Consider the following 144,179-nt stretch of genomic DNA (forward strand, 5'->3'; position numbering starts at 1 on the left):
CTTTGCTGGATTTTTTTCTATTTCTTAAGGACGTGACTTTGAGATACTGTTCGTCTGCTGTGGGCCTGCCATTTCTTCATCTTCATTTCTTTTGTCCAGTGTTCTTATCTTAGTAATGGTCTCAAAATGCCCAAGTCAAGGATTCAAAACATTAGTGCAAAAATCAGTGATATGACTGGTAGCGGTTTTGTCAATCTGTGACATGACATCTGTGGATTTTAGCAAAGGAAGCCTCTTGCCATAGCAATGACAGAGATGGCCATGAGAAGAGATGCCTGTACAAAAGAGATGTAAAGACATTCAGAGAATCCTAAAGGAGAAAGAAAATATGAAAAAAGAAACTTCAACAGTTTATGAAGATTAGAGCATTCAATCTTGAAAATTGTGCATGTTAAGCCATGATTAATGAGGGAGCCCTTCAAAATTGAAAAGGAAGCGGAGGTAATAATCTCACAAGAAACTAGATGCCACCTGGCCTCTGCCATTCAAATTGTCGTTTATGTGTATGCCAGACTCATATAAAACATACAGTGAAGTCTAAAGGAATTTAATAACTGGGCACCAAAAATTAGCATCAGAAATTCAGTGTCTGTCTAAATATGAAATATGGTGCCAATCTCGGTTAATTTCCTGAATTATAGTGTTTGATATTGACCACAGATGTGATTTTTGCAGAAGATTTTGAGGACACGATAAAGTGGACGTTCTGCCTTTTGGATATGAAATATCACGTCATCATTTTATGCTGTTAGACATTTGTGTGATATTTTAATACTAAGCATATGATTGCAGTTATGGTTTTGTGAGGTCACAATGAATCAGAATCAGACTCAGGATATTTTATTAATCCCTAAGGAAATTATTTGCTTACAGTTGCTCCAAGACAATAAGAAGAATAACAGACTAAACAAAATTGAATGATACAATATATCACAAAGTTACAAAATATATAAAATAGCTCTAACATATACAAATAGGTCATTTATAAATATCCAGCAAATTAGACAGATTAAATATTTGTATGATTGTCATTTTACACTAAACTGTAAAAATGTGTTATTTTCAGTGTAAAGGATGTGGAAAAGGGTGTAACTGTTGTACTGTTACTATGTATTAGATGGAGGAGGTGTACAGGGAGATGGCTGCAGGCAGGAATGATTTCCTGTGTCGTTCGGTGGTGCGTTTAGGTCATCTCAGTCTCACTGAACGTGCACCTGTAACTAGCCAGCACGTCATGACGTGGGTAGGAGTTATTGTCCAGCATTGTCCTTATCTTGGACAATATCCGCCCCTCCGGTACCACCTTAAGGGAGTCCTGCTCCATCCCCACAACATTACTGGGCTTGCAGATCAGTTTATTGAGTCTGTTGGCATCTGCAAACCTCAACCTGCTGCCAGCATGCAACAGCATAGATGGCACTGGCCACAACAGACTCATAGAAAATCCTGAGCATTGTCCAACAGATGTTAAAGACCCCAGCTGCCTCAGAAAATAGAGTCGACTCTGGGCCTTCCTGTAGAGTGCAGTGATGTTTTAAATCCAGTCCAGTTTATTATCAGTGTGTACTCCAAAGTATTTATAGTCATCCATTATTTCCATATCGACCCCCTGGATAGAAACGGGGATTGCAGGTTTCCTGGTCCTCCTAAAGTCTACATTGAGATACAGATGATTCTGCTCCCACCACGTGACAAAGGATTCAACCACAGCCCAGTACTCCATCTCAACACCATCATCATCATCATCATGCAGAGTCATCAGAAAACATCTGAAGATGGCATGTCTCTGTGCAGTGGCTGAAGTCTGTGGCTGAAGTCTAAGTGAATGTTTGGTTGGTTTATCCTTGACTTGAAATGATCAGTGAAGAGAATTCCCTCAACTGGCATCATGTTTATGAGAATGGGACAAGCTGAAAACACAATCCTCATGGCCACGGCTATTGGGAAACATAAAGATAGGCATCCAGAGAACTAGAGAAGCATTCCAACTGAAGAAGGAAAACAGAAAAAGTAAGAAAAGCCTTCACTGAAGAATTTAAAGTTAAATGTAAGAGGAGAAATAGAGAGAGAAATAAAGGAGATAGAACAGATGAGGAAAGCAGACACAGAGGATGAGGCAGTCATGATGATGAATGAAAGGACAAAGAAACAACAAATAATGCCACTGGTAAGTAATAGACCTATCAAAGCAGCCATTATGACTACTGTTATCAACATGCCATGCCAGTTATCTTCCAGACTCATTTCTGTTTGGCCCTGCAAGAACAAATATGGTAACTGCATCTGCACCAAGAAAGCACAAACATAAAAACCAATTAGGCCGCCAACTCCTTGGTAATCTTTCAAATTTATTAAAAAGGCATGTAGATGTAAAATCCATCATTGCACAACATTAACATTTATTTGTACTGTGTGCATGTACTCCAAATATCTGTGTCAGCCACTGATGAAAGTGCAGCACATTACTTTGAGTTTTAAAGGCAAGCCTGACTAAAAAGTGTCTCCTCCCAAGGTTCAAAAAAAGGTTGTAGAGAACTGAATCAGCAAAGATGTAAAGTCAATTTGAGTCAGTGTGGTGTTACATTGTGGTGCATTATACGATTATTATTATGCATTAGGTTAAACACTGATTTAGATTTCTGCTGTGAATCTTTGTAGTGCTTACAGCATAATTAAGTGCTGCTGTGCTGATGCCTTATGTGTTACTTACTATCGTGTCTCGATGTTTTATATGCGATGCAAGCTGATAGAAATAAACAAAATGCTAGAACTTCCCCCCCTCCTGGGTACCAGCTCTTTGTTGTGATCGGTTTTCTTCAGGGGCAAATGTATTTGACCCTCAAGTTTTTTCACTCCTTTGCACTTTCCCACTGTTCCGCACCGATTCCTACGGTGGCCCTGAGAGGCCAAACGGACTGCAATTTAAGACAACACCAGCAATAAGTAAAACAGAAACTGATTTCCAAAAGCACAAGGGAAGTGTTTCTGGAGTGAAACAATAACCCGACGGACCAGTTGCAGGAACCCAAAACAGGGTAGGTGTGTTTTATCATGATTCATATAATACTGATGACGGATTTTTAGGCTAATATTTAGTCTAACATACTTATCTTATCTTTTCTTTCCTGACAAAACTGAGTGATCCTCCACTTCTCCCCGCACAATTCTTAGCATATTTCAGTTCCTGCAACTGGTCCATCAGGTTATTGTCTCCCCAGAAACACTTCCCTTGTGCTTTTGGAAATCTGTTTTTTCCTATTTCCATTGTTGTTTTTCCTATTTCTGTTGTGTTTTGTGTGCTTTTGCAGCATTTTTCTAATTGCTGGCATTTTCTTAAGTTGCAGTCCGTTCGGCCTCTCAGGGCCACCGTACATTCCAGTTGTTTCCTCCAGGTATTTGCTGACATTTTAAAGTCTTGATATTGATGCTTTGATTATTATTCCTCATACTGAGACAATGGTTGTTATTCTTGTACTTCTTTAAAAAATTGGCGGCTAAAAAACTAGCCGAAAATGCACAGAAGAAATTAGTGGTGGTGAACAGGCCAATCACAGTATGGCGTTACGACGCGGCATTGATCCAATGTGTAGTTACAGGAAACTGACAGAACTACACCTCTATGGCCGCCCCATTAAATACACCCCTGAGTATGAGTGAACATATTGAGTTTTGAAAGTTTTTTTCAAAGTCCTGATTTCTCCTTACAGCTACACTGTACATACAGTATGTACAGAAGACTCTTTCCAGTGTTGTAATATTTTAGAGGAAAATAGATTTATTTCAGGCAATGCCTTGGCTACCATATGCTCCTCTCTCTTTAAACAGATTCACAGAACAGCCGGTGGCTGGAAAACAGGAATTTGAGTCTACACAGTTGCGACCTGTCTTAGTTTCATCCAAGCTGACAAATCACATCCCTAAGACTCTTGAATATCCCTATGTTCCTCCTTATAAGTTCTAAGGTTCCTAATTTGTTTCTTTTGGCCCAGTAATTTAACAAATGCTGCAAATGAACTGTAACAAATTCTCCAGCTGTTCCAGTAAAACCATATTTATGTGAAAAGCTGTGAACAGGCATTATTAATAAAACACAAGCTCTGCTATCTAAATGAGCAAGATTAATACTTTAAGTTCTAATTTTTGGGTTTGTGCCAGGAAGCCTCCTTGATCAAAATACCCAGTTTCATCAGACCCTTTTGTTGTTAACCCAAGCCCCAATATAAATACTAATAAACATTATTAAATTAGATCTGCATTATTTTGTTATTGCTGAAAACCTACATGTGTCTAAAGGACACATCTTTGAATGTCTTCAGTTTCTTTTGTCTCAAATGAGCTTGAATCCAGCCACATTTCTTATAGTTTATTCTAAATAAGCCCCTGCAATATTAATATATAAATATAAAGCCAGTATAATGATGAAAGCTCAGGTGTTACTGAAGCAATACCATTAACTGTGTTATATCCATGTGTCCCAGCGAGCTGTGACACTGACCCAGCAGCCTGAACCTGAAGGCAGCTATCATTCATTTTATTATGTACGCCTGTGCTTTCTCAGGACAACAAGCAACCTCACAGCTGCTAAAATGAACAAGCAGGTCAATATGTATTTGTGAAATCTACTCTTTCCATCTTCACATTGATTGGTGCAACGGGGCAGCTGTGCAGGAAGCCAATCACACAGGTGAACAAACACAAAGAAATAAACCACACAGGGCGTGCCGGCGTCATTCACTTTATTAGAATAGCAAAACTTCAGCTGATCAATGTCCTAAATTCAAAATGTTACCTCAGTGTGTAAAAACCAAACAGCGAATAGCCTTAAGAGCTGGAAGCAAATGGTCCAAAGGGGAGTCCCTCGCCACAGATTCCCGTGTTAAAAAGCCCAGCTTTAAAGCAAAAAATAAACATATTCATAACCTTGTACAAAAAGCATTTTTGATCTCTGTTGCTGATTTTCCCCTTTGCGACAGGTATACAGAGGGACTTTGTTTAAAAAATTATTATTATCATCTGTTAAGATTCTTTTAAGGCTTCCTTTTCTTGCCTTACTTGCATTTATCATGAGTTACTTCTTGTTTATGAGACTTTCTGCATTCAGTTTTGTATTTAATAAAAGCATGCTTCACTGGGTTATGATAGGATGACAAACCCTGGCCATTAATGAATAACTCATTAATTTTAAATGTTCAGATATTTTTCTTCTAGAGCTGTGCAGACCTGTTTAGACGTTTTTTCTGGCAATGTTTCTGTTCTTAAATATAACCAGTGTAAAATATCAACACTTGGAATGAACTCCAAGTGTTGGTATTTTTTCAGCATATGTGCCAAATTTGTCATGGAATAATAAAGGATCAGGCCTCACCTGACCTGAAACTGCTGAAACTGTTAGTCATTTGCTCAGTTACTTTTTATGTGTCAAACCCCTTTAATTAAAGCTGAAGGCCTGTACTTCAGACATATGTTTGATTTAAATTCCACAGTGATGGTGTAAACAGGCAAAACTATAAAAATTGTGTCTTTGTTTAAAGTATGGACCTCACTGCCTAAGTGACAGGTAGGTGTTGACACAACCCTGGCTCAAAGGGTAGCGCAACAATTTCAGAGATAAATAAATATGCATTGTGTTGCTGTATGAACATGTGCTGTGTCAGTGAACAAAAAATAAAGCAGCTGATGTTCAATAGATCAAGTAACCTGGAGGAGAGAGAAAAAGACTGAGTACCTCAGCACCTACAGTACAAGCAAGCAAACACACCAGCCCAGGTGTCAGCCATCACTCCCAGTGAGCCACTCATCATGTCCCAACAACCAGGTACTGAAGCCTGGGGGCCGTCACATTTCTAACATGGGTGGATCTAGCCAGTAGTTGTTTGCTAGGTGTCAACTAAACTAATTTGTCTCAAGAAATAGCAAACATTTGTGGTGCTGGTGCCCTGTGCTTTACAGTGGAACTAACAGACTGCTTCAGAAGTCCAAAGTCTGTGTTACAATTCTGAGGGAAATCTTTAGCATGTTAATTAGCATTAATAACCAGGTACCTGTGTCTGTGTGATGCTTAAGTATCAGCATTCCACCTGCTCACCTGAATGTGGCCACACCAAGCTCCAAAAATTGTCCATGTCCATCTTTTATATCATACATATTATATTCTGGGGTTGTGTTTTTGCTAAAAACAAGCTAATTTTTACGAAACTAAATCCAAACTAATACATTTCACAATCACGTGACAAAACGCACCACAGGTATAAAGTTGTGTACTTATCTGCTCACACAAAAATGACCATGTAACTAAAGATGAATTAATATAGAAACATTCATAATAGCAGTATGAAGAACAGTTGCAGGCATATTAGCAGCAAAACAGAGTAGAATGGCCGCTAAAAGGCCCTCTTTGTGTAGATTGTTGGAGTTCTGTTATTGATATAATCAACATGACTAAATACTGGGTGGTTTAAATCATGATCCACATTTTCAAATTATGAAACTGATCATATATTTTGTATGCGACTTTAGTATTCAACTTAACTAATAAACAGGCTTATCAGCTAAACAAAGACGAGAAGAAGCATAAAGCAGTATGCAGTGGAAATAATCAAGTACATCAAAACCATAATTAACTACAGCACTTCAGTTACTAAGTATATTATCACTTATATCACACGCACATCCTCTTGAATCAGTCACAGCTTTGAAATCTTTCATATTTTTCTTAAGCACAGCACGTCGAAAATGCATATGTATTACTACTATGTTATTACTGCATCATTCTTACTATTATTACTTCACACATTCCCAAATTCAGTACGGAAAAACCGTCTGTATCTCATTGGTAAAAATGAAAATAAATATGATGGGTAAAAATAAACTGGCAGAAACCCTGTCAGTTACAGTTATGGATTATGATTAATTACACTGGAACCCCTGCTGAGACGTCACTCAGACAGACGGAAACGTAGTTCTTAACTCTGAGAGCTGGATGAGCCTCACTGCATACAAGAGAAGAAAATACATTTCAACTCAGCAGTCGGCCCGGGCTTGTAGCTCTTCCACCGGCCAAGTAAAGTAAGCTGCTGCAAATGGTTTCACTAGAGCAGAAAAGTTCAGATGGAAAATCCGCAAAGTATCCTTTTAATATAACAAATGCGTAGTCTTAGAATTGTGAGGTCCTGTCATTTTTCATCTATTACACGCTGACGTGACAGGCATCGGCCCGGGCCAATACGTCATCATAAAAGCCATTGAATGAAAGGCTGATAGCACAGCAGCACACAAGGGGAACTTCTTCATCTGCTAATAAAGTGCACATTCACTGGTCATGGAATCTGGTGAGTGCGTGTGTGTGTATGGAAGGTGAGTTATAGTAATGGTCCTCGAATGGCAAGGGAGTCTTAAATGGTGCTCTTTCAGAAGATAAACTGGCATCTGCAGGAGTTTAACTCTCTCTCCCTCTCTCTCTCCTATACACGCATACATCTATACACACCTGCCTCTGTGTGTGCACGCTTGAGACTTGTGAGATATGATATTAGACAGTATATAATACTGCCATAAAGAGCTCTGAGGCAACGCACATGTTATAACACGGACCTCTCAAGAAGCAGACCTGTCACATTTTCCCGGAATGCCAGTGTGCTAAATGTTAACCATAGTCCCCAGACAATGAGGCCCTCAAGGGCGTTTTCCACCTCCAAAACGGGGCATAAGGACACGGAGAAAAGTAAGTGTCAGAATGTGCTAAGCTGGGACCGCTCTGTTTCTCCCCGTGGGCTCATACTGGTCTTCTTTTGCTGTGTATAAACAAGCAACATCATCATCTACAGTTTGCGATTTATAGCCGGGGGACCGCAAAGTTTTTTCACACTTTGAGGAAGGAATTAGGACATCTTTTGCGCGTGAGAGAACGCGCGCGCACGCGAGGGAGGGAGAGAGAGCATTTGAAAACGTCGTAAGTGAAGGGAAGTCAGGGTGCAGCAGCAGCACGGTTTCTGCCATGGAGTGAAAGGAGGAAACCTCCTCTTCGGCGTCGCCTGCATGCAAATGCACCCGACCGGGGTAGAATAAGGCTGGTTCACCACGCTCAGGTGGAACCGCACCATTGACTTGGCGTGGAGCGGTGCTTATCCTCGAACTTAAAGCAGCAAGACACGGTCGCTCAGAATCTTCCAGATCGCATCCAAAGGCTCATACAGGTGACAAGTGTGCCCAACTTCACCGCACCGGCCGTGCTGACGCGCACAGTGCGTTTGTCCAGAGGTTGCTCGCTGCGTGAGACCCCGCCGCTCCTCTTCTGACATTTCGCAGCGCTGCCGTGCACATGCAGACTGTGCGTGTGTGGCAGCGTGACGCATTTGCGCCTTTAGATTTGATTTATTTATTTTTAAGAGTCTGGAGTGTCGCGTTTTCGGACAAGTTTGGGTACCGATCGGAATGATCGTCATGTCCGCATGGGATAACTTGCGCGTCTCTTTGTAGAGTGACACAGAGCTCGGCTAGGTGCTGAAGTTGGTTGGGAATAATAATAACAGTACGTAGCGCAGAGGACGAAAGAGGACGAAACGGCTGAATTTATTGCCAGCATCGTCATCTCCGTGTAAGGAATCGAAACTGCGCGGGGGGGACTGCTGCTCTTTCCTCCTCTTCATCTGCACACTTCCAGCTTTTTCTTTTCTTTCCCCCCTCTTTTCTCTTGCAGAAGCATCAAAGTGAATTCCAGCTCCTGAAAGCACAGCTGCGTAAACTTGGCCAGATCTGGTGACATTGTAGCCTGTGTGTGTCTGTGTGGGTTTGTGTGTGTGTGATAAGCAGCCTGGATGGATATGCGGCTCACCGAGGGAATTTGAAAAGCAAAGGGGGATTACTATCGGTCCCTCTTTTGTTATAACCTCAAAATGGATGCCCACGTCAGGCTTTGGAGATGCAACTGGATTAGCCACTCTTCCGCTGATCTGCTTGACATCTGAGTGGCACAAGTGTTCAAAGTTTGGATAATCTCAAAGGCTGACGGTGTAGAATGCAGTCTGGAGTGAAGACGCTCTCCGCAGGTGGAGGTGCGTCACTCTGCTGCCTACTGCTCCTCTGGCTCATCTACTCCCATCTGCTCAGAGAGGGTAAGGGCACTTACAGCTATTTATTACTTTGCCAACAGCAGCAAGGTCTCTGAGGGCTTTTTATTGGGATGCAGCTGCACATGGTGTGGTCAGATCCTGTCATTCTGGGGGAAAATTCCTATTACGCCCAATTAAACAGCCTCTGTGCTCATCAGAAGTCAAATTACGGTGACCTTGTTGAACCTCTTTGCAGCCTGATTTGGCATCTCAGTAATAATATTCCCAGTCAGTGTATAGTGATGTTATTTTGCACAGTTTCATCATGTCTGATAGCACTATTATGTACCTAGGAGCTTTAGACCACCATTTCCAAAACACTTTTTAAGAATCTGAAATGCATTAAGAATAGTTATAACCTTCAACCCAAACAACCCTGATTTTTTTCTGTTTTGATGCTGGACCAAAAATCAGGCTCTTTGCTGTCATGTGGGATAGTAATTTGGCGAATCTATAACTGAGCCTTAGGTGAAAAAACATCAGAAAGCCTTCAGCTATTGTTTTTCCACTTAGGTTAAGGCCTTTATATGCTTCCAAGCCATGTTTTCATCTTGAATAATGCATCCACTGGTGCAATTACACCTTCACCCTGACACAGAATAGAAAGCAAAAGGATGTTTCCCTGCACTTCATTGGCTGCTGTCCATAACACAACATTTCCGCCGCTGTCAGAGACAGAGAACAGGCTTAAAGTACTGGAACTTGTTGGGAGATGCTGAACACTAAGTTTGCAGATTAGATCTTTTAATCAAGCATTGGCCGGCAGCATAATTACCACTGTGGAGGAGGGATAGTGCCTACATCAATGTCTTTGGCAGCTTGCCGGGAACAAAAGTAGACACTGATGTGAAAAATGAACTGCCTGCGCGTTGAAATGTGCTCCCTTTGCCTCTAATTTGCAGTGTTTTCTCCCAAAAACGCTGCTGTCACCAGCCTCTAATTCCCACCCCTCTCAAGCCTGTGCATATTATCCAAGGAGCCACAGCTACCCTCCTGTTGCCCACAGCCATTTATTATTGACTCGTTTTCATCTGAAAGTGATCTCATTAGCACATGATTGTACAAATTACTCGATCAATCTCTTGTGAACTTTGTTGCCCTTCATATATTCCCAGGGTAAGTGAGATCTCCCGTGCATGGCCTGGTAGTTAAAACCTCTGGATATGATTTTTGGGGTAGACAGTCTCCCTGTTTGTTGCTGACTGGTTTTAGAATAAAATGTGTCATATATATATATATATATATATATATATATATATATATATATATATATATATATATATATATATATATATATATATATATAATCATCAAAACCAAGTCATTTGAAGCTGGCTGGACTGACCAGTTACTGCACTCATAAAAGCAGCTCTGATTTTTTTAGCATTACAGTCTAAAAATATAACAAGATTCATTTGCAGTATTTCTTTTAGCATTTATAGCTAAGCATCACTGTTAGAGTCAAAGCACTGTTCACTTTCCATGAAAAGCTCAGCCAGTATGGCCCCTGAGGGCCTGAGAGCCACACTGTGTGCCGGTGAACTGGCGAGCAGGACTAACTTGAGGTCCACCGTCTTCATAGCCCATCTGTCATGGCGACCAGGACAGGAAATCAAAGCCTAGCAGCTCTGTCCATGCACGCCATTGGGCCACCGTCAGTCACAATAAATGGCCTGTCGGCTGCTCTCAATGTTGCCAGTTTATTCAACAATAAATTTGGAATTGTCTGGGATTTTCGTACTTGGGCCACATTCCGGTTCAGTGGTGCAGCCAGGGAGCAGCGGTGACACATCTCTGCTTTGTCACCCACAAACCTCGGAGTTAGTATGAAAAGGGAGGGTGGAGTGCTGCATTTTTACCCACATTTATTCGCTGGAGGTGAAGGGATAGTTGGCCTATGCTCTAACTCATCTGACAGAATTCTGTTGCCATGGCAGTAAATCATTAATTTGAAATAATTTGCTCAGATGAGACTTCTTAAATCTTTATTCATCTTTGATGCAACAGCAAAATCATTTCTGTGTTTCTCAGCTGCTCTTTCCATAGATTACTTATCAGCATGTGTAGTGTGGTATCTTTTCTTTGGATTTCCCATTAAGGATGTTTAAGCTGTCATAATTTCTCATTTTACCACAGATGATTATGTGAAACGGTTGTAGTAGCTAACCGATTTAGCAGCTCTCGCCTTCATTTTCATTCATCTTTTTGGCCTCTTTATATGCACTGTTTGGGTTTTCAAGCATTCGAATCTTTCTGAGACTAGTCTGATTGCAAATAGCGGTGGGTGACTGCCTTCATCTATAAAGCTCTGATGACAGCACTCAACACTGCTCAGCAGACAAACTTAGCAGCAAGTTGGTGAAGAAAGCTGAACCTCTGTTTTTCTCAGTAGAAGATGGAACTCTGAAAAGGGTTGAAAGCAGAGCCATTGAGTAAGACAGTCCAGTCACCGGGGGTTCTGAATTCGGGGTAAACAGTTCCTGCAAGTGCTTAGCGGGCAGTTGGAATGTACGCTTAAAACATACAGCTTTGTTTTTGTTTAACTACCTTTTAAAAAAACATCTCAGACTTCTGTGCTGCTATATCTCTATGGTGCAGCTAGCATAAGTTGCTAACCCCCGTTGCTAAACTTCTGTGAGTCTCCGTGATCCGCCATTGCTGTAAAAAAAAAAAAAAATGGTGAAGTGACTCTTCCATTCAACAGCTCTGGTTGAGAGGAGACTCCAAATTCATTTTATCTGCTGGTTAGCGGATCTAAACCTGTTGAACATTGAATGTGACTCTGAAAAACAAACAGAAACATATGATGTAAAGCAAAATATATTTAATACAAGAGAAGGTGGACAACCCAAATAAATGAAACCACAGGGTGATTTCCTGATCTTGGTGTTCTGTTTTGTACAGAAAGTGCTTCTCTATACAGCGCATGTGACGTGTCATGATTAACGTGTCATTTTGGTTTGTTTGAATAATCCAGTGAGTGCAACAATCTATCCTGTCACCCTGCTCTGCTGTCGACGCGGCTGACAGCACATTTATGAGCCACGTCTGTGGCCCGTGTCACTACATTTTGATGTGACTCACCGAGACTGTACAGAGAACAGGCTCATGCGGTTCAAGTATCAAAACCAGACCGATTTTACTCCTGATGAATTATTCTGTATCCTATCATGGTCATTTCCCCCCGATGTATATGAGAAAGCAAATCTTCATGGTGCACCAGAGAGATAAAATTCAAAATCTTTGGTTGGTATTCTCTTTTAACTCAGAGAGCAGGGCCTATCCATCCAAGCATTAAACTAATCAGAGTACCGGAGAATTACTGACTTTTTGAAGTGAAAAGAATGATTTCCATTCCAGTCTTCTTCAAGGCGGCATTTTAAGCATGCAAAGGGAGACCTACTTTGATTATGACCTTGGCTGTAAATTGTAAGCAAATCATTGAGACCTGCTTATATAGGCGGTGGGACTTTAAAAGTATGAGCATCTTTATGGAACAAAATGAAAAGAATTTTTACAGCTAAATCAATTTGGCAGCACACAAAGCTCATATTTCATAACTCCCCGAATATAAATTCTTTCTAGCCGTCAGCTTTGACCTCCCTTGTGGTTGACTGTAGCGCACTACTCAGTGTATTTCTGCATTGTTATTTTCTCTGCGGAAATCTCTGGGCTTGAAACTGCTCCATCATTGGCAGAGTGGTGTAAATGATTTGAGTTATGTTCCTTCGGACTTCTGTCCCTTTCTATTTTCTGCCTGATGCCGTGATCATATTTTCTGAGAGGGAATGTGCTTGAGTGTTAAAGCTCACACAATCCCGCATTACTGTACAGTACTTATGGGGTCGTAATAGTCCTCTGATGTTCACCATTTTCTCTGTGTTTGCAGTAAAGAAGGAGGGCATCATGGAACGCTATCTGGGGGGGAATTTGAAATGAGTCACCGTGGCTTTATACAGTCATCTCTGCGCTACATTCAGCAGAGCTACTGTTTGCATTTGCAAGGCATATTGTACATTCGCTCTCCATGCCTCTAGCCTGTTTTCATCCACAGCAAATTGTTTGAGCGCACTCTGTATTGTAATATTCTGCAGCTGTGCTGTGCGACAGCAAAAGAAATGCATTCAAAGCCATCTCAGTCATGTGAACCGTACCACAGGACAGACCTGAAATACACTGTGAGTCCTAGCAGGGGATGGATGTAAGGGGAATGTTTTCTATTTTAAAGCTGCCCTTGGCAATGTCACACAAAGGTTGCAGACAAACTGTACAAAAAAATGAACTTGGGGATCTTGAAGTTCTCTAATATGATGTTAGCAGACTACACAGCATGCTTTTGCTTTCTAGTGAGAAAGGAGACAATCTAAAGCTACTGTGCCCCGCTTTCCCCAAGGGAGTGCCATCCTACGGCGGCTACGGGAAGTTTCAATTTTTCATTCCCTGTGGGTGGAGTAGTGTTCACACCTGACACGGGAATTAAATTTGAGCAAATAGAGCCCATTTCTGGTGTCTCAGTTGGCAGGGCGGCAGTGCCTTTCAGTGGTTGCTTGTGATTGTCTGAAAATCACACTTGATGCAGCTTAAAAAATTCTGTCATTCGAATGCAGAGCTCAGCATTCGAATATGAGCAGCTTCTCAAGAGAGAACAACAAGGAGCAGACTGACTGAGGGCTAGCACACTGCAGAGAAATGTTCTTTATCTAATAACATAATTCATCCCACCCCAAATGCTCCAACATCTCCCTACCATTACACCCGATTCCTTTCGCACTGTTTTATTTGAAATTGCATAGTTACCATTACAGGTCCTCTAACATCAGCAGGGAGTTGTTCACTTGTATAATTATCAATCGGACTAACATAGAGTATTCAAATAGCATGTGAAATTAAGTGGTGGCACATGTTATGCTCCACTGCTCTGCTGCCCTACTTGTTTAGCAGCAGAAGATCACGGCGATGTCAGGAAACATATAGCACGGGGTCAGTCAAACATCTGCCTCTCTCACCTGGTGTCCTATTACATGCTACCTACTGCGCTGCACGCGTCAAGTGCTGTTAAGGTAATGAGATGGACTTGGCTGCGGCTGCCTTGGCTACCATATGCACAGTCAAATAAGCTGGCTGTTTGATGTCATCCTGAGTTGTTAATAGAAGCCAGAGCTGTGAGATCAGAATGGACATGAGGAGAAGATCAGGTAAAAGTTCGGGCTGCAGTGGCGAATAAATCCAGATTAACTCACTGAAATTACCTTTATGTTTGTGGGATTGAGTTTATTAGCTTCCTTTGAGGTCGTGAAGCAGAGTAACAGTATTTTAGAGTGATCTCTTACTTAAGTTAGCTGAGTCTATATGTGCCACAATTGGTGTTGAAATAATTATCATCTATTAGAAAGCCAATTTCAAGCAATTTCAAGAACTTTAAACTATCGTTCTTATAAACTATAAACTATAGAAATTCTTCTGTGTGAACAAGAAAGTCATTTGACCCCACAAGACAATAACTTATGTACACAAAAACCAAAACCAAAGGAAAATCCCACACTGGGCTTCACTGACTCACATTACTGAATCAGAAAAATTTGAAAATTATTCAAGGTCTTCTTATTACAGATTTTTGGGATACCAGTAAAAATTAATGGTGTAACATAAAGTATTATATTCTAATATATATTCTAAGTACACCAAGACTTACAGTGGGAGTCCATTGTCAGGCTCAGACTACAGTCATGCACACTCTCACTCTGTGCAGTCCTGTGAAAAACTAAGTGCAATCTTGCTGCTTCCAAAGGAAGTAACAGGGTAAAAATGCAAATGCAAATTAACAGGATACTCAAATGCAGCTGATCAACAGCAAGTGTGAGCGCCTCTATAAAAACAGAGGTTTTTGTAAATTTCCTGGTCAGTAGCAGGTGTGTGTTAAAGATGAAGTCCCAACAAATTCACCAAAAAGCCTTAAAATCGACGTGAATGAACAAATGCCCACAATTCTCAATGACCTGAAGCAACGCTGTGAAGAAGAGTGGCCCAAAATTCGTTCACAGTGATGTGAGAGACTGAGAAAGTCATATGGAAAATGATCACTGTAAGTTATTACTGCCAAAGGTGTTTCTACATACTTTGAATGGGCTGTGCTCAGTTGTCCTTATAACAACTTCCTTTTTCACATGACTGCACATTGTGTCTTTCTGTTACAGTAGTCACTATCTCAGCTTTGTCAGTTACAGTCAAAATCTTGTGACTGAAAAACATGATAGTTTGCATGTTCCTCTCTTTCATGGTGTTTGGGATGTAATCGGTAAGGAGACGTGTTCCAGAAAAAGAACTTTAAAAATCACTGACACACAAAGTGGTTTGTCTGATGCTGGCACTTGTGTTTTCAATTTCTCAGCTCCATCCAGCTTCAACAATTCTTCGTATTTTTCTTTGCTATGTCTAAAATTGTAGAGCTGGTGTAGAGCACTGCGCTCATTTGGGTCATCCTCACAGAGGTGGTGGAGTCATGGTGGAAGAATCAAAACATTTCTATCATGCTAGTCTTCCTGTCATGAGTCATCTCAGGTGCAGCATCAGTTTTCATCCATTATGACACAGCATGCAAGATAAAAAGACCAGTGGTACCCATTTTGTACTATTCCTGGCCCAAAGCTGCACTCTACGTCTTCCAGTTTGGTCTGAAGCAGTTGTTGGGCAGAAAAGAATCAGATAAACAAGAGTATAAAGCCTAGTACAGGGAAGGGTGTTCATTTCTACAAATAAAGACAACGCAAACTGTGTTTTTCCAGTGCTTATGTAACTTTGTAAGTTATCAGACAAAATTTTCAAGGTCCTCTGTGGTTAAATTGTTCAGGAAACTGGTCATAGTTAATGTCACACAAAGAATTTTAACTTCCCTTTATCCGGTCGTTAAGTGATGACATGACGAATCCTACTTCCGGGTATAAAGTAGTCTGCGTTTAATATGGCTTTTGTGTTGTTAACATGTTTAATGTTTTGTATTTTCTTCTATTTAATCTCAAAAAGCTCCTAAAACAGTCAGTGAGCACTGTTGACCTACCTCGGCTTTTATTACCGCTAATCGTTTATTTAAGCTCAGTTTTTAAAACCTTAGGATGTAACTACAGCCCAGCCCATGCAGCAGTATATGAATGACTAACCTCGTATTGTGGATGGATTATCTCAGTTGTTCTCCTGGATGAAGTTTGGTCCTTTTACAGCATAGGTGTCAAACTCTGGCCCGCAGGCCAAATTTGGCCCGCAGCCTACTTACATTTGGCCCGCGAAGCCATACCAAATTACTATCAGAGCTGGCCTACTGGTATTATACAGCTAATATATATATTGTTTAGTATTAAGCTTTGCTTGTTCCATATTCAGTTTTTCAGCAAAACGTGTTTGAGTCCATAAGAAAAGATTCATTCTTATATCTGGAGGAATAAATATATTTCAATAAATATTAACGTTAGCCCGCGACTTTGTTCCAGTTTTGAATTTTGGCCCACTGTGTATTTGAGTTTGACACCCCTGTTTTACAGCATCCTGCCATGCGATTACATTTGTTCCTGACCACCGAGAACACTCACGTTAACTTTTATCGAGTGGAAAAAAGTTAGCTTTTTTATATTATGCTAACATAGCTGTGTCGCTAGCGGTCACGTAGCACATCATTATATACCAGCTAGCCAAACTTCAGTAACCCTACAAACGTCACTGCTGTTTAGTTTTCTGTCTTCATTTATGTTGGAAGTGATAGCAGAGCTGTATGTTTTCATTTGTTTCCAAAACCCCGCAGTCAGGACATGCTATATTGTATTTAGATAGAAGCTAGCGAGCTAACTCCCTGCTAACTTCTAACTCCGTTAAATGTCATAAATTCCGTTTTCATGGATGCCTGATCATTTTATTAAAGATGAAAGACTTTAGACAGTTTTTCAACTCTCAGTAATGCCATAGTGTTCGTTTGATATATGGACCCGCAGCGGAGTTTAGGCCCAGACACGGCTAGTGACGTCAGACTTAACGACCGGATTGTGCAGTTGTGTTTTTTTTTAGCACCACTGATGGCTCCTGTGAACCTTGATCACACCAGAGAGGTTCTAAATAAGAGAAAATGTGTGAACATGATATGTTTTGTGCCTCTTAATATTAAATACACTTTTTTTGAGGGTGGCGTTCTGTCTCCGAGAGACCCTCTTTGTGTCCTTGTCACTGCAGTTTTTGCTATTTTGGGGGGCTTTGGAAAGGACAGTCATTAATTGTTTCCTTCCTTGTTTCCTGTTTCCTTCTTCCCAAATGCTGGGTAAGCATCACTGAGCAAGATGCAGATCCCAAAGATTTCACCTTGACACCACCACTAATGTGTATTTATTTGTGTGTGTGTTTGTGTGTGGCTTAATGAGAGGATTTGCAGAGAGCTTTGTCCTCAGAAAAAAAAATAAGTGGAAAGCACTTTATAAAAGCAGTCCATTTAAAAAGTTGATTTAATCCATAATCAAAACAATCATTAGTGTGTCCCTAAACACAAGACAACTACAAGGAAAGCATAAATGTGCTGTGTGAGATAGCTGGCTGATGCTGAATGGGGGTTTTAGCCACTTTTAATTACATTTAAAAAATTGATAAAGGCAGCCACTACTAATCAGTTATGACAGATTACCTGCATCATTAACATTTATAATTTTTCCTGCAATGTTTCCAGTCTCCCACAGAAGATCTGCTGGATTCATATCAGATTCTATACATGCTAATATGATTGTCATGCTCTCTAAACTAGCGTTTTGTTGCCAGCCCCATTTTCATTCTTGAGAATGCCACTTCTGTCACAAAAGGAGCGCACAATGGAATGAAGATAATCACTCACACTTATTATTGTATCTGAGTGCGGTGATTAGAGTCAGATTAGAAAAGTGGTCGGAGTCAGTTCCGGATGTTTAGGCCAAACCAGCACAGAGGAGCTTTGTGCTATAGCTTTGGTCCCTATAGGGAATAATTCCAAACACAATACGTATTGTCATGAATAATTAACTGCACCACTCTACAAGATGTGGAATTTTTTATAAATATAGTGCAAAACTGTATCTTGGAAAGTCGCGTTGTGCAATAAAACATTGTGAAACCTCGCTTCCATGTGTTTCAAAGCTCCAGTAATTACAATCTATAAAGGAAGATTGTTTTAATATGGAAATGGAATCCTAGTCATAGTTCATTCAGTGCAGTCTCTCATATAATTTTATGGCAAATTCCCTGAGGAGAAACAGAGCTTTTCTCACAAGCTCCCAATGTGGTTTCACTTGTACAGGAGCAGCGCGGCGCTGTCTCCTGCGGATGCCCGTTAAATCTGATAAAGCTTTTTTTCTTTTTTTTTAAATCAGTTAAGACTGACTTCTGATGTATCTGCACAGTCTTAATTAAAGACACAAACAAGGAAAAAAAAGATAAGCTAGAAAGGACTGAAAGTTTTTATTGGTTAGTACAACTAAGAAACAGCAAACTGCTGCAATCAGCTGCGATGTTAACAGGGATGATAATAATTGGCGGCTTTGTATATTCACGGTCCGTCGCTGAGGTCGTGCCAGTGTGGTGTATCTAGAGCCCAACGGCTCTTAGTCCAGCAGTGATGCACACTGAATCAGACTAACAATGTGAAAGCAAGTGTGGACTCCTGGCAGCCTGTTTCAGGCAGAGTTATTAAGATATTTGTGCGCCTGTACTTTGGTGATCTGCAGTGTGTCTGATCAAAGAGCTGATATGTAGAGCACAGACTCACATCTTTGCTCTAACCTGTGTGCGTTTGGTCCCCTGTGTGTGTCTGTGTTGCCAGTTAGCACTAGCATAGTGTTATGATTCACTGATAAGGTGATCAAGCTGCCAGTCGGTGCTTAAAGCCAGTGTCTACTACTTCTTGTTGTCATTTCTGACAGGATCCAGGGCCTGTTCAGCGACCATTCCCATCCTTCAGTCGGCGCTCTCCTCGCTGCCACGGCCATATGTGCATTTCATCATGTGAAACAGAGACGAGGCAAAGTGTCCTCACACCACTGAGTGACAGAAACCCTCTGTCACATGAATTAACTCCTGTACGTATGATGGAGCGCTGGCCATGGCTAAGGGCGCTTTACAAAGCAGCTACCCCCACCCACACACTACACAACTCACCACTTCAACTCCCCCAGCGCCTTACTGTTGTCTTCCTTCAGGCTTATTACATGAAGCCCATTCATCTGTTCAGTGTTGAGCACTGATATCTGATGGCACCTCTGTCCTCCAAGCAACAACCAAGTATACAGGATCTCGCCTCAGCAGAAAAACGAGAGAGGCGGGTGGGCTGAGTGATGGTGGTGCGCGGTGGAGGGTGGCCAGCAAGGCTGATGTTATGAAATTAGATTTACATAGCAGATCTCTGTAGAGCTGGTTTTGTTTTATGGCTCTTAACACTTCTGGAGGTAATTTTATGGAAAAAGTAAACCAGTCTTATCAGCTTAAATAGCAAAGTGTGGCTGTCAGTGGAAACTGCAGCCCATTCGTTGATCTATTAACTGAGAGGCTGAGATACCCCGTAAGCCTGTTTTTGATGTCAAGTAGCACTGCTGGAAGTGAAAAGTACTTCCAGCAAACGAGTAGGGCAGAACAAGTCGGATAATATGATTAGCCAACTCTGGTGTAGAAATATAAAGTTTGACCTGCACGGCGGTAGAGAAAACATTACCTACAACTGAGGAGTCCCTCCTCTGTGGACCAAGTATGTGGACCTAACCAAGTATTTTGTTGCTTAAACACAAACAAACTGCAACTAGAAAATATAAAATGAAAGAAGGTTTAATGCCAGAAAGCTCTGAAGGAAAAGCAGTCAACCCGGCAAGTTAATTTTTGCCCGTGAGTCTATCTATCGCCTACCTAACTATCGTTGCTATGGACAGGAAGTATCTCAACTTGGTGAATTATGCTAAAAGAAATGCCGCAGGGTCACCTTAAATCTTCACAGACATCTTGCTCTGATACTTGGATGTCTCAGCACTGCTCAGGTAATTTTATGAGTCATTTGTGTTCATCAACAACCCTTTCAACCTTTGCCATTATTGCGCTCATTTCATGCTACATAGCAGTTAGCGTCTCACTTAATGAGCATTTGAGTGTGGCGGGAAGCGACTAGAAGCAGCAGCATAAAGGAGCTATGGTTGGTGAATGCCAAGGATTGACCTTACAGGAACTGCAGTACACACTCTTCTCTAATCTGCCTTTTCTCTTAGATGTTTTGAAGAATGGAGAACCTCCCCTTCATACACCCCCCTTGCCCCTCCCATGTAGTTCATCTGCAACTAAAGCATGCTTGCAAAATGTAGATTTCTCCAGTTTGTGTAATTAATTTAAAGATAACACTGTGGCAAACTTGGAAAAGCTGCTTATACACGTGTCCCTGGCCAGGGAGTTATCCATCAATTTGTAATGCCTGGAGAACTCTGAAGTAATTCTCTGTGCTTGGACAGAACTATAAGAATAGCACACACACACACACACACACACACACACACACACACACACACACACACACACACACACACACACACACACACACACACACACACACACACAGATTTCTGAGCATCACTTTAAGACATTCTGTCCATTTGCTGTCTCAGTAGAGCTTAGCTTGGCTTGAAAATTGGTCTGTCTGGTGTAGGAGCAGTGCCCAAAATAAATAAATGTGGCTTCAAACAGGGTGTGAGAGTGTTAACCTCACATTGTACGTTCGGGCATGGCTGTGAGTTCTCTGTTTAATTATTGCGACTGCCTGTAAAGTGGATATTTTCAGGTACACGCGAGGATAAGTTATCTACAAATGGCCAGTGTTGTCAATTTCACGGCGAGAACAGTCTTGATGTTTCATTATTTAATGGGTTGACTGCTATGAAATTTGCAGAGAACATTCATGCTCACAGTCAGAAGAAGTCTTTAGATTTTGCCCATTACGTGAAAAAAATCAATAAGTTGTTTTATGGTGCTCTCATATCTCGGAGCCTCTGACTCGTGTGTTTGTTATTTTGCAGTTATGGGTAGCCAAATGGAAGATGCTCTTTTAACTGATTTTTTTTCCCTGCATGATCCCTGTAAGGCACTTTCATCAAGAGAACTCTGTCATGCTGTATTAAAACTGAAAAAGCATTCTAGCCGCCTGCTTTTAAAGCACTAAAAACTTTCCTGACATTTTTAATGAGAATATTAAACTCTTTAGTGGAACACAAAGCCAAAAAGGTAAAAAAAATGTCTCTTTGCAAACAACAGCCAGCCTGTCGTTTTCACCTTTGAACACCAGTTGCTCCTCTGTAATAAGTTCATTACTGACTCATTATGCTAATGTGATGTACTTTATCCTCACTGCTGTGTTTGGCAGGCCAGTTGGCGGTGGGAACCTGCGAGATAGTGATGCTCAACAGAGACAGCAGTGTTCCCAGGCGGACCATCGCCAGGCAGACAGCCCGCTGCGCCTGCAGGAGAGGCCAGATCGCCGGCACCACCAGGGCGAGGCCGGCCTGCGTAGATGGTGAGTTCAGTGACTTCTCTAGCCCAATGGAGAATAAATATTAGAGAACGTAGCTGGAGTGATTCAGTACAGTGGGAGAAGAAGTCACTTTGGCAAGCAACTGAATCGGCTGGTGTGCTATAAACATAGAAACAATCTAATTAAAAAGTGTAATTGATGAAAAAAAAGTTCAAAGTAATTTCAATATTTCTGTAACACAATGGATTTTTCCCCTATGCTTGAAGAAAAACTATTTGTATTTCACCTATAACAACTATATTGCAGTCGGCATGTCAAAACCTTTTAATATTTCCCTATATGAAGCCTGTTGTATGCAACTCCACCTTTACCACCATAAATTGAACAGCTGTAGTTCAATTAAACTATTAAAGTAGAAATATTCTCTGAGCATTTAGGGTTTTGTTTTTTTTAATTTTAAGATTTTTTTTAGGGAAGTGTTTTTCATCAAGAGTTAAGGATCGAGTCTCCTGGCACACTTGTGTGCTACATATGATCACTAGCGGCTGGTTAGCTTGGCTTACACCCTAACCCTAACACCACTAGCAGAGTCTCCAGGATGTACAAGGAATGATCTCTTGTAAAATATGATTGTGATATTTCTATACTACTGTTTTTTTTTGTTTTTTTTTTTGTTTTTTTTTCTAAATGACATCAGAAACAGCAGTATGCGACATTACGTGATGGCAGAGCTTCAGTTCATCCTTTGTCATTTTTTTTTTTTTTTTTTTTTTTTTTTAATAAATAGGACAGGGGGAATGAATGAGAGAGAGAGGGGGAGAGAAAGAAAGAAAACCAAAGGGGAGAAGAGACGGTGAGAAGGGGGGGGGGAAGAGAGAGAAAGAAAAAAAAACTCCTGGGTCACCTGTATGGAGAAAAACAAACAAACAAACAAACAAACAAACAAACAAAAACAAACAGAGGAGACAGCAAACAACAAAGAGCAACATAATAATAGAGAAAACAAAGCACCATCACAATAAACTAGCTAGTCATAGATATCAGTATTTACTAAGTAATAAACGATATTGTGCAGCACGCAAGATAGACAGCGCACAGTGTGCTTTGAGGCAGCAGCCAAGAAAGCTTTAGTCCGCGTCTGTGAATACCCATGTGTGCATACCTGTGTGGATCAGCATGCTTGCATTCCAAAGGTTTCTCCATGTAATGATCTGCTAGGGAGTGTGGGGGGGCCACAGCCCCGTCCTCCAGGGTGTGAAGCGGGTATGGAGGAGATCAAAACTCCAGACATCCAGAGGCCCCCAGAACACAAGAGACCATGGAAGACCAACAGAGGGGCAGCCGCGCCACTGTCCCAGTAAGAGCTGAGGAGAGTCCCAGATGAGGGCTCGCCCAGCAGCCGCGGAGCAGAAGTCAGGGGGAGTTGCAGTGACGCGCCCGTGAGCTCCGCCGGCCCCCAGCTGCGCCTGAGTGACCGAGCCCTAGGCCGAGAGGCCGGGGGCACCCCACCTCCAAAGGGGCCCGAGCGAGCCCCAGGCCCCAGGCCCCTATACTACTGTTAATAATGAACCTCAGAGATGCCTGCAGGCAGGGTTTAGTTTTCTTTGTACGGAGCCAGGCTAGCAGTTATTCTTTCCAGTCTCTATGTTAACCTACACTAGCTGGCTGCTAGCAGTGGCTTCATACTTAATTGAACAAGTTGTGTCAAACTTTTTACTCTTGTTGAGTGTGGGATCTCGATCTGTGTTTCTGAACAAGGTGGGAAAAAGTGGGAAACCTAGTCATGTATTTACTTTTGTACATTTTTTGCAGTAATGCAGGAGTGGAGAACAATGAAGTATTTGAATAAATCTCGTGCAAAAAAAAATAATTTGATAGTTTTTAATGTATGTAATTGCATTGTAATTTCACAAACCTAGGAGTGCTCTCTGGATGCTCTGGTCCCGTTGAGAAAAGCTGAATAATACACTGTAAAATAAAACTAAACACCAAAATTAAAGTAGTGACATAAATACTGAAAAAAACATTTTAGTTAATGGAAATAAAAAACAAAACTAAATTCAACTGATGCGATATTTATATGCCAAATCATAACAACAATCAATTCAAGTCTAGCAATCAGACGACCTCCTGTGATGAAGCACTTGGCGAGTGTGGGAAGCAAAAACCTTTAACAGGAAGAAACCTCCAGCAGAACCAGGCTCAGCGAGGGGCAGCCATCTGCTGTGACTGGTTGGAGATGAGACAGAGAGACAGGACAAAAACAGCTGTGGAAGAGAGCCAGAGATTAATAATCAGAGGTGGGACCAAGTCATTGTTTTGCAAGTCTCGAGTAAGTCTCAAGTCTTTATCCTCAAGTCTCAAGTCAAGTCTCAAGTAATGTCAGGCAAGTCAGAGTCGAGTCTCAAGTCACTGGTGTAAAAGTCCAAGTAAAGTCACAAGTCTGAAATTTTGAATTTCAAGTCCTTTCGAGTCATTAAAAAAAACGAAAAAAAGCATGTTGCAGTTATGCTAAATGTAAATATTAGACCATGTAATTTTAAAATCTGTGTTTTTCTCAACACATGACAAAATAGTGAACTTAGAAAATATACACAAATTGTGAAATTGCACCTCTTTAGAATGCAGCTCAATTAAACCTAGCTCCAAGAATAATTTTCACCGACAGTTCTGAGATACGCTGCATGTTATTCTTGGATGCGGTTGTAGGACCGGCTTTAAAATCGCATGACAAAAATATCATACACATTAAAAAAAACTGCATCACCAACGTAGCCTGGAAAACATTTGCTAGTTAGATGAAGTCAGCTATCTCATTGTAGCATATTTATATGCATATTTATAATTATACGGTTCTTGGAGTGAGTGCATACACTCGTGAAGTTTAGTAACTTACGGTCACTGCAACAAGCCCAGGTACAGTTTACCGACGGATGGGTGCAGGACCTTGAAATGCACCGTGTAGAAAGTAAAGACCATCGTACGAACAAAGGTAAGTTTACCAGTCTCACAAATCGTCGTCATAAATACACATTCGTTAACCGTTTATTAATAGGACCTTTGAGCTCAACGATAATTAATTAGTAGTGGAAATAATTTCTGGTAGCATCACAGAAATGTAGCAGTGACAATAATACTGTATGCTGTAATCGCACTGGACAATTAGTGATACAAAAAACCTGTTTTATCCTGTGAATAAAAGTATATGTTTTTGTCAATGTACCATAATAACAGAAGCGAAACGCAATATTGTGTCAGGACAATTCACTATTTATGCACAATAAACAAAGGAGCACAGCGCGACAATTTCTGTTCAGCGCCAGACTTGCTTGTAACCTATATCACCAATTATGTTATGAAAATGACGTATTAACTACTAAAAAACACTGACCTTCGTGTAAATGCTTGGAGCAGACTAACCTGTGAGCTGGAGTGTTCTGGGACGTTATAATTGGTCTTTGAATGGCTGCAATCCAGGCCATCCGTCGCGTCTTTGTTACTTCGGAAACACGGCTCGAACAATTTCTCTTCAACGACGTAATCCGATAACAACCGATCTCTTTACCCGTCGGCTTCCCGTGGCTGTCATGCGACCGGCTATTGCAGTTAATAATACAACAGCTTCTTGACATTTTTGTGTTTCTTTTTATCGCTGTGTGACTGATTTCAATTGAAAGCCTGCGTGCGCTAGTAACTCTTGTCACGAGTTCCCAGAATCCTTTGCGGTTCTACCCGTGAATGACGTCACATTTTCAATCTCTATATAATATGCATGTTAAATTTTATATTTGGGGTGAAATATCAAGTCTTTTCAAGTAAACCGGTTCAAGTCCAATTCAAGTCCCAGGTCATTGGTGTAAAAGTCCAAGTCAAGTCACAAGTCTTACAACATTTTTTCAAGTCAAGTCTAAAGTCATAAAATTAATGACTCGAGTCTGACTCGAGTCCAAGTCATGTGACTCGAGTCCACACCTCTGTTAATAATAACTAATGATTAAACGTAGAGTGGTGTATAAACACATGGAGAGTGAGCCCACAGCAGTCTAGGCCTACTACAGCATAACTAAGGAAGAGTACAGGGTCACCTGACCCAGCCTTAACTATAAACACATAGAAATTTAAGCTTAATCTTAAAAGTAAAGTGTGTCTGTATCCCCAAATCCACACTGGAAGCAGGTTCCCCAGAAGAAGTAACTGCGGAAAATAACACTATTTAAAATAAATTAGTTTTTCATTTGATCCATTCTTGCTTTGGTCAAATTTCCAAAGCAAGGAAGCTTTGATAAATGTATCTTTACTGGAACTGGGATATCTGAAACTAAACTCTAAACTAAACTGATCTGCAAACAAAATGAAAAAAAAAAAATCAACTTCAGGTTAAAATATCGCCAAGACCAATAATACATGCGATAATGACACGTGGAATCATTTCCTCTGCCACAACAGCATCTACAGACCTTTTTCATGGCAGACATTTTGACATAACAGGAACATCATGACAAATTATAAGAGGAAAAGCACAGGTGTAACTATTAACAATAATGTCTCTGTTCCAGTAGGAGTCCCATTTCAGTGAAGCAAAATGCACAATACCGCAGCCCTGCATCGGCTACTCCTGAGTGGAATGCAGTTGCTGTTTTCTGTCTGTCCGCCTGTGTCGTGACTTCCAAACGTGCTGCTGGACAAACCTGCTGTTGCAGGAACTACGGCACCGCTGTGTCGGTCTGACTGTCCTGTCTTTGGACAGTCTTTGTCAAAATGGTAGCGTCGTAACCATGCACTATCCAGTCATGAAACTTTACCAACCCAAGGAGAATGGAAGAAAACAGGACAAAGAGTCATTAGCCACTTTACAGCCAAGTTATTAATGTCAAAAATATCCTAATGCAAAGCAGCATCATCTCCCCCGTTTGACACTGGGTAAAAAGCCAGACTTCAACAACAACAGAGCGCAACCTGTCCTCAATAAGCCCAATGAACAAAATGTATTGCTTCCTTCTCTCTCCATTAAAAGTAAGTGCCGATGTAATTTGGTTGTTTAACCAGCCAATCGATAATCACTTTGCATGTCTGACTTTTTGATGCCTTTTAGACTGTTTTACTCCTAACTGTGTGATTGGTTGTCTGCATTAGGCCTTCTTCAGTCAGCCACTGTGACATCAACAAATTAGTAATTGCTTTGTGTCTCCAGCGTGTATTGGGTTGAATTTTCCTCCTCCTTTTCCTCCTCCACCTGGGTTTTTAAAAAAAAAATAATAAAGATCACTTGTAATGGAGACTCCAGTGTTCATCCACTTTGTAGATAAGATTTTATACTTTAGAGCCCCTGTCTCTGAGCCATTGGACAGTATCTAGCTAAGGGTGATAAGAACGATGAAAGGGATGGGAGGGGTGTGATTGGAGCTCACAATATCACAATCAGATGCACCATTAGTTCCATCATGCGATGACTCATGTTGGCCTTAATCTAATATCCCTGACACCAGAGCCCCACAGTCCATGTCATCCTCTCGGCGCGCTGCTTTTAACCACCTCTCCCTCTCCGCAGACATTTTTCCATAACACTCAACAGATGCTAATTAATTTACAGAGAACTATGATTACAGCAGCAGGAAATTGATTATTACTGGCTTCCTGCCGCACCACACCCTACGCTCCATTAATAGCCAGCGCATTAAAGTTGGGACCTGTTGCTTGCAGGGTCATATTAAGATTTTCTGCTGACAGCTGAGCTCGTCAGTCGTTGCCAGGATTTTAAATGGAATTAGTGTGTATTGCACCAAAATGCAGTGGATTTAATGATGCCTGTGCTCACATATCCTCTCTAACCTTTTAGCTGAGAGCAGATTCATTTACATTCACTTTAATGGCCCTTCCCATAAATCCTCTTTTGCCCTTCTAAACACATAAACAATTCACAGACTTATAAATAGGTTTATATATTTCTGTATCTCACCAAGGCCGGGGATCATTCTTTCAGTGTTCCACTTTCTTCCTGATCAGTTTTATACAACACTTTCACAGCTGCAGAAGAAGTGGATCACTGCCCTTTTGTGATCCTGTGATAGAACAGTGACCTTTAATGAAAGTGGAACCGTCACTGACTCTCCGTCTGTGGCATGTAAACAAAGGCGAGCGAGCCTGCCTGATACGGGGTGTTTACAGCTATGACTAATTTTGGAAACATATGGTGAACAGAGCACAAAAATCTCATTTGTTTTTCAGGTTAAAGAGTAACTTAAACAAATTCCTTTTTGTGACGGAGAGCTGTGGTTTATATGCATGTCCATATGGTGTTTCTTTTGTGTGCTCGAAGACAAGCAGTCAGCTACATGGCTGAGCGTTTTTTGCCTGGGAGCTGCAGGATGTCAGTGCAGTTTCAAACACAACAAGACTAAGGAACCAATCCCGTGGATGCGGCTTGTTAGAACTGAAAATCGGGAACAAGGTTTATCCGACATTGGCGCATTTTTAGCTGCTTGATTACGCAGTCATATCAGGAGCTTGTGCTATTTATGTGTGCTCCTTCCTTTTTTTTTCTATCCTCTGCGTCATGGCCTGTGTATTGTGGTGAAACCGACACACACAGAACAGAGAAATTGAGAGGCGGGTTGCCAGACTTGATTTTAACTAGTTATGTTACTGTAAGTGCAATAAAAGTGTTAATAACTCTAAAGTTGTGCTTGTGATAACAACTGGCCTTTTTAGTGCACTCTTTATGACTGAACCTGCCGATGGACAAGTTAAGCAGTGTTTTCTGATATCTGGCCAGGCAGGCGCTGTGTCCTCCTTCATCCTGCAAGAGAACCCATGAGTGGTGCTCTCACATCCAGAGGGAGAGTGGAAGCACGTTGCAGACAAGTAGCTAAGAGAGGATATGGCTTTAATTTCTCTGTATTTGTGGATCCGCATTTGAATGAGGCCACTAAATGAGACAAAGGTGTGCATTTGGGTGTTACAGATTGGATGTTACAGTTTGTAACACAAAGAGGTCTCCTCGTCTTACAAAGTGAGGACACTGTTGCGAATCGCTTGCTCATAAAGGATCATCGGCTCATTGGCTTTCTCTTTATAAAGTCTTTAGCTTACAATACAAAGCACCTTGAGATGGCTTTTGTTGTCAATGGGTGGCACATACTCTAGTTAAAACTGGATTGAACGGAATATGTAACTATTCATTTTATAAAGCGGTAGAAAGATCAAGAGCATGCTCATACATAATACCAATAGCTATTAAATGCTGAGACCAAGGATTGAAAAATTAAGATGTGTGCTGACTTATGATTAGCAAATAACTGCAATGTCCCTGGTTCACTTCTAGTGGGATATATTTTTGCCACGTCATAGTCTTCTCTAGTTCCCCCGGTTTCTGCAGCTGGATCTACACGTTCAATATCTAATAAGAAATATGGAAGGTTATTTTTGCGGGGGGATAACTTGTCTTTTGGAAGTAATAGAGCATTTTTGTAAAGGTGTGAGTCACAGATGCAACAGTGTCAAATCCTGTTATATCTCGACAACCTGCACGGTCCACCTTTATTTCCAGTAGTGTGATTAAAGCTGGTAAAGACATCAGATCTAAGGATATCAAAACTTTAGCTGTTAGCATGCAAATAATGTATTATGAATTAGTACCCAAAGATATTGCAGACATTAGGCGACTGACCTAATAGAACAAAGGCCAGTTCATCTACCAGGATCCATAAGCTAGATCAGCTCAACGATCAGCACCATGGACAGCGATCAAGGAAGCTTTATTGAGTGAATTCAGACTTTAGATATGTCCTTTACAAACATCTACATAACTGGTTTTGGAGATGTAGTGTTTTAACACTGGAAAATTAACAGCTGAATACACTCAACAGAGTATAGAAGTAAAACCTTTGATTTTCACCTGAGGTAGAATAATGTTCCAACATTTCCATTGTCAGCTATGGTGAGTGGTAATGTGATTACAGTCAGAACTGAAGCTTTGATAAACATCCATTTTTACCCAATAGGTATGACCAGTGTGGAGGGTTATTCGTATTTATGTTTGTCTGTTACTGGATTTTCAAAGAACTGATGCTTGTCAGCTTTGGTTGCTGTGCACAGAACTTTGGGAGATTGACTTTTCACACTACACACTGATAAAGTGCACAGTTTGACATTTGACCCCGTGAGCAGCTGACCTTTTGGAGTGTATACGTGCAATTTACACTGTGAGCACAGATTGGATCAAGTCATCGGCAGAGTTATAATCACCACGAAAAGCTCTGGGATTTGAGGGCCTTTACTGTTTCCTGTAATGAATCGAAACTAAAATCCAAGGCTTAGTCTGATGTAACCTCTGAGACATTTTCAAAGTTACTACAATCTGCAGCTGATGGCTTAACAGAGGCAATTGGACAATTCTTCTTATCTCCCTTGCCGTCCTGCTTGTATTCTGCCTTCAGTAATTACATAACGACAAAACTATCTAAGCCTCAAAGTGAATAAAGTCTGTTGTTACCTGTGAATATATGAATTGATTAGCCTAGACGGTAGCTGCATTGCTTGTGCAGTATGACATATTACCGAGTTGTTCCTCCTGGTTTTTTTTGTTTTTTTTACTTCACTGAACATGTTGCAGCAAGGGCAGTGGCTTTTTTTCTGCAAGTTACTTCTTTTGATACTCTTTTTGTAGGCGTATTTCAAGCTTTTTTGCCCTCTTTTTGTGCTGCTGTATGTCAGGGTTGTGCAGGTTTAGTCTGCACACTGTACACAGGAGGATTATGTGCTTTTCCTTGCTTGTCTCCCTGCTCTCACTCTAATCTGCTCCCCGAGTCTCTCCTGCTCCCTTTCTCTGCGTGGCCCGTTGTTGCCATGCTACCACATCACACGGTAATCGTATGAAGCTCGATGGCCACCATGATAAGAGGCTGCAGGGAGACCGTTTATATGCTGGGTTCAAGCTTCTCGTTTTGCGCTCAGTCAAAGCGTTATTGACAATAAACGGGCAAAAGAAGTGATTTAGAAGAAGCATCAAAACAAAACAAAAGCAGAGGTTTTTTTCGTATTTATATTGCAGACGCATAGCCGAGAGGATTAGATGTACTCTTTATTTTAACTGCAGACAGAGCCAGGCCCTCGTTTTAAACAAGCGTGACTTTGAAAAACATGTTTGCTTCTGATCTGACATTCATTTGCTAGTGTTGTTGGCATAGTTTGCCTGCAGTGCTAACAGCACTTCCTTCCATATTTACCTCATCTTGATCATTTTAATATTTATTGAATGTATATTTCATAGCAGCAGTTTCATGAGCAATTTCATCTTTCATATGGAACACAGCCATGATTATTCAGTGTTGCATAAGCACAAAAGAACGTGTAAAGTTAATTTTAATTGAATTGAATTTGTTGCTCTTGTTTTTTTTTTCTTTCTGTTTAGGAGAAATATTTTTATTCACCAAGGAGTTCAAATGTTTCTTTTATTTGCAATTGCAATTTTAAAAAAAAGGATGTGCTGATGTTTCACATTAAAAGCCCTCTATGCAGAGAGTAAAAACACCTTTAAGATTTTTATTTAATAGTTTTTCATGGAAATGGAGTCACCCTGCAATCTACAAGCGTTTGATTACTAGTGTGTCTAAGTGCGCAATTTACTACCTTTGAATGAACTTTCTATGGAACGTTGCTTTCAACAGTGATGCCAAGAAAAGATTCGGTGCAGTGACAAAATTCAGCTTTAGAAAAAGACGAAAGGCTAATGACAAGTGATAAAAAGTCTTGTTGTATCACTGTTGCATTTGTAACTTTGATAGTTGTCCCCTGTGTAGTTAAAGGAGTGTAAATTTTCAGTTGAATTCAATTTTATTGTATTTATACAGCAGCAAATCACAACAGTCAACTCAAGGCGCTTCACATTGTAAGGTAGACCCTACAATAATATGGAACAGGTATTTTCTGAAAATACAATATTTGGCATCTGGTTAATTTTGACCCTCTGTAATTGACCAATAGTTTGTTGCTCATGAAAAGCCAGTTGATTGATGGATTAACCCAGATTGGTTATAACCACTTCATAAACATAAAAAAATTATTTTTTTATGGTACAACTCTACTAATGGTTTATTGATTTCTGATCAGTGGAGCGTAAACTTCCCATCTGTGTCAACAACCACAAATAAAACACTACCCACCAGAAATGCAAAGCAAGCCCCCCCAAAAAACTGCAACAGGAAACTAACTGGATTCTCAACAAACACAATACATGATTATGTGTGGATACATTTTGTAGGCGGGCTGATCATCAGCCCATCAGGCCCATGCTGTCAGGATAATGTTGCAGATTGATCTGTGATTGAAGTTTAATTAACATGAGCCCGAAAACCTGTAAAAACCTGTTACAGTGTTTTTGGTGCCCAGCTTTAATGACTGGCTATAATCTTGTAGGGTGTTTACTGCTGCATAAGAATCATCAGTATTAGTTCCATTATTTCATTTCAAAAGATGCTCTTAATTAATTGTTCTAGTGATTCATTTGTCGCTTTGTTTTTTTCTTCGATGCAATTAATCCTTTGGTGTGTCCTTGGTGAGAAAGTGTCTCTCTCTTCATCTGAATACATTTTAAATGAGCTGCCTGTGGCTTGAGTATAAATTTGATGTTATTTTTTGCTCTTCTGCGGTGGCAGAATTTCATCAGATTAGCAGCGCGTCTGGTTTAGAAGTCGCCGTTGTGCCTCCTGCCCTGCTCTGAGTCTCGTCTGGCAGTGTTGTGTTGCGCTGGGCAGGGCTTGGCACCATGTGCAGGGGGGACAGATGGTCTTACGTGTGATCTAGTTTGAGGTCCAGAGCCGTACCCCGACAGGGACCCTGGCAGCTGATAAGCCTGGCTTGACGTCCGCGGTCCCTGGGTGGGACTCCGACAGCGACTGCGACACGACGGGCCACCCAGGTGTCGGCCAGACAGAGACACTCTCCTCCTCTCTTCCAGCCACCACAGCCAGCTGTTTCATCTCTGCTGTTACCATAACAAACAGGAAAACATTACAAAACAGGCCTGAAAATCTGTTCAAACACCATGATAAAACTATAATGCCAAGATAGCCACAATATTTCCAGCAATTTGCACCAGTTGAGTAACCCAACAAGCCAGGTTTATTATACCCACAGCATGTAAAGCATACTGAAGGGTGAAATCAAGCAGCAGACAGATATTTTCAGACAGCTTTAGCACAGAAGCTTAGTGGGTGGGTGGGTGGTTGTAACGTCTAAGCTTTTTAATGTGTCTACAATTGTGCGTGCCAGCATTTTGGGAGCGATAGGTTTGATGGATGGAGACAGGCTGAAGCCGAACTGCAGCGCTGCCGTTTTGTTGCCGCTCGCGTTATTCATGATGTTGTCGTGCATGAGGTTATCACAGCAATGCTCTCATCCCCCCCTAACGCCGTGTCACCAATCCACGGCTCTCAGCACCAGGAGACTCATCAAGTCATCATAGATCAACTCATGTTGTCATGGATGGCATTGAAAAAGTAACAAGGGCAAGCTATCGGGTGCCCGGATAGTACAGCAGGAGCTGAAAACTGCATTTATTTTAGCCAACCTGCGTGACTCTGGGTTGGCTGGCCTGATGCACTCCACGGTTAGTCAGCACTCCCACCGCTTTGCCAGCTCAGCTTTTATTCCTTGCCCTGGAAATTGAGTTTTGCTGGCCCTGTAATGTACTCAAAACTACATCTGCAACTGACTGATAAATCTACGCTTTGTTGCACCTGACGGATAGCTGTGAAAATGAAAATTCACCGCGGCACGTTGCTGTGTCAGGAGGAAGGTCACTTTAGATTTGCCTCTTCCCCACTCAGGATGATGCCAAAATGACCATTTTGTCTCAGAATCCAGTCGCAAAGCTAAACTATCTTCTTAAGCTCGTTCTGTACGATGCGACGACAGGTTTATGTATTGTTTCGTTGAACTGCTGTCTCTCCCTGGCTGCATGGCAACACTATGAGAGCAGGCTTAAAAAAGCACAGCTCCTTCCACGATGAGTAAATAATATCCATTATTTGCTGAGGGAGAATGGCTTTGTATTTACACAGCAGTGATTGTGTGTGCCGCGTTACATACATGAGGGTGCTATTCGGCCAGCTTGATAAATACCACAAGACAGCAGATCTTTATTGCAGACTAGCAGTTGGGGTCTGACACTCCAAAGACCAATTTCAGACCGTTAACAGCAAAATGTCACAAGGCCTCCCTTTCCGCACCTCTTTCCGCGATTGTTGGGCGATCGTGGCTGTTGGGCGATCGTGGCTCAAGAGTTGGGAGTTCGCCTTGTAATCGGAAGGTTGCCGGTTCGAGCCCCGGCTTGGACAGTCTCGGTCGTTGTGTCCTTGGGCAAGACACTTCACCCGTTGCCTACTGGTGGTGGTCAGAGGGCCCGGTGGCGCCAGTGTCCGGCAGCCTCGCCTCTGTCAGTGCGCCCCAGGGTGGCTGTGGCTACAATGTAGCTTGCCATCACCAGTGTGTGAATGTGTGTGTGAATGGGTGGATGACTGGATATGTAAAGCGCTTTGGGGTCCTTAGGGACTAGTAAAGCGCTATATAAATACAGGCCATTTACCATTTACCATTCCCCTTCTGCGGCTCCCCTCTCGGTTCCACCATCAGCTCTCCTCCGGACATTCAGCGAATTGTAGTTCCTCTCTTTCAATTTGCCCACCATGTTACCTCGTTCCACAATGTGCTGCCCCGGGGGATCGTGGGTAGGCAGGAGCGGTGGCCCCAGCCAGGTCCGCAGAGAGCTGATAACCTTTCAGTGTTGCTTTAGCACGCTGTGTAAAGAACAATCAGTGCTTATCAACCTCGACGACAGGCGAATGTTAATTCAATGTCATGCAGTCAGGCTGCAGCGGGAGAATGGGAGCATCACTTGGTTACGCTGTGACAGCCTGACGTCTTCTGCCAACAAATAACTTTAAGAAGACTGGAGAAAGGCTTGTTTTTGATTGCCTTTCTGATATGTAATCTCCTCTCTCTAATCTATCTATAAAATGCTACTAAAAATGAATTTAAGGTTTACAGACCCCTGCAGCTGTCATTTGTGTCACAACTGCATAAAGTCTAAAAACAATAAGTCCAGCACCATAGCAATACTGACATCAGAAATAATACATTTGACATTTGCGAGGGCCTAAAACCAAATTACAGCTGCTAGCCTGCCACTAACATGTTGGCCAAATGCCTCCATAAGTGGGTTTACTGTGTAGGGAACACAGCTGCCTGTGTTGTTTGTGGTTTATTTTGAGTAAAACCTGCTAGAAGTGCTCAAATAATGTCACTGTCCATTGGGGCTTAAGACTGCAAGTTTGAAAGTGTAAATCTGGGGGTGCTGAGTGCAACAAAAAATAAAAAATAAATAAAAAAGCGGTCTAACCAGACATCTGCAATCCATTTCCTTCTATTATTCACCATCGCCGCCTCAACAATTCCCAATCTGTCACTGATCTGTTAATGTTCAATTTGCATTGTGGGTTTGTTGGCATCAGGTTTTGACAAGAAGAATGTGTAGACTGAAAAACCCATGGTGCTGCTGCATCAATTTTACTAATGCATTTGTCCATGCTAAATGAACACAGTTTTCTCCTCCCACAGTTACTGGACAACAAGACACATGTAAAAAACAAAAATATATATAATATATAATAATTTTTGAAAAAGGCCCCCTGTCTGTTATTACAATCTGCGTTTTGTGTGTTTTTTGACCAATTTTCAGTCATGTCATTTGTCACGTTCTAATATGGCCACAATGATCTCCAGTGTATAAAAGCTATGATCTCTTTAGGTAGGCAGGCTAAAAACAAATAATCGCCTAAATTGTGGCTACACCTGTAAAACACAATGGAGATATGCCACCACCACCACAGCCTCCAGCTAATTAGGACCTCAGTGGGGGAAAAAGATGGATTCATCTGCTCTCTGATGATGCCAAGAAAAATGAAGATGTGTGCATTTTGTAACAGGATCAAATTTATGGCCAAGCTGTAGCTGGACTCAACTTCTCAGAGTATAATTTAGCTTAAACAAATGAAACATTATTATGTTTTAATTTCCACCAAGAAAAAAATGTCAAAACGGGAAGAGGGGGGGAAGCAATCTTTCTGTGCAGTTGCAGTGAAAGCTTGCATTAGCAAGAGAGTAATTTATGGACCGCCAGCTGGCCTGTAAAGGTTACTACCACAGGCAATTCTGACATGCTAGTTCAACAAGAACCTCATTAAAATACTACAGGCTTTTAGAGACATCAACGTATAAGGTTACCTTTGTGTCTGGTGAGCATAAAAACAACAGATTTGTTTGTTATGGGGAAAAAAAAGTTGACTTTTTCCGCAGTTTTTCTCTCTCGCTCTGTGAATCTGTCTCTCTGTCTAATTTACCTCTTTGACCTGATGTCTTTCTTTGCCTCCCAGCACGAATTGTTCGCAGCCGTCAGTGGTGTGAGATGGCTCCCTGCATGGAGGGGGAGGTCTGCAGCCTCCTGTTCAACCGATCCGGCTGGACCTGCACCAGGGGCAGTGGTCGCATCAAGACCGTCACGGTAATTTACTAGACGTGACATTAATATACGCCATATGCACATAACAGCAATGCGCCTACATTTTCAGCATGAGCGAACCCCCGCCAGCCGATAGTGTCAGGTGAAGCCTGAGCCCTGGGCTACAGGGAGTATATTTCAGTCAAACAGCAGGTCAGCATCCAAGTTTCAAACACTGCATCAATAGTGGAACAAAGATGCCAGAAAATTCATGCAGCACTGCTCTCTGTGGGATCAAACTTTGAAGATATTTTTTAGATATCTTTAGGCCTCAGTCTGGTTTGTTTTACACTTTTACAGGAGTTTTGAATTTTGGTAATTCAAACTTTTGAAACACTGAAGCCTGAATCTGTAGCATATACAGTAATAGTGGTGCAAAGATGTGTTGGGAGGTGCATAGGAAGAAAATCTCATGAAATTAGTGAAATCATCATTAGTTTTTACTGATCTGCAGCTCCTAAGTATAAGATGTTCAGCTCCAGAGCTGCTGGATCAGCCCTGTGCTGTATCACATTTGCACTGAAAGCAAGCAGTGTACCATATTACCCGGGCTACTTGTGGAAAACTTTCTTTTTCCTACATCCTGGATTATTTTACAGAATGGCTTAAACACACTAGCCAAGGCTCAGTCATCTCCTCCCAAAGCTAAAACAAATCATTTGAAGCCAGTCAAATCTGAATCTGACACCAAATCACACGAGCTAGGAACTGCAAGTGAATCACACATTTGGAACAAATGTTCTGTAGTTATTATTCTGTCTTTGTGTTTTTATGGAGAAGGTGGAAGCTGATGGAAAACGTCTGCAAATGCAAATGCAAGACAGATATATGTAATATGTAAAAATGTTGACCAAAGCATTAGGCAGTGTGCAGACAGATAACATTAGTGTCTGACCTCTCTCTGACTTTGTTAGAGATTTAAACGAATGCAAAACATGTTGAATTTTTAAAACCCTCAATATGGTGTCATCTGGTCCTCTGTAGGCTCCTCTCACAGTGCATCCAATGCCTCAGAGCTGCCAGTGCTGCATCGCTTACTGAGCACTGATTAATTCTCATTTGATTAAGCAGCGAAACAATGCACAAGGAGCATTGCTAGTCTCCACGAGGGTTAACTTCATATATTTTTTGTATCAATGCAAAAGAATAATCATTATGAATGCGTTTGAAAGCAAAGAATAAAGAAAAATATCTACCCTCCAGACATTACTGCTTGTTTAGTGAACATTAGAGTCACCATGGATACAGGTCTCTCTGTCACTGTGTGCTTCACACTATATCTCTAGGCAATTTCACACTATGCAGCTCTATGCTCCATGAAAATGGAGCAATTTTGTATTCTTTCTGTACAATTCAATGTAATGCATTTCTCTTAGCAGGTGGCCACCTTCCTGCTATGACTTGTGGAGATATGGTGTTGATAACCTTTCTTTGACAAGTCATGGAAACAAATACTGATAGGTTTGTAGCTTGAACCTATTCGCTGGAACGTTGAAGACAATATAATTACACAGCAAAGCAAGACACGAGTAGGCAAAGTTCTTCATGTTTCTCGTGCACGGGAGAGAACCGGACAAACGCCGTTCCTTCGCTTGACCCCAGTTGCTCTCGTTCGTTCTCCCGTAACACTGTTCTTTTATTGAGGCTACATGAATATGCATAGGTTCATTAACATATGACGTCTACATACACACAAAGAGTACCTTGCCTGTGTGTGTGTGTGGTGTGATTTGTGTGAGGTCAAGATGTGACCCTGTGAAGACTCCCCAAAGCTGGTGCCAGGCGTCTAGCAGATCTATCTAAACAAAAGGCTCTTATACTTAAAGAGATATACGTGTGTTTGCTAAACCATATATCAGCAAGAGAAGATACGACCTCTCCTAGGAGGTGTGTGATCTTATGCTACACAGAGTTGTTACAGACCTCCTAGGATGAGACATTCTTTCAATCTACAAATGATTATACACCTCTAAGCATATATGGTTAAATATTTCTAAGCCTAAATGACAATCAACAATACAAAACCTAACAAATACACTTCCTCCAAAAAACGTCAGCCGATCCCAGTTATACTGCTGGCATGTCCTCTATACTTTTGTTTAGAATGGTTTGCGCTTCCCACGTTCATGAAAATTTTGAAGAGGGCCTAACGACTGTTGGTGACAAGCTCGGCTGGACAAGTTTCTTTTTAGTCATCTGCTCCTTGAACAGCAAAGAGCCAAACTGTGGTCATTAAATCTCTGAGCCAACTGGCTGACTTTATAACTCTTCAAATTTTATTTCTGCACCACCTTTTTGCATTTACCAGTGTTACCTTGCTTGCTCGGCTTTTCGCTGTCATTCCCAGGGTGTCAAATACAGATTGTGCAGATCTGTCACAGAAATCTGCACAAGTTGTCTTCTGGCATCAGCTGCAGCAGTATCAGACACCGAGGCCTAACAATCTGCCAATGCATGATAAAATCTACGGCGGTGGAGAGAAAAAAGTTTATTTGTTAGCCAAGAGACTGGAGCTTTTGTCACATATTTTGGGCATATTAATGGCTCAGTCATACCAGAGGAAAAATAGGACAGCAACCTTCTTGCCAGTAGGAAAAACTGGTGGTTGTTGTCAATTAAAAAAAAATTGCAGTGACCCAAAGGTTGAACGTGCAACCCTCTCAACCTCTGGGCGATCGCTTATGATCACAAGGGGATTGCGCAGGTTGCCTGGGGAGAGACAACCTGTCTCCAAACAACCGCTGCCTGTCTCATTCCCTCGGACTCTCAATCATTCTCAGAGTGAAGATGTGCAAATAATTGCCATTAAATTTAAAAATGCAGACGGATTCCCAACATATTGCTATCCATCTGAGTTAGTCAAGTGCAACCCTTTTAGACAGCAACAGACTGGAAATGGTTGCAGACCTATTCCCTTTTTTCAAAGGCGACAAGATCATCAAGCTCTTTGCACATGATTGGCAGAATTCTGGCTGCAGCAGTCTCCAGCTAGTGTTGTTGCCTAATGTAGCATGAGATATCTAGAAATGCTTAGCATCTCTTGACAATGCTTCGGATGAAAACAGGATTTTTTGTTTTTAACTCCAGATCTTAAACTTTATAACAGTTGCTTCGTCTGACAAACTGAATACACACAATCACTGAAAAATAGTCTTTTTTTAATGAATAAAAACATAATTTCTGTCAGTGAGTATCAATCTAAAAAACCTTGCTTTGGACTCAGGACTTCAGTTCTGCATGTAGGAAAAGGATTTACAGTGAAAGTACAATCAAATATGAGACCGAGAGGTCCTGTGCAAGCATCCATGCGCAACAAATTGGAACTGAGACCAATCTCAATGTTGGCATAAGCCCATTGTGTCACAGCGCCAATGCCAAAGTACCAGTTTGTATGTATCTGTGGAATACCATGTCCTTTAAGCTATCTCCTTTCAACAGAACATACATGAGTTCATTGGATCATTTAAATAACTGTAAGTGGCTCAATACAAAGAAGTAGGCTCATATTTATGGACAAACACTATTTTGATTGTACCTTCATGCCAGTAGAGTGAATACATTTTTTTACCTGCCTGATATCTGCCTCAGGTAAGATTATGTCAACAGAAAGAAACAGAGGGGTATAACTTACAGAGGCAGTGCAAGTGAAACAGCTTGGTGTTGTCAGCAAGAGATGACAAGATGGACAGAGCAGGAGAGACCGCTGTCCTTCCCGTCAGGTACAAGGCCAAAGGTCAGCCTCTGACCGGCTCTGTTGATTTTCACTCTCTCTTATCTCTCTCATTTGATGTCTCTTCATCTTGTTCGCTCCTCTGCCTCCTCCGTCCAGCAGCCCTGGGCAGCTGTGACAGATTTCACGCATGCATTCCCGCCGTGCTGTAATGTATCCTGACAGCACACTTAGGTTAGTGTTTTGCTTTTTGTACATACATAAACAAAAAATGCAAATGATGTGTTCCTCTGCACATTCTTAATTAGCTGTTGCTGAGCAGATTTTTGTTGAAGAAGTTAATCTGAAGTGATGTCAGTGGGTTTCTTTTTTTTGGGGGGGGGGGGGGGGGGGGTTGCTTGTTTGTTTTTTCTGTTATGTATTTTTGAGGGGGCAGGGATAGGAAGGATTTGGCAGTAGAAAAGAGGAGGTATCAAGAGGTATTTGTTGTAAGACCTAAAATGGGAGGAAAGCACATTCTGGAAGATAAATGAAAATGAGAAATCTATAAAGAGGATTGATCAGGCTGGAGGGGGGATAGAAGGATGAAGAGAGAGAACAGGATGGAGGACTTGGCTGCTTCTCGGCCTGCGGCCAAGCTCTGTCTGTCCACATCTGCAAGTATCTGGGAGAAGGAGAGTGCAGAGAGGAGGTTTTAATTGCGAGACAATCTGTCTTCACGTGGTTAATAATCATATTACACACTGGCATTCGGGGAGTGTGTTTTTCTGAAAGCTGATAATGGCTCTTTATTCATGCTGAGGTGCACAGGTTTGATGTAGGTGGAGCTAGCAGATACAACAAAGTGACAAATCTACCTGATGGTGGCAAATCATGCAGAAAGCCATGCATCCAATAAAAGACAATGTGGTTAGAATAATTATACATTGAAGCCGACATTTTTTCTTTTTCATATCTAAGTCCAGTATGAAATCTCTTTCTAATAACTTATCAAATCTATATGAATTCAGTCAGCCAGCTAGGGCTGCCACGATTAGTCGACTAGTCACGATTACGTCGACTATCAAAATCGTCGACGACTGATTTAATAGTCGACGCGTCGTTTGAAGCTTTGTAAGATCACAAAAGAAGCAGGAATAAGTAGCAGGATTTAAGAGTGTAATAACGGACTGAAACAGAAGATGGCAGCACTGCATGTACAAGGATGCCAGCTGCCGTTAAACCCTGAAGAAGAAGAAGCTTTGTCCCAGAATTCATAGCGCAGCCCAGCTCAGTTTCCAACAATGGCGGCAGCTAGTTAGTTTTAATATTATTCTATTACTCTTATTATTCTTTCTGGGTCACAAAATAAACGTTTAAAATATTTTTAGGTGCGAATGTAGCTGTGTAAACCTCAAATATCTGCTCAGTTTATCAAGACACCACATATTTTCAAAAGCGCTCCGACGTTTTCGGAGACATCTGTTACCCACCAGCTCGATAGCTAGCCTGGGGGCAAGGCTCACTAGAGCCCGTGAGAACACCGGACTCCCGGCAAATCGTTTTGCCGCTGTCTTTCGCTACTCAGGTTAAACATATATAAGTCACTTAGGTAACTTAAAAATGTTATTGTTTGGCTTTTTTTAGTATTTTATTTGTTTATTTGTGACCTTTCCTCTAGTTCAAATATCAGGCCCGAATGTAGATAATAAAATTTATAATCTATTCTGGACATGAGCCACCCTCAGGCCAAAATACAAACTCTGCATACCAGAAATCTAATCAAACAGGCAAATTGCCATTAATTTGATGCTGCACACTAGTGCTCCCATGAGGATAAACTCTTTTTATTTTAACAACCCCATGGCCTTCCCTACTTTCAATACTTGACATTTTTGGGGCAACTAGATGTTAAAAATGTTAGTATGTTTCATTAGTTGTTGAGGTCTTTGTTCTTTACCTCAAATACAGTATCTAAAGAGAATATATATATGTGTATATCCTCATGCATTATATAATTATTTATTATTAATAATAATGATAATGTTGAAAGAACCTTGTGATATAAAAGAAAATGCACAAATCTGTGCACTAATGCTCCATATACAGTGCCTGGATGACAGGAATTTTGCGGCTGTACACACACAGTGGCTTTCAGCTTAAAAGCTTTAATTCAAGGGGTTTAACAAAAGTATTACATTAACCGTTAAGAACCATTAACAGCCATTTTAAATACACCCTGCCAGCCACCTAGCCATTTTCAAAGTCTCAAAAGAAACTGGACAAACAAAAAAAATATAAAGATTGTTTTTAATACTTGGATTGAAAATCCTTTGCAGGCAATGACTGACTGATGTCTAAAGCCCATGGAGTGTTTCCTCCCTTGTGATAACCTGCCAGGTCTTTATGTAGCTGCTGTTGCTGCTTGATTGTGCGTCTTTTTACCTTCAGTAACTGAAAAACGTGCTCCGTTGGGTTGAGATCAGGTGGCTGATGCTGTCATGGAAAATTTCTTTGCCTTGAGAAACTCTTTGTTTGCTTCAGCAGTGTAGACTGTCGACTTTAATTAAAAAATTATTGCACTTTTATATGCTGACTGTACGTGATGCATTTTTTGGAGTTGCAGTGTCAGCGTCACAGGTATAATAAAACCTTAAAAAAAAGTCTAACTATTGTAACACACATTAATTAAGTGATTTGTCAGTTTTACTGCAATATATAGACACTCCCATATTAGACACATGTCACTGCACCTGCAGCTCTTTATAAACACAACCACCTCCCATCACCTCAGCCTCCTCCTTACCGCCCGCCCTCTTGTGAGTGCAGCTCATGGTGGCACTGCCAGGTCACACACTCCAGCCTAACCTGCTAATGGAGTTTGCATATGCAGCCCGCTCTCCACTGCCAGCTAGCCATTAATATGAATCACTCTCTAGAGGCCCCTCCAAACAAGCTTGCAATTTGTCTTCACTAGTGAGCTGCTGAAAGGTCTACATATGATATTCTCCAAGGTGGAAAGCGCAATTCAGGAGGGCTGGGGTGGGGTGTTATGAGGTTGGTTTCATACACTTGACGGGGACACGGGGGGGTGGGGGGTGGATTTAAATTGCGGGGTTACACAAGAGCACAGTTGCATGCCGGGGTCTGTGCTATTGAACGGAAGCTGGAAATGTTCATAAGGTGGAAAATTGACAAGACAGCCAGGGAGAATTTAGGACAGTGAAATTAGTTTTACTCCTTTTAGGCAAGTGAGAGGCTTGTGAGATTGCATCACTTGCTCTCTGCTTGGCGAGAGCTCTGTTGAGAGCACTACTGAGCTCTAATATCAGCCTTTGCTAATGCTTTGCGTTTGCAAAGTGATGGGCTCAAATTGAAATTCTGCATATCAGAAATGCTTCTTCAGTGCGGAAAAAAAAAGATAGGACTATTTTCCTGAATATTGTTACTTCACAGGCTAGCGGGAGCTTAAAGTATGAAATGTAAGTACTTGAAATCCTGATTTGATCATAGTCAGACTGCAGACTCGTGCGCATTTCGACCCACAGACAATAACTCGATGGTTGGTGGGGAAAAAATACCCCAAAAATCTTCATACACCCACACAACAAATGCCATTGCTGGGCTAGTGTGTGGCCTGGAGGGGATTCGACCAGTCGTAGTTGGGCATTTTTTGGCAAAATGAGGAGGGTTACAAAATGAACAGGATACGGACAGATGTACACACACTGAGTGACCCAGTAGGTCAGAGAAGCTTGCATGTTTTTTTTTTTAGCATTTTCTCTTTTTTTCTGCTCTGGTGGCCCTCCTCCAGCTATGTGCTCTTTGTTCCAGCATCAGCCATGGTAAAAAAAAAAAAAAGCCAGCGCAGTCTGTGTAGTCCTGCCAGTGTTGCTGTAAACATAAAGACATCATAGCCAGTTAGCATTGCCGGCTTTTTGAAAGGATGCCATGACACAAAAATCTTGATTTGTGCAGGAAGGAATAAGTAAAAGGTGTGCCTTTATGAGAAATAGAGCAAAGAAAAACAGGTGTTTGGCTAGAAAACATTCCAAATATGACACCAAAGGGCAAAACAAACAGATAAAACTAGATTTTTGGCACTGTGTCAGTTCAAATGTTCCCGTCCAGTTATGAAGGAGTTATGAAATTCTCACTTCTTTCATAAGAAGTGAGAAAATTACATGGACAGATGATGTAGTTCCACAGTGTCGTTATGTAACACTTGCTAGCACCTCAGTTATAAAGGCTTCAGTGTCTACGACAAAGGACCAGGCAGCCAAGTCACGTGTCGCCATGGTCACTGCTGTGCTGGCAGCCCATCTGACCAGAGACAGACTTCTAATGAGTTTGCTTCTCAAAGGCAGCCCAACACACTCCCAGGCTCTGTCAGGGACACAACTATTTCTCTGCAGCTTCTTGAAATAAATTGTTGATTAGTTGGTGAGGTTGGAGACCTGCGGTAGAGATGACAGTTCTCTGTATGGCTTGGAATCATTAGTGTAAGAGGCTAGAAAAGGATGTTGTGTCCAAATAGGAACAACAAAAAAACAGTACAACTGAGCCTCAGGTGCACTGCCAAAAAATGTCAAAGCATGTCATCTATCTCAAATGGTGTTCTATTTTTCCAAACAGCTGGTGAAAACTAACACTGCAGTCATTGTTTCACCTTTCCAGTGAATATAATTCTACCGAGTGTGTTTGATTTCATTTATAACACTTAATTATTCAAATAACATGAGAAGCAGGTGGTATTATCTCAACCCTACAGGTAGAACATGATATACATGATAAATCTCACGATAACCACCAAAAATGAATTATCCTAATAACAGGTGGAGCTAAAGTCAGATAAATATCATTCTCCTGTGCCACAGACCCTCATTCTTGTCCCAGAATTATTATGATACAGTTATAACACACTTTTTCTATGGGCACTGTGTGAGAGAGAGTGTGTTTTATTTTAAGTCAGCTTGTCATACACCACAGCCAGAAATGCTCATAGATCACCAAAACTGAGAGTAGTATCCAAGTTATGCAATTAGCAGGTAGGTTACAAGTAAGCTGCTACATGTAGCTAGCTTCAAGCTTTCCCCTCAACTAGTCTAAACCACTGGACTGAATGTATTTTCTAGCATACGGGCTAACATGACTTGCTGAGCAGTTGAAAGTTTGGTGAGCATGCTTCCAGCATATTTAGCTAACTAGTTTCAGTTAGCTAATTAGCCTACCATATTGGACTCCTTTGACTACCATACTGGACATGAGGGAAAAATGTCTGACCGATTTTCGACCTGTTCATGCTATAGCAAGAATCTCCTTATCATTGATTTGCTTGCTTGGAGATTAGAGCGGTTGCTTGTAGTTTGCATGATAGACACCAACTCATATGATAACAGAGAACATTTCTCCTTCACAGTAAAAGCTGTGCCTCAAAGCTGCTTTGCAGTCTATTTCTGCTTTGCATCTTGTTTTTCACAATTTTACTAATGCTCAGAGAGCAGCTGTTTACTATTTGCAGACAAGGTGGCATGTTCCGTGCAAACTGCTATCTGCTAGCAAGCCACGCATTTGAACATTTCGAGATTTTCTAGTTGAGGATTACTCATTTTTTCCCTCTCAACTGATGGTTGTCATATGGTCTCTACGGCTGAGTGATTACTTATTCACTTGATCATACACTGTCACACTATCCTGTTTTAGGGTATGAGGTTCCTAAAATTACAGTGATATTCAATGTGGCTGCGCAGTTATGAGCTGAGCTGAGATTTCTGTCTTCAGTTGGAGGCAACGACTAGGTGTTACAGACAAAGTGTGAAGGTCAGGAAGTACTGAGAGATGTCCCAACACCTTGATGTCTCTTGGTCTTGATAGGATTCACAGTAAGAAGAACATAGAAGCATTTTTTCTTTTTTAAAATAATTAATAAACCAAGATAGATACAAGACGTTTTCACAGTCATTTAAGTGTAGCCTTCTTTAAAAATGTCATAGCTGTCTCTGAAGCAATAATAACACAAAGAATAAGAACAAGAACAAACCAAAAACAGTGGCTGTTTTGATATATTATAGTGAAGTGCTGTCTCTGTAGAAAAAAAGGAGTATATATGTGTCAAACACACAAGCTGCATTACGCCATAATACTCGGTAAAGTCGTTTTCAAAAGTAAAGTAAATGCTGCAGAGCTGGCTGCTGTGCTGAAGGCTCAAATTAGCCGCCTGTCTTTCATCTGTACATGTAATTACATTTTTATAAGAACTCTTTATAATCGCTTTAGTTGCTATAAAATCTTTATCAAAACAACTAGCCCTACTGAGAATAAAAGCTCTATTTCAAGAGGTCCTTCAGTGTTGGTTTAGTTTTACTTGCAGTTTCATTAGCATATAACTTTGCACTTGTATTTTATATGATTTCACTGTATTTTTTTAGGATATGTAAATTATTTCTTTTTTGTTTTCTTCTTTGTCGCCTCTGGAATCTGTTCAAACCGACTCACTCTCAGTGGGGCACCATCTTTAGATAAAGATGGTTGTGATGATGGAATCTCTTTGATTAGGTGCTGTAGCACTGTGACCAGCAGCATTAGTTTAGCCCAAATAAAATGCATAATAAGAGAAGTAAAGTAGGTTATTTTTGTAATAGCAACTGCTTGCGCCAAAGGCTCAGAAGGAAACATACAGTAAAATGTTCTTCCAATAAGAGGAAATGGTCTCGGGTCTATTACAGAAAGAAAATAATGATTCAGAAAATCAAAACTGGTTGTCATTAGAAAAATGTTTGCATTTTCAAACTGCACTGAAAAACCAGGCCTGGAACATTTGCAGATATTAGATATGCATGCTGTGCACCATGTCCTTCATTGCTCTGCTGGCTTTCAGTCTCATTCAGTGCCAAAATTATTTAATTTCTGTGCAGCAGCAAGTAAAATTCCAACAATAATGCAAAAACAAACTGTTGAAATAAATTCTAGTGTGCTCGCTTGAATGAAACAGGGTTTAACTTTCACTGCTTTTGTAGTAGTACTGCTGTCTGCCACAAGAAATCTGTAATTTACTAAAACTGTTCTTTTTAATTCACTCATAATCGAATGACAGGAACATGCCGCCGTTGTTTCTTTGATACATACATCAGACAAAAGAGCATGGGGTCTAGCTTTTATGTTTTACTGGCCCACCTCCAGGCTTTCGTACCCATTTCTGCTTGTGAATTGACGGTACTCCTGTCATATTGTATCTGACAGGCCCTCTCTGGATCATCGGGGATAACACACTGTAGCTGGGCTGCTTTGCCTTTGGATGTACATTTATAAAATGACTGATGTTCGAACGCTCGGGTGCCCCTGCCGAGCAAATGCATAGTACACAGAGGTTACACTTGATAAGCAAATATACTATTTATTTCAGTTTCATTTGCAGATCTTCTATTTATCAAGCGGAAAAGAAAAATGTGCTTCTTTGGTTTCTCCTCATCTGTTTGTCACACGCTGTGGCACGATCATCAGACTTGAGCAGATAGCATGGGGAGAGATGCCGAAAATGTATTGAAATAGGCTAGATTGATAGAGATGTTCAGAAAACAGAGAAACAGCTAATATATTCCCACCATTCCATTTCCTTTTCCATTTGTGTTATCATAGGTGTTGTGTTATTGTGCAGGAATTCTGCAGGACGCTTCATGATCACATTCTCAGTTTATAGTGTTTCCTGTGGTATTCATTTACATGCTATAATAAAGTAACACATTGTGTTTTTGTTTTTGCCTCCTCTGGTACTGCCATTATCTATTAAAGAGTTATTTTGTCAGTTTGACTTTGCCAGGCGCATGTTGCCCCCTTCTCTTTCCAGTCCAGAGTGAATGCGGTCCCTTCTGCTGTCACTTTCAGCACACTGTACCCGGCTCCCCTATTTGAAGTTCTGTCATTGGCAAGCTTTGAACTGCCATTTGTGTTTTAGCCTGCACTCTGCCTGCCTCCAGAGTTTTGTCTGGTGTAAATTTGTCAAAGCCAAAGGGCACCAACACGGGTTTTTTTTGTAACAGTGATGCAGAAAAGCTCTCGCGTAGACCGGACATGCAGGCTCAGCAGCATCCCGTTTCAAAGCTAGGATGTTTTTGAGCCCTTTGGATCTTTAGTGTATGTATTTTTAATAAATTGTTCAGTGCTGCAGCCCCATGATGCACCCGGCTACAAGCTAACATTTCTATCTAATTTAAAATGCTGTAGTCATCCTCAAAACAAACCCCAGGCCTGTTTCCAGTGGTAGAAAGCAAATACAATTACTCAAATGCTGATTTAGTAGCCCAGAACATTGTTTTTCAAGTACATTTGTTAATATGTTTTTAATTGTAATTAATGCATGCAGCACCATCTACCTATATAATATATAGTTTTTATTTTTGACACTTTTTCACCAGTATATGTACTCAGTCTTGCATTTAATACTTTAATATAAAGCACAATATAATGGCTTAGTGAAGTTTTAGCTGATGGTAAAGACTTTGTATTCCAGCTGGCCTCTTTGCAAAGCATTTGAAACTTTAAATGTGTCTTATCATCTTTCTCTGGGGGCCTCATGAATTTCTTTACAGCATCAAAATCAATACACAGGCTGTTAAAATACGCTTGATTTGTGTTCTACTTTGCACTGAACATGAATTCTGAATTTGTTTTCATTTATTTAACATTTTCATAAGTGAATACATGAATCTGTGTTCTCTGTAGTGTTTGTGTATGCCACATGGTTCAAGTCTTCCGGATCATGCCAATTTTGTGGCTATAGCTTGCTTTGTATGAATTCATTAAATCCTGCTTTAAAGAGCAAAACTTAATTAGAAGATTTGAAAAATAGAGGGTTTTTTTTCTGCAGATGGCACATCAGAAATAAAGCAACAAACAGAACATGCTGCTTGGAAACTAATCAGGTTTTTTCCTCTGAGGCAGCTCTGGGTGTGATGCTCTGATGCTTCAGTACATCAGGCTCACACGGTGAGTGTGAACCATCCACCCAGGTTCTTCAGTAAGCTCTGGCTATGGCTAATAACAGCAGAAGCTCCAGTGAATTGTTATGACTGGGACCTTTCTGAGGCTCCGGTTGATGAACCCAGCTAAGTCCTGTGCAGGAGTCCACTTGTTAGGACAGACCCCTAGGGAAAGATTCTTACTTACTGCAGTGATGGCGCAGCATAGCACCTCTCTCTACAATGACACGCTGTGCTGTTGGTGACAATTTTGCAGCTCGAAGTGCCACCAAATATGCAGCCTCTGCATTGTTTCCCCTTGAGCACTGAGCAAACAAGCCGTCTGCTGTGCCTGCAGTGGCTTTTCGTCTCAGCTACAGAGGTTTCTGTGAGTTGCAATACTACCTTGGCTGATGATTTTATTTTGGGTAATGCGAGGCATACTGTATCTCAAAAATACTTTGATCCTAAAATATGTTGTGTTGATGATAAGGAACGACGTTAATTGAATCCCTTAATATTATTATTTTTTTGTTGCCAGTCTCCACTGGCACCCTCTCAAAGATCCGTGCTGCACACCTCATTTGAACTGGGAAACTTTATCATTTATGCACAGTGCTCAGTGTTTACAAGTGATGATGAAACGAGGGCACCCCGAGCTCAGAGACGAGGTCCAAATGTTTCAATTTCACCGCAATATAAGCAATTAGCAAAGCGCTTGTTAGTGCGCATACTCTCTCTCTCACTCTTTATCTGTAAATCTCCCCCCATCCCTTGTGCCGGCGGGAGATGAATATGTCTTCGATGTCCTTGGATTTCTGTCTTGTAAACACCATAAGATAAGATAAGATAAGATAAGATAAGATAAGATAAGATAAGATAGAACTTTATTAATCCCTCGGGTGGGTTCCTCTGGGAAATTCGACTTCCAAAAAAAGCACAGCAACGACCAAAGTTACAGTTACAGAACTGTTATATATATATATATATACACACACACACACACACACACACATATATAAATACAGAGACAAATATAAATAAAATATACAAAGGGGATAAATAGAATAAATAGGAATAAAAAATAAAAATACAAGTGAATTGCACATTTCAAGTATTGAGTCTATTGCACTGTTGACTATTTACAAAAAGTATTGCACAAGGTATTGTACAGTGAGGTGCAGAGGCACTACAGCTTAGTTGTTCCCCCCTCCTTTGTCCTCCTGTTTCCCCTCCCTCTCCCCTCCAGAGAGGAGTTAAACAGTCTGATGGCGTGTGGGACAAAGGAGTTTTTAAGTGTGTTAGTTCTTGTCTTGGGGAGAAGCAACCTGTCACTGAACAGACTCTTCTGGTTGTTTATGGCCGTGTGCAGAGGATGCCCAGCATTGTTCATAATGTCCAGCAGTTTCTTTAATGTCCTTTTCTCTGCCACTGTCACCAGAGTGTCCAGCTTCATGCCGACCACAGAGCTAGCCCTCCTGATCAGTTTCTCCAGCCTGGATGAGTCCCTCACTGTTTACCGGTGTGCATGGCGGGCCAACAGCCGGCTCCGTCTCTTGCACAGTTGTCCCGCGGGGCCAAACTCACCTTGTTACCCTTTTAATTAGTAGGAGCAGTTAATAGTGTCGGCCGCTTCTGCCGCCTCAGCACTTGCCCTGACTTCAGGAATCGCTCCAATCGATAGCAAAGACTTGGGCTCAGACGGGGAGATGGGGGAGCGGGAGGGAGTCCTTATTGCGGGAGTGGCTCGGGCACATATATGATGATGTTTGAAGTGGACTAAAACAACAAAATTATATTCTTTGAGGGACTGTTTAGGGGCAAAAACCATGCCTTCTCTGTATTCCTTGAACATTTAAAAGTATAACAGGGTCTCTCATGCTTATTCACTCAGTTTCTCCCCTCCCACATTTCCTCTCCTTTGAAAATGAATGTAATCAAAAAGCTAAGGGTTTGCTTGGTAGATTCTATTGTGCCCTTATAAGCTTTTATCCCCTCCAAGCGCTCACCTCCCGTGCTCATTTCTTTTCTTGTTTTGATTTAAAGATGCAGTGGAAGTACTTAGCATTTAGATGACATGCTGCTGGAGAGGTGTGATGGATCAGCGCCTCTTCAGAGGACTGAATTTCTTCGACAGCGCGGGGGCCAGTCGGCTGGTCAGACAGACAGAGAGACAGATCACAGAAGGACCGGCCGAGCAGGCAGCGGAATACCAAGTCTGCCTTAGTGCTGCGAGCCTGGCACAGCCGAAGGGAAAGCAGCGGCTGCTGGGAATGCCAATGCACAGCCCAGACAGCCGTCTCGCCTTAGCTCCTCTGATTGGCTAAACAGACCATTAGCTTTCTGATTATGATTAGCCGAGTCATTATCTGCACAAAAGTGGCTCATTCACCAATATTAAGAAAGCGAGGAAGCTGTATCTCTCCTATGGTCGAGGGGAAAACAGCATGTTGTCGTGTCCTCCTTGAGATGAATGTGGGCGGCAAGAAGTTCCGTTCACAAAGAAATAAAGTGGAACACTGTTTATCACCCTGCCTCACAGCTAATGTGATGAAAAAAAAAAGTGTGACGCCACTGATGGAAGAAAAGAGAGGTCCTCTGCTCTTTAATGCAGATGATGCGTTGGCCATTACTTGATCGTATTTTCTGGTTGAGGGGAGAAGCAGTGTCCTCGGAGGTCATAAAATCTGGTAGAGAACAAAATAACCTTCAGCTTCCTTCGTCTCGCCTTAGATATAATTGGAAGATGTGCCATCTGTGCTTTTAAATGGACATATGCTGCTCTGCGTCTTAAGGCCAGTAAGCTGAGGGAAAACTGAATAAAATGAAGGCCGGCCCTCTCTTCCTTAGTGACCTTCTGCTTCTTCTTTTCCAGCCTTTGCCCAAGGAGCCGTCGTAGGATGCAGAGGAAAAACAGCAAGTATGAGTTTTGTGATTATCTGCTATTTTGCATAATTTGCATGCTGAGTGCATAACCCTGTTTCCAGTTCATTTGAAGAAACCAAGGATGTTTTGATTGTTGGATCTTGTAGAAAGCACAAATACTAACTTTGAAAAGAAGCAGCAAATAAGAGAGGCCCTGCCTCGAATGCATTTCATAGTGTATTTTCCAGGTATGTGTTCAATGGCGAGCTTGAATAAAGGTCCAGGTCTGGGACAATTTCCGAGTCACTTTGATGTAACAATGCAATGAGTTATTGGCAGTTTTTTGAAATGCATAAGAACTGAAAGTAAAGAGCCCCTCTGTGGCTACATCAAAGGGAGCGGCTACTTCAAGGTTCAAGTTCAAGTTCAGTTTTCTCTCAGGACATATATCGAAAGCATGTCTACATGGAAGAATGTTTTTAGTAACCAAGAGGAAAGCTACAAAAGATTTCACAATAGATTCAAAAAACAGAAAGAAAAGAATTATACTTTAAATCCCTCTAAATCAGTACCACTTGTTTTAAAGTCAGCAAGTAAACTGGAGTGGGTAGCAAGTTAGCCTGACTCAGGTTTACTTCACATCCAGAAACTTCCCTCCGGAAATGAAGTAACGACTAAACTGAAATCTTCATCGGAGAACTTGACTGAATATATCTGAACCTTTTATATTCTACAGAAAAACCCCCCAAAACAAAACAGGCATTTGGAATCTGCGTGCCGTGTGTCTCATAGCCAATATTCTAAGATTGATTTTCCTTCTTCCACTGAGAAAACAAAATGAATCACGCACAATTACCAAAGACGGGGAGAAAGGGGGGAATTGGGGGCGTCATAAATATTTATCTGCCAGCCCTGGGAATTTGTGCAATTCTGTGTGGATTTGCCAACTCATATTTAAGTGTCTGAATGATTTATGTGGTCAGTCCTGGGGTGTCACATTTGTCCACTGTCACCCTGAATCATTTATGTATTAACATTTATGGATTCATCCATATAACATATTCATGGCAGAATTCTATTATCATTCAAATGGTTTTTTTGATCAAATGATTGGCTAAATTAAGCCATTAACTGCAGAATTTCACCGCAGGTGAAACGTATTCCACCTAGAAAAGAATATATGACATATGAACCCATTTCTTCACATAACTCATATAATTAGATTTTTTTTTACCTTTTAGACGTGGCATAATTAACTGTGGAGTCACACCAGTGCTGTGTTTATTCACTGGAAGCAATAGTGATTTCAAAAGAAAAGAAAAGAGGTAACTATATTCAGGAAAAAAGGTGTTTCCTGTTCCCTCACAGGCTTCAATGGTGATGGATGTCAAAGCATAAATCAGTTACCGTTGAGTGTGAGGGACGTTCTATTAATACATTCCTCATTAAATTTGTCATTTATTTGATGGAATTAACAAAACAAATGTTGAAGTGTGCCTAACGCAGAGTCCTGATGCCTGTTTTCATAATGTCAGACAATGCACAGGCAAAGAATGACAAGACCTTAATTTGAGTCTCTCGTTAAATTCATAATTGGCTCATATTCTGTATGTAAAGTGTTTTTCTGGAGCTGACATGGATATGAAAATTAAAGTGGAAGGAGGGAAGTCGGTGGGTGGGTGGTGGTGCTGGTCTTGCAGTTTTTTTTCCTTTAACACCTTTGAATCTGTATATTGGCTGTTTTTGTTGTTAACTAAACTGGTTTTGTTTTTGATTAAAAAAATAATGAGGACTGCAGTTTGGCCCTGACAAAAATGTGACACCAAGAAAAGGCGTTTCTGATACTCACAGTTAGGCAGTGAATGCCCTAAAAAAAAATCAGGGCACATTTTCTTTTTCTTTTTTTACTGAAGTGAAAACGCTAATTTAGTTGTTACATGATTAAAAACAAGACTGCGTTTATTTCTTTTCCTCTGTGCACAGGAACCATAATCTAATTAAAGCTGCTTTTGACTTGCTCCCTTAATTCGCAAGGGGTCACCACAGCAGGTAGCTCCACATGTTTGATTTGGCAGATTTTTACACTGGATGCCCTTACTGACACAACCCCAAAGGGATTTGTGTCTCCTCCCGGGATTAAACCGGGGATCTTTTGCTTGTTAGGCAAGTGTGTAAACTACTACACTAGGGATCTGCTAATTAATTTAGATTACTAAAGTAAAAGTTAATTTTTCACAAGCAGGCAAAAGTGACAATAAAGGCTGCTTTGTGCTGCTGCTGTTAATGCGATAGCATTAGGTTCATGGAAAATGTTGGAATTTGACATAAAATTCAAAAGGCTACACAACACAGAAAATCGTCTGCACATTTGCATAACAAGGCGCATGTCTGAAACGATCTAACTTCACAGTTAGTGTCTCACGTTTGTCTTTGTCTTTCTTTCTTCTGCTGCAGGTTCATTGACATCTATGTTGCTAAAGAAACCGAGGCCAGTCATTACACCCAAGATATTTTGTCCGTTCACCAATGAGGCTCCCAAAACTTACATCGGCTCTGACCTTCAATAATAAAAAATAAAAGATAAAATAACCCATAACATCTCCAGTCACCGCAGTGAGAGACCTGAAACATCTGAAAACTCCACGAGGGCCGCATGGTAACAACATCAGCATTGAACGTTCATCACACCCAACTTCATGGGCTAATCATGGAACAAAATCCCTATGAGAAACCCCAGAACAACCAGTGGAAAATTCACTGAAGGCCTTTTTTTTTTGTCTTTTTGTCTGCCACTGCCCAATCTGCAGGGGACAGCTCCTTGAAGATTCTTTTTATACCTTTGTGGCTTGATTTAGACTTGTCACAAGGCCTTTCAAAAGTCAGCCCCTTCATCTTCTTTACAGTCGCCGCCATGAAGCAATCCAAGGTTATATTCCAGCCAAGTTTCTTTAATGACAGTTCATTGCTTGAGTCGTGACTTTACAGAGGTTGAGGCAGGCCATATTGTCCGTTGGATTCTAGCTTTTAACACCTTTCTCTCATTTGGCCGGGTGAGATTTTTACAAGGCCATAGCCGCCAATGTCTCTGCATACACATAACGGGACGGATATTATGAAATAGCATGAAAGTCACACAAGAGATGACAGATGAGTTGACTGTCTTTGCTCACTGAATGGAGATCGTGATGGTGAAATGTGGACATTTTGGATGACTTAGCTTATACCTTATGTTGTTTGGTTTTTTTTATGTGGTGCCAACATAGACTAGAAAAGTAGTTTTTGTCAATGAACATCTTGTACACACAACTGGGAGCATTTAGCAGATGTGGACCCCTGGCTTGTTTTAATGATCTATACTGTGTGTGTGTGTATGTGTGCGTGGGCACAAGGGTGTGGGTGCATGTTTGCATCTGTCCGTGTGTGAATATGTGAGTACACGTGTGCTTGTGTGTGTATGTTTTTCTGTATGCGTGAGTGGGTAGGAACATCCAGAGATACACTGTGAAATAAGTCATATCCGATGCATTATTCATACTCTTGTATATTTTTGGGACACGCCCAGACCAGAGCTCACCATCTGGCAAAAAGGAAGCATTTGGGATTTTACAGATGTTGGATCTCATTTTAATCCTGGGTTCGCCTTTTCCTTTCTTCCTTCTTGTCTTTTCTTTAGTACATAGAAATATTTATATTGGGGATAAAATATAATTGAAACTGAAATTGAAACAGTATTGTCACATAAGTTAAAATTCTGTAATTAAAATCGATTTATGTGTGATTAAATGTATTTCCGAATCCTTGTCTAAACCGACTATATTTTGATATGAAATGTTTTGGCTGGCCAGATGTGCTATTTGCCAAGAAATGCTTGATATATTTAAAATTATGTACATACATACATATTGATATATATATATATATCCAACTAATGTATTTTTTGTTCTATGGGTCTTACTCTAAGGAGTTATAGAGGAGCAGTAGCACAAAAGGCATCAGTCTGAGAGAAGCAGAAGAAGTGGACACAATAACGTGAACGCCAGTAATATTTTTCCAAAAGAATACAAATAAAAAATTCCAATAAACACATTCCAAACACATCGAGCTATGGTCTGCAGATGAATAACATCTCTCCAAGCCATTTGCAAAAATAATAATCGCCACGGTGATACTTTACTAGGGGTGATTGCAGTTGGTTGCATTATAATGTACAGGTGTTCCGGTTAATGTGCCTGCTCCTTGCTCCCCTTTTTTCATTTCTTTGTACTACAAAGCCCTGTACATCTCCATCTTAATGTATGCATTTGAGGATATAAAGAGAGCATCTGCTCCCAGAAGCTGTGGACTGTGCATTTGGTGTGTGTGTGTGTGTGTGCGTGTGTTTTCCAGGTCAGTACACAGTCTTCTGTGTTGTGAGAAAATACCAATTTCCACCTGATCCCATTTCTTTGATTTCATGCTGCCTTTATTTATCACTTCTATGGTTGGCACTCACCGTAAGTAAATTGTCCCTTTGTTTTGCCTCACTGTCAGTGCAGGAGCTGCTGCAGTGACTCTAAGCAGGACAGTAACACTGACGGATTTTACTCAATGATAGATAAGAACAGATGGACATACATAAACCTCCTCTGCCTCTGCATCTGAAAAATGTCCAAATCTGACAAGTATTTATGCTAGAACATGTCATCAAAGTAAGTCTGGTATGGTCCCAGTCACACAGGGCTAGCGACTGGTTTTCGACCCCTTGACAGCCTCCAGTTGCTAGGCAAATATGTGTATTGTTGTTGAGAGGTTGCTGGCTGTCACTTGGTGAAATCATTCACAGAGGGCATTACCACTAAACCCTCCTTGTGGTTGCTTTGGTTAATAGCACGTTGCTACAGTCGCCCATAGTTTTCATGGAAGATTCCGGACATGGATGCGAAAACTTGCTAAGTTTGACAGCACGTGGTGTCCATTTCTAGGTTGTGCCCTTTTTATAATTTCCCTACCACTTCGCAAGTAGTTGGCAACTGTTTGCAGACAAGTTGGTGTTTTGTATACAAATTCTTGTTGGCCACATCTGTAACCAAAATATTCTCAAGGAGGTTTTCAGTGCACTATCATACAACTTTTTGGGACCTTCAAAGTAAAAGCTGTGCCTTTTGACCACTACTTTCACTTTCTAGCATCTAAGCAACAACAAGGTTCTCTATGGCGGTATATCATCTTTATGACAGATTTTTTCCCGGCAACACATGGCTGTAATGTATATAGATATTATATTTGTATTTCTCAGACAGCATTTATTTTAAAAAATAGCTGAAAAAAACCCAGAGTCTGAAAATGATATAGTAACGGTATATGAGATAAATTATGATAATAATGAAAAAAAATATTGAATGCATTGTGTAATACTATACCTGAAGTAACTGTAGAGAATAGATTTCATTACAGACAACCGAGTTATTCACTGTATAACATATCGCTTTACAAAAGTTGCCTTATGTCTTTATTATTTTAGTATTATTCCACAATATGGCAAGTGGATATTGACATATAATGCTACAAGTTATAATTGCATATAATTGCATCAGAAATGTTCCCATACTTCTCACAATTAAAACAGGCAGAGTAAATATTAATCTGATTTATTCTATGTCACAGTTTACTCAGAGCTGTGTGGCTATATGAAATCAACGCGAACCCCTAAGGCATTGTTTAGGAACTAATACTCTCTTATACCCCTGCTTAATATATAATTACCAAATGTTAATGCCTATTTAGTTACTTAATTGCTCAGAGCCACTTAACCCATTGTGCATAAAAGGTTGAAAAGTTTTATAAATTTCATGAGGCTTTTGCTTTCTTTCACAGGTCTATAAAAAGTCCTCATTAATGGGAAACTAAAAGCAGTTTTAAATGTAAGTGCTTGTAAGTATTTTTAATTAACTGCTAAGCCAGCATGACCTTGCATATACTGGTCACAGCAAAAGCCAGTTAGGTGATAATTTGCCTACCGTACTGTATATATTTAGAGTAAAGTACGAGAGTGTAAATGCATCGGATTTCTACTGTAAATCTCTCTTAAGACCCACCTTTCCTGCTAATTACTGTAAAACTAATTAAACTCTATACAACTGTGGCTCTACGGTGGAATTCATTTAGTGTTTTTCTAATCTTATTGGCCACTCAAAAATTTTTACACTGCAGCCTACACACAGAACTTTGTTCTTCATTCAACCAGTAATGGACAGTTTGACATGCGGGCCAGTGGAGCAGTGGACTGATCAGCGGAGGCCGCCACTCTGCCTCCTGAGTCAGCTGGCTCTACTGTATTCTCTCAAATGACCGAGTTCTTTCCAGGAAATCTTAAAGAAATGTAAAATTAAGGGGAAGTAAGGTATTCGTAAAATGCTTTGCCTTGCTATTATTGATTTATGAATTGGCACTGTTTTTCTTATTGGCTCACTGCGAGTGATATTTCTAGGTCATGATGTAGCATTAGTACCATCAAGAATATTAGGTGTTCCACCTGACTGTAAAAAGACTGAGGCATGTGGTTTCTGCGGATGCTGCTGAGCCAGTATTCCCACTCAACTCCCACTCAGAGATGTCCTTTCAACAAGGCCTGTCCCTGCTGCTTCCTTCCACTTTCCTTGTATGTCTTGCTGTCTCAGGGTTTTGGATGTGGGCTTCTGTCGGGATCAACAAATGTGGTATTTTTCCTCCATTCCATCTACATTACAGCACAGTATTTCACTGGATATCAGAAAACCTTTACTACACCAGACAGTGAGCTGTCAGGAAGCTACTGTGACAGAATAAAAACTCTTTGTAATGTGGATTCTATCATATATTGATGTTATAAAAATATGACTTTTACATAATCTTTATGATTATCTAGCATTTGTTAAAGGGAAAAATTGAGTGTGATAAAGGTTTGAAGAAAATCTGATGTCACTTATTATAACGGGTGGGCCATTTATATGGATACACCGTAATAACATGGGAATGGTTGGTGATATTAAAGTCCTGTTTGTGGCACATTAGTATATGTGAGGGGGCAAACTCCTCATCCTGGGTGGTGACCATGGTGGCCATTCATGGTGGCCACACTGAAACCAAGCACACCATTGTTTTTCTTGTGACATTACCACTAAGTTTGATGTGTCACATGGCCCTCTTCCTATTGAAAAAACAAAAGATGTATCCAAGATGGCCGACTTCTAAATGGCCACCATGGTCACCACCCATCTTGAGGAGTTTGCCCCCTCACATATACTAATGTGCCACAAACAGGACTTTAATATCACCAGCCATTGCCATGTTATTACGGTGTATCCATATAAATGGCCCACCCTGTACATTTGTTAAAATGTGTAGTTGCAGATATGAACTTCATAGACGATCACTTCTCAACGCAGATTACCGCCATAAAATCTGATTACATTTCTCAATCAGCTCTGGGAATTGCCCTGTAATTGACACATAAAAAAAGTGATGCTATGTATTGTAGCTACAGCCGAATAACCATGCAGTAAATGTTTGACCATCATGGAATAACACTAGAGTGGGATCAGTGGAGGGGCGAAACTCGTCATGCTATGCTTGCATGAGAGCATTTTTTTCCCTCAGATATATCGTAGCTCGAGTGTTATCAAGTGCCTTTAGCTTGTGTCTATGTGAATCCCAGCTAGCAGCAACCACCATGTAACACAATAACACCTGACACTTGATCTTACTGGCTGTTTTTGTGCTTTTAAAAAAGCAATTGTGTCAGCACTTGTGGGATATCTTTTTTCCTCTTGAATAAAACCATCAGGGCCAGCACAAGGGATAAGTGCTCCAGCACTGCGGGCCTTCATCGCTGTATTTCAGTTTTGCTGCTGAGTCTTCCCTATCCAGAATGGATCCCTGGCCGAGCCTAATGAGACACAAACACACCCTCGAGGCTCAGACTGTCTTGCTAAACACAGCATTGTTGAACGGCGCCGCAGTGTAGCGAATTAGCATTTATGCCCACATAAAAATCCATTTACTGATCCATTAGCTTAGCATAGTGCTAATGAGTTGCTAGTGATGATTCGCAAGGGACTTTGGTAGCAGAGCGTCATTAAAGGTTGACTCTTACAAAATAACAGCTTTGCATGTTGAGAGAGGGCTGTAGAATAACACAACTTCCTGTACTAACAATGTTGCTTTTATTTTATATAATCAACTTCTTATATTAAGGGCCAATTTTTCTCCTCCATCCCCACTCAAATGGTGCTCAGGAACCTGCATGTTTTGCTTGTGGGAAATTGGCATGCCACTGTCACAGGAAATCTATTTAGCCATCGCTCAAACTAATGATGAGGAGGTGGCTGTACTCAGCAGCTTGTGCCAGGTAAGCAGAGCAGAACAGGCTGCAGAAAGCCCCTTCTCAATGGTAAGTTAAAGGTAGAACACAATCAAAGGTATGAGTGAAATAAGCCCTAAGCAGATCATATCAACCCAAAGATTTCTCGAGACATTTTATTGCTTGACTCTTGCTTTCTATTACACCACTAGACACTTTAGTTTTTAATTCAGAATTGAGAAGAAATGTGTGGCTCCACGCTTTGCTCACTTCCAGCAGCACAATGAATGTGAGAAGCAGATCTATAACTGAATGAAATGTCATTTGATTTCCGTTCACAAGAGAAACCAGCAGAATGATATTAGCATCATCGGAGAAAAACCTCATTGCCAAAGCCTCCCGGTCCAGGGCCCATTGCAGTGCTGCCACACTGAAGGGGAAGCAGCTCCGGGGGGGAGATGAAGGTATAAAATGGTCGTTTTACCAGAGCAACACAAGCTAATTTATCATTCTCCAGGGGTCAGGCGACGCTTTCTTGGTTGTGAATTTTAATGTTGTTTTTTATGGGTCTTAATAAACTCTATTTTGCTGCGAGCGTTTATGCAGAAGAGCACAACATCCTTCACTCGGCTCATTTAGTGAGTCAAGGAGAGAAGGGCCGCAGCCAAATTTATCCAATGGAGTCATCAGTTTCTTGCACTAATATGACTCAGGAAGGTGAAATATTGACACTATTGGGAAAGTCATTCATGCTCTCTGCCGCATGCTCAGATTGTGCATGTTACCTTAGATTATTTCACTAATATTATGCTAACATGTAAGAATTTCATGCATAATCACTTTGGCTGTATAATTCAGGATTTCCGCTAAATGGTCAGTGATCTTGATGTGCCTCGCTTGGCTATACTAGCTGTGTGGCTCTACTGATGGCAATTAGTCCGTTAGTCTGCGCCTTTAGTGCAAACAAAATGTCCCAAAAGATGTTTGGACTGTGTTGAAATGCTGGCCTGAGCCTTTATAGTTCTCGGAAGACTCTTAGTGACATTGGTACTCATCTAATTACAGCTCCTCCAGGAGGATGATGTTTTGGCTTTTTCGCCAATGTCTCTGCAACTGTTTGGAGCCATCCATTCATCTTAATTTAATTAATTCCCTCTGGTATTTATACTAAACTAATATGGTAAACTTGGTAAACATTACATCTGTCCAACTTAGCTTTTTTACCATCTTAGCTGGCCATTTTAATTAGCCCATTGATTTAGCATTTAGCACAAAGTACAAGATTTCTTGTATAGATGAAACTTCCAAATCTTGTAATACTGTGAGTTTCAAACAAAAGAAAACTGTATGGACATAAAGGAATAGTAAGCAAACAACAGCAATGAAATGTTGGAATTTACTTTCTAAATATTTTTTATTTTTTTTCCAGAAAAAGAAATTTGCTTTATAACTAAAGTCCAAGGATTTATCTAAAAGCACTGTGATACTATGGTATTCAACTTTACGGGTGAATTGTAAGTGTAAGGGCCACCTCTTATTAGAAAGTCACAGGTCACATTTAACCGTTGACATAGTTACGCAGCAGGAAAATCAACCCTGATGGGGGTATAGATCTTGTGCCAGCCTACTGACTTGTTTATCAGATTTTAAGAGGTTGAGTGACACCATTTAACAAAGGGGTCAGTTCATCACATGATTACTTCCCGTTACATTGGCTCAGTGCTCCCAGCTCTGCATCCAGTCAATTACCAGGCCTAATGTTGAGGACCCGGGTGTTTATTTGAATGCTTATTGCCTTTGGACTTGACAGCAGCTACCCGTCCTTGGGACCAAACACAGAGAACGTCCAGATGTCACACAGGACGCTCAGTACTCGCTCAAGGAAAGATCGAATGTACGTTTTATTAGGGCAACATAATCTGCAGAACAGAAGCACAGAACTCTGTTCGAGGACAGCATTCGGGGAAATGTATTTCTTTATTTTAAAAAAAACCTGACACACAATAAAAGCCTGATGAATATTATTATGGATAAAGGCAAATAAGCGGCACTGGAGCTGCAGTGCATTGTTTGCGCGATTGCATTATTTATTAAGGAAGTGAGGGTAAGGCACCCTTAGAAGATAAGTCCGACCATTTCTAAATTTTTCAATTTCACATGGAAAAGCACCCATTCGCATGGAAAGACCTAAACCAACAATGAAATGTTGTTTGTGTTGCCTATGCCTCATACAGCATTCATAAATATTTATATTCATTACGCTAATTTATTATCCTATGTGCTAACATTCTCCTCTTATATATTGCAATGTATTTGGCCTTTTCTTTTTTAACTGACATAAACAAAGGCTTTTCTGAATGTATTATGATCACTCTTCATTCTGCTGTTACTGAAAGGCCGTAACGTATCATTTTATAACAATTAAATAATACCATGTAGCTTACAATGTTGACCTGCTGTGGTAATAAAATATGTTCCTTTGTTGTCTTTGAACCAGAAAGAAAGCCAAGATAAAATCTGCTTTGCACTATTTGCTTTATTTATTAACATTAAATATGACTGAATAACCCGGAGCTTTCTGTGCATTCAGACTTCAGTGCTGTGACAGTGATTAGGCACGAGCCATCGCTGCCCACCAGGACAAACTCTTTTTTCCATGCCTCCAACCAAAGAAATGAGATATCCTCAACGGTGAAATATGTAAAAGTGAAAAAAGGTCTGTCATTGCAGGCAGTCTGTCATTGCCAGTCTTGATTAGCGCAAACTCTGCTGAGCTCAGTGTACTGTCCAGACCCTCCTGACTCGAAGACGAGGTCCTCTGGGTTTTAGCTATGACAGATTGAGGGTGTCAGGAGGGACTCCCAAGGGTGTGTGTTTGTGTGTGGGGGAGTGTGCGCACCCATGCATGAGCAGTTTAACCATTTGAGTGTGGGTGCATGCATTTGCCTTTGCAACGGCCCATGATCGTAATGTGTATACAGTAGTCTGTGTGCTTGCTGTCCGCGTTCTGCCAGCGTGACTGCACGTGCTGTGTAAAATGTGTGTGTGTGACACTGTGGTTGGAGGCTGAGTGTACAGGGCCAAGATCTCATCTGTGAATCACATGTCTCCCATCAGTCTGACAGCATTAAGTCGAGCCCAATCAATACCCCGAGGGCCTCCAATTGCTGCAACTCAGTGACACACACAGAGAGACAGACACACTAGAGGGTGACTGAGAAAGGGTGAGAAGGGGAGATAGTGTATTGGAGAAATGACTTGCAAAGTGATGGATAAGACTTCAAGCCTATGTTTACTTTGCAGCTAAATTGTTCTTTATCTCATTTATCTTCCTACATTTGGGACACATAACTAAGAGGAAAAAATTGCTTTTTATATAGGGCTGTAATTACTTTTTGTTGGTAGAACTACAGATTTTATAACGAAGAAATTAAAGACGACAAAGTATATGAAAACTTACAAAAAAGTAATCTGAGAAACCCCAGAGCTCTATTCTTGGCAAAAATGGAGCACCATTATTTTTTTTCTGAGATGCTGAAAAAAATTCTCTTTATCTGCTGGCTGCAGTAAAACTAATCAGACTGAAAAAAAAAAACCCACTTTCCACAGCAGATTGGCTGAGACTTTCTCTTCTAGAATAAATGAAGGTAGCCACACCCACACAAAGTGAATTCAGACCATCGCCAAATGTGCATGACAGAAATATAGTCTTCCCATTCATTTTTTTTGCATCAAATCTCCAAAGCAAAAAACCAAAACAAACCCCAAAAGCACCCCCCCCCCCCTCCCCCCATGCGCATACACACGCACACACTTAACCAAACATGTTTTTCTTAACTTGGCTGGATGGCATCCCAAACACTCCCATGGCCAGGAGTAGTACACGCAAATCCACAATTCTGGTGACATGCTTTGAAATATAAATAACTCATTAATGCAACTCTAAATTAAACAGTAGCTGTCACGAAAACCCATGGATCTGTTATTCAAACAGAAATACTTCATCTCTGCAGGACCTGAAGCAATCCTTTGCATACTTTGAACCCTCTATGGCATGAATTTTAGTTTTTAAGTGTTTAATGCAACAACTGAATAAATGCTAACTGGACTGCCGTTTATGTAGCGCTTTTCTACTCAAAGGGTTTTATACAACACGCCTCATTCACCCATTCTAATACACATTCATACAAGCACCTTTTCTACATCCAAGTGCTTTCTGTCTAACATCCACACACAGATTCAAACTCTGATGAACACAGTGGGAGTAACTTGGGTTCAGTACCTTGCCCAAGGGTACTTTGGCATAGAGACTGGAGCAGCCAGAGATCAAGCCTTCCAATCAGTAGTTGAGTTGTATGAATTTTATGAATTACTTGGGGGTGGTTATGGCCTAGGACGAATGTGGAATACCATGCATGATGCATGGGTCTGCATGTGCAATTGTGTGTGTTTCCGTGTGTCTGAATGCGCTTAATTGCGCTGTGTGGAACTTTATGAATCAGAGGTGGATGTCACATTTCTGTCATTTGACATTTGGATTACCATCACGTCCTGGTGTCTTACATCTACCTTCATAAAAGCTACAGACACCCACACAGACACAGACACACCATTATGTACATGCACCTGCCAATGCTTACACACACACATCAGATATGTATAGTCTTTAACTGACCCATGATTTCCTAACTGTTCCTCAGACCTAATTCTGGGATCCTCTTGTACTCGCTGTTACTTTCATCTAGTTCACTGTCCTCACTGAGGGAGTGACCTTATGACCCTAAATGTCCAATCAAATTCTTTTTGTCCTCATTTCCTCCAACTTTTTACATGATCATTTTAGTGCATGATTTGATTGCTCACACATCCCATCGCTCAATCTTATCAAAACTGATCTCAATCCCTGCTCCAACATACTTGATTCAAATGACCAACTTATGTGCATGAACTGTCGGATAACAGACTGATCATTTGAATCAGGTGTTTTGGAGTGGGGAAACACCTGAAAACCTAAAACAAGGTGGTTCTAAATTCTAGTCCACTGCTTTACCATTATTGCCTGAAGAAAGGTGTCCTAACTGCACAATCTTGTCCTGAGGTAACCAACCAAAATATGCTGGTTTAAATAAATTAAATCTGAATCTGTCTATAAACAACTAAAAAATACTTCTTCAGATGTTCTTAAGTAATGGAAACAGGGAAGGAAAAAAGTCTGAGGTATGCCTAATTACTCAAGAACTGCACTGAAAATCAGTGACGACATGTCTTACAGAGCGATGAATCCAAAGTTGAAGTTTTTGGTTTGAATGTGTCTACACAGTGGAGAAAGAAAAACATACTAAGGAATATCTATCCTTTATCTATCATTTATATTTTCATTGAAAAATCAGATGGATGGATGGATGGATGGATGGATGGATGGATGGATGGATAGATAGATAGATAGATAGATAGATAGATAGATAGATAGATAGATAGATAGATAGATAGATAGATAGATAGATAGATAGATAGATAGATAGATAGATAGATAGATAGATAGATAGATAGATAGATAGATGAAGAAACAGGGGAAAAGGAGACAGATTAAGCATGTTTTGCTCTGTCTCCCCTGGGGAGGCCCATGTCCAGATGGCTCATTGGAAACTATCCTCCCCCCTCATGCACAAGAGTCCTGTCTCTCATGCAACACAGAGGCCTTGTTATTTTTCACAGTTTCATGGTCTGCAGACTTTAATCTATATGACCCATCATGTATTTGATCCTAGCATCAACCCATAATCCCAACCAGAATAGTATATACTCTACGGGAACTTTGGTGTGTTCCCGTATAATTTATGTGTTAGCACAAATGTCAACTCTGATAAACACTTAAGGAAGCACACTGCTCTCTGCAAGTGTTTGAAGGTTTCAGCATAATGTTTATTGTTTGATTTAAAAAAAAAAAAAAAACAGCTAAAGAATTATTTTCTAGGACCATCATGGTGGGCACTCTTGGGATCAACACCTAAACTCTCTTCATTCTTCAGTTTTAGAAAAAATAAAAGTCCCACTCAGCACTACTGCTTTTCATTTAAGTTTTTAACGGGTACTTCTTTGACATGCAAATCAATGAGTTAGAAAACCAATGATTGGATTTCCTTACGTGTTGGCATTTGATCAGAATTTGCACCGAGATCATGCGGCAAGTCGATCAAGTGTAATTCACTATGAAATATCCAAAGTTACGCTTCAGTGGGTGCATCTGGCCCCCGCCATTCATTTTGTTTAGCTATTCCAATGTGGCAATCACAATGAATTAGCATGACAATTTTATTTCTGAAAAGGCTTAGGGCAACCCATTTTTATTGATGAATTTCAATAAGGATTTGACAAAAGCTTCTTTGAAATTGACTGCTCCCCCCTTTCACTTGACCTTCAGGTATCTGTGTCTGTTCTCTGTATGAATGTGGGCTCCGTAAATGTCCATATCAGCCTTAATCGTTTTATATCACCATCTAGAGCTGTATTACTCGGGACTTGAGAAGGTAAGCACCCGAGGTGATGAAAAGGTCTGAATAGATGGTAATGATTGCAATAAATCTCCCAATGTGTTGTGTTAAAGAGTCACACTGCTCATTCTAATCTTTTCCTCAATTTGTAGATTGGTTTAATTTGTTGTAATTTGGATGATTGATGGTTTCCTACAGCATTAAAGGTGATACATAAATGCAGAATATCAGGTGTCACTATGCTCTGAGATTTATTAGAGTATGGAGAAGGTACATTGTGTCACAAGATCTGAGCCAAAGCGGATTATGAAAATGGCCCCGACTTCCTTAGTTTGCAGGGTTAAAAATGTTTCTAGTCACACACTGATCTACAAATGGATATTTTTACAGTTTTAGGGCAGCCTGTGCTAAATATGGCTCCTTTAATTATTTCAGAGGAGCCTTGTTTTGTTGGGTTTTCTTTTCCCCATTGGCCTGGGAAAATACAAAAAACAGCTGTGAGTTGTGTTTCTATTAAATGATTCTCTACCTATCTGACATTTTATAGGCAAAATGACTAAATCAATTATGTAATTAAGACTAAGAGACTACAGATATGCTGCATTTAGGCACATGGCTGATTCTGGCAAAATATCACCACTCAAACATGTCCACATGCACAGTGAAAATGCTGTTGTTGTTCTTTTTAGTTGTCTCTGTACAACCTGGTACGTGCTGCCTACGTGTAACAGTCATAAGCTCCTGTTTGGAAAGTTCCCTACTGAAAGTTTACTTTTATTATAAATGCTACCAGACTAAATTCCACTGATAAAAACTTGAGCACTTCGTGGGAACATTTCGTTTTCTTCAAGTAAGACATGATGATAAAAAAAACAAGGCTCGCTAAGGCTATTATAAATTCATCCTGGGTCACCAACGCCCTGCTTGAGGAGCTTGATGTGGCTGTACGTGCTTGTTGCTGTGCTTTATAGACTAATCAGTCCTACAAATCTGAGACTCAATTCAGCTGATAACATTTCATTTTTTTTGTTTTTTCCTTCTTTCAAAAGGTGTCATACTGCTCTTAAGACTTTCTGAAAATGCTGAACTGCACTGAATGCAGAATACCAACTGTGTTCTTGAAGGCTCATCAGAGTCAAACAGTAGACTGCAAGGTTGTTATCCTGTGGATTTTAGTGATGAATGGCACTGCCTGCTGACTTTGGTAAGCCTCTCACCTACATTATGGTTAGGCAATACAACTTTTAAAGCCTTTAAGTGCCGGCGCGATCGTGAAAAGCTCTAATTCATCCACACAGTAACTGATAATGTTTGGACAACTTTTGTGTAAGTGATCAAAAACATCAAAGTTGGTGGCAAGAGAAGAAAAATCAGGTGATCATGAAAGGCTTAAGCATGCATAAATTATGTCTAATCTTCTGATAGTTCACTGACCGAGAGAAATTTCCACCCATGGGGAAAAATGAATATCTGTACAAAAATTCCCAAATCCTTTCAGTGGTCAGCATGAATCACAACAATAGATTTACTGACCAGCCAACCTGCTGACATCACCCTCACTTGTGTTTTTTTAAATTCACTAATTTATTGATAATTAATTATTGATAATTAATTTGTTTTCCCCTCTCAGCTGTTATTCATCAGACAACCGACGTTAATACGTTATTTACATCGCTTGTAATTTATGGTTTATTAAGTGCGCACATGAAATCGTTGTTTCCCACAAAAGACACAGGACTTTTTAGCATTGCTGCAGTAGTCTGATCCTCCATCTGTGAGCATTGATATTTGATAGTGTCACTTATTATGTATCACACAGTTCTTGGCTCCACAATCTACACCACTATGTTCCCCACTACAGCAGCTCCTCAAACACTCCCTGAGCAGTGACAGCCAGCAAAATCTACACCCACATCTTGCATCACCACAGCCAGACAGCCATTATTTATGGTACCTCCTGCTATGAGCCTTCAGCAGCATAACTGCAGGCCTGCTGCTACAGGTTGTTAGGGTTTTCTGGTGATAAATTGAATGGGATCCAATGCCCTAGGATCCTTAGCGCTACCACCGTCAGTGCTATCATCAAAGAGCAGGCAGTGTTTGATCTGGTCTGGATCAAAAGGTGAAGGACAAAACTGTCCTGTAGTGCTGCAAGACAAGAAGAGGTGTCACGCTGAGAGAGACGTAGACTAGATATAGATGGAACGCTGCAACGCCAGTGGAGGCTGGCATAATTGAGGCCAAGGGGAGTCCATCGTGGGTCCACGGGGAATTTTCCTAAAGGCCTCATCTGTGTTTCTTCAAAGGCAAAAGCTGCATGTAACTTTTCTCACACATTTTTATCCTCAACAGCAGTTGAATCCCATAGAGGATTCGTGGGGAAGTCAAGAAGTCTAGAAGGGTACAAGCTCTAACAAGTCGGCGACAATCCTCATTGGTTTAAGAGGATCCTTAACCGAATTCTTAATAGAAGTGGTTCTTCTTTCTCCTTTTTCTTTTTTTCAATCTTGTGTCCAACTGGCTTTTCTTTTATTGATGTTAGATGGCCAAGGAAGTAGCTTTTGGCCCCAATCATTTGAAAGCACATCATCTCCCTCCCGAAGGCAAATTCTCATTAGCTTCGAAAGTGCATCAAAGAAAACAAAGTCAAGACCATGTAAAAGAAAGGAAGAAAGAGGGGAAGGAAAAGACAAAGAGGGAGAGAGAGATCTGGTTTGCCTCACCATTCATCATCATCCATCTGTCTTAAAGGCTTGGCTCAGATCCCTTGTAGTGAAATATGTTGATGAGGAGGAAAGAAGCAGCGGCGAGGGAGAGAGGAGGAAGGAGTGATTAGCAGAGTGAAAGGAGGAGAGGAGGAGGGGCACTGGATGAAAGAGAGAGAAAGGAAATGAAGCGAGTGGAATAGAGGACAAATGAATGAGAAAAAAAAAGTAAGTAACAAAGAGGCAGACAGTGTTCTCCATCAGATCAATGCTGCGTCTTGGAGGCCGCAGCGGCAGTCCTGAGCGCAGAGATCCTGTCTATAGTCAATTAGATGAGATGGTTCACCTCCTCCTGTCAGATGCTGGCTGAAGCCCCCAGCAGTCATAGCAGGTCTTCGTCTTCCTCCAGACTCAGACAAGCTTCCTGTTGCTCAGTGTTTTCATCTACATGAGGTTATGTGATGTGATGTTTGTGTGTGGTACTCAGGGTGCATTCAAGTGTGAGCACAAAAGTGTTCAAGTCTGTGTGAGCTGTACGCCGAAAAGTATCCTCAAATGCTCATTGTATTCCTCATAGCACAACTTTACAACTTGTATTTTAACGTAAATTGAATATTTGTATTACATATGCATTAAGTGCCTCCAAAACCACAACACTGCCTTTAACTTTCTACATTTACTTCATAAGAATGAGCCCTTCTTGCAAAGTGACCTACCTCTCTCTAACTCAAGAAGAAGTGAACGTCCCGAGCGCCTGAGTGAAGGTGCCAGGATTGCACAACAACAACAGTGCCTCTGAAACCCCAGAGAGCTGCTTTGGAAAGGCATACCTGAATGAGCGAGACTGCCGTACACAGGAAAGCAGCCCATAAGTCATTTGTGTACGCATTAAGACCTGCTGTTGTGTTTTAATGTTAAGTGACTTCCAGCAGCTGTGTGAATAAATGTTATCAATTTACATGGGGCAGAACTCAGCTCCATGGCAACTGAAAATTAATGAGATTTGCAACATGTTAAATGTGTGTTTTACTCCAATCAAAATCTTTGGCTAAGCCTAACCAAGTAGTATTTATACCTAAACCTAAGTAAGTAGTTTTGGTACCTGAACCAAACCCAAATTCAAATCAAAATGACACTCACTGAACACTTAATGTGGTACACCTTGCTACTACATCTTTGGCTTCAAACTGCCTTAATCCTTATGGCATTCATTCAGCAACAGTGTCCTCTCTTGTGCACTGTCCAAATCAATGGACGGTGCACGAGAGAGGCGGAGAAGAGAGTGCAGGCAGGGTGGAGTAGGTGGAGATGAATGGCACGGGTGATTTGTAACAGAAGGATAGCAGCAAATGTCAAAGGGAAGATTTACAAGATGGTAGTGAGACCTGCTGTGATGTATGGCTTGAAGACGTTGGCAATAACAAAAAGACTGGAGGTGGCAGAGACAGCAGGGACAGCTCAGGTTGAGTAGTTTTAAGACACATGCAGAGGAAGGATAGTGGATATATTGGACAAGTGTAGGTGCTGAATCACCACCACATCCCAAACATGCTCTATTGGATTGAGGTGTGTGGAGGTCGTTTCATGTTCAGGTTGAGAGCTTTGTGATATGACATGTTTTTCTACTTGAAGCAGTCATTAGTCTTTTGGTTTTATGCAAGAATTTTCAAGTCTCTTATCAACTATCATGAGAAATTATAAGAGAGAGCTTTTTCTGGGTGACTTCAACTTTCATGTCTGTTATGCCTTATTCTCTGTATTTGCTTCTGACTTTATCAAAATTTTGGAGTCTTTCAGTCTGAATCAACATGTGGAGCACCGTCATATATATGTGCATGATTGTAAGCTTAATGGACTTTGTTGTCTCAGACCACAATGCTGTGCTGCTCCAGATCCAACCCATCTACAGTGATTCGCTCCCAAACACTAAAATGTAGCTTTGTTGCTCATTTTTGTATAATTTTCCGCATTTACGCAACAGCTTTCATAAGCAGCAAATGTGATGTCGCTGTGGATGTCTTTGTAGGCACTTTTAATAGCTTATGCTCGAAATTTCTGAATACTGTAGCTTGAAAACTGAAAACTGCTACATTTTCTTGGTTTCCTTGGTTTAAAGAGGCAATGCAGAAACGCTGAGAGAAAATGGAAAAAGGACAAACTACATGTTTCCCTCAAGAAGCTGATGTTCATCTACCAGCTGAAATTCAAAGAAGTGAGATCCTGTCACAACTTAATACAATCCCATAATACTTCTTAATTCAATAAAATCTGTTACTTTTTCCTATCCTGTCGAATCTTCTGACAAGACTTAGCTTTGGCGTCCGGCACCCAGGTTAAAGGCACAAGTATAGGTTTGCTGTGGTTGCTAGCAGATTTCCACTGTTGCTTCTACTTTTTAACGTTTCCCTCTAAGCAGTCTCTAGCTACTAGCCAAGCGGTATTAAAAATGTGACACAGACTGGAAATGGAGAAGGTCTGCCTTCAAAGTAAAAGTTGCACTTTAAAAAAAAACACATTGGCTGCAACTGAGGCGCAACTTTTTGAAGGTGTATGGTTTCCACTTTCAGTTTGTGTCACCCTTTTTACAGCTTCACTACAAGTGTTTGTACACAAGCTCATTACTTCCTTCTAAACTATGGCCTCGGCAATCAGCTAGCAACCCAAGCAATCACAAGTAGGTTTTTGCCAACCTGTTAGGAAATGCACAACTTTGTTAAGATTAGTAGTCATCAGATGCTCACGGACCAGTCTCTATGTTTGTGTGACTGAGGCCTTATTCACCCGATCTTGCATCGTCACCATGATTCAAAATAGTAGACAAGCTAACATCATGTGGTTAGTTGGTTATGCATATGCAAACCTGAACAAATGGTATGGAGCTATAGCGGCAGTTTTTTGCAGCTTGTTTTTTTGCTCAGGCCTGATTGTGTGTGTCCATTTTTAGCGCAAGTGGTCACCAGATAGTTGGGCGAGCTGAAGGGAGCAAGTGTGATTGATTGAGTGAATGACTGAGTCCGACTGAGTTTGAAGGAGTACGTGCACACTAGAAGCCACTAATAAAGTATTAGCAGGACAAGCAATTTGCTTCTTAGCCAGGCTCCTTGGCATTAAAAGAAGGACTTTTACAATAATGAGAGAAGCAGAAGAGGCAGTGGAAATGAACTCTTATCTCAACTAAAAGAGGAAAAGAGGCAGACTTAAATGGCATAATATATCAGCATAGCACAGGGGGGTAGAGAGAGATAAATAGAGACAGAGAGAGAGGAAAAGCTGATTATTCACACATTAGCCCTTTTTAACCTCTAGTTAGGATGAACCAATTATACTATGGAGACAGCGATGGTAACAGAGCACCTGAAAACACATAGCTGATCAACAGGGCCTAAGTTACAGCTCATTATCATGATGACAATTAAAAGGTATAAGTGTGAGAAGTCAATCACACTGATATATGAAGCCTATGTATTCCTTACATGGGAAGCATGAACGTGAACATCATCACAATCAAAAATCAAGCTCTGCTTCACTGATGATAAATGTGAGCCTGGTTTTACTCAGACACCTGTATATTTAAACGTGTTAACCACTGCTGAGCCCCAAAATGTACTGATCGTGCTGCAAACACAGTTGGGTGCTGTTGGTACTGTATTACTTACGCACTAACATACCTCAGCATTCAACTCGTGGCCAAGACTACAAGTTAGCAAGACTACAGTTGCTGGCAGTTCTGTGAAGCTGTGGAAACTGTTTAGCATGTGAAGATGTTTACTTTTGGGTATGTTGCTTTTGTGACTGAAATTATACAATAAGTCATATCATTTTCTGATTTTTCTCTGACCATGTGGGGTGAATAAAGTAATGCAGATGTTACCCTTGTGATTATTTTACATCGTACATCCTCAGCATTATGCTAACTTGCTACATTTCGCTTTCATTAGAAAGACTGTGATCCTCAAGCCTTTCTGGCTTTGTTTTCTTACACAGCCTTCTGTTAGCTCACTCCAAGAATAGGCTGGACTCTCACTCTGTATTTTTGTTTTAGTATATTTTATCTGTGCTCTGTGCTTTAAATTTTGATGCGCTGAGGGACTGTAGAGTGGTGGGAGGGCTGGCCCAGAACAAACACTGGAAGTGACTCAGATGAGCTGGATGCAAGCCTGCATTCAGCAGAGGACCACAGGCATCTTCATAAAGCCATCTCACCAGATACTGAATGACTGGCACTACAGAAAGCCATGAAGGAGAGAAGGGACAAGGAAGTTTTGTCCAGTGTAGAAGACGAAAAAGCCCCAAAATGTGCTGCTGAATCTTGCTGCTACTTGCATTCCTTTGAAAATGATCAAGTTTCAAGAGCTGGTGCAGAGGATTGGTGTTTATTTTAAACTCTGTGCTAGTAAAGCACATGATCACCTTATTCTGTGCTCTCAAAGTAAATGTAACTGGATTCTACATGAGCCTGTGAGTATAGTTTTACAACTAATATATTGTGTGGATTGTTCATAATGGAAACTTTACCTTCTTCATCTGCAGGGAAATTAAATTTCGGAGATTTCATTCTCATATGCAAAAGTAATGCTCCGTGATGTTTCATTTGTCTCACAGACAACAAATGTATTGTTGATTAATTACCTACAATGAAGCACTGTATCTCATTAGATGTGGAATTTGCTGACTAGCTGGTATCTGATCTTTAAGTCCATCTGGGAGCAATATATCAGCGCTACACTAATAGCCCACTATGCATCGCTTTGGAACTTTTTCTGCATGAAACACAAATTTCATTTGCAGTCAAATGAAATGGAAATCTCTGAAAGTCAAAATGAAAAAAGATGAAAGGTATGAGCAGCCTGTGAGATTGTGTATCCTTGTAATATTTCAGTGATGCTAACTTTATTGTTGATCGTCATGGCAAGGATAGATGAGAGAAGCTGGCAGGGAAAGGTCATTTTTCATGTCACTCTTTATCCTCTCCCCTCTCGTACTTCCTCGCTGTCTTTCTTTTGTCTCCCTCTTTTTTTCTGCCAACTTTGCAAATGTAAGGCTTCGCCCTCTCTCGTTTTCCCCCCATCATTCCTCCTCCACCCCTCTCCCACCTTCTCCTCCCTCCTTCTCCTCCTCCTTGCATCTCCCTCTATCTCTGTCATCATCTCACCCCTCTTGCTCCATCGCTCCTCTCTCTCTCTCTCACCACGCTCCCCCTCCCTCTCCTCTTTCCTTTTCTTTCTCGGCGTGAAATGTGTAGCTCATTAGTTTGCTCGCCACACCGTCTCACGTCAGTCTGTCCTTCACATCTCGCTGCACTGCTAAGAAGTCATTTACGCTGCTGCGTAACCCCACCCCCACCCCCTGCAAACCTCACCACCACCAGCCTCCATATGGTTTCATCATCATTTTGCAGTAGCACAAGAAAAAGACATCCTGGCCCCTCTGAACCCCCCCCCCCCCCCACACACACACACACACACACACACACCCCACCCCCTCCAAGTCTGAACACTCTGTAGAACAGAAGAAACTGAAGGGTGAGGCTCATCTCTTGGAGGAGGCGGGAGGGGCGAGAGGATCAGGATTATCCCAGGCGTAATGATACAGCACTTTGATAGAACAGAAAGGGAAAGGCACAAATAGGGGGGGAACGGAAAGGAAGGAGAAGGATGGGTGGAGGAATAAAGCTTAAGCTGCTCCCGAAAATCATGTAAATGCTGAGATAATAAAGGAACTGTTTGGCATTCATAGGAGTGGGTGGCGCATCAGTGGGGAGAAATCTAAGTGAGAATGTTGACTAATGCCAGCTCTCTCGCTCACTCTTCTGATTCAGAGCCAGCGGGGTGTCTGGGTATTTTTTAAGAAGGCAGTGGGCATGGTGAAGGGGGGGGGGGGGGGGGGGCTTCTAGGGTGGAGGCCTGGGAGATACTTGGCTTGAAAGTCAAACGTGCCCTGTGATTAGTTTAAGTTGCTCTGTAACATTTACTTATAAAAGTTTACTGTCAAGTAAGTTGGGTACTATGATGTTATGCCAAATTATATGTATTTATCTCTTCCTGCTTACTATGTTGAAGGTAATATTGAACTAAATATGAATTATATTTATGTGTGGGTCACAGTTACTTTGTGAATCACATGGCAAGGAAAATTTTAAAATACAATTTTTACAATGTATAATGTAAACAAAGTGAACTTCACCTTATCCAAGACTAGAAAGCGGTTTGCACATTCATCAGTAATAGTCAATAATAAAAAATCAATCAAATCATGTATGACATGCTTACTATTAAGTCCAAGAAGGCAAGTGCTGATATGGTGCTGATAAAAATATGTGAAAATATTCTAATTGTCTGTGTTTCATTCATTGAAATGGCTCGTGTTATGGCTTAGCATTGTGTTTACTTCTTATATTTCATAAAGATGATGATAAAATGATAAACATTTATCTGGAGCAATGGAACTCGTCACTAACACCTTTTTTTTTTTCTGAATAAAAGACCTCATGCTCCACTTTTGAAATGCTCCTGGTGTGATATGAAATCCTTCAAAGAGCAGCACAAAACTCTGTTACACAGATGCAGAAACAGACATGGCAGATGCAGTGCACTCCTGAGGTAACCCCGGCAGAAGAAACTGCCTCTTTATCAGGTCAGTGCACTCCTGGGTAGCAGGTAGTGTTACACGGTGTTACTGTCTAAAACTAATTACACTCCTTTCGAAGCATTTAGCAGTAATAACTTTAAGTACTCATTTCCGTGTGACTTTATCAGCATCTCACATCTTTTTTACAGCATTGAGTTCATTGCAGGCATTCACGTATGGAAGCTCTCTTATAGTTCAGCACTTCAACCAGGTTGAGGTTTGGACTTTGGCCGGGGCTTTCAGCACATGGTTCTGTTTTTTTCAGCCATTCTTAGGATAATTGTTTTGTTGCATGACTCAGTTTCATCCAAGCTTCAGCTGTTGGGGAGATCGCCTCACATCTGACTCTAGAATATTTATACAGAGGAGTTCATCGTCGACTCAATGGCTGCAAGGAATCAAGGTCCTGTGGCTGCAAAACAAGCCCAAATCATCACTGCTCCACCACATTGCTTTATCATTGTTATGAGGTATTTGTGCTGATGTGCGCATATATTTCTGCTTTTATAGAGGTGTTCACACCTTTTGGTGATCATTTAATCAAGTGTGCATTTGATTAGCAATTCCTGGCTGCTACTTACCCTCCTAATTCCTATGGAAGGGGTGTACTTCCACAGACTTCACAGAGTTTCCTTTTCACACGACTGTATCTTTGTCTGCTGCTGTGATCTCGCAGAGCTGAGAGAGTGGCAGAAGAACATATTTAGAAAGTTTATTTAATGTAACAATACTGCATGGAAACCATATCCCATATGATTAAAATGTACTTTAGATATCCAGCATAAAATCACTTTTTTACAAAGTGGATCTCACTGTTTCATGTGATTTGCTGTTGCTTAATGATTTTTGACATTTTAGCTGAATGAGATGGAGATAATGCAAATGATTTGTTACCCTGCTTAGGAGTTTAGTCGCGTAATTGCAATTTGTTTGGTTATATAAAAATATTACATCATTTACATGTGTGATCTCAAAGGCCCTGCACGCCCACAGTCTGCCCACACAGGCATTTTCATTTATGTTACCTAATAAGTGATGTGCTTGATTGACATTCAGCGATATCGCTAATTCCCAGTACAGCTTCACTCAATTTACACCAGAATAGAGGTCTAAGTGAAAACACCTGTGTAGGTGTGCTGGGCTTTTAAACTGCAGAGTAGCCCAATGTGCATAAAATATATGTAAATAAATGAAAGATGGCATATAATAAGAGTAGAAGTGTAAAGAAGTATAAAAAGGAAAACGTTCAGTAGTACATTAGTTTAGTGCTAGTGTATTAATGTTTTCCGACTGAGATTAATTATTGTCCATGCTTTATTTCTGCTGCTTTCATATGAGACTACAACTCCAAAACAGAGTTACAGTTATTAAAGTTTGTCATTTTGTAATTAGTTTTTATTTTTATGTCTTTTTTTCAGTTTTTGTTTTAATTCAATTTCGTTCCAGTTAGTTACCAGGGTTAGTTTTTAATGTTTCAGAATGTTTAGTTTTACTTTTGTTTCTTATGAATTTTTAGTGGGTAGTTTTAGTCTCATTATGTTTACGGGGATATGCCAGAGGCAAGATTTTGAAATATTAGTTGACTCGCAGTCTTGTAGAGATCCAAAGTCTCAATAAATATGTCCTATATACGCTTCATAAGGCAAGTTGGGATCATTTTGCTTAATTAACAAATACTAAAACACTGCAGGGTCTTCACTGAAGGAGAAGGGCCATCTCTAACAGCATAGAGGCAGTGGAAAAAAGGCGTCAGGTGGCTCTGGATAAAGAGAGCAAGCAAAGGCTTGATCAGCTGGGTCACCTGAGTGAAGGTGTCTGATGTTCGAGAGACCCAAAACACCCGATGACCTCAGGACACACCACAGAGGATGTACCATAGCTTGGCATCTGAAGGTGTGTCATTACAATAAACAAAGGCTACTTCCTCTATATGTATTATTTTATTTTAGTTCATTTTCACAGCTCGTTTGTCAGCTTTTGTGTTTTTAAACGTTTGTTTTAGTTAACTAAGTTTTCGTTGTTAGTTAAATTTTAGTTATGTCTCCAGAAATACCAGTTAGTGCACTTTCATCGAGCAGTGAAGTTGTTCTACATTTCTAAAGTGTTGCTTAGATTTTGACCCCTCAGATTTGATCCACCTCTCCATCTACCGTGAAATCTGGTGACGTTGCGCCAAAAACTACTACTCCAGCGTTATTCTGTAGTTGAGAGATGCACTCACCAGGGGAGAGAAGCAGCAAATATACACATCCAGTCTCTCACTGTGCCATGATGACAAGCAAGGAGCAGCTGCCTTCTGTTGTTTTAATCCCCAAGGACGTTTTTAAAAAATGCCTCACTTTTTAAACCTGATGTGAATTATATGGATCACCTGAAGAAATGAGATGCTGGAGGATCCTTCACAACACGTGCAATCTAATTACTCCATCTGAATCAAGATGAAACTTCTGGGGCCAAAGCGAAGTGCCCAAAGTGCACATCCTCTAATAGCTACTTAAATGAGTCAGCCCCATAGACTCCAATGTAAAAACTTAAAATCATAAAGCGTGTTTACAGAAATGGTTTTCGCCTCTATAGATAGCTTCCTCCTTCATTACAAGTGTACACTTGATCCCATGGGATCCTCATAGATTATTCCATGAGGCTAAAGCAAGAATAATCCACGATGTCCCATAATGCCACAGTCAAGTTAAAAAGTTGTCCTGTGGGTGTTGCTGGTATTGATTTCAACCTGCTAAAGGATATTCTGAATTTGTTTGATCTACTCATAAAATAATTCATTCTCATTCTTATTAAATGATGTGTTTTGCTATATCACGAAGACATTAAATTTCATAACAGTCTGAGTTTTATTACATTTGAACTAATTTATGTTTTAACCATTTTTACAGTTCCCACACTTCAAATTTAGCCAACTAAGTGATTGTAAACTCGCTAAAAAATGTTTTTATCATTGGTTGCTCTCCATTTTTGTTTATGTGCTGAGTAAATATTATTTTGTTTGATTTGGATTTTTCCAAGCAGTTACAAGGCTCATGAATTATGTATTATGGCTGCACTTAAATTCTGTTCTGGCATTTCACGCATGTGCATGCTTGTATTTTTAATATCAAGTGAAACTACTTGTGATTCTTCCAAGTGTAGATGAAAATGCATGACAAAATTACGCTCCTCATATTCTTTTGGTGTCGTAACAGTGCCTCTCTTTATAGCTTCCAAGTTTTATATAGTGTTTCCTATATTGTCCTTTATTGTCATTTCTACTGGAATGACTACTGTCGATAATGGACCTGATTTTCATCATTATTCACTATCAAAGGTTAAAGTGGATTTGGCAGGTGGGGGAATTCTAATATCAAGGGGCAAAGGATTACACAGTAAATTTAATTTTGGTTTGTTTTTTTAAAACTATATTTCAAAAAACAAGAGTAGTGCTGCTACGCCAATATTAAATGTTTTAATATTGGTGGGGTGGATTTAGGGTTCCAACTGATTTCAATAAGGTATAAGCAGATGTTTCATGCTTTTTATGGCTGATTTCAACTCCTATACAGTATAATGCTAGTATAAAAGGTAGAATTAGGTGAGTGAAATGAATAAAAAGATGAGATAATCATTAAATATTATAACTGATAATATATAAATTCATAACAACTCTTAATGTACACTAACACTGACCATGAAGAGGCTGCTTTGTAGCAGTCCAGCATACTGAATCACACTGTAAACTTCACCACGGTGCTGCAAACTAACCACTGTAGCCTGCTCAAAACAATCCTCAGTTTCTCTTGCAAGACGTTTCACAGAGACATAATTCAGCAACACATTGTGTATATACAATGTATATCCAATATCTGGTTTAAAAGCTCTCAATAGAAATGCAGACATTCTATGTAAGCTTGACACTTCCTGTTTATCAAAATTCACATCCTGAGCTATGTTTGAAAATGTTTGTCTTTCAATGGACAACACAGCAGCTGTATCTTTAGCTAATACACATATTTTGTGACAAGCTGTGCAGAAACAATTTGTGTGTTTGGAGATTTTTTGAGTTGATTGAAAAGTTAAATTTGCTCGCTCGTCTTCTGTGCTAGATGCTAAAGTACCCCAGCTTTATTTACATCTGCACCATGAACGCATCACAGGAACGAGAAGGGCACGAGCGTGCCGTGGGATGTCATTATTTTAATTGTTTTCTTATTACTGAGCAAGTGTCGCCACTGGAAGCAACACCGACCTACAGCACACAAAAAACTGGGCTCATTGGACAGTAATATGCATTAATCAGATTTAAATGCTCATTAATTTAAGGTGTCTGGACGCCGTTCTGGGCCACTTTAACCCCTGTTCATTTACTGGGTATACATAACATTTCCTAATAATTCTGCTTCTCTCTTGCAGAGTAAAATCATTATGGGAAAATCGTTAATCCCCAGAACAACCAAAGGCTCCTGTTTGGAGTGTGGCCACAAGTACTTTTGAGCGCTTAGAGACCTTACATTCTACGACTCTACGATACATATACTGTATAACTGAAGAGAAGTTTTGGTTTCAGAAGATTCATAGCTCATTAACTGTATTTATTGCTTTCCCGCAGTGGAAGGCACTGCACTGTATTCAGCATCAACAACCCTCTTTATTACTGGCAAAAGACAGGATTTATGCGCTTTGTGTTATAGCCTGATTCTGTCAAAAACCTGTCACAGTAGTGGCTAGTCCACCCAGTATTACTTCCCCTAATCTTCATGTTTACAATAGTGCTGGGATTTTTTAATTATTCTATCTATATTATTCATACAATGCATGCATAATTTTGGGCAATATTGTGTTATGTGATGGCTTCTGGTTAACCATTTTCATACATGCACTGCAGCCGGAGCTTTTCAAGGCGTTAGGTAATGTGTGTGAGAAGTCCGACGCAGGTGGTCAGATTGGACATCCAACAATCTTTAACTAACCAGCTCTGTAATACAAAGTCTATATGTGGTCCAATTCTTCTGATGTGAGAATAAAAAAGCACTTGTCTGTAAATTCTTCGCTAGCGGGTGGTCATCCTGTGACTTGCCTCCCGCATGCGCTGCTCAGTCAGCACGCTCGTCTAAACAACAGTGAGTATTTTGAAAAGTCAGAACTCCTGCTATGTGCTGCATGTGATAAAAAGGCATTTTTGGAAAACCTCCGGCCCTGACTGATTCTGCTGTTGTCTGATATTCTGGGATATACTTCTCTTTTGAGCTTTATCCACTTTTAACTTTTGATCACAAATACACGGTTAGGTGGTGAAGGCCACAGCAAAAACCTTTAAGCTTTTGCCTCAATGAAGTAGTCTGTTGTGGATTTTGAGATGTGTTTACAGTCCTTTAGTAGAGGTCATCCTTTTTTCGTCTGCAGCTTTAGCGCGGAATGATGTCTGACTCAAGAATCTGCCGCTATTTAATTGAATCCATTCTTTCTCTGCAAGTGGAATGTAGCCACAAGCTACAACACAAGCCCAAGGCATGATCCATCTAACACCTGCTTAACACTTAGAGAGCTATTCTTTCTATATAAAGAACAGCTCTCCATTTATCTACTGTGGCTAAAAATTTATATTTCAACCGTAAAGTCTGGAAAACTTCCAAAGTGCATCAAGCTAGTTTGCGGGTGCTTTGAACAGCATTTCTAGCAAGCCAAAGAGCAATTCTCATAGATTTATTTCATATTTATATATCACCAAATCATAATAATAATTACATGAAAGCACTTTGCATTAGAGGACAAATAATTCATAAATAATCCATCAATCGTCTATGGGATTAAGAACCAGAATGGGCATAAAACTTTCTCTAACAGAGATAAACCTTCAGCAGCATGAAGCTCAGGGTGCTGGTTGAAGGTGAAAGAAAAGTGGACCTCCATTTACAGCCATTTCTCACTTACATTACTGATTAAACATATATGTGAAAAAATACATCATGTTGGCTTCTCTTGCTTTATGGCCATCAAATATTTTAATTGTGTGCTAAGCAGCTTAGAAGAGCCCATGGCAGCTGATTGGTCTGTCAAGGTTTGAGAAGTATTGAAAAAGCCCTGAGCTTTCTATCACTTGGCTTTTATAATGACGACTATAAACAAGCCAGGGTGATAGCAAGGTTAATAAATTCCGAAATGTTGGTAAAAGTAATCATTGATACCTTAGACCTCATATCTCTTGAAGAGCCTGAACCTTCATATGAAATTTCAACAATTTTGCTTAAAAAGTCAAAAGAAAATGTCATTTTCACTTTTCATTTGTTGTGAATGACCAGAGGTGACCAAACTTTTGCATGTCACTCAGTATGACTCAGGATGACTGGAGGGGGGCATTACTATAAGTGATGAGGTGCCTCTATTAAAGGGGATACTCAGTGCATTGCAAAATGTCAAGGGCAAGTATGCCTTAATGTGAAAATGAAACAGCCATGTGCACACATGCTGAAGTTGACATTTTAGTGGAACGCGGTGACCGGTCAACCCCAAATACAACCTTTTACCACTGCCAGGGTCCAATCACATTAGGATTATTTTTGGCTCTCGCTCCTTTTACCAGAATTCATCAGATTTTTGTCATTTATACATATTCCCTTCCTTAAACAAGAACCAAGAAACCTATGTCTTTTTTGAGGGGAGGGGACGGCAAAGGTACATGCATCCTCCAGGTACAGTTTTCTTCTCGCTCTCCATCACCTTGGATGTGGATTTAGAAAATGAAAACTCAGATTGCTCTATCCATTGCTGTCTTTCACGGTTTTCTTTCTTTCTGGTTGTTGACAAGGATGATAACAGAGTGATAGCGGTGCCTGCAGAATAAAACAATAAAATACATATATATTGTATACGGGCTTATGTAGGACAGCATGAACTAGAATTACGTTACCCTGATTGTGACAGATGATCGTTGTTCTGCAGTCTACCTGCTCAACAAAGAGAAATGTTTATGACTGCCAGTGTGTATGTGTGCGCACCCAATCAGGCATGCATTTTTGCCTCTGCATATGAGTGGGAGTCATTTTGAGCCACAGTCTGCATTTTAAAAGAGAAATAATAAAGGCAAGGAGGACAGAAAGGAATGAACAGGAGGGGGGGAATGCAGTAATGGGAAATCTGTCTGATGTGGAGTGTGTGTGTAAGCAGATTGCTATATTTTATGTAAATCTTAACCTTTTTCCCAGTGCTGGCTATCAGGCTTGTTGACAGCATGGTGCGTATCTGTCCTGTTGACAAGACGAGCAGAGAGACACAGAGGGAGAAAGAAAGAGAGAAAAGACCTGTCACCGCTGACTAATTACACTGCACGCAAACAGTTGAGTCCTCTGTTTACATTTGGACAGCCAAAAGAGGCCGAGATGAGCATCATTAATCAGACTTTCTATTGCGGCCTACCAACACACACACGCACGCGTGCACACACACACACACACACACACACAAACAAACACGTGCACCCATAAGATTACAAATAACCATCACTCATGTTTTTGATTTGACATGAAGGACGGTCTTTCTAATTACCAAAGAGTTTGCAGTGATGAATCCTGATAAAGAGTGCGACCAGATGTGGTTAATCAAAACTCTCCGGGCTTTCTGGAAGCCGGCACAGGGCTGAAAAGCTGCAGCCCGAGTCAATTGGGACACGGGCCATTTCTCTCAAAATCATTTGCAAACTGTTCAATTAGAGAGATATCATAGGATTTGATATGAATATAAAATAAACAGATTTCCCATGGACTCGCATGATGTGTGAAGCTATTGACTGCTTCTTCAAAACTTCACTGAAAGATCGGTCATCAAGGCCCGAGGAAAGCTTTGTGATTTTCCAATCAGCATCTGTAAAAGGATAATAAGTGGCAAATATGAGCAGGAAAAGTTCACTTAGCTTGTTTAGGATATGAATGTAATACTTACTCCTAATGCACTTGTGCAAAAAGGAAAGCAACCTCCATTTGAATTTAAATTCTGCTGTTTTTGTTCGACTCAGTGCTGAGCTAAAGAAATCATATTTATCTGTTTGTGACTCATTAATGCTGGTGATAACTAATGACATTTTTGCTTTTGAATATCTAATAGGGAACAGCAACAGCAAGGTAAGGCAGATGATGGGGAAGGATGAGAAGGAAAGGGAAAGAAGAGAAAATGAAAAAAGAAATCAAGGGGGTACAGCAAGCAAAGGACTCCCCTGCCTTATCGTTTTAGCCATGGTCCACTGGTCTTGGGTGGCTTCAGGTCATCTGGCACTAACACACAGAGCCTCAAGGAGAGATACACAAAATACACACTTAGACGAGGGAGAGTAGATAAAGGAGAGGGTGAGGACGAGGTAAAAACGGGACAAGTTGAGAGAGAGATGCATTGAGTGTAGTTAGTGCTGCAGGATGGAAGGCAGAGGTTTTGACCAGGGTCATCCACAAGGACAGAGGAAAGATGGAGAAGAAAGAGCAGGATAAGATGTGACCTCAGTGACTCATATCTGGAGAAGTTGTTGCAGATAGATGCAATGAAGCTACAGACCAAAAACAAAAAACAAAACAAAAAGAAAGGCGGGGGCTCTGCATTACATGAAAATATGAAAATACAAATCAAAATATTAAGATTTTAAGAAGGCTGCTCTGCACTATACTGTACGTAGATACAGCTCATAGAGAAATAGAACAGGAATGCTGCTTGTTAGTGATCACAACCATTAAATTGTGTGATTAGAGATTATTAGAGTGTAAACCCTAAAATTGCTTGCATTGTATTTTCATCGTCATTACACACATCTGCACTTTATCTCATATTTCACTTCATGCCCGACAAAGGGCGGTGCTTTCATTAAATTAAAACAAGAGATTCACATGACATTAACTTCATAATGCCTTTGTGAGCCACAGTATTAGAAAACAACAAGTGAGCTGGGAGCAAACATAAAACAGGAAGAATATGATCTATTTAAACATTTCACGTTTGCCCGTCATGAACTTTTGGAACCAACATGAAGAACAACCAGGTGGAAACTAAATGAAGTGGATTAAAAATGTAGGCTCTACCTTACAATATAAAGCGCCTTGAGGCGACTGTTGTTGTGATTTGGCGCTATATAAATAAAATTGAATTGAATTGAATTGAATTGAACTGAACTGAACTGAAAGATGATGCAACTTTGATATCCAGGTTGTGTACCTTAAAAAACTATTGGCGGAAGCTTCAATGACACAGTTTGGAATTTTGCAAGCTCACGGCACATAAATATGTGTATATGCTATCAATATTAGTGTGTGTTTGTGAGTGTTTGTTGACAGGTTACAGGTCTTCTGGGCCACTGAGCCGGACAGACAAGACGCATCACTGTCACCTCACGGCTGGTCTGACAGGCAGTCAGGACAGCCATGACAGGCGTAAGTAACACGTTTTAGCTTGGATGCTAACTCACTGTGACATATGCTCTCTAACACACAGGCTTCCCACTCACCACTTACAGCTTCTGCACTAATTATAGGCATCGCACAATGTTTTCGCTGAAATGACAGTGATTTAGAAGAAACTTGTTGGAATGATGCCTCCTGCACATTTGTCAGAGATGTACAGCCAGTTTTGTGCTGCGGCATATTTCTCGGTTTCTTCTGTGGAAGTCTTGGGCACAATGCCTCGCATGTGTTTGTAGGAGCACTTGCAGAGATGACAAATGAGGTATTTGGAGAACAAAGATGTTATAAGTCATCGGTTTCTCTTAATCATGTCGCAATTTAGGAGAGAGGGGAAAAAAACCTCTATATGCTTTGTTGTTGTTAAACTCAATCAACATAGATAATGTGATCTAATGGGCTCTATCATCATGCAAATGCAGAGAAATCTATGGAAAATACTTTTCCTCTCATACAGTTACGTGTATCATTAATCCATGATGTTTAAAATGTGATGGGAGTAATTTTGTGTGATAAAGTTCTCGTTGGATCAGATAAACCTTCCTGCATTTTCTGCTCATTTCCAAATTTTAAAGAAAAGCTGTTGATCATGTCCGGCAAGTGCTGCATTTTGGCCTACCTAATGGAGGAATCAGTGAATGTTTGATTGATGTATCACGTTTTAACACTGATTTTAAAACAGAAACATTGCTAGTAGCTATAAGTCTGGACCTCCTTGTCTCTTCTGGGCCAATGTGTAGAGCTGTCCATTGATATAGTTCAGACAGACATTGCTGCTCTGCCTTGAAATATCCATTAGTTACACACAAACAGTTTTTAAAACAGGATCTGCCGGAGCTATTGTGTTTATAACCCAGCATAAGATTTAGTTTTTTTGTAACCATTCTATAAACAACCATTCAAATCACTGATGTTTAAAGATGTAAGGCATGTGGATGCTTGACTCAAATGACTTTTTTGCAAAGAAAGTCCTTCATAATATTCTATAGATCGTGTTTACTGGAATAAATAAGCCTTTAAGACTGACTGCATGTTAGAAATACTTGAGGTAAATGATACTTCAAATTCAATAAAAAGGGCAATGTATCATTCTCTAGTGTTATGATGTTTTCCCTGTGAGAGACTTCAATTGTTTGCCACAAATGATATTTGTTTTTTTTCCCAATAGAATTTGTTCTTGTTGCTTGATTTACCAAATAATTGAGACGTCAATGTGTATTATTAAAAAGGTCTGGTAACTCGTGAAGGGAAATCACGCACTAACACACAAAGCATCAGTATACGCAATGTGCAATGCATCATACAATACATAAGCATATAGGATGCACATTAGGACACTGCAGGAGCTCATGGGGAGCAATTCATTGTTCAGCTTGAAAATTTGGATTTTACAAACGCACACACGTGCTATTGTGTATGTGTGTTAGTGTGTGTGTGTGTGTGTGACTGTGTACAGCTGCGTGTAAAATCTCCTCATGTTGAATGCAGACTTTTCAAAGTAATGAGCCATTTGTTTGTGGGGAGATTAAGTGAGCTCGCAGCTGTTACCATCTCACAACTATAATTTTGGTGTTCTTAATTGAAATTTTGCACAGTCTGTTATGTGCCAAGACACATGAAACAAATGAAAACCCATATTTGGGTTTTGACAGTCTGAAGCCCGTGAGCTTTTTTTTTTTTTTTTTTTTTTTTTGACTTTTTGTATGTTGTAACTGCAAAAACAACAGTTGCTCTGCTGTCACTTTATAAATATTGATTGTTTAAAATGTGGAGTTCTCTTTGGCTGCAGCTTTTTCTATGAATGTATCGGCTTTGAGCATAAAAATCAAGTTTACGCTGATGTATCTCTATACATCAAAGAGATGCTAACTCTTTACAGTCATGTGAGAAAGGACTAGGTGAGGTCCTGTGAAAAGTATGATGATGATGATTAAATAGCTTGTAGAACCACTTTTAGTAGCATTGACTTTAGATACTCATTTTCTGTGTGACTTTATCAGTCTCTCTGTTTTTAGGGCCACTCTTCTTAACAATGTTGCTTTTGATTCTTTGATGTTTGCAAGCATTAGTTTATGCACAGCTCTTCTAAGGTCCTGCCACAGCATTCACAATCAGGATGAGGTCTGGATGTTGACTGGCCCATTGCAGATCTTGACATCATTGCCCTGTTGCATGACCCAGTTTGGGTCAAGCTTTAGCTGTCAGACAGATGGCTTTACATTTGACTCTAGAATACTTGAATGCTCGATAGTTAGCATGAGGTGTTTGTGCTGGTATTGTTTATTAGAGCCACTCTGGTCTCACCTGTCCAAAGGATAATGGTCCAGAAGTCTTGAAGGTTGTTCAGATGCAAATTTGCAAACCTAAGCTTTGCTCTCATGCTCTTTTAAGAAACAAAAGGCTTTCTCCTGGTAATTATTTCAAATACGCTAACTGAGGCCTTTAGAGCTCAGATGTAGCTCTTTGGGTTTTGCAGTTTGTTTGAGCGTTGAACAGTCTGACGTTCAGGTGAATTTGTTAGGATGTCCCCTCCTGAAAAGATTGTGGCTTCCTGATGATCAATTAATCAAGTTTGTGTTGATTAGTAGCACCTGCTCGTACTTGTGTAGTTGTTTAACTACATACAGTCCTGTGTTGTGCTACAGTAACATCTGTCAGTGAGCACACTATTACTAGTAGACTGTATTAAGACCACTAATGACTAATGGACCATCAGTTTAACATAATTACTGTCTAATTAGTAATACAGCACAGTGCAAAAGTCTTGAGCCCCACATTGCTTTATATATTGATTTCAGGGAGCCAGAATTTCCTGTCATTTGTCTTTGAAAGGTTTTCATTCATGTGACATCACCATTGTTGTGAACTATCAGTGCTCTTTTCTTTCCCCTCACCCCCAACCAGTCACTCCCTGAGCCTGAGTTGCCGTGGGTTTCTTACTTTTAAAAGGGAGTATTTCCTTCCCAGTGTCTCAAAGTGCTCATAGGCGACTTTTGTTGTGAATTGGGCCCATATAAATAAAGCTGAATTGAACTAAATTGTTATAACTGGTGCAAATCTGAGAAAACAAGATCAAATTTAAAATGAAGCAATTAGATTATTGTTTTTCTAGTTTTACCAGACACTCCAAGTCCTTTACATATTCAACACACACACACTGCTTTCATGCTTACCCTGGCTGAAACAACAGCAGCAGTTCTGGGGTTCAGTATATTCCCCAAAGACACATCAACGTGTGGGCCTCTGGAACAGGAGGAATGACAAATCTTCTAATTCATGGACCAGATCTCACTTGCCTTCATCATTTCACTCTGGAAACTTTTCAAACCAAACAGAGCACACATCCAGATGACAGTTTAACCAAACTTCTGCAGCCTTCTTCTTTAGCTGAGAGAACAAGAAAACCTAACATTCCATTTTTACTTCACTTTAATGGCTACCAGGGCACTTTAGGAATAATTGTAAAATTTTATTGATCAGCACTAGCTGCACTTTTCTCCTTAGAGGGGTCTAATAACATCACATGGTTCCACTGTTGCAATAAAACAGTCATTTAAGCTGTGTTGAATATAGAGACATTTTGCAGACATGAACAACTGTCTTATTATATCTCGTCACTCACATGGCTTTGTAACCTCTGTCACTCTTTGGATCATCATTCTTACAAATGAATACACTAGCCTGGCTAATGCTCATTATTATCTCCTTTCCCCCCAGTTTTACACTCATAAATGAAAAGTCAATGTCCTGAATACTTTATAAGGCCTGTATCGGCTCATTATGTTAAGGGTCGCCAATGTAACACCCTCCTATAGTCTGTTATTGCCAGAAATGTTGCAATTACATGTCATGTATACTATTAGAATTGGCTGACTTTCCTACAGCGGGGCTGAGCAGACAAACAGTGCCAAAGCTGGAGTCTGTCATGTGCTGGCCAGCGACCATCATTAATGAGTGGGTGAGATGATGGCACAATGACTTGCATGCCTCTAAGGCTCTGTAAAGTGGCACCACAGGGACTTCCTGTACTGCACAAGGAGCTGTCATTGTCTGGGCAATGCACCAGACTCAGCTGGTTAGATATTGATGGCACAGTTTATGTGAATGCACATGTTTTACCCATCTGTTACCAAATGTTAATATGTTGAAGAAGCATATCCAGCATCTGAAAGGTTTGGAGAGGTATTTTAACGGTGTTGATCAAATCCTATGCCACACCAAAGGAGGAACAACTGAAACATCTGGGACTTTAAACATCACAGACAATGTGACTGATGATCCACATTGAAAGCTCTCTACAGGGCCAAACCAAAATGTAATTGCACCATTTTATCATGCTACAGTACCTAATGGCCATTTATAGTAAATAACCTACCTACCTACCCAGAGAAACAGACAATCTACAACCGCCAGTTAACCTCACATTCATGTCTTTTGATTGTAGCCGGAAGCATGAAGAAAACCCACGCAGGCATAGGGACAACATGTAAACTCCACAAGTAAAGACCCCAGAACATTACTTTTTATATTAACAATGAATTAGATGACAATGACAATCCCCAGAGAATCAAGACATGACCTCGGAGTCTCTCTGACTTCTACTGACCTTCTGAGACTACTTTAGCTCATTGTTTTGGTCTCTATTTCTATCACAGGTGCTAAAGGCTGTTACAAACAAAACTTGCAAATGCACTCTGAGCTAGCTGCAAACAGATGAGATTTCTTAGTAGATAAACATTTAGCAGCTAAATGAATGAGCTAAATAGTCAAGGCATTTCCCTCTTTGCAGAAACTTAAAGCCGAGCTAAAGGTAGACTTTTTGTTGGATGCAAATTTGCCAAATGGCCTGAAACTCCAAAAGAATGCTAATAATAGTAAATACACTGGACATAGTGGCTTTGTAAAGGGATAACAGAATCTGAGATGATGTGTTTTCACATTTTTTGCTGCCAAAAATAAATTATTGCAGCTTTAAGGATGACAAAGTGCCATCAGCCAAATTTGAGCTTGGACGTGTATTTAAAAGCTTTAATACCCCCTGATTCAAGAGGGATATTAACTACATAAGAGCAGCAGTCTGTTCTAAGTGTATATATTAGGTTGAGTTAATGTAGGCTTTTAGGTTGTATCTATTACATACATCTGATAGTGAGCCATGAACTATATTTCTAATGTTATTAAAACATAATCTTTGTATCACTGTACAGTCCAAAAGCATAAAGGGCTATAATATAAAAGCATAAAACATCCAGCAATCTTCTCCAAACACCTCCTTCAGTATAATAAACATAATAGGGTTTGTAGCTACGAAAGTGCTGCAGCTGTAAAAGCTAGATACTTTCACCATTATCCACATTTTTTTTGTGCCTTGACATGACACTTGTTCACACTTTCAAAAGACGTGATAGGAAAACAAAGCTAATTCTTGTCTGTAAAGTATAAAAGCATATTGTATATAGTAACCACAGTAACCACATTTAGCCATCTTGATGCTTTTGTTTACAAGTAAAATCCTTGTTTACTCGCACTTCTGCCTTCATACTTTCTAGTGTGAATAAAGCTGACACGGTTGTCCTTTTCTAGTGAGAATGGTACCAATATGAACATTTTAATGTCACGCTCGGGCCCTTGGGACAAAATATGGAAATTTCTTAAAAGTCTCTGGGCTCTCATTAATATCATTATCATCACCACTTCTGCTACTGTCCCACTTCCAATGGTGTGCTAAGGCTTTGTAAAAAAAAAAACAACCCTCAGTTTTCTACGATGTAGTGAAGTAACCCTCCATTATGTGTCAGAATCATCCAAAAGCAAGCGCATCACGTCATGAGTGACATTAAGTTCTGCATCCGCACGCTCGTCCAGCGCTCAGAGTGAGGTTGTGTGAGAGTGTGTGTGTGAGTTCTGTTGCATTTGGATGCTGAGTGTATGGGTGTTCCAACCAGCCATCCCCCCTGGAGGTCACTTTGAAATGGAATAGATTTTTCTAGATCTCAGCCAAGGCTGTAGGGAAGGTCACTTCATTAATCACAGCTAAATGCCACTGTCTGCCCGTCTCCCTTCTTAACCAAGTAACACCCCCAGATAACATAATTGATTGATACTAATAATTAATTCTCCTCTGTTACAGAACGACACAGAGTATCATTCAGTGGTGAACCGTTAATTACTTTGTAAAGACTCATTAGGTTAATGCCATAGTGCGCTCCGGTGGCACGGGGGGCAAATGGATGTCTTCCTCCAGCAGTGGCCTTTTGTGAAACAGGACGCCCCCCATTTCCCACACACACGTTTCCCCTCCTCTCACTTCCTGTGTTGTTCTACATATCACCGTGTTAGCCTACTTTGACTGCTGATTCAGTGTTGCAAAATGTCATGTCAGATTTTGCTTGAGAAGATCTTGTCAGATGGGTTGAGGCACATGACGGTGGGGGGAAAGCACAGACAAGCAGGCTCAGCATGTGTGCTTTTTTATTCGTGGGGCATACGTGTATATGTTTGTGGCGTGTAAGTACATGTTTATGTTTGTGTCAGATTCTGTCTTGTTCACATGTAAAAGCCACCAGTCACGCAGCGCATCTGCATCGCAAGCAAGAGTAAGAGGACACGCCAGGTTATTTTATTATCTACCAATCTATGCTGTATGAAAGGAGCTGATGCAATAGAGGCTTTTACTTTGAAAATAATACCCTGTGACATGTTTGCATAAATAAATGTGTCATTTATTACCGTCTCGTTCAGTCTCACTGTTCATGTTAGAATATTATTAGTGGAGACGTTTGTTTTTCAGTCACTGAAAGCTTTTACGTTTGCTGTTCTGTCTACAATATCTTTCCTGGGAATAATCTCCTTTGCATGGGAAGTGATACGTTCCTGATTTGATTACGAACAGACGCAACAACTTAGCAGTGAAGAACACAACTGCTGAAAGGCAAGAACAGCATCCTCGGGACCTCCAACAGCATATGAAATAAAAGGGGGGGAAAATGGACCTCTGGACTCGTACTGTATAAATCAATTTTATAAAACAAATTGGCCACATATCACTCCAATTTTATCCTTTTCTCTAAACCTGTGGCCAGTTTATGACTATGGACATATTCTGATCTAAACAAAGCTGCACTGGTCACTAATATGAATAAATTAATAAATAAAAGCAGCATTCATGTGCATTCTAGCTCATCCCACTAGACATTAGCTCCATCTTGTGGGCTGTATTTAAAAACTAGACTTCTGAGCTGGAGGCTGGACGTGACATCTTCTCATGTCTCCACACTTACTGCTGTAGCTCCTAATCGGTAGCTGTCAGTATTGTTATGAAACTGCTTTAAAATTTTTATTGCCGTGTTTAAGATCCCCATAAATTAAGATTATTGCAGCTTTTATTTGCAGCTATAAATATTTCATATTTGAGTCTTTGGGTATAGATGATAGTAAATTATACTTTATACTACTATACCACTTCACGGAGTAACATTTAGGTTCCGTACAGTGATGTCAGAAGCTGATATAAGTCACTCACTGGAACCTAATTAATCAAAGTTCTATGTGTGGCATCAGAGACCCTGAAAAAAATCTCTGAAATTTGACATTTCACTGACATTTGCACAGACAGAATGACAGTGGCTTTCACTAAGCAGCTGATGGGAACTATTTTTGGAGATGACCCAGAAAGATTGACAAAATGCAAATAAACAGAGAAGAGCAAATGGATTTATGATCAATATTGGCAGCAGTAGGCAGACAACAGATGTCTGTCAAATTGGGTTTCTCGGCTAAAGTAATTACAAAGAATAAAGTATGCCAAGTTACTTATAATGTGCCTCTCTGGTAGGGGGAATTTAACTAATCAAATGCATATCTCCAAACTCCACAGAAGGGCAGAGGGACAGTGTGTCTGCCAGAATGTATTTAAAGTTACAGTTAGACCATTAAACTAAGTCTGTGCCACATGCTAAATTGTCCTTTGAAGATCACTGGCCCAGCCATTAGTAGATTACTCTTTGAAATTTTGTCCACAAGAGAAAGCCTGTTGTAAAGTACATGCATGAATCTGATATTATGGCAGTAGGATCAGGTGGGTTTTATGAAATAGAATGAATGTGAAGTTTATTGATTTCAGGATTACTGTTGCTTACTGTTGAAAAAAAGATCTTAGGTTTGAACCTCCTGCTTTCTTCTGCTCTCCACATTAAAAATATATTGTACGTTGCTCTGTGCGTACTACACCTTTGATAGATAGGTCACCAATTTTCAAGGAGTGTGTGTTGTAAATGGCTTCTGGTCCGTGACTTCTTTTTATGCCAGTTTTATTTTAAATTCTGGTTCTATTAACAATAAAAATAATAGTATACAAATATATATTTTGGATCAAGAAAAGCTGTAAAGGTGACCAGTAATTTTAAAATTTCTTCTAAAATTATGGGCAGCCATTACAGAGTCCTTAAGACTGGTATAATATGTAAATTTTCCTTAGTTCTTGTATTTTGCACAATTTAAAGTCTATTTCATGGTTTCTAATTGATACCTGTTAATCTACCAAAGAGGAAATAAATGCATTAATAATAGTCTGTGTGTCAGTGTTGAATGCATTATAACAATATTCCCTAGGTGGTAGAAGAGGATCTTCTAGATCTTGCATATATGTCTCTTGAAGGTCAGACTATAATCAAATAACACACCCAAGTTTCTGACAGCTGATTTCATGTAAATGCATAAAAGACCAAGGGAAGACTTGGTGCTTGGAAGCAGCTCGTCTGAACCAATGATAAGAATTTCTGTCTTATACCAGTTTAATTTCAAAAAATGTGCACAAACCCTATTCTTAATATCAGTTAAGGCAATTTGTAGGGCTTGAGAGGATAGTTGAAACGGTGGAGATCGACCTGTGTCATTGGCATAGCAGTGGAATGAAATGTTGTTTCTCAGTAGAGAGCATAGGTAAGGGAAAAGGGATAGGTCCCAGTATAGACCCCTGAGGAACTCCAATATTTAGGGCAGATTAAAGAAAGCTGTGGTCATTAATGGAAACAAAACATTTTTGATTGGCCTCTAAATTAAAATTGTATGGTTTACTGTATCAAATGCTGCATAAGTCAAGTAGCAGATTTTATATTCTGTACTTAACACTTAAATGAGCTTATGTAAGTGTTACTGCTTATTGGTGCATCAGTGATTTATTATCTCAGAGAGCGTTAGCTTCAGTATAAAGTGCTTTGTTTGGGGGTGTTTGGCCATAATTAATTTGTTGTAATGCTTTTGTTATGATTTTTCTGGCCTTGTTAGCATTAGAGCATGTAAGAATATGTATTATTTACTATACTTTTAGTCATACAAATGCTGTAGCTGTAACACCTACTCTGTTGGTAGGTTCAATTACCTGTATTTTGGTCCAGACAAATATATTAAAGTCCTGGACAGACTATCATTAACATGCATCCCATTTAATTGTTCCCCTAACTTTAGTCAAAGATTTAAACAGAGGCTCTGATCGAGGGTCTTATTGTTTTTTTCTTTGAGAAAAAAACATTTCACCCTGCTTGTTGAGAGCTCAGGGTTTCTCTTGAAAATTGAATCAACTACTTTGATTATATTTTAGTGCGTCCTGGGTTCCTCCTGGTGCATGGCAATCCCCAGCAGTTCTTGGAGGATGAAGGAATTGACACCATTGACTGAACCCCGTGCTCGCCTGACCTGAATCCAGTAGAGCACCTCTGCAACATTATATTTCATCCGATACCAAGAGGTTATACCTCAGACTTTCCAGGAGCTTTAATTACGATTACTATTAAAATTTTGATAACTGTTGACTGTCTTCCCTACACATTAAATGTGTATGACCCTTAATTGACCTAACACTTCCTTAAACCTGATGGGGCCTGCTGACTCTCATTCAGTTCCCCGTCCGCACTTAAGACAGAGAAATAACATTGTCCTGAGGCAAAAAATCAAAAAATGTTATTTTAAACAGCTGAAATCAAAATCTGACTTCAAACTACCAAATATAGTTCTTCAGATGTTCAAGTACATCCACATATTTTGAACATAGTTATTTCTATTTATGTATAAAAAATGATGTTATTTTTAGCAGTAGCTGATACTGCCTCCAATGTGAATTTGTTTCCTGAAAGGACTGCCAGGTCAAAGGTCAAACCCTCTTCAACTTCTCATTTTAGTAAACAGTGTTGTGTCTTGTGTCATCAAACAGAAAAAAATAATAATTACAAATTTTAGGGGACAGCGTAAAACAAAAAATGTGGTTTGTTGCCCCAAGGCAGCACCGTGCCATAGAGGGCTAATGTGTTGTGATGTGACGCCAGACTACAAAGTGTTACAGGATATGGTGGTCTGTTTTTATCTTTTTTGAGGCATTTTTTCCAAAATGAAAAAAAATAAATGTTTTGCTTTCTTTGCAAGCCCCTGGGAACTTGACTGGAAGCGAAGGAGAAGGAAAAAAAAAAAAAAAAATATATATATATATATATATATACATATATATATATATATATTTTTTTTTTTTTTAAATCACAACAACCACAAATTAAAATACAAAACTGTTCTTACAATGTCAGAGTGTCTAGTTGGATTTGATCACATGGGTTGCTTGGCTAGGCTCACTTAAAGAAAAGAGAAGGTAGTGTTATTTCTTTAAGGACAAAGTAGAAAGAACTCCTATGAAGAGTATAAATGAAGATTGCATTCTGCACAAAATACCAAGGACACCAGTCACACAAAAGAAAGAAAGAAGCATAGAGATTGAGCCACCTGGAGCGCATAAAGCCTGACAGCCAGTTAAGAGCGAGGTCCCAGGACAACTATTGATCAGATAAAGGAAAGCCTTAGGGAACCGAGAGGACAAGGGGAACAACAAGCAGAGAAGCTGAACAATGCTTTCTGATTGACAGAGAGACAAAGTGCTGCTCATGTACTCATGTCTAGGATAAAGGGGGGTTGTTTTAGGGCACAGTATACTCAGCAGAGTAGTAAACACTTTTTAAGCATTGCCATTAGAGCAGCGCTTCCCAAAGTGTGGGGCCCGCCCCCTAGAGGGTGCACAGAGCCATTGCAGGGGGGGCGTGGTATGAAAAGGAAAAAAAAAAAGAAGAAAAAAGAACGCTTGGACACTGCTAGCATAATGAACAGGTTCTTTGACGGGACGCCCACGCAAACGCAAAGCAGGAGATGAAGCATCGCTGAATATGTTTCCAAACTACGGTAACTTCCTTCTAACTAACTTCCAAAGACTAGAGAATATGGTGAAGCATGTCTTCCCTTTGGCTTCACCTGCACAAGTGCCAAGGTAGGTCTCCCCTGCAGAATTGGTTTTCCCTTTGTCGGGAGCAGCACTGGGCTCTCCAAATCACAGACAAACAGTATCCCACATTCTTGATTTTTAGTTCACAAACACTTGTTGTAATGACTAACTACTCCTGACATTTTGGAGATGTTAGCTCTTTATACAGTAAAGTTACAGTGGGATACAAATAATATCAGGCTGATTTGTTCCCCCTGTCGAAATCACGGAAAAACGGCATTCCACAGTTGTTTATGTTTTTAAGCCCATTTTGCACAGAGAGGCATTTTTTGATTTGATAGCAATGTTGAATATTATTACAAAGGAAAAAAAACAACTATACGTAAAATAATCACACCGTGACGCCTCTGCCTTTCTAAACGGAGTGACAATAGGTGCGTGTGTAAATGTAAGCGCATAAAAACAGAAGATAGTCAGATTAACAGTATTTTGTCTCTATCTGCCATTCTGCAATTCATCTCATGTAAACAATAACGTGGCGCACAGCGTGACGTGAGTTTGGGAACCACTGCATTAGAGGATAAACTTAAAGTAAGAATAATCTATTATTTATGCAGTCTAGTATAGTATATTAGCCTCAAATGAGGCATAGACAAAGCAACCATATTCTAATTAATGAATTAATGACTAAAACTAATAGTCACCATTCAAATGTGTTCTAAACTTTCAAAGGTTTATTGACTTTCAGCTGCATCCATGAATACCAGTGAAACAGGACATCTGCCTCACTAAAAAGTACAACAGAGCGGCAAACACAAGCAAGACATAGAAATCTTCAGCCTTAACTAGAAGGTGAGTGATCGTAGGATTGCACAGGTGAGTGTCAACTCGATTGTCTCCAGGTGCGCACTTTATTGAAATGCATAAGCAGAATTACTCACATGCACACATACACACACACAATGATATAGAAGAGAAAGATAGAAGGTGTGTTGGCACAGGAGGACTAGAGGATCATGACACCTTTGTCTTCATGCTCCTACATTGTCATCATATTAATGTTATGCTGGGTAATAATTGTGGGTCCAGATTTAGGTGCTAGCTACATCCTGATGCAAGTTGTCATCATGCAATGCTCTTCCTACTGTCAGTCGATGTTGATCCATTGAACACTTACATCTGTTTAATGGTGTTAAATATCCCAATCTTTGATCTTTGGGCTGAAGGAAGAACAACATAAATGTTCAATCAACAGTCTCTTTATTCCATACAATTCTCATTGTTCCATACAACACTTTTGAGCATTACCATCTGGACGGGAGATATGGAGAGGAGGGTGTCCGCCAGAACTCTTATAGCTTCAGCCCCCCTCCAAAGTCATAAAACCTAAACATCCACATTCTTTCTCTCTCAGTGAGCCTAAGTTATGACCTTGGCTTCCTGTGCAGTATGTTCTGTTCTTTCTAATCAGACAAATAAGGCCATGATTCTCTGAAAACAGTATTTCTTACAAATCAGCAGTATAATGCATCATAAAACAATGTCATTCATTCACAATAAATCAGCAGTCTAATGTAATACAAATCATTCTAATAAATGTAATAGTTATCACCTTCTTCTAAGTCAGGAGAATAATGCAACCTAAAACTACATAATGATTTCACAAGCTTTAATTAGAGGTATAACATGGCATAAAATAGTATAATAATCTCACAATGGACGTATCATACACTATATGGTCAAACATATTCACTCACCCATCCAAACAATTGAAATCAAGTGTTTCAATCACTTCCATGGTCACAGGTGTATAAAATTAAGCACTTAGGCATGCAGACTGCTTCTATAAGCATTTGTGAAAGAATGGGTTGCTCTCAGGATGTCAGTGAACTCTAGCGTGGTATTATGATAGGATGCCACCTGTGCAACAAGTCCAGTCTTGAAATGTCCTCAATATTAAATATTTCAAAAGTGGCACAAAGTGGTAGACCACATTACATCACAGAGCGGGCTCAACAGATACTGTGGCACAGAGGTTGCCAACTTTTTTCAGATTCAGTCAGTACAGACCTCCAAAGTCAAGTCAAGTCAAGTTTATTTATAAAGCACATTTAAAAACAACCGAGGCTGACCAAAGTGCTGTACAATAAAATACAAATATAAAATACAATAAAACACAAGTACATAAAACACCTCACTGATAAAACAATAAATTAAAACAATAAGTTAAACCTTGCTAAAAGCCAATGAGAAGAGGTGAGTTTTAAGAGCAGTTTTAAAAGTTCCTAGGCTTGTGGAGAATCTGATGTGAGGAGGTAAACTGTTCCACAGTCTGGGTGCAGCCACAGCAAAAGCCCTCTCTTCTCTAGTCTTTAGTCTGTACCTGGGAACATCTAAAAGCATCAGGTCTGCTGACCTCAAAGATCTCCTGGGGCGGTAAATGCTAAGAAGCTCTGCCAGGTAAGGAGGTGCAGTACCGTTAAGAACCTTAAAAACCAGCAATAAAATTTTAAAATCAATCCTAAAAGCAACTGAGAGCCAGTGGAGAGAGCAGAGGACCGGAGTGATGTGGTCTCTCTTTTTGGAACCGGTCAGCATGCGAGCAGCAGCGTTCTGCATCAGTTGGAGGCGATGCAGACAGGAACGATCTAAACCAGCATAAAGGGAGTTACAGTAGTCCAGCCGTGATGTAATAAAAGCATGGACCACCCTTTCTAGATCGTTCCTGCACAGGTAGGACTTGACTTTAGTTAAAATCCGTAGATGATAAAAAGATCCCTTGACTACGGAGCTGATTTGTTTATCAAATTTAAAAGCACTGTCAAAAGTAACACCGAGGCTCTTAATGGAGGAAGTACATTCAGAAGTTAGGGGTCCCACAAAATCAAAGGAAAGGTTGGGGTCTTTAGGAAGCCCAAACACAATGACTTCAGTTTTACTTTCATTTAGATGTAGAAAGTTAAGAGCCATCCAAGTCTTAATGTCAGACAAACAGGAGAATAACGGCTGCAGAGAGTCCTTACAGTCTAACCTCAGAGGGAGGTAGATCTGAATGTCATCAGCAAAGGTGTGGAAGGACACATTATGTTTGCGCCAAACTTCATGTGGCCATTAGATTAGCTAAAGAACAGTGTGTAGAGAACTTGATGGAATGGGTTTCCATGGCCGAGCACAATATAGAGAAGTTTAAACTTTGCTGGAGGGGGTGTGGGGTTGTTTTTCAGAAGTTGGGCTCAGCTCTTTACTTCCAGTGAAAGAAACTGAAAATATTTTGTGCAATTTCATGCTCCCAACTTTGTAGGAACAACTTGGGGATGGCTCCTTCCTGTTCTAGCATGGCTGTGCACGAGTGCACACAAGCAGGGTCCTTAAAGACATGGATGAGTGAGTTTGGTGTGGAAGAATCTGACTGGCCTGCACAGTCCTAAACTCAGCCCGAGAGAAAACCTTTGGGATGAATTAGAGCAGCGGCCCCAACCTTTTTTGCACCACGGACTGGTTTATGCCCGAGAATATTTTCACGGACTGGCCTTTAAGGTGTCACGGATAAATACAACAAAATAAAACTAGTACCGGTACAGAAAAAAAGAAGATTTATTCATAACACACGTGAAAAGACCCTTGAAAACCGAGTTAACGATAAAAACGATAACAAAATAACGCTGAAAACCGATAAAAACCCTGAAAACCATACATTTCACACCTGAGCCTCAACTCTCGCGGCCCGGTACCAAACAACTCACGGACTGGTACCAGTCCGAGGCCCGGGGGTTGGGGACCGCTGAATTAGAGCATACACTTCAAGGCCGGCCTTCTCATCCATCATCAGTGCCTGACCTCACAAATGTCCTTCTGGAGGAATTGTCAAAAATTCCCATAAGCACACTCCTAAACCTTATGGAAAGCCTTCCAATGAGAGTTGAAGCTGTTGTAGCTGCAAAGGGTTGGCCGACACCATATCAAACCCTATGGAATAAGACTGGGATCTCAGTTATATGTGTGTGAAGGCAAAAGGGGAAATACTTCTGGTAATATAGTGTATAATAATGTTTCCCACATACTGCCTGGGCAGCTGAAAATGGTCAAAACTAAAATGTGCTCCTTCTACTCAGAGATGAAAGAATGAGTAATGCAGTGCCTCCATGAGACTCACATATATGGTTTTGTATGAAATGACTTATCAGCTAGTTCAGGGGTGTCAATATGCCAGATCTGATCCAGTTCAGTGCACCCTGCTGCATGACTTTGCAATATGTATAACCTGCAGATGAGGTGAGCGCTGTTTGTTGTGTCAGGAGGATCATTACAGGAGGTCAAGGTCAAGGTAACTTTATTTATACCCACAGGCAAGGTAAATCTGCTTTACAGAAAAAATGATAGCATTTAGCATCCCTTCAAAAACACACATACCTAATAAAGATATAAACCTCCCTGTAGCACATATATAGTAATTTAATATTTCGAATCAAAAACAGTTCTTATTTAATTCAGTGAGAGCAACGGGGACAAAGCTATCTCGGAAATAGAAACCTCCGTCCTGAGGAAAGAAGCTGAAATTCACCCCTTAGCGGATGGGAACTATTTTTAAGGAATGATAAAGCCATCCTCTGTACCTGCTTGGAGTACAGGGAGGCTAAACAAGACTGTGGCTCACCTATCAGATGACTGGACCATCTCACTAACTGATTTAGAGAGTTTTTCTCTGTGACAGAGGTCTGACCAAACCATGCCACCAAACAAAAGGATAAAACAGACTCAATAAAAGAACGATAAAACAAAGTTAAAATTTTTTGGTCAATGTGGAAATGAGCACGTTTCCTAAGGCAATAAAGGTGCTGGTGACCCTTTTTACAAACTGATTTGCAATTTTGATCAAAGTTCAGTTTTTCATTGATTATGGTCCCAAGATATTTATATGACTGCACTTGCTCTATTTTCTGACCTTTAATTAAAGTGACTCCGTGCCCATTTTGTTGTTTCCTAAAATCAACAACCATATCTTTTGTTTTAGATATGTTCAGCTGGAGATAAGACTCCTCACACCACTGAACAAAGTCATCAATGACTGGACCGTGGTTAGTTTCACCCTCTTTCAGTAAGATGACAATAACAGAGTCATCTGCATATTTAATGATGGCCCTGTTTTCATATCTGCTCTGACACATGTTTGTATAGAGAATGAATAATAAGGGCGATAAGACACACCCTTGAGGAGAACTTGTGGAGGAGAACACTGGGTCAGACAGAATCCCATTTATTCTCACTCTTTGTGACCTGTCAGTTAAAAAATCTAAAATCCAGCCCACCAGGTTTTTCCTGATTTCAAACTGTTCTAAAAGTCTTTTAATTAAAATATGGGGTTGTATTGTATTAAAAGCCGAAGAAAAATCGATGAAAAGAAGTTTTGCAAAAGTCCCTTTACTCTCTACATGTTTAAGAATCAGATTTAGTAAAGTCAAAAGAGTGTCCTCCACTCCTCTATTACAGGAGGCTTAGAATTAGAATTTGTGTCATGAAAATGGTTGTCTGAACTTTTAATTTCATCTGAGACAGAGATCTGACTCATCATTAGTTTCACAGACGTCTTACTTCCTTAATTTACCACAGTACAGTTTAATGACTGAATGTGGAGAAGCACACATATGGTTGAAATTGTAGACATAATCTTCTTGAGAAAAAATCCTCTCAGGATGACGTGTCATCATCTCAATAATCCTTATACTTTTCATATAGTACAACTATCAGGTCCAGTTTTTAACCTTGTTAATGTTAGTCTGCTTTGCAGGTCAGATGACTAAACAGAGGCTGATAAGATTAGGTCTTAAAGCTCTAGGTGTTTGTATTTACTCCATACTCAGCTGCGGGCAGAGAGGGTGACAGGCGAGGATGGCACTGAAGAGAAGATGCTCGGTTTCTGGAGTCTCCTGGTCCTGTCAGTATTAATAGGATGCATCTGCTGTGTCTTCTCGTGGATGCTCACCTACCTTGACTCGTTCCAGCCTGGTATGGATTTCCCAACACTGTGGACAGTGGCCCACGTCAGAGACGTTTAATATTGATTACATATGTCTGAATTGCTAACCCTAGCTCAACAGACCACAATGCCCTGGACTGTCAGTATAGTTACATGCTGTGAACATAAGTACCTTTGATCACAGTTTGTGTTGTAAAAGAGAAGGAATATTGAAAAAAAGATCAACATTGTGATATTATTTCTTCCAAACTGACCAGAAACATGCTTGTCAGACTCTCACAGCAAAGGATCAGACTCACTGTGCATGACGGCTCAGGCCAATGATGTCTGTTAAGATTGTCAGTTGTTTAGTGCTTCTGTACAGTTAGGGTCACGTCTCTATTTCAGAATAATTAATATGCGGAAAACACTAAAAGTTGATTGTCTTCCAATATTCTAGCATAATTAAAAAACTTTGACTTTGTAAGTACATATTATTAGTCCTAATGCCAGTATGAGTCTTCATAACTCCTGCTTTGAAATACTGAACTTTGAAATTTACCTGATGAAAGATAGTTTACAGTGGCACTCTGTCAGGATCATTCTGACTATAAGATCACTGTATTAATCTGAATCCTTCTGAAATGTGCTGTGAATGAATGCTGATGCAACTCACTGTGGGAAAGCTGCTAATAAAATGAATCTGTGACACATGCAACACGTTCACAGAGGAAGAGGACTCAAAGGGAGGACACGCAGAGGCTGTGTTGAAGTCAGAAATCCAAATCTTTATTAAAAAAAACAGGCGGCGGTTACAAACAGGAAGACAAGCAGTCCATCAAACAGTCTACAGGGTCAAACATTCAGAGAATTTAAACAGCAGTAAAAAATAACTGGACACTGAAAAACTTAAAGCAATGTGTGACGCAATAGAAGGAAGCAGTGTGTTACTGTGTTGTGTTGTTTGTTACGTTGTGATGTGTCATATCGTGTCGTGTTATATGTAGTGCCGACGTAGGACAGTTTTTCCAATTTCATTGTACTACTGTACTATGTATGACTGTGCAATGACAATAAAGAGTTATCTTATCTTATCTTATATTCACTGAATTATCATCAATTACAAAAGAGAAAAATGACGATTTCTAAGGATTATTTTCTTAAATGCAGTTAGAGTGTGGCTGGTAAAGATGGAAACATACAGAATGTAAACTGTGTGAGTTTGGTGAACTTTGTTAGTAACAAATGAGGTAAAAAAAACAACCCCAAAACATACAAAACACAGAAAGAGGCTCTCAGTATTCATTAATAATTAGAAAGAAAAATTCTGGTCGTGGATTTTTACAGTCTTAGTTCCGCTCGCTGTCATCATTATAATCATCATGATAAATGGCGAGGTCCTGAGGTGGGTGGGGCTGTCTCTGTGATGTCACCATGAAGGAACAGCATCTGGCACGTGTTGGTGAAACATCCCAGTACACTGGTGTAGTTTCCTCTCCAGCTGTTTGACATGTGACACTTGAATAGTGTTAGGTCAGGTGACCACATGGTTTCTAAAGTAACTGACAGGAAGTAACCAGGCCGTCAGAAATGGATGGCATGTGTGTAGAGTTACTGGAGTTGGGTAACTCTACTTACCAAAAGCAGAAGCACACAGATGAAGGATCAGATGCTGAATGTTGCAGGAACATGCTCATGTGTGGTGGTCATTCAGTGCTGCTCCGGCAGGTTAGACAGTCCAAGACTGATATGCTGCCCATCTGAGAGTTTGAAAACACACATGGAAAGATTTATTTTGTGTTACAGTCAAAGTTGGATGTTCATTTTTGTCCTTTAAAAATGTTTGTGTATTTGAAAGCACTAACATTTAAGGATGACTTGGATTGTCTCCTTTAAAGGGGAGACAAGTGTATCCACTGATCTACGTCACTTTACCTGGATGATGACTCTTCTCCCCCTCACTCAGAAACACTCCTAATATAACCAAGCAAATAAATAATATTGAAGATTTACTTACATCATTACAAAAACATCAAAAACATCTCCCTTTGATTCTATTTCTCCATTCCTGCTGAACATCAGGCAACAAATATCTCAATAAATCACAGTAAAATGTAAAGCACATGTTTTCTCTGCTTTGTCTAACCTCTGCAGAGCCTCTGTCAAGAAAAACATAACTGTAAGCATAAAACAAATATACATTCATAACACGTCACTGGACAAACCTCGGTCAGTTGATTTCCTCTGTGCAGTGCAGATGAGCATCAGTCAGCAAGTGACTCTGCTGGTTCTTCTGAGGAAACACCACCGTCTCTCCACACCGTCACCATCTGTGAGCACAAACTGCTGCTCTGCCAGCATGTAGGAATCACATATCACACACACAGGGGTGAAGAAACATCAGAGCTCAACTTTGGATACTTTAGATCTAAACAGATCAAAGTAGCTCTTAGTTTCAACAATCAGTGAGCAGACAAACAATGATCCCACCCACTCCATGACATGTTGGTCAGTCACAGGAGCTCGTTCAGTGAGAGACTGAGATTACCGAAAAGCACCACTGAACGACACAGGAAATCATTCCTGCCTGTGGCCATCTCCCTGTACAACGCATCCACTTAACACACTGTTTGCTGCTACAACTACACATGTTTCTTTTCCAAATATTTATTTATAAGTGACTTATGTATGTATGTATGTATGTATGTGTATATATTGTACTATTCTTAGTTAGCGTATTGTCTGTCTTGTCTTAATGTTGGTTTAAAATGGAGCACTGTAACAAAAAATAATTTCCCCCAGGGATCAATAAAGTATTCTGATTCTGATTCTGATTCTGATACCAAACTGATTCTGTATGAATACAATATGGTATTTTCAATACAGGTGTCAAATTAATTTATTAAAACTAATACAGATATATGTATATTTTTTTTGATAAATTAGTTTGCTAAATTATAAGAATATATATATTTTTTCATTTAACAATTGCAACTAAAAGAAATTAAATATTGAACAAAAATATATTGTCACATTCTTTGCATGCTCAGCACGATGACAGACTTGAAGTTGCTACAGATTTTAAGAAGTGATAATTATAGGGAAGAAACTTCTCTTTTTCATCCGTTTAATCAAACATTTGATGCCTCAGCTGTCTCAGTCCTATAGCGTTCTGCAACTACAACTAACCTGAGGCTTGGATTTGGCTGCAGGTGCCCCTGTACATCCTTCTCAGCAGCACACATGTGGGTACCATTTAATCCCACTTCTTCCTGAGCTTTGCTTCATCACAAGACCAAAGGTGGCATCCCGTGTCACAGTCTTATCATCATCCAGAAGAAACATTTGAAGAAACATTTACGCGCCTCCTGGTTTTGTTTTCTGATCCTGCGAAAAGACTGAGGACAACAAAGCCCAGAGAACACGAGATACACAACATCCAACATTCAGACTCAACAGCCTCCATAAATGAAGAGCACCAGGTTGGTTCAGTTATAGTAGATATAAGCATACTTCACATTACTGGGTATGAATAATAATGAGGAGGCAAACTTTGACGATGCAGAGCATGATGTCCCATCATCAGACTGTAAACAAACATCCACCAGGCTTCTTTGTTGCCAAAATTGATGATTCTCCTATCAGGGATCAGTAGCGTGTATTAACCTGTGGTACAAGCAGCAGTCACTGAAATATTACTGTTTCAGATAAGAAATCTAGGACATAAAAGCCAGAGTGGGAGGGATCTCTGCAAACTGACTTAGGTCTGCAAGTGTGAAGCTCAACAAAAAATCTGACTCTCCAGTCACAGACAAACAAAAACTCCAGCTGGGAGATAGAAAATGCTGTCTGGGTCCTGCTGGATGTTGCTGGTCAGAGTCCACACATTAGCAGAGTGCTTCTTGGTCCCACTGACCCATGTGGACAGCGACTGTGGAGAACTGTTCTGGAAAACAGAGAAGAGAATTAAAATAACAAAAAGTAGCAGCAGTTCAGATCTGATTTAATTTCATTTCCTTCACACAGCACATTCGTCCAGGCTGACAGGTAAACAGAATTAATCTCAGGTAACATGACTCATAGTAGAGATTCAGTAAGAAAGATTGCAGGCTCTAATATTATTACCACACAATCCAAGGACACACCAACAGCTCCGATTTGTAGAACTATTTAAACAAATGTCTTCTGAATATTCAATTCAGGTTCGCAGTGGGAGGGTGGGAGGTGTCGTGGAATTTTTTAAATAAAGTCTGCAACACAGAAAGAGCTGTGATCAAGCTATTTATTACTGCGCCAACACACATCAAACATCACAGTTCAGTCATGTCAGCGCTGCCACAGAAGTGGTGCTCCTACTCCTTTATGCATTCCAAGGAAGAGGGAGGAAGTTACAAACGGATCCTACCACACTTCAACGGATCAATGGTTATGCTGTTTTGTGGCCTTATCAGCACCCGTAAAGGGAGTTGTTTTCTCAAACTGCTGACGCTGAAGTAAGTTCATCTAGTTTTAGAAACTTTCACTGAACAGTAACAGTGTTACAACTAAGCATATGCATAAGCACTTAAATACTTTAAATGAGAATAACAGAAAATTTCTATTACAGAGGCTAGAGCCTGTCCCAGTAGTCATAGGTAGAGCACACCTGGACAGGTCACCAGTCTGTCAGAGGACTAACACAAAGACAGACACCAGAGTAACAAATCTATTTAAAATTAATGTAAGTTTGCTGCAGCTGTATGTATGAACATGTGTTTCTGTGCTCACAGTCCACCTCTCAGGAACCTGTAGTTCACTTTAAGTCTACTTTAAACAAACCTCACAAAAGGCTGATGTGGCTGGATCAGTAGTCTGATTTGAGTACGATACCTTTGGCCAGGGATTACTCTGGTGCATCGCTTCACTGCAGTGTTACGTATTTTCCCCACACCTGAATAAAAAAAATACTGATATATACAAATAACAGCTTCAGCTGATGCAGCCTGACTCAATCCTAAATGTTCAGCACACAGAGACACAGAGGTGCCGTTTAAAGTTTAGTGTTAACCTGAGTCACTGATCATTTGCAGTATTACAGAGTCTGGCAGTCTTTGCATGATGTCCACGTCACTGTAAGTTTCTAGCCGACTCTCAGGTGTGACAGGTGTGCCAGCAGGAAACAGTAATAATAACCTGCATCCTGAGGTTTGTCATGCAGGACTAAAGAAGCCAGGCTTTGTTCACACAGCTAGGATTGTATTTTACACTGACCCTGGGTCAGTATAAGTATCATACAGTTTAAACGAAGCACTGAAACTTGCACATATTTATTATAGATGCACTGAAGCTAATCGAGATATTTGCTGTCAATCTGTGGCTGCGATTATTATTATATATTATTATTATATTACTGGAAACTTTATTAACTAGTAACTTCATCAGTCATGACAGAAGCTAATATTTCTGTGCTAACATCGTTTAAACAGTAACAGCTTTCCTCCAATATAAGCTAACGTTTACACCGTAACTTTAAGCTAGCACCATAAAGACGGTAAAACACGTAATAATATCTACAAATGCATCTTAAAGCTGTTATATTAGCACTCGGTGTATTACTAACATAACCACATTAACATTACTGACACTCGCTGACTTTTAATAGTCATTCTATAAATGCTGTCTGTTTAAATGGTCTTACCTGTACACACTGCATATCCACCGGATTCCAGCCAGAGTGGATTCTGGAGTCTTCCCACGCTCCTGTTAGTGATCCTCCATCTGGATGGATGAGAACAACCTTCTGAACAATCTAGCAGGAAATGGCCCATATCTATGGGACTGATTTGTGCTAATAACGCCCATTGTATGGACTGATAACAGCCGAAGCGGGTGAATAAAGTCACCCAGTAGCTAGCTGTGCCATTACCCAGCATACATCACTCCCTCCATAAATGCAATAAACGATACAAAAGTAATAGCCTATAATTAATTCCTCTGCTGTATCTGCTGTTTTTCAGGTAGTTGTTTACATTATATAATTTATTGTGTTCTGTATACCTCACTACAATGTGATTTGGAAAATGTCTAAATATACCGACAACAGGCACTTCCGCAGCAATCTCTTCAATCGGAGGACCCTTCACGCACAGGCCCCGACGCGAGGGGCCTGTGCGTCCATAAGTGAAGCAGAGGGATAGTGATGGGCAGATGAAGCCTCATGAAGCACTGAAGCTTTTCATCCAATTGGTTCACCTCAACGCGAAGCTTCTTGAAGCTTCATTTGCTCTAGCAGGACACCTACTGGACGTAAAAATATTAGTTGGCATGAATTTGAAGAGTGTGGCATTTTGCACACAGCCTGTAAATGTCAACAACAAAAGGAGTGTGTAAAACATCTATATTGTAGTGATGGCAGCATACTGTGTATATTTATGCTGGCAGTATGGAAAATGATTATTTGCGGCAAAGTTCGAACCGCTTCCTGAACCAGTCACGTGGTACAGCCGGGCAGCGAGGCTTCGGACGTCATCATTTTCAGCTCCTCCCATAAATGAAGCAAGCCTCGATACGCATGGCGGCGGGGGGCGTGGCCCGCCTCCTGTGACATCAAGGTCCAAAGCCCTATTCGGCTTACAGGATGATGACATCACATATATTTAGAATCTTACAACAAATTTGGTCCTATGATGCTTTAATCCGTTGATCCGCAAAAGTCTATAAATAGGGGTGAAGAGCAATGACTTTTAGTTAATTAATTGCAGCATTTATGTTAGCAGAATTGAAACGTTCACCAAAGAGGTATTTTGAAACACCTGGATCCTTTTTGGAGTAGCTGTTTACAGATTCCAACATGTCTCAGAGGAAACAACCCTACAGATTTCTAAGGTAAGTTTTCTTTCTTTTTTTCTGTTTTTAGGTTGTTCACTGACAGAATAAGAATCACACAAGCTCACCTCTAGACAGCTGCCCTGCATGGTTTGAAGCAAAGTTTTCTTCTATTTGATCTCAAAAAGCTCCTAAAACAGTCAGTGATCACCGTTGACCTCCCTCGGCTTTTATTACCGCTAATCATTTATTTAAGCTCAGTTTTTAAAACCTTAGGATGTAACTACAACCCAGCCCATGCAGCAGTATATGAATGACTAACCTCGTATTGTGGATGGATTATCTCAGTTGTTCTCCTGGCTGAAGTTTGGTCCTTTTACAGCATCCTGCCATGCGATTACATTTGTTCCTGACCACCGAGAACGCTCACATTAACTTTTATCGAGTGGAAAAAAAGTTAGCTTGTTTATATTGTAACGACCGTGGGTTAGTGGAGCTAAACTGGCTAAACTGCTCACTAGCTAAAACGGCTAGCGGGGCGCTAGCAGCTATCGCTAAACTTCACAGCGAATGGAGAGCGCTCGTGCCTCATACACCGCACGACCCCGAGCGTCTCAGCAGCAGACTGATAATCCCCAAATGATCCAGCAGGAGGCAGTAGTGGTTCACACCAGTCATTTATTTGCCGTCTTTTTTCACACAACGTAACACTGCTGACACCGAACCCCTATCACGCTCCCACCACATAGAGTCGCGGTGTCAGCCAACCATGCCAATTCACCCCCCTCCACAGAACACACATCAACTTCACTGTGGCTTACATTAACATAACACTAACACAACATGCAAATCAAACACATATGAACTAGCAGAACGATAGAAAACACAGAGACAACGCAATACCCAGAATGCACCTGGCTAACAACCCCAGCCAGGTCATTACACAGCCCCCTCCCAAAAAGGTTTAGTGTCCCCACAACCTTAACTGTCCACAATGTAGTCCAGCAAATGTCCGGGCCGGCGTCGAGTACGCTTCGGCCTCGACTGGGAATCCATGGCGCCCCCCTCCGGGCCGGGCGTAGGGGGCGAGGAGTCCCCAGGCTGCACACCAGCCTGCGGGTTGGGGGCAAGCGGATGGTATGGCGCCAGCCGGTCCTTGTGTAGCACCACCCGCCTTCCCCGCCCCGGCATCCGGACTCTGAAGACCACCTCCGACAGCTGTTCCAGGATTTCGCCCGGGCCTTGCCAGTGGCTCATGAGCTTGGGGGTCAGCCCCCGCTTCCTCTGGGGGCAGAACACCCAGACCCGATCTCCGGCCCCCAGCATAGGACCGTGCGCACGGGTATCATACGCCCGTTTCTGGCGGGCCCCGGCTCCCTCCAATGTCCGTCTTGCCAGTTGATGCACCGTGTGCAACCGCTCCCTGAGCCGCCGGAAGTAGTCCATCTCTGGTCCACCAGCAATCTCCGGCTCAGGGGGCGCTCCGAACACCAAGTCCACCGGGGTCCGGAGCTCCCTTCCGAACATCAACGCCGCAGGAGTACACTGACTTGACTCCTGCACTGCTGTTCGATATGCCCACAAAACAAGGGGCAGGTGTTGGTCCCAGTCCCTCTGATGTTGGCTGGTCAGGATGGCCAGCTGGGTGGCCAGCGTGCGGTTGAACCGCTCAACCAGACCATCGCTCTGAGGATGGAGGGGGGTGGTCCTCGTTTTTCTCACCCCCAGCCTCCGACACACTTCTCCCAGCACCTGGCTCTCAAAGTTCCTCCCTTGGTCGCTATGGAGCTCCTCCGGTACACCAAACCGCGTGAACATCTCATCCACCAGAGTCCGCGCCGTCGTCACCGCACTCTGGTCCGGCACCGCGTACGCCTCTGGCCACTTTGAGAAATAATCCATCGCGACCAGGACATACCGGTTGCCGGCATCAGTCACAGGGAATGGACCCAGGATATCCACTCCGATCCGCTCCATTGGCGCCCCAACTAGGTATTGCTGCAATGGGGCATGGGAGCGCTGGCTGGGACCTTTCTGCGCCGTGCAGTCGTCACAGCAGTGGACGTGGATCTCCACGTCCTGACGACACCCCGGCCAGTAGAACCGCCGTCTCAGCCGTCGCAACGTCTTGCCATTCCCAAAATGGCCAGTACCTGCAGCCCCATGGACCCAGCGGAGGACCTCAGGCCGCAAGGCCCGGGGAACCAGGAGCTGGAGTATGTCGCCTCCCCCGTCTGGCGCTCGCCACCGCCGGTAGATTACACCGCCATGGAGCTCCAGGCTGTTCCACTGGGAGTACAGCGACTTTGTCTCGGGCCCTTGGGAAGACACGGCGGACCAGTCTGGCCGTGTCCCTGCCTCCATCCAGTCCCTCACCATCTCCAGCGCTGGATCGCTCACCTGGTGCTGCTGTAGCTCCGCCGCGGTGAAAGGTTCCTGCCCTTCATCCACACCCTCAGGTTCTGCTGCTGCCGATGTCGGACCCCGGTCCAGCTCCTCCATGCGCCTGCAGTACCGGCACTCATCCGCAGAACAGGGGCGCCTGGACAGGGCGTCAGCGTTGGCGTGTTGCCGCCCTGGTCGGTGCTGGGCCTCAAAGTCGTACTCTTGTAGTATTTCCAGCCACCGGGCCACCTGACCCTCTGGCTGGCGAAAGTTCAGCATCCAGGTTAGGCTGGCGTGGTCTGTCCTGAGCAGGAACTTAGTGCCCAGGAGGTAAGGTCGGAAGTGACGAACCGCCAGGACCACAGCCAACAGCTCACGCCGGGTAACACAGTAATTCCTCTCGGCCCGGCTGAGGCTGCAGCTGTAGTATGCCACCACTCGCTCCCCAGCCTCTCCCCTCTGGGAGAGCACCGCTCCGACCCCCACGTTGCTGGCGTCGGTGTCCAAAAGGAAAGGCTGGCTGGGGTCAGGATACGCCAAGACCAGGGCACTCACAAGGGCAGTTTTCAGTTGCTCGAAAGCCGTTGCACAGCCCTCCGTCCAACCAAACCGCTGACCCTTGTTTGTCAACTGATGCAAGGGGCTAGCGACGGTGGCAAAGTCTTTTACAAACCTCCTGTAATAGGAGGCCAGCCCCAGGAAGCTTCGTAGCTCGGCGACATTCGATGGGGTAGGCCAGTCCCCCACAGCAACCACCTTCTCGGGGTCAGTAGCCACCCCCTGTTCGCTCACCACATGTCCCAGGAACTTCACCTGGCGAGCAAGAAGGTTGCACTTGGCCGGGTTCAGCTTTAGTCCGGCCCCGCGGATGGCAGTCAGAACCTCTCGTAGGTTGGCCACGGCCTGTTCAAAGTCCTTAGCATGAGTCAGCAAGTCATCCAAATAGACCACGCAGCGGGCACGGGGAATGTCTTTGAGGACCCTTTCCATTAACCTTTCGAACGTGGCTGGTGCATTGCATAGTCCAAAAGGCATCACCTTAAACTGCCACAGTCCTTGCCCTATGGTGAATGCAGTCTTGGGCCGCGCCTCGGCAGCGAGCTCCACCTGCCAGTACCCACTGCGGAGGTCTAGCGAGCTGAACCAACTGGACCCAGCGATGTAATCCAGTGCGTCATCGATGCGAGGTAACGGGTAAGAGTCCTTGCGGGTGACCGCGTTCAGACGCCTGTAGTCCACACAAGGGCGCCACCCCCCTGTTTTCTTCCACACCATAACCATAGGTGCGGCCCATGGACTATCCGAGGGTTCAATGACGCCATTAGCTGCCATCTCTTTTATCAGTCCCTCGGCAGCTTGGCGTTTGGCGAGGGGCAGGCGGTGGGGCCGCAGCCGGATTGGAGCAGCTGCTCCAGTGTCTATAGTGTGTTGCACCAGGCCCGTCCTTGTGCAGTCCTCTTCCCTGGCGGCAAAAGTGTCCATGAACTCTGCCAAGAGGCTCTGCAACTGCTGCTGCTGTGTCGCACTGAGGTGCACCCCACTTCGCCGCCCAAGCTCCTCTACTGCCGCGACAGTCTCAGGTGACGGGGAGACTGCCGAGCTAGGCGGCGACTCTGGCTGCGGGATGTTGGCCCTGCTTACGTCCACCCCCTGGATCCTCTTCCGCACCCTTGCCGCCCTCGGCCCCTGGCTGTGGCATGGAGCTGCGGGGCGTAAGGGCTTTGGGGGTGCTGGTGGGGTGGGGGTCTGTCCCTGGCTACCGCGGCCCACTTGAAGCTGCACGGTCTCAGCACCAAGGTGGATGGCAACTCCCGGTACATCGACCCGTGCCCCCCAGTGGGCCAGCAAGTCCAGTCCAACAATGCACTCGTCTGTTATGTCGGCAAGCCAGAACTCATGGTTCACACTGTTCGTTCCCACCACCACCTGCAGAGTCTTTTTCCCCGGCATCACAGTCCTTTCTCCTGTGACAGTGTACAACGCTGTGTGAGTAGGGGTCCAGTCTTTTGGCAATGAGCCACCCGTCTCCGGGAGCACCCCCCTTCGCAGCAAGCAGATGGTGGACCCCGTGTCTACCAGGGCCCGGCAAGGCCGTCCATCAACTATACAGTCCAGGTACAGTCCACGGGTGGACCCACAGCGGCCCACCACGGGATGAGTGTCATGGAGAGGGTTTAACGATTGGGGTGGGGGTTCCCTCACTGTCCCACCCCGTGGCCGTTTCCCGTCGGTGATGTCACTCGGCTCCGAGGACTAGGTGCGGGACAGTTCCGGGCGAGGTGACCAGGTTCCCCGCACCGATAACAGCAGTCCGTCCGGCGCCTCCGACGTGGAACTGCCTCTGATTGGGCTCGTCTGGCCTCCTCCTCCTCATCCGACTGGGACGCGTTCATCTCTCGCTCGACCATCCTGGCCGATCGTCGGGTCCCTGGCTCGCCCCGCAGCACCTCCTCAGCCCGCTCAGCCTCCCTCAGTGCCTCCTCCAGGTCTCGGGGGGATGACAGCCGGACATGCTGTCGCAGCCTCTCCGGTGTGAGGCCCCTCAGGAAGGCGTGGAGACCCAGCTCCTCTCGTGCCGCTCCTGGGAATGTCGGGTAGCCCCGTCGGGCATAGAGGCGGACGTCCGCAGCAAAGGACCCCAGGCTCTCTCCCTCGCGTCGGCGTCGGCAAGCCAGCTCCTCCCTGCTCTGTTCGGCTGGTGGTCTCTGTCCAAACCGTCTGCCGAGCGCCGTGGTCAAGGCCCGGAGGTCGCGCTGCTCCTCTGGGGGCAGGTCCAGCAGAACCTGGAGTGCTGGACCCTCCAGTGCAAGCGCCAGGTGGGTGGCAGTCTCTTCTTGACCCCACCCGTTGTGAGTGGCAGCCAGCGTGACTTGGGCCAGATACGGCTCCAGCTGCGTCGCCCCAGTGTAGTGCTGTAGCTTAGCAGCCGTCCTGCCAGGAAGCTGTGGTGCGGCCCCAGGAATCCCCTCCCGTCGCAGGGAGAGCAGGGGGTGGCTGTTCCGGGGCGCGCTGTGGCCCTCTGGCCGCCCCAGCTCGGGTCTTCTCCGGTGGGTCTCGGCAGCCATGCTTTCCAGAAGCGAGCTGTTGTCTCGGATTACACGCTCTAATTCGCCTATGGTCGGCTCCATAGTGTCTGCTAGACACTCATGAATCCCACTTCTGACACCAATTGTAACGACCGTGGGTTAGTGGAGCTAAACTGGCTAAACTGCTCACTAGCTAAAACGGCTAGCGGGGCGCTAGCAGCTATCGCTAAACTTCACAGCGAATGGAGAGCGCTCGTGCCTCATACACCGCACGACCCCGAGCGTCTCAGCAGCAGACTGATAATCCCCAAATGATCCAGCAGGAGGCAGTAGTGGTTCACACCAGTCATTTATTTGCCGTCTTTTTTCACACAACGTAACACTGCTGACACCGAACCCCTATCACGCTCCCACCACATAGAGTCGCGGTGTCAGCCAACCATGCCAATTCACCCCCCTCCACAGAACACACATCAACTTCACTGTGGCTTACATTAACATAACACTAACACAACATGCAAATCAAACACATATGAACTAGCAGAACGATAGAAAACACAGAGACAACGCAATACCCAGAATGCACCTGGCTAACAACCCCAGCCAGGTCATTACAATATTATGCTAACATAGCTGTGTCGCTAGCGGTCACGTAGCACATCATTATATACCAGCTAGCCCAACTTCAGTCACCCTACAAACGTCACTGCTGTTTAGTTTTCTGTCTTCATTTATGCTGGAAGTGATAGCAGAGTTGTACGTTTTAATTTGTTTCCAAAACCCCGCAGTCAGGACATGCTATATTGTATTTAGATAGAAGCTAGCGAGCTAACTCCCTGCTAACTTCTAACTCCGTTAAATGTCATAAATTCCGTTTTCATGGATGCCTGGATGTTAAACTCAATTGTTACACCTGGTAGAGCAGAACGCTGATCATTTTATTAAAGATGAAAGACTTTAGACAGTTTTTCAACTCTCAGTAATGCCATAGTGATCGTTTGATATATGGACCTGCAGCGGAGTTTAGACCCAGACACGGCTAGTGACGTCAGACTGAACAACCGGATAGTGATATGAATTAATTTAGAACTCACTGGAGAGAAAATGCCACGAGCAAATCAACAAAAAGCTGGGGATTGCACATGACTGGCGTCTTTGTTTGGTGATATCGGATACACGTTGCCGCCAGGATGGAAAACGATGAAAAGATAGCCCATTATCCAGGTTCTTGCCTTCACGATCATGAGCTCTAACGTTGCAACCAACTACAAAACAAGTACGAACCATAGCTGAAGCTGTATCCTTTGTCTGGCCTACTGTCATGGCGGCGGGGGGCGTGGCCCGCCTCCTGTGACATCGAGGTCCAAAGCCCTATTCGGCTTACAGGATGATGACGTCACATATATTTAGAATCTTACAACAAATTTGGTCCTATGATGCTTTAATCCGTTGATCCGCAAAAGTCTATAAATAGGGGTGAAGAGCAATGACTTTTAGTTAATTAATTGCAGCATTTATGTTAGCAGAATTGAAACGTTCACCAAAGAGGTATTTTGAAACACCTGGATCCTTTTTGGAGTAGCTGTTTACAGATTCCAACATGTCTCAGAGGAAACAACCCTACAGATTTCTAAGGTAAGTTTTCTTTCTTTTTTTCTGTTTTTAGGTTGTTCACTGACAGAATAAGAATCACACAAGCTCACCTCTAGACAGCTGCCCTGCATGGTTTGAAGCAAAGTTTTCTTCTATTTGATCTCAAAAAGCTCCTAAAACAGTCAGTGATCACCGTTGACCTCCCTCGGCTTTTATTACCGCTAATCATTTATTTAAGCTCAGTTTTTAAAACCTTAGGATGTAACTACAACCCAGCCCATGCAGCAGTATATGAATGACTAACCTCGTATTGTGGATGGATTATCTCAGTTGTTCTCCTGGCTGAAGTTTGGTCCTTTTACAGCATCCTGCCATGCGATTACATTTGTTCCTGACCACCGAGAACGCTCACATTAACTTTTATCGAGTGGAAAAAAAGTTAGCTTGTTTATATTATGCTAACATAGCTGTGTTGCTAGCGGTCACGTAGCACATCATTATATACCAGCTAGCCCAACTTCAGTCACCCTACAAACGTCACTGCTGTTTAGTTTTCTGTCTTCATTTATGCTGGAAGTGATAGCAGAGTTGTACGTTTTAATTTGTTTCCAAAACCCCGCAGTCAGGACATGCTATATTGTATTTAGATAGAAGCTAGCGAGCTAACTCCCTGCTAACTTCTAACTCCGTTAAATGTCATAAATTCCGTTTTCATGGATGCCTGGATGTTAAACTCAATTGTTACACCTGGTAGAGCAGAACGCTGATCATTTTATTAAAGATGAAAGACTTTAGACAGTTTTTCAACTCTCAGTAATGCCATAGTGATCGTTTGATATATGGACCTGCAGCGGAGTTTAGACCCAGACACGGCTAGTGACGTCAGACTGAACAACCGGATAGTGATATGAATTAATTTAGAACTCACTGGAGAGAAAATGCCACGAGCAAATCAACAAAAAGCTGGGGATTGCACATGACTGGCGTCTTTGTTTGGTGATATCGGATACACGTTGCCGCCAGGATGGAAAACGATGAAAAGATAGCCCATTATCCAGGTTCTTGCCTTCACGATCATGAGCTCTAACGTTGCAACCAACTACAAAACAAGTACGAACCATAGCTGAAGCTGTATCCTTTGTCTGGCCTACTGTCATGGCGGCGGGGGGCGTGGCCCGCCTCCTGTGACATCGAGGTCCAAAGCCCTATTCGGCTTACAGGATGATGACGTCACATATATTTAGAATCTTACAACAAATTTGGTCCTATGATGCTTTAATCCGTTGATCCGCAAAAGTCTATAAATAGGGGTGAAGAGCAATGACTTTTAGTTAATTAATTGCAGCATTTATGTTAGCAGAATTGAAACGTTCACCAAAGAGGTATTTTGAAACACCTGGATCCTTTTTGGAGTAGCTGTTTACAGATTCCAACATGTCTCAGAGGAAACAACCCTACAGATTTCTAAGGTAAGTTTTCTTTCTTTTTTTCTGTTTTTAGGTTGTTCACTGACAGAATAAGAATCACACAAGCTCACCTCTAGACAGCTGCCCTGCATGGTTTGAAGCAAAGTTTTCTTCTATTTGATCTCAAAAAGCTCCTAAAACAGTCAGTGATCACCGTTGACCTCCCTCGGCTTTTATTACCGCTAATCATTTATTTAAGCTCAGTTTTTAAAACCTTAGGATGTAACTACAACCCAGCCCATGCAGCAGTATATGAATGACTAACCTCGTATTGTGGATGGATTATCTCAGTTGTTCTCCTGGCTGAAGTTTGGTCCTTTTACAGCATCCTGCCATGCGATTACATTTGTTCCTGACCACCGAGAACGCTCACATTAACTTTTATCGAGTGGAAAAAAAGTTAGCTTGTTTATATTATGCTAACATAGCTGTGTTGCTAGCGGTCACGTAGCACATCATTATATACCAGCTAGCCCAACTTCAGTCACCCTACAAACGTCACTGCTGTTTAGTTTTCTGTCTTCATTTATGCTGGAAGTGATAGCAGAGTTGTACGTTTTAATTTGTTTCCAAAACCCCGCAGTCAGGACATGCTATATTGTATTTAGATAGAAGCTAGCGAGCTAACTCCCTGCTAACTTCTAACTCCGTTAAATGTCATAAATTCCGTTTTCATGGATGCCTGGATGTTAAACTCAATTGTTACACCTGGTAGAGCAGAACGCTGATCATTTTATTAAAGATGAAAGACTTTAGACAGTTTTTCAACTCTCAGTAATGCCATAGTGATCGTTTGATATATGGACCTGCAGCGGAGTTTAGACCCAGACACGGCTAGTGACGTCAGACTGAACAACCGGATAGTGATATGAATTAATTTAGAACTCACTGGAGAGAAAATGCCACGAGCAAATCAACAAAAAGCTGGGGATTGCACATGACTGGCGTCTTTGTTTGGTGATATCGGATACACGTTGCCGCCAGGATGGAAAACGATGAAAAGATAGCCCATTATCCAGGTTCTTGCCTTCACGATCATGAGATCTAACGTTGCAACCAACTACAAAACAAGTACGAACCATAGCTGAAGCTGTATCCTTTGTCTGGCCTACTTTCATGGCGGCGGGGGGCGTTGCCCGCCTCCTGTGACATCAAGGTCCAAAGCCCTATTCGGCTTACAGGATGATGACGTCACATATATTTAGAATCTTACAACAAATTTGGTCCTATGATGCTATGACATGGTTATATATTTACATGTAGGTAATGTCCTCAAGTTCTGTATAACCACTTTTTCCTCTCTCTGTGTTTGTTTCTCGTTCGTCGTTGTGTGTGTTTGTGTGCATTTGTCTCTTTCAAACAGGTGCCGGTCCTCACCTCTGCAGTGCTGCCGTCTCCTGTAGCGCTGCATGGTTCTAAGCTAAGTTTCCTTTCCTTTTTCTGTTCTCTCAGATTTTGTCCTCAGGTTTGAAGTGTCTGTGTTGTGCAGCTGGTCTGGTCTGTCTCTAGACAGTTCAGGCTTCACCCACTAGTTAAATGGTGGAGGCTCACAGCGACATACTCAACACACAAGTTTCTGAACTCTGCATGAGGGTTTCTCCGACGAAGTGAGGGCCGTGAGGCACAGCTCCCCGTCCCCCGGTGACCCTGCTAGGTCCACCTTCTTAGGGAAACCCTCTGCAGAGGAGCTGACAGAGCCAGGAACTTGTGAGTTGCGTGTGTCCACTCAGGCATCATTCATGCTTGTTCTGCAGGCAGTTCCTGTCAGAAGGAGGAGGCGCAGCAGGAGCGCCGGGGGGCGGAAGACGGTGCCTCAGTGCCTCTCTCCTTCTGACATTGTTAAAGAAAACACAACAAATTTATAAGTATGTAGATAATTACATGTAGATAATGTCCTCAAGTTCTGTATAACCACTTTTTCCTCTCTCTGTGTTTGTTTCTCGTTCGTCGTTGTGTGTGTTTGTGTGCATCTGTCTCTTTCAAACAGGTGCCGGTCCTCACCTCTGCAGTGCTGCCGTCTCCTGTAGCGCTGCATGGTTCTAAGCTAAGTTTCCTTTCCTTTTTCTGTTCTCTCAGATTTTGTCCTCAGGTTTGAAGTGTCTGTGTTGTGCAGCTGGTCTGGTCTGTCTCTAGACAGTTCAGGCTTCACCCACTAGTTAAATGGTGGAGGCTCACAGCGACATACTCAACACACAAGTTTCTGAACTCTGCATGAGGGTTTCTCCGACGAAGTGAGGGCCGTGAGGCACAGCTCCCCGTCCCCCGGTGACCCTGCTAGGTCCACCTTCTTAGGGAAACCCTCTGCAGAGGAGCTGACAGAGCCAGGAACTTGTGAGTTGCGTGTGTCCACTCAGGCATCATTCATGCTTGTTCTGCAGGCAGTTCCTGTCAGAAGGAGGAGGCGCAGCAGGAGCGCCGGGGGGCGGAAGACGGTGCCTCAGTGCCTCTCTCCTTCTGACATTGTTAAAGAAAACACAACAAATTTACAAGTATGTAGATAATTACATGTAGATAATGTCCTCAAGTTCTGTATAACCACTTTTTCCTCTCTCTGTGTTTGTTTCTCGTTCGTCGTTGTGTGTGTTTGTGTGCATCTGTCTCTTTCAAACAGGTGCCGGTCCTCACCTCTGCAGTGCTGCCGTCTCCTGTAGCGCTGCATGGTTCTAAGCTAAGTTTCCTTTCCTTTTTCTGTTCTCTCAGATTTTGTCCTCAGGTTTGAAGTGTCTGTGTTGTGCAGCTGGTCTGGTCTGTCTCTAGACAGTTCAGGCTTCACCCACTAGTTAAATGGTGGAGGCTCACAGCGACATACTCAACACACAAGTTTCTGAACTCTGCATGAGGGTTTCTCCGACGAAGTGAGGGCCGTGAGGCACAGCTCCCCGTCCCCCGGTGACCCTGCTAGGTCCACCTTCTTAGGGAAACCCTCTGCAGAGGAGCTGACAGAGCCAGGAACTTGTGAGTTGCGTGTGTCCACTCAGGCATCATTCATGCTTGTTCTGCAGGCAGTTCCTGTCAGAAGGAGGAGGCGCAGCAGGAGCGCCGGGGGGCGGAAGACGGTGCCTCAGTGCCTCTCTCCTTCTGACATTGTTAAAGAAAACACAACAAATTTACAAGTATGTAGATAATTACATGTAGATAATGTCCTCAAGTTCTGTATAACCACTTTTTCCTCTCTCTGTGTTTGTTTCTCGTTCGTCGTTGTGTGTGTTTGTGTGCATCTGTCTCTTTCAAACAGGTGCCGGTCCTCACCTCTGCAGTGCTGCCGTCTCCTGTAGCGCTGCATGGTTCTAAGCTAAGTTTCCTTTCCTTTTTCTGTTCTCTCAGATTTTGTCCTCAGGTTTGAAGTGTCTGTGTTGTGCAGCTGGTCTGGTCTGTCTCTAGACAGTTCAGGCTTCACCCACTAGTTAAATGGTGGAGGCTCACAGCGACATACTCAACACACAAGTTTCTGAACTCTGCATGAGGGTTTCTCCGACGAAGTGAGGGCCGTGAGGCACAGCTCCCCGTCCCCCGGTGACCCTGCTAGGTCCACCTTCTTAGGGAAACCCTCTGCAGAGGAGCTGACAGAGCCAGGAACTTGTGAGTTGCGTGTGTCCACTCAGGCATCATTCATGCTTGTTCTGCAGGCAGTTCCTGTCAGAAGGAGGAGGCGCAGCAGGAGCGCCGGGGGGCGGAAGACGGTGCCTCAGTGCCTCTCTCCTTCTGACATTGTTAAAGAAAACACAACAAATTTACAAGTATGTAGATAATTACATGTAGATAATGTCCTCAAGTTCTGTATAACCACTTTTTCCTCTCTCTGTGTTTGTTTCTCGTTCGTCGTTGTGTGTGTTTGTGTGCATCTGTCTCTTTCAAACAGGTGCCGGTCCTCACCTCTGCAGTGCTGCCGTCTCCTGTAGCGCTGCATGGTTCTAAGCTAAGTTTCCTTTCCTTTTTCTGTTCTCTCAGATTTTGTCCTCAGGTTTGAAGTGTCTGTGTTGTGCAGCTGGTCTGGTCTGTCTCTAGACAGTTCAGGCTTCACCCACTAGTTAAATGGTGGAGGCTCACAGCGACATACTCAACACACAAGTTTCTGAACTCTGCATGAGGGTTTCTCCGACGAAGTGAGGGCCGTGAGGCACAGCTCCCCGTCCCCCGGTGACCCTGCTAGGTCCACCTTCTTAGGGAAACCCTCTGCAGAGGAGCTGACAGAGCCAGGAACTTGTGAGTTGCGTGTGTCCACTCAGGCATCATTCATGCTTGTTCTGCAGGCAGTTCCTGTCAGAAGGAGGAGGCGCAGCAGGAGCGCCGGGGGGCGGAAGACGGTGCCTCAGTGCCTCTCTCCTTCTGACATTGTTAAAGAAAACACAACAAATTTACAAGTATGTAGATAATTACATGTAGATAATGTCCTCAAGTTCTGTATAACCACTTTTTCCTCTCTCTGTGTTTGTTTCTCGTTCGTCGTTGTGTGTGTTTGTGTGCATCTGTCTCTTTCAAACAGGTGCCGGTCCTCACCTCTGCAGTGCTGCCGTCTCCTGTAGCGCTGCATGGTTCTAAGCTAAGTTTCCTTTCCTTTTTCTGTTCTCTCAGATTTTGTCCTCAGGTTTGAAGTGTCTGTGTTGTGCAGCTGGTCTGGTCTGTCTCTAGACAGTTCAGGCTTCACCCACTAGTTAAATGGTGGAGGCTCACAGCGACATACTCAACACACAAGTTTCTGAACTCTGCATGAGGGTTTCTCCGACGAAGTGAGGGCCGTGAGGCACAGCTCCCCGTCCCCCGGTGACCCTGCTAGGTCCACCTTCTTAGGGAAACCCTCTGCAGAGGAGCTGACAGAGCCAGGAACTTGTGAGTTGCGTGTGTCCACTCAGGCATCATTCATGCTTGTTCTGCAGGCAGTTCCTGTCAGAAGGAGGAGGCGCAGCAGGAGCGCCGGGGGGCGGAAGACGGTGCCTCAGTGCCTCTCTCCTTCTGACATTGTTAAAGAAAACACAACAAATTTACAAGTATGTAGATAATTACATGTAGATAATGTCCTCAAGTTCTGTATAACCACTTTTTCCTCTCTCTGTGTTTGTTTCTCGTTCGTCGTTGTGTGTGTTTGTGTGCATCTGTCTCTTTCAAACAGGTGCCGGTCCTCACCTCTGCAGTGCTGCCGTCTCCTGTAGCGCTGCATGGTTCTAAGCTAAGTTTCCTTTCCTTTTTCTGTTCTCTCAGATTTTGTCCTCAGGTTTGAAGTGTCTGTGTTGTGCAGCTGGTCTGGTCTGTCTCTAGACAGTTCAGGCTTCACCCACTAGTTAAATGGTGGAGGCTCACAGCGACATACTCAACACACAAGTTTCTGAACTCTGCATGAGGGTTTCTCCGACGAAGTGAGGGCCGTGAGGCACAGCTCCCCGTCCCCCGGTGACCCTGCTAGGTCCACCTTCTTAGGGAAACCCTCTGCAGAGGAGCTGACAGAGCCAGGAACTTGTGAGTTGCGTGTGTCCACTCAGGCATCATTCATGCTTGTTCTGCAGGCAGTTCCTGTCAGAAGGAGGAGGCGCAGCAGGAGCGCCGGGGGGCGGAAGACGGTGCCTCAGTGCCTCTCTCCTTCTGACATTGTTAAAGAAAACACAACAAATTTACAAGTATGTAGATAATTACATGTAGATAATGTCCTCAAGTTCTGTATAACCACTTTTTCCTCTCTCTGTGTTTGTTTCTCGTTCGTCGTTGTGTGTGTTTGTGTGCATCTGTCTCTTTCAAACAGGTGCCGGTCCTCACCTCTGCAGTGCTGCCGTCTCCTGTAGCGCTGCATGGTTCTAAGCTAAGTTTCCTTTCCTTTTTCTGTTCTCTCAGATTTTGTCCTCAGGTTTGAAGTGTCTGTGTTGTGCAGCTGGTCTGGTCTGTCTCTAGACAGTTCAGGCTTCACCCACTAGTTAAATGGTGGAGGCTCACAGCGACATACTCAACACACAAGTTTCTGAACTCTGCATGAGGGTTTCTCCGACGAAGTGAGGGCCGTGAGGCACAGCTCCCCGTCCCCCGGTGACCCTGCTAGGTCCACCTTCTTAGGGAAACCCTCTGCAGAGGAGCTGACAGAGCCAGGAACTTGTGAGTTGCGTGTGTCCACTCAGGCATCATTCATGCTTGTTCTGCAGGCAGTTCCTGTCAGAAGGAGGAGGCGCAGCAGGAGCGCCGGGGGGCGGAAGACGGTGCCTCAGTGCCTCTCTCCTTCTGACATTGTTAAAGAAAACACAACAAATTTACAAGTATGTAGATAATTACATGTAGATAATGTCCTCAAGTTCTGTATAACCACTTTTTCCTCTCTCTGTGTTTGTTTCTCGTTCGTCGTTGTGTGTGTTTGTGTGCATCTGTCTCTTTCAAACAGGTGCCGGTCCTCACCTCTGCAGTGCTGCCGTCTCCTGTAGCGCTGCATGGTTCTAAGCTAAGTTTCCTTTCCTTTTTCTGTTCTCTCAGATTTTGTCCTCAGGTTTGAAGTGTCTGTGTTGTGCAGCTGGTCTGGTCTGTCTCTAGACAGTTCAGGCTTCACCCACTAGTTAAATGGTGGAGGCTCACAGCGACATACTCAACACACAAGTTTCTGAACTCTGCATGAGGGTTTCTCCGACGAAGTGAGGGCCGTGAGGCACAGCTCCCCGTCCCCCGGTGACCCTGCTAGGTCCACCTTCTTAGGGAAACCCTCTGCAGAGGAGCTGACAGAGCCAGGAACTTGTGAGTTGCGTGTGTCCACTCAGGCATCATTCATGCTTGTTCTGCAGGCAGTTCCTGTCAGAAGGAGGAGGCGCAGCAGGAGCGCCGGGGGGCGGAAGACGGTGCCTCAGTGCCTCTCTCCTTCTGACATTGTTAAAGAAAACACAACAAATTTATAAGTATGTAGATAATTACATGTAGATAATGTTCTCAAGTTCTGTATAACCACTTTTTCCTCTCTCTGTGTTTGTTTCTCGTTCGTCGTTGTGTGTGTTTGTGTGCATCTGTCTCTTTCAAACAGGTGCCGGTCCTCACCTCTGCAGTGCTGCCGTCTCCTGTAGCGCTGCATGGTTCTAAGCTAAGTTTCCTTTCCTTTTTCTGTTCTCTCAGATTTTGTCCTCAGGTTTGAAGTGTCTGTGTTGTGCAGCTGGTCTGGTCTGTCTCTAGACAGTTCAGGCTTCACCCACTAGTTAAATGGTGGAGGCTCACAGCGACATACTCAACACACAAGTTTCTGAACTCTGCATGAGGGTTTCTCCGACGAAGTGAGGGCCGTGAGGCACAGCTCCCCGTCCCCCGGTGACCCTGCTAGGTCCACCTTCTTAGGGAAACCCTCTGCAGAGGAGCTGACAGAGCCAGGAACTTGTGAGTTGCGTGTGTCCACTCAGGCATCATTCATGCTTGTTCTGCAGGCAGTTCCTGTCAGAAGGAGGAGGCGCAGCAGGAGCGCCGGGGGGCGGAAGACGGTGCCTCAGTGCCTCTCTCCTTCTGACATTGTTAAAGAAAACACAACAAATTTATAAGTATGTAGATAATTACATGTAGATAATGTCCTCAAGTTCTGTATAACCACTTTTTCCTCTCTCTGTGTTTGTTTCTCGTTCGTCGTTGTGTGTGTTTGTGTGCATTTGTCTCTTTCAAACAGGTGCCGGTCCTCACCTCTGCAGTGCTGCCGTCTCCTGTAGCGCTGCATGGTTCTAAGCTAAGTTTCCTTTCCTTTTTCTGTTCTCTCAGATTTTGTCCTCAGGTTTGAAGTGTCTGTGTTGTGCAGCTGGTCTGGTCTGTCTCTAGACAGTTCAGGCTTCACCCACTAGTTAAATGGTGGAGGCTCACAGCGACATACTCAACACACAAGTTTCTGAACTCTGCATGAGGGTTTCTCCGACGAAGTGAGGGCCGTGAGGCACAGCTCCCCGTCCCCCGGTGACCCTGCTAGGTCCACCTTCTTAGGGAAACCCTCTGCAGAGGAGCTGACAGAGCCAGGAACTTGTGAGTTGCGTGTGTCCACTCAGGCATCATTCATGCTTGTTCTGCAGGCAGTTCCTGTCAGAAGGAGGAGGCGCAGCAGGAGCGCCGGGGGGCGGAAGACGGTGCCTCAGTGCCTCTCTCCTTCTGACATTGTTAAAGAAAACACAACAAATTTATAAGTATGTAGATAATTACATGTAGATAATGTCCTCAAGTTCTGTATAACCACTTTTCCCTCTCTCTGTGTTTGTTTCTCGTTCGTCGTTGTGTGTGTGTTTGTGTGCATCTGTCTCTTTCAAACAGGTGCCGGTCCTCACCTCTGCAGTGCTGCCGTCTCCTGTAGCGCTGCATGGTTCTAAGCTAAGTTTCCTTTCCTTTTTCTGTTCTCTCAGATTTTGTCCTCAGGTTTGAAGTGTCTGTGTTGTGCAGCTGGTCTGGTCTGTCTCTAGACAGTTCAGGCTTCACCCACTAGTTAAATGGTGGAGGCTCACAGCGACATACTCAACACACAAGTTTCTGAACTCTGCATGAGGGTTTCTCCGACGAAGTGAGGGCCGTGAGGCACAGCTCCCCGTCCCCCGGTGACCCTGCTAGGTCCACCTTCTTAGGGAAACCCTCTGCAGAGGAGCTGACAGAGCCAGGAACTTGTGAGTTGCGTGTGTCCACTCAGGCATCATTCATGCTTGTTCTGCAGGCAGTTCCTGTCAGAAGGAGGAGGCGCAGCAGGAGCGCCGGGGGGCGGAAGACGGTGCCTCAGTGCCTCTCTCCTTCTGACATTGTTAAAGAAAACACAACAAATTTATAAGTATGTAGATAATTACATGTAGATAATGTCCTCAAGTTCTGTATAACCACTTTTCCCTCTCTCTGTGTTTGTTTCTCGTTCGTCGTTGTGTGTGTGTTTGTGTGCATCTGTCTCTTTCAAACAGGTGCCGGTCCTCACCTCTGCAGTGCTGCCGTCTCCTGTAGCGCTGCATGGTTCTAAGCTAAGTTTCCTTTCCTTTTTCTGTTCTCTCAGATTTTGTCCTCAGGTTTGAAGTGTCTGTGTTGTGCAGCTGGTCTGGTCTGTCTCTAGACAGTTCAGGCTTCACCCACTAGTTAAATGGTGGAGGCTCACAGCGACATACTCAACACACAAGTTTCTGAACTCTGCATGAGGGTTTCTCCGACGAAGTGAGGGCCGTGAGGCACAGCTCCCCGTCCCCCGGTGACCCTGCTAGGTCCACCTTCTTAGGGAAACCCTCTGCAGAGGAGCTGACAGAGCCAGGAACTTGTGAGTTGCGTGTGTCCACTCAGGCATCATTCATGCTTGTTCTGCAGGCAGTTCCTGTCAGAAGGAGGAGGCGCAGCAGGAGCGCCGGGGGGCGGAAGACGGTGCCTCAGTGCCTCTCTCCTTCTGACATTGTTAAAGAAAACACAACAAATTTATAAGTATGTAGATAATTACATGTAGATAATGTCCTCAAGTTCTGTATAACCACTTTTCCCTCTCTCTGTGTTTGTTTCTCGTTCGTCGTTGTGTGTGTGTTTGTGTGCATCTGTCTCTTTCAAACAGGTGCCGGTCCTCACCTCTGCAGTGCTGCCGTCTCCTGTAGCGCTGCATGGTTCTAAGCTAAGTTTCCTTTCCTTTTTCTGTTCTCTCAGATTTTGTCCTCAGGTTTGAAGTGTCTGTGTTGTGCAGCTGGTCTGGTCTGTCTCTAGACAGTTCAGGCTTCACCCACTAGTTAAATGGTGGAGGCTCACAGCGACATACTCAACACACAAGTTTCTGAACTCTGCATGAGGGTTTCTCCGACGAAGTGAGGGCCGTGAGGCACAGCTCCCCGTCCCCCGGTGACCCTGCTAGGTCCACCTTCTTAGGGAAACCCTCTGCAGAGGAGCTGACAGAGCCAGGAACTTGTGAGTTGCGTGTGTCCACTCAGGCATCATTCATGCTTGTTCTGCAGGCAGTTCCTGTCAGAAGGAGGAGGCGCAGCAGGAGCGCCGGGGGGCGGAAGACGGTGCCTCAGTGCCTCTCTCCTTCTGACATTGTTAAAGAAAACACAACAAATTTACAAGTATGTAGATAATTACATGTAGATAATGTCCTCAAGTTCTGTATAACCACTTTTTCCTCTCTCTGTGTTTGTTTCTCGTTCGTCGTTGTGTGTGTTTGTGTGCATCTGTCTCTTTCAAACAGGTGCCGGTCCTCACCTCTGCAGTGCTGCCGTCTCCTGTAGCGCTGCATGGTTCTAAGCTAAGTTTCCTTTCCTTTTTCTGTTCTCTCAGATTTTGTCCTCAGGTTTGAAGTGTCTGTGTTGTGCAGCTGGTCTGGTCTGTCTCTAGACAGTTCAGGCTTCACCCACTAGTTAAATGGTGGAGGCTCACAGCGACATACTCAACACACAAGTTTCTGAACTCTGCATGAGGGTTTCTCCGACGAAGTGAGGGCCGTGAGGCACAGCTCCCCGTCCCCCGGTGACCCTGCTAGGTCCACCTTCTTAGGGAAACCCTCTGCAGAGGAGCTGACAGAGCCAGGAACTTGTGAGTTGCGTGTGTCCACTCAGGCATCATTCATGCTTGTTCTGCAGGCAGTTCCTGTCAGAAGGAGGAGGCGCAGCAGGAGCGCCGGGGGGCGGAAGACGGTGCCTCAGTGCCTCTCTCCTTCTGACATTGTTAAAGAAAACACAACAAATTTACAAGTATGTAGATAATTACATGTAGATAATGTCCTCAAGTTCTGTATAACCACTTTTTCCTCTCTCTGTGTTTGTTTCTCGTTCGTCGTTGTGTGTGTTTGTGTGCATCTGTCTCTTTCAAACAGGTGCCGGTCCTCACCTCTGCAGTGCTGCCGTCTCCTGTAGCGCTGCATGGTTCTAAGCTAAGTTTCCTTTCCTTTTTCTGTTCTCTCAGATTTTGTCCTCAGGTTTGAAGTGTCTGTGTTGTGCAGCTGGTCTGGTCTGTCTCTAGACAGTTCAGGCTTCACCCACTAGTTAAATGGTGGAGGCTCACAGCGACATACTCAACACACAAGTTTCTGAACTCTGCATGAGGGTTTCTCCGACGAAGTGAGGGCCGTGAGGCACAGCTCCCCGTCCCCCGGTGACCCTGCTAGGTCCACCTTCTTAGGGAAACCCTCTGCAGAGGAGCTGACAGAGCCAGGAACTTGTGAGTTGCGTGTGTCCACTCAGGCATCATTCATGCTTGTTCTGCAGGCAGTTCCTGTCAGAAGGAGGAGGCGCAGCAGGAGCGCCGGGGGGCGGAAGACGGTGCCTCAGTGCCTCTCTCCTTCTGACATTGTTAAAGAAAACACAACAAATTTACAAGTATGTAGATAATTACATGTAGATAATGTCCTCAAGTTCTGTATAACCACTTTTTCCTCTCTCTGTGTTTGTTTCTCGTTCGTCGTTGTGTGTGTTTGTGTGCATCTGTCTCTTTCAAACAGGTGCCGGTCCTCACCTCTGCAGTGCTGCCGTCTCCTGTAGCGCTGCATGGTTCTAAGCTAAGTTTCCTTTCCTTTTTCTGTTCTCTCAGATTTTGTCCTCAGGTTTGAAGTGTCTGTGTTGTGCAGCTGGTCTGGTCTGTCTCTAGACAGTTCAGGCTTCACCCACTAGTTAAATGGTGGAGGCTCACAGCGACATACTCAACACACAAGTTTCTGAACTCTGCATGAGGGTTTCTCCGACGAAGTGAGGGCCGTGAGGCACAGCTCCCCGTCCCCCGGTGACCCTGCTAGGTCCACCTTCTTAGGGAAACCCTCTGCAGAGGAGCTGACAGAGCCAGGAACTTGTGAGTTGCGTGTGTCCACTCAGGCATCATTCATGCTTGTTCTGCAGGCAGTTCCTGTCAGAAGGAGGAGGCGCAGCAGGAGCGCCGGGGGGCGGAAGACGGTGCCTCAGTGCCTCTCTCCTTCTGACATTGTTAAAGAAAACACAACAAATTTACAAGTATGTAGATAATTACATGTAGATAATGTCCTCAAGTTCTGTATAACCACTTTTTCCTCTCTCTGTGTTTGTTTCTCGTTCGTCGTTGTGTGTGTTTGTGTGCATCTGTCTCTTTCAAACAGGTGCCGGTCCTCACCTCTGCAGTGCTGCCGTCTCCTGTAGCGCTGCATGGTTCTAAGCTAAGTTTCCTTTCCTTTTTCTGTTCTCTCAGATTTTGTCCTCAGGTTTGAAGTGTCTGTGTTGTGCAGCTGGTCTGGTCTGTCTCTAGACAGTTCAGGCTTCACCCACTAGTTAAATGGTGGAGGCTCACAGCGACATACTCAACACACAAGTTTCTGAACTCTGCATGAGGGTTTCTCCGACGAAGTGAGGGCCGTGAGGCACAGCTCCCCGTCCCCCGGTGACCCTGCTAGGTCCACCTTCTTAGGGAAACCCTCTGCAGAGGAGCTGACAGAGCCAGGAACTTGTGAGTTGCGTGTGTCCACTCAGGCATCATTCATGCTTGTTCTGCAGGCAGTTCCTGTCAGAAGGAGGAGGCGCAGCAGGAGCGCCGGGGGGCGGAAGACGGTGCCTCAGTGCCTCTCTCCTTCTGACATTGTTAAAGAAAACACAACAAATTTACAAGTATGTAGATAATTACATGTAGATAATGTCCTCAAGTTCTGTATAACCACTTTTTCCTCTCTCTGTGTTTGTTTCTCGTTCGTCGTTGTGTGTGTTTGTGTGCATCTGTCTCTTTCAAACAGGTGCCGGTCCTCACCTCTGCAGTGCTGCCGTCTCCTGTAGCGCTGCATGGTTCTAAGCTAAGTTTCCTTTCCTTTTTCTGTTCTCTCAGATTTTGTCCTCAGGTTTGAAGTGTCTGTGTTGTGCAGCTGGTCTGGTCTGTCTCTAGACAGTTCAGGCTTCACCCACTAGTTAAATGGTGGAGGCTCACAGCGACATACTCAACACACAAGTTTCTGAACTCTGCATGAGGGTTTCTCCGACGAAGTGAGGGCCGTGAGGCACAGCTCCCCGTCCCCCGGTGACCCTGCTAGGTCCACCTTCTTAGGGAAACCCTCTGCAGAGGAGCTGACAGAGCCAGGAACTTGTGAGTTGCGTGTGTCCACTCAGGCATCATTCATGCTTGTTCTGCAGGCAGTTCCTGTCAGAAGGAGGAGGCGCAGCAGGAGCGCCGGGGGGCGGAAGACGGTGCCTCAGTGCCTCTCTCCTTCTGACATTGTTAAAGAAAACACAACAAATTTATAAGTATGTAGATAATTACATGTAGATAATGTCCTCAAGTTCTGTATAACCACTTTTCCCTCTCTCTGTGTTTGTTTCTCGTTCGTCGTTGTGTGTGTGTTTGTGTGCATCTGTCTCTTTCAAACAGGTGCCGGTCCTCACCTCTGCAGTGCTGCCGTCTCCTGTAGCGCTGCATGGTTCTAAGCTAAGTTTCCTTTCCTTTTTCTGTTCTCTCAGATTTTGTCCTCAGGTTTGAAGTGTCTGTGTTGTGCAGCTGGTCTGGTCTGTCTCTAGACAGTTCAGGCTTCACCCACTAGTTAAATGGTGGAGGCTCACAGCGACATACTCAACACACAAGTTTCTGAACTCTGCATGAGGGTTTCTCCGACGAAGTGAGGGCCGTGAGGCACAGCTCCCCGTCCCCCGGTGACCCTGCTAGGTCCACCTTCTTAGGGAAACCCTCTGCAGAGGAGCTGACAGAGCCAGGAACTTGTGAGTTGCGTGTGTCCACTCAGGCATCATTCATGCTTGTTCTGCAGGCAGTTCCTGTCAGAAGGAGGAGGCGCAGCAGGAGCGCCGGGGGGCGGAAGACGGTGCCTCAGTGCCTCTCTCCTTCTGACATTGTTAAAGAAAACACAACAAATTTATAAGTATGTAGATAATTACATGTAGATAATGTCCTCAAGTTCTGTATAACCACTTTTCCCTCTCTCTGTGTTTGTTTCTCGTTCGTCGTTGTGTGTGTGTTTGTGTGCATCTGTCTCTTTCAAACAGGTGCCGGTCCTCACCTCTGCAGTGCTGCCGTCTCCTGTAGCGCTGCATGGTTCTAAGCTAAGTTTCCTTTCCTTTTTCTGTTCTCTCAGATTTTGTCCTCAGGTTTGAAGTGTCTGTGTTGTGCAGCTGGTCTGGTCTGTCTCTAGACAGTTCAGGCTTCACCCACTAGTTAAATGGTGGAGGCTCACAGCGACATACTCAACACACAAGTTTCTGAACTCTGCATGAGGGTTTCTCCGACGAAGTGAGGGCCGTGAGGCACAGCTCCCCGTCCCCCGGTGACCCTGCTAGGTCCACCTTCTTAGGGAAACCCTCTGCAGAGGAGCTGACAGAGCCAGGAACTTGTGAGTTGCGTGTGTCCACTCAGGCATCATTCATGCTTGTTCTGCAGGCAGTTCCTGTCAGAAGGAGGAGGCGCAGCAGGAGCGCCGGGGGGCGGAAGACGGTGCCTCAGTGCCTCTCTCCTTCTGACATTGTTAAAGAAAACACAACAAATTTATAAGTATGTAGATAATTACATGTAGATAATGTCCTCAAGTTCTGTATAACCACTTTTCCCTCTCTCTGTGTTTGTTTCTCGTTCGTCGTTGTGTGTGTGTTTGTGTGCATCTGTCTCTTTCAAACAGGTGCCGGTCCTCACCTCTGCAGTGCTGCCGTCTCCTGTAGCGCTGCATGGTTCTAAGCTAAGTTTCCTTTCCTTTTTCTGTTCTCTCAGATTTTGTCCTCAGGTTTGAAGTGTCTGTGTTGTGCAGCTGGTCTGGTCTGTCTCTAGACAGTTCAGGCTTCACCCACTAGTTAAATGGTGGAGGCTCACAGCGACATACTCAACACACAAGTTTCTGAACTCTGCATGAGGGTTTCTCCGACGAAGTGAGGGCCGTGAGGCACAGCTCCCCGTCCCCCGGTGACCCTGCTAGGTCCACCTTCTTAGGGAAACCCTCTGCAGAGGAGCTGACAGAGCCAGGAACTTGTGAGTTGCGTGTGTCCACTCAGGCATCATTCATGCTTGTTCTGCAGGCAGTTCCTGTCAGAAGGAGGAGGCGCAGCAGGAGCGCCGGGGGGCGGAAGACGGTGCCTCAGTGCCTCTCTCCTTCTGACATTGTTAAAGAAAACACAACAAATTTATAAGTATGTAGATAATTACATGTAGATAATGTCCTCAAGTTCTGTATAACCACTTTTCCCTCTCTCTGTGTTTGTTTCTCGTTCGTCGTTGTGTGTGTGTTTGTGTGCATCTGTCTCTTTCAAACAGGTGCCGGTCCTCACCTCTGCAGTGCTGCCGTCTCCTGTAGCGCTGCATGGTTCTAAGCTAAGTTTCCTTTCCTTTTTCTGTTCTCTCAGATTTTGTCCTCAGGTTTGAAGTGTCTGTGTTGTGCAGCTGGTCTGGTCTGTCTCTAGACAGTTCAGGCTTCACCCACTAGTTAAATGGTGGAGGCTCACAGCGACATACTCAACACACAAGTTTCTGAACTCTGCATGAGGGTTTCTCCGACGAAGTGAGGGCCGTGAGGCACAGCTCCCCGTCCCCCGGTGACCCTGCTAGGTCCACCTTCTTAGGGAAACCCTCTGCAGAGGAGCTGACAGAGCCAGGAACTTGTGAGTTGCGTGTGTCCACTCAGGCATCATTCATGCTTGTTCTGCAGGCAGTTCCTGTCAGAAGGAGGAGGCGCAGCAGGAGCGCCGGGGGGCGGAAGACGGTGCCTCAGTGCCTCTCTCCTTCTGACATTGTTAAAGAAAACACAACAAATTTATAAGTATGTAGATAATTACATGTAGATAATGTTCTCAAGTTCTGTATAACCACTTTTTCCTCTCTCTGTGTTTGTTTCTCGTTCGTCGTTGTGTGTGTTTGTGTGCATCTGTCTCTTTCAAACAGGTGCCGGTCCTCACCTCTGCAGTGCTGCCGTCTCCTGTAGCGCTGCATGGTTCTAAGCTAAGTTTCCTTTCCTTTTTCTGTTCTCTCAGATTTTGTCCTCAGGTTTGAAGTGTCTGTGTTGTGCAGCTGGTCTGGTCTGTCTCTAGACAGTTCAGGCTTCACCCACTAGTTAAATGGTGGAGGCTCACAGCGACATACTCAACACACAAGTTTCTGAACTCTGCATGAGGGTTTCTCCGACGAAGTGAGGGCCGTGAGGCACAGCTCCCCGTCCCCCGGTGACCCTGCTAGGTCCACCTTCTTAGGGAAACCCTCTGCAGAGGAGCTGACAGAGCCAGGAACTTGTGAGTTGCGTGTGTCCACTCAGGCATCATTCATGCTTGTTCTGCAGGCAGTTCCTGTCAGAAGGAGGAGGCGCAGCAGGAGCGCCGGGGGGCGGAAGACGGTGCCTCAGTGCCTCTCTCCTTCTGACATTGTTAAAGAAAACACAACAAATTTATAAGTATGTAGATAATTACATGTAGATAATGTCCTCAAGTTCTGTATAACCACTTTTTCCTCTCTCTGTGTTTGTTTCTCGTTCGTCGTTGTGTGTGTTTGTGTGCATTTGTCTCTTTCAAACAGGTGCCGGTCCTCACCTCTGCAGTGCTGCCGTCTCCTGTAGCGCTGCATGGTTCTAAGCTAAGTTTCCTTTCCTTTTTCTGTTCTCTCAGATTTTGTCCTCAGGTTTGAAGTGTCTGTGTTGTGCAGCTGGTCTGGTCTGTCTCTAGACAGTTCAGGCTTCACCCACTAGTTAAATGGTGGAGGCTCACAGCGACATACTCAACACACAAGTTTCTGAACTCTGCATGAGGGTTTCTCCGACGAAGTGAGGGCCGTGAGGCACAGCTCCCCGTCCCCCGGTGACCCTGCTAGGTCCACCTTCTTAGGGAAACCCTCTGCAGAGGAGCTGACAGAGCCAGGAACTTGTGAGTTGCGTGTGTCCACTCAGGCATCATTCATGCTTGTTCTGCAGGCAGTTCCTGTCAGAAGGAGGAGGCGCAGCAGGAGCGCCGGGGGGCGGAAGACGGTGCCTCAGTGCCTCTCTCCTTCTGACATTGTTAAAGAAAACACAACAAATTTATAAGTATGTAGATAATTACATGTAGATAATGTCCTCAAGTTCTGTATAACCACTTTTCCCTCTCTCTGTGTTTGTTTCTCGTTCGTCGTTGTGTGTGTGTTTGTGTGCATCTGTCTCTTTCAAACAGGTGCCGGTCCTCACCTCTGCAGTGCTGCCGTCTCCTGTAGCGCTGCATGGTTCTAAGCTAAGTTTCCTTTCCTTTTTCTGTTCTCTCAGATTTTGTCCTCAGGTTTGAAGTGTCTGTGTTGTGCAGCTGGTCTGGTCTGTCTCTAGACAGTTCAGGCTTCACCCACTAGTTAAATGGTGGAGGCTCACAGCGACATACTCAACACACAAGTTTCTGAACTCTGCATGAGGGTTTCTCCGACGAAGTGAGGGCCGTGAGGCACAGCTCCCCGTCCCCCGGTGACCCTGCTAGGTCCACCTTCTTAGGGAAACCCTCTGCAGAGGAGCTGACAGAGCCAGGAACTTGTGAGTTGCGTGTGTCCACTCAGGCATCATTCATGCTTGTTCTGCAGGCAGTTCCTGTCAGAAGGAGGAGGCGCAGCAGGAGCGCCGGGGGGCGGAAGACGGTGCCTCAGTGCCTCTCTCCTTCTGACATTGTTAAAGAAAACACAACAAATTTATAAGTATGTAGATAATTACATGTAGATAATGTCCTCAAGTTCTGTATAACCACTTTTCCCTCTCTCTGTGTTTGTTTCTCGTTCGTCGTTGTGTGTGTGTTTGTGTGCATCTGTCTCTTTCAAACAGGTGCCGGTCCTCACCTCTGCAGTGCTGCCGTCTCCTGTAGCGCTGCATGGTTCTAAGCTAAGTTTCCTTTCCTTTTTCTGTTCTCTCAGATTTTGTCCTCAGGTTTGAAGTGTCTGTGTTGTGCAGCTGGTCTGGTCTGTCTCTAGACAGTTCAGGCTTCACCCACTAGTTAAATGGTGGAGGCTCACAGCGACATACTCAACACACAAGTTTCTGAACTCTGCATGAGGGTTTCTCCGACGAAGTGAGGGCCGTGAGGCACAGCTCCCCGTCCCCCGGTGACCCTGCTAGGTCCACCTTCTTAGGGAAACCCTCTGCAGAGGAGCTGACAGAGCCAGGAACTTGTGAGTTGCGTGTGTCCACTCAGGCATCATTCATGCTTGTTCTGCAGGCAGTTCCTGTCAGAAGGAGGAGGCGCAGCAGGAGCGCCGGGGGGCGGAAGACGGTGCCTCAGTGCCTCTCTCCTTCTGACATTGTTAAAGAAAACACAACAAATTTATAAGTATGTAGATAATTACATGTAGATAATGTCCTCAAGTTCTGTATAACCACTTTTCCCTCTCTCTGTGTTTGTTTCTCGTTCGTCGTTGTGTGTGTGTTTGTGTGCATCTGTCTCTTTCAAACAGGTGCCGGTCCTCACCTCTGCAGTGCTGCCGTCTCCTGTAGCGCTGCATGGTTCTAAGCTAAGTTTCCTTTCCTTTTTCTGTTCTCTCAGATTTTGTCCTCAGGTTTGAAGTGTCTGTGTTGTGCAGCTGGTCTGGTCTGTCTCTAGACAGTTCAGGCTTCACCCACTAGTTAAATGGTGGAGGCTCACAGCGACATACTCAACACACAAGTTTCTGAACTCTGCATGAGGGTTTCTCCGACGAAGTGAGGGCCGTGAGGCACAGCTCCCCGTCCCCCGGTGACCCTGCTAGGTCCACCTTCTTAGGGAAACCCTCTGCAGAGGAGCTGACAGAGCCAGGAACTTGTGAGTTGCGTGTGTCCACTCAGGCATCATTCATGCTTGTTCTGCAGGCAGTTCCTGTCAGAAGGAGGAGGCGCAGCAGGAGCGCCGGGGGGCGGAAGACGGTGCCTCAGTGCCTCTCTCCTTCTGACATTGTTAAAGAAAACACAACAAATTTACAAGTATGTAGATAATTACATGTAGATAATGTCCTCAAGTTCTGTATAACCACTTTTTCCTCTCTCTGTGTTTGTTTCTCGTTCGTCGTTGTGTGTGTTTGTGTGCATCTGTCTCTTTCAAACAGGTGCCGGTCCTCACCTCTGCAGTGCTGCCGTCTCCTGTAGCGCTGCATGGTTCTAAGCTAAGTTTCCTTTCCTTTTTCTGTTCTCTCAGATTTTGTCCTCAGGTTTGAAGTGTCTGTGTTGTGCAGCTGGTCTGGTCTGTCTCTAGACAGTTCAGGCTTCACCCACTAGTTAAATGGTGGAGGCTCACAGCGACATACTCAACACACAAGTTTCTGAACTCTGCATGAGGGTTTCTCCGACGAAGTGAGGGCCGTGAGGCACAGCTCCCCGTCCCCCGGTGACCCTGCTAGGTCCACCTTCTTAGGGAAACCCTCTGCAGAGGAGCTGACAGAGCCAGGAACTTGTGAGTTGCGTGTGTCCACTCAGGCATCATTCATGCTTGTTCTGCAGGCAGTTCCTGTCAGAAGGAGGAGGCGCAGCAGGAGCGCCGGGGGGCGGAAGACGGTGCCTCAGTGCCTCTCTCCTTCTGACATTGTTAAAGAAAACACAACAAATTTACAAGTATGTAGATAATTACATGTAGATAATGTCCTCAAGTTCTGTATAACCACTTTTTCCTCTCTCTGTGTTTGTTTCTCGTTCGTCGTTGTGTGTGTTTGTGTGCATCTGTCTCTTTCAAACAGGTGCCGGTCCTCACCTCTGCAGTGCTGCCGTCTCCTGTAGCGCTGCATGGTTCTAAGCTAAGTTTCCTTTCCTTTTTCTGTTCTCTCAGATTTTGTCCTCAGGTTTGAAGTGTCTGTGTTGTGCAGCTGGTCTGGTCTGTCTCTAGACAGTTCAGGCTTCACCCACTAGTTAAATGGTGGAGGCTCACAGCGACATACTCAACACACAAGTTTCTGAACTCTGCATGAGGGTTTCTCCGACGAAGTGAGGGCCGTGAGGCACAGCTCCCCGTCCCCCGGTGACCCTGCTAGGTCCACCTTCTTAGGGAAACCCTCTGCAGAGGAGCTGACAGAGCCAGGAACTTGTGAGTTGCGTGTGTCCACTCAGGCATCATTCATGCTTGTTCTGCAGGCAGTTCCTGTCAGAAGGAGGAGGCGCAGCAGGAGCGCCGGGGGGCGGAAGACGGTGCCTCAGTGCCTCTCTCCTTCTGACATTGTTAAAGAAAACACAACAAATTTACAAGTATGTAGATAATTACATGTAGATAATGTCCTCAAGTTCTGTATAACCACTTTTTCCTCTCTCTGTGTTTGTTTCTCGTTCGTCGTTGTGTGTGTTTGTGTGCATCTGTCTCTTTCAAACAGGTGCCGGTCCTCACCTCTGCAGTGCTGCCGTCTCCTGTAGCGCTGCATGGTTCTAAGCTAAGTTTCCTTTCCTTTTTCTGTTCTCTCAGATTTTGTCCTCAGGTTTGAAGTGTCTGTGTTGTGCAGCTGGTCTGGTCTGTCTCTAGACAGTTCAGGCTTCACCCACTAGTTAAATGGTGGAGGCTCACAGCGACATACTCAACACACAAGTTTCTGAACTCTGCATGAGGGTTTCTCCGACGAAGTGAGGGCCGTGAGGCACAGCTCCCCGTCCCCCGGTGACCCTGCTAGGTCCACCTTCTTAGGGAAACCCTCTGCAGAGGAGCTGACAGAGCCAGGAACTTGTGAGTTGCGTGTGTCCACTCAGGCATCATTCATGCTTGTTCTGCAGGCAGTTCCTGTCAGAAGGAGGAGGCGCAGCAGGAGCGCCGGGGGGCGGAAGACGGTGCCTCAGTGCCTCTCTCCTTCTGACATTGTTAAAGAAAACACAACAAATTTACAAGTATGTAGATAATTACATGTAGATAATGTCCTCAAGTTCTGTATAACCACTTTTTCCTCTCTCTGTGTTTGTTTCTCGTTCGTCGTTGTGTGTGTTTGTGTGCATCTGTCTCTTTCAAACAGGTGCCGGTCCTCACCTCTGCAGTGCTGCCGTCTCCTGTAGCGCTGCATGGTTCTAAGCTAAGTTTCCTTTCCTTTTTCTGTTCTCTCAGATTTTGTCCTCAGGTTTGAAGTGTCTGTGTTGTGCAGCTGGTCTGGTCTGTCTCTAGACAGTTCAGGCTTCACCCACTAGTTAAATGGTGGAGGCTCACAGCGACATACTCAACACACAAGTTTCTGAACTCTGCATGAGGGTTTCTCCGACGAAGTGAGGGCCGTGAGGCACAGCTCCCCGTCCCCCGGTGACCCTGCTAGGTCCACCTTCTTAGGGAAACCCTCTGCAGAGGAGCTGACAGAGCCAGGAACTTGTGAGTTGCGTGTGTCCACTCAGGCATCATTCATGCTTGTTCTGCAGGCAGTTCCTGTCAGAAGGAGGAGGCGCAGCAGGAGCGCCGGGGGGCGGAAGACGGTGCCTCAGTGCCTCTCTCCTTCTGACATTGTTAAAGAAAACACAACAAATTTACAAGTATGTAGATAATTACATGTAGATAATGTCCTCAAGTTCTGTATAACCACTTTTTCCTCTCTCTGTGTTTGTTTCTCGTTCGTCGTTGTGTGTGTTTGTGTGCATCTGTCTCTTTCAAACAGGTGCCGGTCCTCACCTCTGCAGTGCTGCCGTCTCCTGTAGCGCTGCATGGTTCTAAGCTAAGTTTCCTTTCCTTTTTCTGTTCTCTCAGATTTTGTCCTCAGGTTTGAAGTGTCTGTGTTGTGCAGCTGGTCTGGTCTGTCTCTAGACAGTTCAGGCTTCACCCACTAGTTAAATGGTGGAGGCTCACAGCGACATACTCAACACACAAGTTTCTGAACTCTGCATGAGGGTTTCTCCGACGAAGTGAGGGCCGTGAGGCACAGCTCCCCGTCCCCCGGTGACCCTGCTAGGTCCACCTTCTTAGGGAAACCCTCTGCAGAGGAGCTGACAGAGCCAGGAACTTGTGAGTTGCGTGTGTCCACTCAGGCATCATTCATGCTTGTTCTGCAGGCAGTTCCTGTCAGAAGGAGGAGGCGCAGCAGGAGCGCCGGGGGGCGGAAGACGGTGCCTCAGTGCCTCTCTCCTTCTGACATTGTTAAAGAAAACACAACAAATTTACAAGTATGTAGATAATTACATGTAGATAATGTCCTCAAGTTCTGTATAACCACTTTTTCCTCTCTCTGTGTTTGTTTCTCGTTCGTCGTTGTGTGTGTTTGTGTGCATCTGTCTCTTTCAAACAGGTGCCGGTCCTCACCTCTGCAGTGCTGCCGTCTCCTGTAGCGCTGCATGGTTCTAAGCTAAGTTTCCTTTCCTTTTTCTGTTCTCTCAGATTTTGTCCTCAGGTTTGAAGTGTCTGTGTTGTGCAGCTGGTCTGGTCTGTCTCTAGACAGTTCAGGCTTCACCCACTAGTTAAATGGTGGAGGCTCACAGCGACATACTCAACACACAAGTTTCTGAACTCTGCATGAGGGTTTCTCCGACGAAGTGAGGGCCGTGAGGCACAGCTCCCCGTCCCCCGGTGACCCTGCTAGGTCCACCTTCTTAGGGAAACCCTCTGCAGAGGAGCTGACAGAGCCAGGAACTTGTGAGTTGCGTGTGTCCACTCAGGCATCATTCATGCTTGTTCTGCAGGCAGTTCCTGTCAGAAGGAGGAGGCGCAGCAGGAGCGCCGGGGGGCGGAAGACGGTGCCTCAGTGCCTCTCTCCTTCTGACATTGTTAAAGAAAACACAACAAATTTATAAGTATGTAGATAATTACATGTAGATAATGTCCTCAAGTTCTGTATAACCACTTTTCCCTCTCTCTGTGTTTGTTTCTCGTTCGTCGTTGTGTGTGTGTTTGTGTGCATCTGTCTCTTTCAAACAGGTGCCGGTCCTCACCTCTGCAGTGCTGCCGTCTCCTGTAGCGCTGCATGGTTCTAAGCTAAGTTTCCTTTCCTTTTTCTGTTCTCTCAGATTTTGTCCTCAGGTTTGAAGTGTCTGTGTTGTGCAGCTGGTCTGGTCTGTCTCTAGACAGTTCAGGCTTCACCCACTAGTTAAATGGTGGAGGCTCACAGCGACATACTCAACACACAAGTTTCTGAACTCTGCATGAGGGTTTCTCCGACGAAGTGAGGGCCGTGAGGCACAGCTCCCCGTCCCCCGGTGACCCTGCTAGGTCCACCTTCTTAGGGAAACCCTCTGCAGAGGAGCTGACAGAGCCAGGAACTTGTGAGTTGCGTGTGTCCACTCAGGCATCATTCATGCTTGTTCTGCAGGCAGTTCCTGTCAGAAGGAGGAGGCGCAGCAGGAGCGCCGGGGGGCGGAAGACGGTGCCTCAGTGCCTCTCTCCTTCTGACATTGTTAAAGAAAACACAACAAATTTATAAGTATGTAGATAATTACATGTAGATAATGTCCTCAAGTTCTGTATAACCACTTTTCCCTCTCTCTGTGTTTGTTTCTCGTTCGTCGTTGTGTGTGTGTTTGTGTGCATCTGTCTCTTTCAAACAGGTGCCGGTCCTCACCTCTGCAGTGCTGCCGTCTCCTGTAGCGCTGCATGGTTCTAAGCTAAGTTTCCTTTCCTTTTTCTGTTCTCTCAGATTTTGTCCTCAGGTTTGAAGTGTCTGTGTTGTGCAGCTGGTCTGGTCTGTCTCTAGACAGTTCAGGCTTCACCCACTAGTTAAATGGTGGAGGCTCACAGCGACATACTCAACACACAAGTTTCTGAACTCTGCATGAGGGTTTCTCCGACGAAGTGAGGGCCGTGAGGCACAGCTCCCCGTCCCCCGGTGACCCTGCTAGGTCCACCTTCTTAGGGAAACCCTCTGCAGAGGAGCTGACAGAGCCAGGAACTTGTGAGTTGCGTGTGTCCACTCAGGCATCATTCATGCTTGTTCTGCAGGCAGTTCCTGTCAGAAGGAGGAGGCGCAGCAGGAGCGCCGGGGGGCGGAAGACGGTGCCTCAGTGCCTCTCTCCTTCTGACATTGTTAAAGAAAACACAACAAATTTATAAGTATGTAGATAATTACATGTAGATAATGTCCTCAAGTTCTGTATAACCACTTTTCCCTCTCTCTGTGTTTGTTTCTCGTTCGTCGTTGTGTGTGTGTTTGTGTGCATCTGTCTCTTTCAAACAGGTGCCGGTCCTCACCTCTGCAGTGCTGCCGTCTCCTGTAGCGCTGCATGGTTCTAAGCTAAGTTTCCTTTCCTTTTTCTGTTCTCTCAGATTTTGTCCTCAGGTTTGAAGTGTCTGTGTTGTGCAGCTGGTCTGGTCTGTCTCTAGACAGTTCAGGCTTCACCCACTAGTTAAATGGTGGAGGCTCACAGCGACATACTCAACACACAAGTTTCTGAACTCTGCATGAGGGTTTCTCCGACGAAGTGAGGGCCGTGAGGCACAGCTCCCCGTCCCCCGGTGACCCTGCTAGGTCCACCTTCTTAGGGAAACCCTCTGCAGAGGAGCTGACAGAGCCAGGAACTTGTGAGTTGCGTGTGTCCACTCAGGCATCATTCATGCTTGTTCTGCAGGCAGTTCCTGTCAGAAGGAGGAGGCGCAGCAGGAGCGCCGGGGGGCGGAAGACGGTGCCTCAGTGCCTCTCTCCTTCTGACATTGTTAAAGAAAACACAACAAATTTATAAGTATGTAGATAATTACATGTAGATAATGTCCTCAAGTTCTGTATAACCACTTTTCCCTCTCTCTGTGTTTGTTTCTCGTTCGTCGTTGTGTGTGTGTTTGTGTGCATCTGTCTCTTTCAAACAGGTGCCGGTCCTCACCTCTGCAGTGCTGCCGTCTCCTGTAGCGCTGCATGGTTCTAAGCTAAGTTTCCTTTCCTTTTTCTGTTCTCTCAGATTTTGTCCTCAGGTTTGAAGTGTCTGTGTTGTGCAGCTGGTCTGGTCTGTCTCTAGACAGTTCAGGCTTCACCCACTAGTTAAATGGTGGAGGCTCACAGCGACATACTCAACACACAAGTTTCTGAACTCTGCATGAGGGTTTCTCCGACGAAGTGAGGGCCGTGAGGCACAGCTCCCCGTCCCCCGGTGACCCTGCTAGGTCCACCTTCTTAGGGAAACCCTCTGCAGAGGAGCTGACAGAGCCAGGAACTTGTGAGTTGCGTGTGTCCACTCAGGCATCATTCATGCTTGTTCTGCAGGCAGTTCCTGTCAGAAGGAGGAGGCGCAGCAGGAGCGCCGGGGGGCGGAAGACGGTGCCTCAGTGCCTCTCTCCTTCTGACATTGTTAAAGAAAACACAACAAATTTATAAGTATGTAGATAATTACATGTAGATAATGTCCTCAAGTTCTGTATAACCACTTTTCCCTCTCTCTGTGTTTGTTTCTCGTTCGTCGTTGTGTGTGTGTTTGTGTGCATCTGTCTCTTTCAAACAGGTGCCGGTCCTCACCTCTGCAGTGCTGCCGTCTCCTGTAGCGCTGCATGGTTCTAAGCTAAGTTTCCTTTCCTTTTTCTGTTCTCTCAGATTTTGTCCTCAGGTTTGAAGTGTCTGTGTTGTGCAGCTGGTCTGGTCTGTCTCTAGACAGTTCAGGCTTCACCCACTAGTTAAATGGTGGAGGCTCACAGCGACATACTCAACACACAAGTTTCTGAACTCTGCATGAGGGTTTCTCCGACGAAGTGAGGGCCGTGAGGCACAGCTCCCCGTCCCCCGGTGACCCTGCTAGGTCCACCTTCTTAGGGAAACCCTCTGCAGAGGAGCTGACAGAGCCAGGAACTTGTGAGTTGCGTGTGTCCACTCAGGCATCATTCATGCTTGTTCTGCAGGCAGTTCCTGTCAGAAGGAGGAGGCGCAGCAGGAGCGCCGGGGGGCGGAAGACGGTGCCTCAGTGCCTCTCTCCTTCTGACATTGTTAAAGAAAACACAACAAATTTATAAGTATGTAGATAATTACATGTAGATAATGTCCTCAAGTTCTGTATAACCACTTTTCCCTCTCTCTGTGTTTGTTTCTCGTTCGTCGTTGTGTGTGTGTTTGTGTGCATCTGTCTCTTTCAAACAGGTGCCGGTCCTCACCTCTGCAGTGCTGCCGTCTCCTGTAGCGCTGCATGGTTCTAAGCTAAGTTTCCTTTCCTTTTTCTGTTCTCTCAGATTTTGTCCTCAGGTTTGAAGTGTCTGTGTTGTGCAGCTGGTCTGGTCTGTCTCTAGACAGTTCAGGCTTCACCCACTAGTTAAATGGTGGAGGCTCACAGCGACATACTCAACACACAAGTTTCTGAACTCTGCATGAGGGTTTCTCCGACGAAGTGAGGGCCGTGAGGCACAGCTCCCCGTCCCCCGGTGACCCTGCTAGGTCCACCTTCTTAGGGAAACCCTCTGCAGAGGAGCTGACAGAGCCAGGAACTTGTGAGTTGCGTGTGTCCACTCAGGCATCATTCATGCTTGTTCTGCAGGCAGTTCCTGTCAGAAGGAGGAGGCGCAGCAGGAGCGCCGGGGGGCGGAAGACGGTGCCTCAGTGCCTCTCTCCTTCTGACATTGTTAAAGAAAACACAACAAATTTATAAGTATGTAGATAATTACATGTAGATAATGTCCTCAAGTTCTGTATAACCACTTTTCCCTCTCTCTGTGTTTGTTTCTCGTTCGTCGTTGTGTGTGTGTTTGTGTGCATCTGTCTCTTTCAAACAGGTGCCGGTCCTCACCTCTGCAGTGCTGCCGTCTCCTGTAGCGCTGCATGGTTCTAAGCTAAGTTTCCTTTCCTTTTTCTGTTCTCTCAGATTTTGTCCTCAGGTTTGAAGTGTCTGTGTTGTGCAGCTGGTCTGGTCTGTCTCTAGACAGTTCAGGCTTC

General features: G+C 42.9%; 1 protein-coding gene and 1 long non-coding RNA gene across 18 annotated transcripts; one reads left to right on the top strand and one right to left on the bottom strand.

The window, feature by feature from the left end:
* The first annotated feature begins 7,968 nt into the window (after nucleotides 1-7,968).
* Nucleotides 7,969-55,964, top strand: tafa5l (TAFA chemokine like family member 5, like). Of its 2 annotated transcripts, XM_085394725.1 has the most exons (6): nucleotides 7,969-8,192; nucleotides 8,696-9,110; nucleotides 21,493-21,642; nucleotides 36,030-36,157; nucleotides 51,633-51,677; nucleotides 54,077-55,964. In XM_085394725.1, exons 2-5 carry the CDS (start codon nucleotides 9,014-9,016, stop codon nucleotides 51,654-51,656), a joined length of 399 nt encoding a protein of 132 aa, XP_085250851.1. In that variant the 5' UTR covers nucleotides 7,969-8,192; nucleotides 8,696-9,013; the 3' UTR covers nucleotides 51,657-51,677; nucleotides 54,077-55,964. The 2 variants fall into 2 exon arrangements, with proteins under 2 accessions (XP_085250851.1, XP_085250850.1); XM_085394724.1 differs by having other exon boundaries at nucleotides 7,969-9,110.
* A 47,202-nt stretch (nucleotides 55,965-103,166) lies between these two features.
* LOC146645019 (uncharacterized) lies at nucleotides 103,167-109,808 on the bottom strand. 16 transcript variants are annotated; one of them, XR_014909040.1, is made up of 8 exons: nucleotides 108,462-109,808; nucleotides 108,066-108,145; nucleotides 107,258-107,318; nucleotides 105,578-106,638; nucleotides 104,614-104,739; nucleotides 104,324-104,362; nucleotides 104,027-104,148; nucleotides 103,167-103,950 (listed from the first exon to the last, which is right to left on the bottom strand). It is a non-coding gene; the product is annotated as an uncharacterized LOC146645019 (long non-coding RNA). The 16 variants fall into 16 exon arrangements; XR_014909035.1 differs by having other exon boundaries at nucleotides 107,207-107,318; XR_014909039.1 differs by having other exon boundaries at nucleotides 105,578-106,329; nucleotides 106,514-107,318.
* Between the last annotated feature and the right edge of the window lie 34,371 nt (nucleotides 109,809-144,179).

This window comes from Rhamphochromis longiceps, linkage group LG20 (genome assembly GCF_057381845.1).
Source record: "Rhamphochromis longiceps isolate RC_006_pf linkage group LG20, R_longiceps_female_GT1.1, whole genome shotgun sequence".
In the NCBI taxonomy this organism is placed as follows: Eukaryota; Metazoa; Chordata; class Actinopteri; order Cichliformes; family Cichlidae; genus Rhamphochromis; species Rhamphochromis longiceps.

Coding starts and splice junctions, on each gene's coding strand:
- tafa5l (XM_085394724.1), top strand. CDS start 9,014: ATGCAGTCTGGAGTGAAGACGCTCTCCGCAGGTGGAGGTGCGTCACTC. Junction 21,643..36,029: donor GAGGCCGGCCTGCGTAGATG/GTGAGTTCAGTG, acceptor TTTGCCTCCCAG/CACGAATTGTTCGCAGCCGT. Junction 36,158..51,632: donor GTCGCATCAAGACCGTCACG/GTAATTTACTAG, acceptor CTTCTTTTCCAG/CCTTTGCCCAAGGAGCCGTC.